General features: G+C 46.3%; 2 protein-coding genes, 2 long non-coding RNA genes and 1 other non-coding gene across 8 annotated transcripts in view; 3 read left to right on the top strand and 2 right to left on the bottom strand.

The window, feature by feature from the left end:
• Positions 1-262, top strand: part of LOC117031698 (uncharacterized) — a 4,753-nt gene extending 4,491 nt beyond the window's left edge. The window contains exon 3 of the long non-coding RNA XR_004424594.1: positions 175-262. This is a non-coding gene — a long non-coding RNA (uncharacterized LOC117031698). The remainder of the gene's footprint in view (positions 1-174) is intronic.
• Positions 263-9,400: 9,138 nt separating this feature from the next.
• GSN (gelsolin) lies at positions 9,401-61,784 on the top strand. 4 transcript variants are annotated; one of them, XM_033122428.1, is made up of 19 exons: positions 9,401-9,510; positions 11,952-12,051; positions 19,633-19,720; positions 36,721-36,925; positions 37,669-37,823; positions 42,533-42,694; positions 44,256-44,405; positions 45,555-45,644; positions 47,874-48,006; positions 49,292-49,380; positions 49,555-49,770; positions 51,649-51,782; positions 54,467-54,557; positions 56,466-56,636; positions 57,266-57,440; positions 58,585-58,709; positions 58,919-58,996; positions 60,715-60,775; positions 61,375-61,784. In XM_033122428.1, exons 4-19 carry the CDS (start codon positions 36,730-36,732, stop codon positions 61,542-61,544), a joined length of 2,196 nt encoding a protein of 731 aa, XP_032978319.1. In that variant the 5' UTR covers positions 9,401-9,510; positions 11,952-12,051; positions 19,633-19,720; positions 36,721-36,729; the 3' UTR covers positions 61,545-61,784. The 4 variants fall into 4 exon arrangements, with proteins under 4 accessions (XP_032978319.1, XP_032978320.1, XP_032978316.1 ...); XM_033122429.1 differs by lacking the exon at positions 11,952-12,051 and having other exon boundaries at positions 9,481-9,510; XM_033122425.1 differs by lacking the exons at positions 9,401-9,510; positions 11,952-12,051; positions 19,633-19,720 and adding an exon at positions 35,026-35,211.
• LOC117031763 (uncharacterized) lies at positions 18,468-27,463 on the bottom strand. The gene is made up of 3 exons (XR_004424610.1): positions 24,747-27,463; positions 24,276-24,434; positions 18,468-18,628 (listed from the first exon to the last, which is right to left on the bottom strand). It is a non-coding gene; the product is annotated as an uncharacterized LOC117031763 (long non-coding RNA).
• On the top strand, positions 39,384-39,458 carry TRNAF-AAA (transfer RNA phenylalanine (anticodon AAA)). The gene has a single exon. It is a non-coding gene; the product is annotated as a tRNA-Phe (tRNA).
• Positions 61,785-67,007: 5,223 nt separating the features above from the next.
• On the bottom strand, positions 67,008-93,160 carry STOM (stomatin). The gene is made up of 7 exons (XM_033123534.1): positions 93,018-93,160; positions 81,214-81,317; positions 80,299-80,371; positions 79,117-79,199; positions 75,331-75,534; positions 73,866-74,000; positions 67,008-68,048 (listed from the first exon to the last, which is right to left on the bottom strand). The coding sequence occupies exons 1-7, from the start codon at positions 93,076-93,078 to the stop codon at positions 67,854-67,856; spliced, it is 855 nt and encodes a 284-aa protein (XP_032979425.1). The 5' UTR covers positions 93,079-93,160; the 3' UTR covers positions 67,008-67,853.
• Positions 93,161-113,108: the final 19,948 nt, after the last annotated feature.

Here is a 113,108-nt window from a genome sequence, read left to right on the forward strand (position 1 = left end):
GAAAGGGTAATGACGATATATGAACTCTAAGGAAAAGCAAAATATGATAACAACAATAATAATGTCAGCTATTGTTTATTAAGACCTACTATGTGTCAGACACATGCATTTTTTAAAAACCTATTTAATCCTTATACCAACTCTGTACAAGGCACTATTATTTCTAATTTACAGATGAGAGCACTGAGCATCAACGATGACAGTTAACTTGCCAAATGAAGGTAACATAGCAAGGAAGTGGCAGAGCCGGGATTCCACAAAGGTGCGTATGATCCCAAGCCTGCGCTCGCATCCCCTGGAAGGCCTCTTCCCATTAGCTCATTTAACTTTCAGGAGCTGGGGGGTTGGGGGGGGGGGTCATCGGAGATGAAGTGATTACAGGTGAGAAAACAGAGGCTCAGGGGGTTATATGCCTTTTTGGGGAGGAAATATAAAGAGTACACAACGTGGAAACACAACGTGGAAAAATGTTTCCTAAATAATATCACGAGGGAAAGATTGGTGTATAATTGTTTAAATGTGATGATTACACCTATGTAAAATTAGAAGTGCTCATCGGTATGGTGATTATCCATCCAGAACATTCTAGGACAGTCCTGGGTGTAAAGTTTCTGATTGTTGTCCATCCCTTATCAGGTGCTATGCTCGGACTTTAGGGAAGTTGGGGAAATATGGTTACTTCACGTAGAGCTAAAGGCTATATTGAAGACATTTAAGTAACTATTTTTAATACCATGAGCATTTAAATATGTGCATATTATGGAACAAACACTGTGATATTGCGACATAATAAGAAATATGTATTTTGGTCTTCATCCCTGGCTCCTAGCCAGAGCTCAAACCTGTGTAATTTCCTAAGTGATAAAGGTGCTAGGAGCATCTTTTGTTCCAATAGTTCGTCTTTGAACCTGGTTCCTGAGATAGAGCTTCGAAATTTTGGGGGCGATAGAAATCTATTTCTATAGATTTTGTTGTTCTAACAAGGAGGCTCTTGCTGGGCTCCTGGATAGCTTCAGGATGGGGTCTGGTCACCAGAAAGGCCAAGCCATGGATTAGAAGCTCTACTCCCCCATCCTCCTCCTGGAAGGGGAGGAGAGCTGGAGACTGAGTTAATTTATCATGCCTACGTGATGAAGCCACCGTAAAAGTCCCTGCACGTCGGGGTTCAGAGAGCTTTAGAGTGGCTGCACACATGGCGGTGGCATGGAAACACGGAAGCTCTGCACCCCTTCCTCCACGCTCGTCCTGTGCGTCTCTTCCATCTGGCTGTTCCTGAGTTGGGTCCTTTATAATCAACTGGTACCTTAGTAAGTAAATTGTTTTCCTGGGTTCTGTGAACCATTCTAGCAAATTAGGGAACCTGAGAAGGAGGTCATGGGAAACCTGGATTTATCGCTGGTTGGTCAGAAGTATTAGAGGCCAATCACTTGGTGATTGGCATCTGAAGTGGGGGTGGGGACAGTCTTGTGGGACTGAGCCCTTAAACTGTGGGATTTGATGCTATCTCCAGGTAGATAATGCCAGAATTGAATTGAATTGTAGAACGCCCACTGGTGTCACAGAATTGGTTGGTGTGGGAAAACCCACATATTTGGTGTCAGAAGTGAAGTTCTATGTGAGTAGTAAAGAAACGGTTTCCTCCTTTACACACACACACACACACACACACACACACACACACACACTTCAGTATTGCTACAGTGACGCAAACTTTTTAAAAGTATGAAACATGGAAACAGGTGATGTTTGATACAAATCTGGAAGGTTAAGGAAGCAGACATTTTGAGAGGGTATCTTAGCCTCACTAATTAATGTAAATTGATACCAATGTCTTGCCTATTCATGAAAAGGCTACTCCAGTCATTAGATTTCTGTGGTGATTGCTTTTTTAAAGGTTAGCCTTGAGCAACTCCATTATAAATGTTTTCAGCAGTACAAGTGAGCAGAAGCAAGACAAGAGCTTCATATTTATTTCAAACAGTGAAAGTAACAGCTATTAATTGGTTGTTTCAGAAAGATTATTTGGAATTCCTTTATGCGCTCATTTATTCATCCTGCCTTCATGTTAGTTCTTCTCTTTATTCATTTCATTCATTCATTCATTCATTCATTCATTTCACGTCTACTGGTCTACAGAGAGGGAGGTTTGGCATCCCTCAGGGCAGACATACAGACAAATTTTGATACGGAGCTCCTGGCAGGCTGGGACCTTGGAGAGTGAACGCAGGGTCTGGGCTAAGCAGGGAAGGAGCTGGACAGCCCCCCAAACCCCTAGTGCCTGCCCAGGGTCCTGGATCTGCAGGGTCATCTGTCTGTCCGAGGTCAGGGTCAAATCAGCAGGATGGGACATCAGGGAGAAAGTCCAATTCTAGATTGCCTGCTGAGTGTGGGTGTGGGCTGCTCTCCCCTGCTGGGCGGCTTCAGCCTCGGAGTTTGGGGAGCATCAGAAGGAGAGGAAAGCTCCGTCAGGGAACCATTGTGCCTCTTGTTAATCAGGCATTGGGTTTCTCAAATCAGTGGTTTTGATTCCAGAAAAAATAGAACCAAAGTGAATGATTGGCACTGTGAGTTTTTGAAGACATTCTTACAAATTACAGATGTAAAACAAGACAACCTAGAGTGACTTGACTTGAAGTCAAACGTTTTGAAAGACAATTTACTAAACCTTGTGAGACAGACACCCTCTGGCTCTTGTTGGGGCAGTATATCACCAGTGCAGCAGAACCAGGGGCTGGAAAAACTGATTTTATGAGCCAGTTATAACCTCTCTTAGAAATCAGTACCTCTGTTGTCCCAGTTTGCAGATGAGACCATGGAGGCTGAGACGAGTGTGACCTGCCCAGGATCACTCTATATGAGCCAGGCTGGGAATGAACTTGGGTATCCTAATTCTTCCACCAAGCTACTTGGATGCCAGCAAAGTGCTGTGACTGCTGAAACAGTGGTGAGAAAGGAGAAAGTGGAGGAGGGGAAAAAAGAAAAACAGAAGCACAGAAGAATAGGGAGAAGGGAAAGGAGGAGAAGTAAAGTGCAAGAGAAGGAAAGTGGAGAAGGGAGATCAACTTTTGACTGAAACCTTAATCCAATCAGCTGTTATGGGTGGGTGGTTTATTTGTTTGTTTTCTCCAAATTCTAAAGTAATGGAAAGCAGGTAATGCTTTCCTGGCCTGATTGTGTTTCCACTACAACTTGTAGCACAAGACATAGCATAACGTTTGAGAAGCCCATTGTTCCGTGTTGTGATAATATAATTCTGTAAATGCTGCAGTACAGTGTACAAAGTACTGCCCCCTCCCACCCCACTGGTGACCTGCTGGGACAGCTGAATGCCTTCTGCTCTGCTGAGCCCAGAAGAGTGGGGCTGGGCTTTCAGAAACAGCTGGGCTGATTCATCCAGAACAAAAGCTAGCTCTTCCTGCCTAAGCTGGGCAGGCGGGTGTGGAGGCCAGTGGGCCTCTGTGCGAGGCGGAAGCTCCCTTTTGATCCAGCTCCAGAAGTTTCAGTCTCCTGCATGAAAGCCTTTGACAGCTTCCCACTGCCCTGTCCCTTCTGTCTGACATGCTCTCAGCCCCACACGGGAGACAGTGGCTCTGGAGTGAAATCTGGGTTCTCGTCCCAGCTCTGCCATTTCCCAGCTGTGCAACCAAAACAAGTGACTTCACCTCCCTGAGCCTCAGTTTCTCCTTCTGTGAACTGGGAGTGAGAACAGTTCAATTTGAGGAAGTTGTTGCCATAAATGCAGGAGATAATGGTCAGAGCAGGCATCCATGACTCCTGTCGTCCTCTTGCTGTCTGATTTCACCTTCCATAACTCAGTCCATGGACCCTGCATTCCAGACAAGCTGGCACATGCTCATTCATCTTAAACACCTCCAGGCCTGTACCTACAGAGTTCCCATAATGGTACCAGCTCCTGTTTACCAAGCCCTTTCTATGCCCCACGTTTTGCAGCAAGTAGTTGACATGGATAGTTTCATTTTCCCCACGACTCTTTGAGGTGGACGCAATGATTAGATCAAGAAACAGAGGCACAGAGAAGTGTCCTCCAAGGCCTGGCTCATCTTCTTTGCAGTCTCCTTGGGCCCTGTCTGTGTCCCCCAGCCTCTCATCCCACCCTCCCCTATGGTTTCTCCGTCTTAGCTCCCATAACACCCTATTGTAAGTGTCCGTTTCCTTGGCTGCAGGCCCTGCAAAGATGGAGTCTGTGGCAAACTCATTTCTATTCTTTTAGCCCCACACACAGGGCTTGTACGTAGCTGGTACTTAGAAAAGCAGTGAGTAAAAAATAGGTAAGGAAAAGAGAGAAAACATAAACTTCTCATGTGGGTCTAAAAGAATACAAAAATAGCACTGCCTCAAAGATTTTTTTTGGCATGTGTATTTAAGACGTTTTATGAATTACTTTTTATTTCTAAAGCACAGCAGTTTACAATCTTTCTTAAAATAGGCCTACATTTCTTAAACAACTCCAAATACCTTCCATATAAAGAAACAGTGACTGGTCATGAAGCATTGCATGAACGGTCCAGGGAAGGGGCTGATATCAGGCCCGACCATTGTTAAGATGAAGCTAAATAATTGCTGATCCTGAATAGGAGGCCTGGAAAAGGCCTTCCCTTCCCCTTGACTTTCTTTCACTTTGGCTTTGTCGGAAGAACCTGGGTTTTGGAGGCAGACCTGGGTACAAATCCCAGTCTACCACTCACCCAGCTGTGCAGCTTTAAGCAGGTTACTTCTCCTTTCTGAGCCTGTTTATTTATTTGAAAAATTGAAGATTATACCTAACCTAGATGGTAGTTGTAAGGCTTGATTGAAATAATAAAGTGACCAGCAAATAATAAGCGCCCCCAAAATGGTAGTTACAATTACAATTTTAGTTTTTCCTCTCATAAGTGCCACTGTCATAGGGCCAGCTGTGTAGGTACGGACAGGACTGAGTGGTAGAAGGAGAGAGGGCATCTGGATGCTTTTGCCATTTCCTTGAAAATCTAACCTGGAAGGCTGGAGGGAGGGGGAATTTTCTACAGGGTAACATCATCAGTGACCCTCTCGGAGGCTCATGCTGTCCAGCATCTGACTTGTGTTTATTTGGCGCAGTCATAAAATCGTGCCTGCTAGGAATCCAACAATGTAGAAATTCATCAACTGTGGGTTTTACGGCTGAGCTGACAGTGACTGTATAGAACCCATACTTCTAAGTTCTCATTCAAATAATGGCACAAACACATTGCTGCCCAGGGAGTCAGAAGACGTTAGGATTGGTGGCTCTTGGAATTCAAAGTACGGTCCTCTCCTGGGTCCTGATGTGTCCCAACTCACTCTGACTGAACTCATCTGTTGTTTCCCTCATTTACTGACTGACTAATTCAATAAAAGTTTGCGAATCATCTGCTCCCTGCCAGGCACAATTTGATGCTGGAGATATGTTGGAAAACCTAGCAAACACATTTTCTCCTTCTTCTTAGTTCAGCAGTCAGTGAGGGAGATATACACATGAACAGGCAATCTCCAGTGCAGACTGATGAATGGGGGAACCCAGGGTATTGGGTAGTGCTGTGCTGGTAAATGTTAAAACAAGTTCAGTGGGTGGTGTGTCGGGGAGAAGAGAAGCCTGATTTGTAGCCTTTGCTGATTTCTGTGGTGTAAGTACTCCCACCATACCTGATGTCAGCTTGCGTGTGATGTCACTGAATGTGGAATCGGGAAGTGATGTGCAGCAGCACACAATTAGGTAGTATTTCCACCTGTTATGTAGATAAATAGCTAAAATAGCCTTAAGAGCACAGGTAATGGTATAGTGAAATAATTAGGAAGTCATAAGTTTAGAGAACTTGTTATCTTTATTTTATAATTTATTTAATTATAAGTTTACGTAAATTTTTAATGAAGGCTGTATTTAACAACTGGCTGTCAGAATTCTTGGAAATGTAACAACCAGCTCTTGCAAGCTAGTTCAAGCTGGCCCTAGCACACCACTGAAGGGACTCAGGCTGGAGCCAATCACAGATGCCTCCCGTCTTTCAGGCTCGTCTTCCTCCAGCTTCCACACTTTTGTTTATTCTGTGCCCTTAGCAGAAGATGCTATCCCATTCCTCAACTTTATTCTTGTTCTTTCCATCCTTTCGAGGCTGACCACTTCCTTCCGCACAGTAAAGCTGTCTTCTCTGCCTGGCTTCCCCTCCCCTTTGCTCTTCATCCACAGGTTACATTGGGAGCAGCCAGGTTTGTGCAGTGTGACCCTGGTCCTCTGGCTAGAGTCAGCTGGACCAAGGGTAGGCATCTGACCCAAGTTAGCATGTGGGTCACAGACAAAGACTCCAGCTCACTGCTGGTAAAAGCCATTTTTTGGAAAGCAGAGATGCTTGTCTGATGTGAGGCAGAATGATAACACGATGGACAGTGGTGAAAGATGGTACTTTCCGGGTTTCCTTTAATACTCAGGCCCTGCTTCTGGTCTGACTCTGAGGCCCAGCTGCATCCCTGCTCCTGGGGATATTCCAGGATCTCTTGAGAGCACCCCTTCAGTGAATCCTTGGCACTAAATCCCTGTCTTTTGCTCTGCTCCTGGGAACCTGCTATAAGGCATTCAATGCTCAGTAAATATTTACCCTAATAACTTATTTTTCTGAAGCTAGTTTCAGGAGAGGTCTGCATCCAGAAGAGCCCAGCGGATCCAGAAGTCTGTCCTGGGCAGCCCAGCTTTCTCCTCTCTGAGCTTCTCCACATATACCTAGCCATTTAATGAGGGTCTCCCTGGCTTTGTCTGTAGAAGATGGCAGCCTTAGCTTTCAGAGATGACCAGTTCTCACAGGCCAAGTTAATTAGCCAAAATTGGTATGTCCCAAACTCTCGTTACAAATTCCGATAGTTCAGCTTAGTTCTGGTGACCTCTCCTAATGCTGTCAACTATGTTTGGGTAAGGGTTGTAGTACAAACATGAGTGCCAAGTAAGGGCCACCCCAGTGGGTGGGGAGAGGCATTCTCAGAAGAGGGAGCAGGCACCCCCAAACTGTCTACTGCATGGCCTGGGTGTGGCCTTTGTTTCCCCAATTCCTCACTCCTGGGGAGGAGGTGCTCTTCTGGCAAAAGCATACATCAGAATTCTTCCATGAGAGGAGACCCACATCAGCATGAACAAGACAACATTTACTCTGAAGGTAAGACCCAGGGCAAATAGGCCTCACTGATGCCTAGATCCAATGGAGAGAGGAGTACAAAAAGGAGTCTAGAAAGAAATGAGAATAAGACACCAAGGCAGAGGGGACTTCTAAGCATCCATGAAAGACAGACTTGACCCGGACTGAAAGGTCAGGCCAAGATATATCTAGACCAGCTGTAAAACACATGTGTTGATGGACGCAAAGCAAAGCACTAGGAATTTGCTTAGCCCGCCAGTGTAAGTATTGGTCAGCACCATCAATGCATCATTTTAAATTATGTCTGGTGACAGCCGAGGCTTATAGGCCTTTCCAGTACCAAACGAAGCAATCACAGGGTTATGTGTGCAAGCCTCTGCTTTCTTGGCCTCAGTTTCCCCATTTCTAAAATGAGGGGTTCGACCAGATGTTCTCCAGTGTTTCCTCCATCCCAATATGATATTCCCCAGTTCTGTGGAGAAGTTTCCCTCTCTTTGTCTGAGAGAAGCTGCTGGGATTGGAAATGATACGTTGGATAACTACAGGGCGCGTGTATGCCGCAGGATGTAATCAAAGAGCTCAGAGCCAAATGCTCTGCATTCCTGCTTTTCTCCCCACCTGCCCCATAGTGGGCCCCAGGCAGCCTCTGGAAAAAGCAGGGAGCAGCAGAGAGAAGGCGTGAGCCTCCCTGGGGGGTGGGCACCCTGTTTCAGTTCTGAGAGAAAGTGGAACTAGGCAGAGTTTCCCAAATCAGGAAGGGTGACAGAGTATGACACAGGACATTGAGCAAAGAGGTGAAGGGGCCAAAGACTCAGGCATGTGTGGTGTCACCTGTGGGGAACTTGAGAGAGCTACTTAACCTGTATGCTTTGGCCTCATCTGAAAACTGCACATGGTAATGCCTACCTTGTGTGAGTGCGTGTGGCGGGTGAGGATGAAAGTCAGTAACACCTGGAAAGCCCAGAGCATGGCACGAGGTGTTTAAGAAATGGTTCCTGTCATTCCGAGTGTTGTACAAAGACGGGGCAGGAGGAAGAGCCAGGCTGGGATTCCCCAGGCCCTATGGCTCCCCTGGCTGCTACTCAATGGGAAAACCAGGAAAAACCAGGAAGTGAGTGCTGTGCTCTTGGCTTCTCTGCTTTTCTGACTCTGCTCCCCAGCACCTGGCAATTATTGACTTGGTACATTTCACCTGTGTTAGAGGGCGATTTACCCAGCTGAAAATGGGGCTGCCACCAGCACCTGTGCGGGGAATGGATATCCTGGTCACCTGGTCCAGTCTCCTGTTGTGAGTCCCCACTTGGGCCACAGAGCAGCTGTTAGAGTCCGGGGAACTCATGTTTGCACCAGGTTGGTTGGGAGGCTGGCCTAGGTCTCGCTCCATCACAAATTTTATTTCTCAAATGCATGTGAGATGCTGTTGAGATTTAAGTAAAATACTACACTTGTTTACAGTGACCTTGCATTCATCTTTCTGACAGTGTGGATTTGCTTGATCACCTAAAATAATGATCTACCATCACACGTAAAAGAGCTTCCATTTATAGAGAACCCACAATACCTGCCATTGTGCTAAGTCTCTCACTGAGTCTTCCCAACAGCCCCATGATGATGCAATTATTATGCCCATTTTACAGATGAGGAAATTGAGACTTTGATATGTCATTTGTCTGAAGTTGCAGGACTAGTAATGTCAGGGGTTCCAACCCAGGCGGTCTGACTGCAAAGCTCCTCCTTTAACACAAGGACAGGGATGCACTTGGGCATTTCTTGTTTCTTCATTTCAAATGAAGTTGGGCATCATCATTCCTTATTCCCTTCAGTGGGTCTAGGGGCGGCTTGCACACCTACTTCCCCTGCTTTTGCAGGAAGCCCATTTCACCCACAGAGGGCTTTGCCTCCTGAAGTCGGAGGGTGTCGGAGATGCAATCTGCCTCAGCTGGTCCCAGTGGAACGTGGCACTCTGCCTAACCAAGCTGAGCTCTTCGGCCCCAGGCCAGCCCAGCCCAGGCGCTCCTTCCCTCCCCACCAGGCTCCTGCAGTTCTCTCCTTGCTCCGGGCCTCAGATTCCTCGCATAGAAAACAGGAAGCTTGATGCCTTTCTTGGGCAAGTAGCGAGGGGACTGGTAAAGTGACAGGCAGTGCACTGGAAGAATGCTAGCCTGGAACCAGAGTCGCCATTCTCCCAACAGCCTCGGGGAGGGGCCGGCGCTCCTCCCCGCCACCCTTTCCCTCTACGCCCCCATCCCGGCCGCCCCGCCCCGAGGGCGGCTCCGGCCCGCGCCCTGCCCACCCTGGCCGAGCGACCGCAGTGCGCCCGCCGGGTGAGCACCGCTGGACCCAGCAGCCGCCGTTGCCAGCGCCGCAGCAGCAGGTAGGGGAAGGGGTCGGCCACGACTTCGGGCATCTGGGGATCCCGAGCATCTGGGTCCTTCTCCCCCCTCGCGGTCCGAGCTCGCCAGCAACTGGAGTTCGGCTCGGCAACGGGCACATCGCTGTGGAAGGGCTTCCTCCTTCACCTCTGGAAGCTCGTCTTCCAAAGGACCAAGGAGGGCTGGGTGGGGGGCTAGGGCAGAAGCGGAGGGCGGCCTGGCCCCCACCCACAGGCCCCGCTGTGCTGCCAGCATCCGAGCTAACCTTGACCCCGCCCCCGCGGCTGGTGGAACTGGGCCCAGGGTTACTCCAGCACTCGGTCTGTCTGACCCGGGCTTACAGGTAGTCGCCCGCCTGCGGTCTGGGCTCTGGCTCCACTGGGAAGTCTGCTCCACGGATTCTAGGCTCCAGGCTAGTAATGCCTTTGCCTGCTCGCCCTGGGCGACGAGGAGCCGTCCACCTCCTTCCTCTTTCCGGACCCAGCACTGTTAGAAAGCTTTCCTTGTACTCGTCTGAAATCTGCATTTGTCTCCTCCACCCTGCAGTGTTTGTCCCCTTCCCTGACTCACAGGCAAACTTCTTTCAGAGTTGAAGACAGTGATTGCAATCTCCGTTTCTCTCCCCATCGTCCCCATCGTCTCTCCTGCCTGATCACCCCTGAACCTGATTACAGCAGTGTCCCCCTCATCCAGTGTGGGCTGGTGGCTCTGGGCCATGCCCAAGGGCAAGCCTGAATCCTTGCAAGCGTTGGGTGGGCAGGGGACATCTTTTGTAGGCGCTCATCTGCCCAGACAGCTACCCTTTATCCTGCCTCCACACCTTCCTCAGAGCAGAGAGGAGAATCTTTAAAACACGCAGGACTCAAAAAAACAAACAAACAAACACACAAAAAAAACACGCAGGACTCTAAGCAGCCAAAAGCGGGCAGGGCTGTGCTGGGGGTAACACGGGCTTTGTGGAAGCCACGGCCTCTGGGGAGATGCCTCCTCCCTTTGTTTGGCCCCAGGGGGCTTTTCTAAGACTTGATCCTGCACACCCTTTTCTCCCAGGACCACGTTTCTGACCAGGCACCATGACCTTTTGCTGCACTGCACTTTACAGTGACCATACACAGCTTGCTGAAGTCTGACTCCACTCTACAACGGAGAGAACTGAAGGGTCCTGCAGATTTGTCACAGGCGCAGTCACACTGGAGGAAGGGGCAGGGCTGCGGCTCAGTTCCAGTGGGCCCTTGGCAGACTCCTTTTATCTGGTGGGACCTGAGACCCCCCCCACACACACACTTGTGGGTGCTGGTTGGTGTCTTGGGAATGGATGTTAGGGGAAGAGGCTTGGAACAGGAGGCAGGACAGGAAGGGAACAGTGGGCTTCTAGCTCCCTTGAAACTCCATTTTCCTTTCTGGGGCCTCACTATTTGTAAATGCCAGGGAAATTGTAAATAGCTGGGGGGAGCTTGGGTTGGCACCAGGCTGAATTATTCAGCAGCAAAGAAGGTTTCCGTGTGAATCAGGGAAGGGAACTCCAGAATTTTCCATAGTCTTTTTTTATTATGGACTAACGCGAACTTGGGAAAGCAGGCAGCTCCCTGGAGGGGGCCTGTGGGGGGGGGGTTGCCTCTCATGGCATTTTCTTCCTCCCTGCTTCCTTTGTTCAGCACTCTTTGGGGGCTAGTGCCTTGTCCTGTGATGGACCAAGGGCCCTCGCTGGAGGACAAAGCTCTCTGTCCTCAAGATGCTTCCCATCTATAGGGTTTGACATAATTATGTGATACTGAGATACATACTTCAGCCTGTAAGAGTGGTGACTAAGTCTGTCTGGGCAACTCAGGCCTCAGAAATGAGTAATAGTTTCCCAGGAAATAGAAGGATTGAGGTAAAAGACATACTAAAGAAACGGGAACAGCTTGTGCAAAGGCACTGAAATTTTCTGAGCAATCCACGTGGCGAGAGTGGTGGAAGTTGAGACTGTAAATAAAGATGCAACTAGATTGTAAACTAAGGGTTTGGACTTCATTTTAAAGGCAGTGAGGAGTTGAGAAAGGTTTCTGGCCAGGACAATGATAAAAACTCTCAGTCTGGTGGCTGGTGTAAGGGATGCATCAGAAAGGGCTAAACTGGAGGCGAGGGGGGAGGGCACCCCAGGAGGCTGCTGCATGGTCAAGGGAAAGAGTGTGTAGGTCTGAACCAGAGCAGTGGCCCTGCATGGATCAGAGTGGCAGACTCTGAAAGCCCGACTGAAGATCTTAGAACCTGCTATACATGTCATCTAAAAGCAGACAATAGTTTTATAGCTACTGCATAAAGCTGCTAAGTTATTTTGAGTTTTGCTGTGTTATTTTCTTCTTTTTATTATTTTTAAGGCAAAAAATATTGTTAAAGATTCAAACATAGAGAAAAAGTATAGAGTGACCTGAATCTCTCCAAACCTTATTTTTTCCCCCAGAGGTGGCCACTGTCAACAGCTGTGTGTGCACTTGTGCCAAACTATTACAAGCAAGATCTGTTGATTGGACACCTTCACACTTCTCGGCCATCCAGTGCAAGTAGGTCACTTCCCCGTACTTTGTGTAGGTAGTTTGGGTCTTTCATGAAAAGTTGCCAGGTCATAGAGATGATTTCTGTATGGTCTGTAGTCTTTGGCTGAGGCCCTGGTCTCTGGTTTTCAAGAAAACTTTACAGCCTAAATCTACAGTCACTGGGAGTGTATATTTGCTTATTCAAGACTGCAGAACTGAGAAAAGTTAGAAGCACTGACTTGTGAATAGAGCTGTAGTCTTAATTCTTCCGAGTGACCTTGGGCAAGTCTCGGCTTTCTGGGCCTCAGTTTCCTCATCTGTAAAATGGGGGGATGTTGGTCTGCATGATAATCATAAAAGGCGATCTTTCAGTATATCAAGCACTGTAACATTAATTACTTCATTGATTCCTCACAACCATTCCTATAAGGTAGGTACTATTACCCCCTTTTACAGGTGAGGTAACTGAGGCATGGAGAGGCTATAGGTGATGGTGCCAGGATTCCAGAGGTCTGACTATATAGCTCTTAATCATTGCAAACATTCTCCTGAAGGGTCCGTCTAGTCCTGACGTGAGAACTGGTGGAAGAGTTCTGCTGTGGCTGTGACAATGGACATGAGTCAGTATGTACAGCTTGGGGAGCTTAGTCCTCCGCTGAGAGGCCTGAAGTGGCCTCGCAGGACTGTTTGTAAACTCATACTTTTCTATGCTGTCACCAGGACTCCAGAGGGTAGGTCAGTTTTACCTCCATTTCAGAGAACACAAGACTTGCCCAAGGTCACTTAGTGAGATGGGGGCCCAGCCAGGACCAGTCCCCCTCCTTTCATCATTTAAGCCCGTGTTCTGGAAAGCTTTCTAGGGAAGCCAGGGAAAGTGGGCACCCTCCTGCCCCATGGTTATTCCCTGAGAAAATACCAGCAGAAACAGGAAAAAGCAGATCCCAGGAGTTATGTATTTTTGGGAGGGAGGGAAAGAAAGAGACCAGTGTTTAGGCAGCTGGGGGACTTTAAGTAAAAATATCTTCTCCCTTTCAACTGAGTGAGCGTGTGTCAAATTTCAGCCTGATGTGGTTTGTGAGTTGGGAGACCACAGGCAGGCTGGGTTCCTGCTGCTCTCCAGCTTCCCCTCCCCTTCCCTCCCCTGCCATATGCCTGGGACCACATCAGCAATTAAGGGCAGGGCAGAGAAAAGCGCTGGGTGTAGTGGGCATCAGAGACCCGGGCTTGGGTCCTGGTTTTGCCACTGACAAAGTACTGGGTGACTTGTGCTAATGTGTGCCTTTCTCTGGGCCCCAGTGTCCACCCTGCACTAGGGGGGTTGACAGGATAATGTTAGGCTTTCCCGGTTCTGCTGGCCTTGAGTCAGCGGGCTTTGTACTCAGTGCAGGAACATGGGACCTGCATGTCTGTAAGCACAAAGAGAGCCCGTAGCAGCCATCCGTGTTTAAGTTATTTGTGTCAGTGCCAGCTGCAGCTTCAGCTACCGTTCATGAATTTGGTCTTTGTGGACTGAATTGGTTGCCCCATTTTGCAGATAAGGAAGTTGAGGCCTAGGATTCATTTATGTATCCTATTCTCTGTTCTACCAGCAATAAGATTCATGGCCACCATATGTAGCATGCTTACTGTGTGTGTTCACCTTTTGTCTTCACCATCATGTTTAGTCTTTTAACAGCCCTGAGAGAGAAGATAATGACTCAGTTTTACAGTTGAGGTAACTGAGGTTTGGCCTAGAGACATGAAATGACTTTCTCTTTGAGCCTCACAGTAGCCCTGAGATGTCATTATGGACTTCATTTTATAGATGAGAAAATTGAGACCTGGAGATGTGAGCTCTCTTGCTCGGGGTCCCCAGGGGCCACATGTCCAGTTAGGTTCCTTCCCAGCCTCAGAAGGAGCCTCTACATCTCTTGCATTCAATGCTTAGACTAAGGGATAACAGTTTTCTTCCAGGGCTGTAAAGCATCCCTGAAATTTGCTCTTCCCAAGGGGACTCCAGAAATGGTTTGAGCTGTGGCGTCTCTCAGGGAAGTCTGAGAAAGGCGCCACACCAGAGGGAGTGGACTCATTGATTCTGCTGACTGATTAAGCAAACAGCCTTATTACTTTCCACCTTCACCAAGGATATCATCTGGGTCTGGCTTATTTGCCAAGCAAAGAATATATATATGGTATATGTGAGCCTTCAGGGTGGGGCTTAGCCGTCATTTTCTTTCTATAGTGACTGTGACCGGGTGGGCCTTTGGTGGGTACTCAGTAAATACTAGTTAATTTGGGGGCTCTGGCACAGTGCTATGGGTGGGATACCCATAGGATATGGGGTACTTTTTTTCTCCCGTCCTCCAAGGACATTTTTTTTCTTTTTCTAATTTTAGTAAATGTTTATGATAGGAAATTTAGAAAATAAAAGTATTAAAAAATAAGAACTGTGCATAATTTTGCCAACCAGAGATAATCACTGCTGACATTTGGGTGCATTTCCTTCCTGATATTGTCAGCACATTTTTTTTTAACCCTCACATAATTGTGGTCATAACACATTTATAATTTTCTAGTCTGACTTTTTGTTTTTTCAACATTAGAACATAAATATTTTCTCCTGTTATTCAGGACTCCAAATTTAATTTTCAAAAGAGTTTTTAAAGTATACTATACCTAAGTAGATAAATGCGTGTTTATTGCTATTTTAAATCTTTCGTTCCAAAGGGATTAAAGAAGTGAAATGATGCATTTTGTTTGTAAAGAACAACTTTTACTTTTTTATTGTGAAAATGATATATGCCCATCTGATTTTATCAACAGTGCTGCAGTGAATATCCTAATGCATAAATTACCCTTCTTTCATTATTTCTTAGAGGGGAGCTCAACATTTGGAGTTTCTGGGCCAAAAATGACGTTTTACAGCTTTTGCTACATTTTGCCAAATTGCTGCCCAGAAAGATTGCAGCAGTTCTTATTCCCACCAGCCATGCCTGAGGGCGGTGGCCTTTAGCAGCATCGGAAGCTTGTCTATCAAAAGTCTAGCTGTTTTATTAAAAGGCTCAGGGATCATTTTCCCCAGACATCATACTTCATTCATTCATTTCGCAAATACATTTGCACAGGTCAGCATCAGTAAAGGATGACGGTTAAGATCCCAGGCTTGAAGCGCTAGAGAGAAGCCAGTTCTCATTCTAGTTTCTGCTTTGCTCTTGCCATATGACCTTGAGCTTATGCCAGCCAGGTCACTGCTCTGCCTCCACACTTAGGACGGGAGGGCTTGACTTTGTGTTCCCAGCCCTGAGACTTTGGTGTCACTATGATGACTTTCAGCGGAAGGTCCCTCTCTTGACTGCCTCACCTCAAAACAGTTTCCAGACTCCAACCTTTACAGTTGGACCTCGGGAATCACCTGGCCCCACCCCCTTACTTCCTGGCCAGGAATACTTCACGCCCAGAGAGAACAAGTGAATTTCCTAAAGCACACAGCAAGGCCCCTGATTGCTACTCCACCACTTGTGAGACTTCAAATGCATTCATCTAAACCAAAATTATTTCACTTATTATTAAACCTAAGGCTTGGGAAGATTGAGGAACTTGGCCATGGTCAGACTCCTAGTTTGTCCTGGCAGTGTGGTTTTGGAATAGTCATTTCCCTTCCTAACCAGTTTCCCCCCACTGCAAAATGGGGAATGGCACCTTCTCTGGTTTGTCCCCCCAGGTCTACTTTCCTGCCAGTTGAAGGTTTAATTTCTAGGTCCAGTAGCAGGTTTTATTCTGTCAATGGTGCATCCTAAAGCAGCGTGCTTTTGAGGTCACTAGTGTAGATGTTGGGTCAGAGACTTAATGTTACGACATAAAGATGCCTTTGGACCCTTTCTCTCCTTGAGGACAGGGTTTGTTCACAGTGTTGCAGTTGGACCTAAAAGGTGTTCTAGAGCATCTCAAACTTTATCGGAATATGGATCACCTGGGAATTTTGTTAAAATGCAGATTCCATTTCGGTAGGTCTGGGATGGGGCCTGAGACTGCTTTTCTACTGAGCTCCCTAGTGAGGCTCATGTTGCTGGTCCAGGGGCTACACTTTGCATAATGAGATTCTAAGTCCCTGTTCTGGGAGAGGCCAGACCAGGAGCCTGTATCTCTTAATGTCTTATCTCTAGGTTCTTTCTACTCATTGTATTTACCTCCTTCTTTTCCACGGATCTGGCTATTTGGTCCACAGCTATGAGTTTCTAGAATCTGAACAGCCCTTGAAATATTTTGGTGCCTAATTGCAGAGCAAAGTAGGACCCTCCTTTAGAAGAGGTGACTCAATAGGAAGCCATCTGAAGGGGGAGAAATACATCTGAAGGGCCCAGCATCTGGCTGAACCATTTCCACTCCAAGTTTTTCTAGTTAAAATTATAAACTTTATCTACGTGCTGCAAACTACAGCCTGGGGAGGCTCCAGCCTGTTTTTTTATGCCTCTGAGCTAAGAATTTTTACATTTTTAAAAAGTTTTTAAAAAAACACACACATACACACACAAAACCCCACAACCAAAACCAAACAAGGAAGAATATGCAAAAGAGAGGGTATGTGGCCTGCAAAGCCTAAAATATTTACTCTCTGGCCCTTTACAGTAAAAGTTTGCTGACCACTGATCTAGAGTAACCAAAGCTTTATGTTTTTCTCTAGTGAGCAAGAAGCCTAGCTTTATAGCTTGAAATTTAGTGAGACCGAGTTATAGGGGTGAGGCAGCCTGACTTGATGGGAACTGCCCAGACAACTTAGCTGTGTGACCTTGAGCACATTGCTTCACCTCTCTGAGCTTGTGTCGTTCCTTCACAAAATAGGAACAATGATAGCTGCTTGGCAGAGTTCTTGTGAGGATGAGAGATGGTGTTTATAAAATGCTTAACACTTGGTAGGTGCTCAGAAAATAACTGTTGTCATTGAGGTGGCCGTTTGAACACTTCTGGCATTACTGGACCTATACCATGTTTCACCAAATCTGAAGGTCCTCCCAGTGAGCTGGGAAACAGTCTTTCAGGAGAAAAACACCTCTGTTCCAGCTGCCCCGCCCCCCAACCCCCAGGTCAGAAAGCTCCTCTTCATCCCTGTAGACAGATAGGGTTCTGGTGACTTTTACACTTCACTAACGGTGAGCTCTCTACCCGAAGGCCAGCCTTTCCACTGGTGGGCTGCTCTGACTATTGAAAGTGCTTATTCTCCCTCTGCTGTAAGATATAATTCGGCAAACAGGCACCTATCGAGCCTGGGCTGGGATCTGAGTGCGGGGAGGACCCGCCTGTCTTTATGGCTCCATCTGGGGCGTGTCGGCGATAGACTAGAGTCAGTGGTTTGTGGACCTTGTTTTTAATCCACTTCAGCTTTCAAGTCCGAGATGGAAAACAGACCAACTTGGAGTTAGCTGGGGCTAATTCTAAACCCAGCCCGGTTTGAAACGGCGGCGCTCCCACTGTCCAAATCCTGGGAAAGAGTGTAACTCCCTTTTCGCCCATAGATGGCAGCACCTGCACTCTCAGCCGGCTCTGTGCTGGGAGCGTGTGCACACATGTGAGTCACTAGTTTCTTCCTTTGGTGAATCGTGAGCTGTGGTGGCCCCAGCCCTAGGCTAGGCATTAGCATACACGGGAGCAGGTCTCAGCCTTGGAAACAGACCGTAATACGGTGGGACAGGGAAGACCAGGCCCATGAGAACTCAGAGGAACGAACTCAGCCTCAAAGGGGAAAGGAAGGTTAGAGAAGATTTCCTGGAGGAAAGTTGGGCTTGATCATGAGTGGAAGGAGGAAAGAAGAACAGGAGTGAAAGAGAGTTCTGAAACAAGAGGAAGCAGTCTATGCAAAGATTATCCAAGGATTTAAGGAACAGATTACAGCTGTGTCTGGCTGGAGCCTGGAGGGGTGTGGGTGGAAGAGAGGAACTGGTGAGGCCTGAGGCTTTATGATTTGATGAGGGCAGACCATGAAAGGTGTTGAAAAGTTCGTTAAGGATCTTGGACTTTTTATCTAGGGGCCAAAGGGGAGCCATACATACAAAAGCCACCTCTGCTTTGATCTGTCCCATGGAACCAGGAAATCTTGGTGGAACTCTCTGGGGAAGGCCTACAGAGGTGGCACTTAACACCAGGTGCTAAGGTTCAGATACGTGCCCAGGCTCTTTCCAGATCCCCTGCTGTGCACTCGTGCCACTCACAGTGCCGAAAGCCACCAGGAATGTCTGGGTCATGTACTGTCAGCTGAGACCAGGGCTCATTTGTGTCTGAATCCCAGCAGTCTGCAGGACCCCACCGCATTTGGGAACCTGGACTCTCTCTTTGGCTTGGAGAAGCTGGTTTGGGCAGAAATTTTCCAATGTAGGCTGGAGCCAGCTTACCGAGCTGTCCCCAGCTGTAGATGCCTGGGGCTCTGTAGCACGAGGAAGGGGAAAGATCCAGGTTGTCTCTGAAAGGTGTGTGTTGGGGGTGGGTGGGGGCTGGAAGACGGGGCTGCACAATCTTGGCCAAGGTAGGCCGGCCCTTCATTCAGTCATCTAGCATACCCCTGCTGGTCTGCTGTTCGCCAGGTCATGTGCCACGGCCGCAGCTTCTGAGGCAGAGCAGTCTGGTGGAGCTCAGTCTGATGGGGGAGAAAGACCTGTCACCAGAGAATGATAATACGCTCCTTCAAGAATAGAGTGATGCTTAGGTATAGAGGTGGGATTATGGCATGTAAACAGCTTGGGTCCCCAGGCTGCACAACTACAGGATGAGAAAGATATAACTTCTAGAAAAAGACTTAGGAATTTAATTACTAATCTGAGTAATATATGCACTGTTCAAAACCCTTGACATATTTTATCTCATTTAATCCTCATAATGACCCTATGGTGTGAATTCTAACATAACCCGTCTTTTACAGAGAAGGAAACTGAGACTCAGAGAAGTGCAGTAACTTGGTCAAGTTACATAGTTAAGTGAAGGACCATTTTGTCTAACTCCAGAACCCCGAACCACAGCTCTTAAGTTGATTGTACGCTGAATTCAGTCATGCAGTGGCGTTACCTTAAATGCTAATGGGATTTTAGGCTGAATTAATAGAGGCATGATATCTAGAATGATGGAGGTGAGAGTTCTGCTTGCCCTGCCTGCTCTGGATGGAACTCATCTGAATGTCTAATTCTGGGTCTTGTTTTGTCAGGAGGGACAGGGTTCATTTGGAGTAGATCAGGGAAGGCAGTGAGGGAATTGGATACCCTGGTCTCAGGAAGAGCTGGAGGAAAGGGAGTGTACAACTTGCAGAAGACTTAAGGTGCCCAAGATCACTGTTTTGAAGTCTCCAAGGAGCCGTTGGGAAACAGGGTGACTGAACTGTTTTGGCTGACTGCAGAGGGCAGAGCTAAGACCAGCATGTATAAGGCATAGAGAAAGATTTTAACACATCTTAACGACAATATTTTTAACCATCCAAACTCTCCAACAGAAGGTCTTGAAGCCTTGGTAGGAAGTGAGTATCCCTTTGTTGGAGGCATGCAAGTAGGGGCTATGTGACCCTGGTAGTGGGGGCTGGGGAGGAGTGGAAGCTTTTGATTTGAGCAGATGACCTTGAGCCCTTGACACTGAGAGTCTTGGCTCTATTTACAGGTGGTGCTGATACCTACTCTTACAGCTTCTGCCTCGGACCCAGCACCTCCACCCGGAACAGCCCTCTTCAGCCTGACAGCCTTGAAAGGTAAGTAGAGCAGTACAGACATCTCACGTCCTCCTAAACCCGCGCTGGCTGCCCAGGGGAGTCTGGAAGGGACAGCGGAAGCAGCCACTGGTTGCCACAGTTGATTCAAAGGTAGTTTCTGAGGTTTTTCTAGTAAAGCTCAGGGTACAATCTGCCTGTTACCTCATTTGTTTCTCACCCTCCCTTGAGAGGGAGGCCAGGCGAGGGTGATCCTGTGGGGAAGAGGCGAGGACGGGGCTGGGTGCCGGGTGCCTGGGCCCCCACCTAGCTGTGCTGCTTGCTGGCTGGGTGGCTATAGGACAGTTGCATTCCCTCTCAAGGCCTCTGTTAGCTCTTCTGTAAGAGGGTGGCGTCTGCCAGGAGGAGGTTCAGGAATTCTCCCTGGAGGCTTTGGAGAGGTGAGAAAAGCTGGGGAGTGGGGCCCAGTGTCTGGCTTGTTGACCATAGGAGGAGTGCCTGGCAGTGTGAGTCACGGGGCAGGTGGATGAGTCATACCACCTGGGGAAGGCTGGCAGGGTGGGGCCCACCTGACTATCAGATTCACAGGTGACCTGACTTGCAGGGGGAGGGTGCAGAGTCCTGGGCTGCAAGCAGGAGACCTGCGTTACGTCCCAGCTTAGGCCTTGGTTTCTCTGCCTATAAAATAGGTGCATTGGTCTCCCCCGCAGCCATCTAACAAGTTGTCGTGAGGACTACACAAGCTCGCAGATGCCAAAGGACTTTGTGAGCTGTAAAACAGGAAGGATCACTGCTAGGGGACTAACCCAACTTCCAACGCCAACACAGAAGTGACTTTCTAATTAATAGCAACTGTGTGGAGAGCTGGAAAACACCCCTCCAGCTCATGACATCACCTTTGGTTGCCAAAAGGAGAAGGGGCCAAATGCCTACGGGGCTTACTCATCCTCCACAGCTCAGCTGACTTCCAGGGGGTGATACCGACCACAGTCAGAGATGTTCCCCTTTCCCAAAGCTTAGATCTGACGGTCTCCAGAATGCTTTGTCCTCAAAGCCAGGATTCCTAGGAGGCCCACCAGGCCGAGAGGGGTTTATCCCACTTCAGCCACAGCCCGAGGGTTCTGACAAAGGGGTAGCCCTGATGCTGCCCGGAGAGGAGGGATGGGGGCTGGTCTCGGTTCTGAAGCTCCAGCTTTTGAGACTGAGGGAGCCCTGACCACTCCAACTCCTAAAGCCGAATTACCTCAATGATTTGTCACCAAAAAGGGCATTAAGCTCTGTTCGTGCTTTTAGTAACAACGACACAGGGACCTGTCTCCTGCTTTCCATGCTTGTGCAGACCCTGCAGGGCCAGGCTGGCTCAGGCCCAGCTGAGTACCTGGGAAGTAAGCTTAGCTTGCTCAAACCTGCACTGCTCTTCCCCACCCTGCACCGTGCCTCCTCCGCGGAACTTGGGCTTAGCCAAGGAGGCCCCACTGAGCTCCTGCTTGTCAAAATCCAGAGGCATTTCCTCAGGTCTCCATGTACCGCCTCTCTGGAGCATCAGATACCTTCTCCTTCTAGAAGCTCTCTCTCCTTTTTGCTTCTGGGAGGCTGTACCATCCAGTTTATCTCCTGCTTTCCTGACCTTCTTTGGGCCCTGGTTTTCTGCCTCTAATGTTCACCAGGATTCTGACCACCTTCTTGTCTTGAGTTACATATAGACTCATTACATACACTCGTTCATTCATTCGTTGGTTGGTTGGTTGGTTCGTTCATTCATTCATTCATTCATGGGTGCATTCACTTGATAGATATTTAAGCCCAGAATTGGGTGTTGGAGAACAAGGTTTTCCTGTCCCTCATAGTCTTATTGTCCTGGGTCTTACAGTAAGTCATTGCATACATAAAAATCCATTATTTCTTCAGCTTTAAAGGGAATAATCAGGGTTGTGAGAGGATATGGGATTGGGAGGGTGTGACGGGATTCTGTCTGGACAGATGAGGGAGGGCTCCCGGAAAAAACCCAGACCTGAAGAGGGAACAAAAGGAGCTGGGAAGGGAGCCATCAGGCAGAGGGAACAGCATGGGCGAGGCTCGGAGGCAGGACATTGCGTGCAGAGTTGGTGAGGAACTGAAAGAAAGCGTCATGGGAGAAGGGACTGGAGACCATGTAGCACCTCAGTCATGCAAGCCCATGGGAGCCTTGGTTAGAGTTTCAATTTTATTCTAGGCCACTGGGGAACTACTGGAAGTTTTAAAGTAGGGGAGAGATTTGCCCAGACTTCATTATTAGAACCCTTGAGAGAGATAGACCCCACCCCCACACTGATAAGCCCCAAGGGTGTAATTTTTGGTTCTTCCACACCGGGGCATCCTCACGCTGTGCCTTAGTACAAGGCTTGGTCTTGGGGAGTCCTGAGAAGTGTGCACTTCCCAGTGTTCTCTGGGCTCCTTGAATTTTTTTTCATCAGACCTGCCCTGCCCTTGGAGATCCAGAACTGTGGTGGCTGAGCCCAGAGTGCATTGTGTTCAGTGCCAGGGGCTCCTGGAGCCAGGGAGACCTTTTCCTCCTCTGAGTCAAGCACTAGGATGAGAGGGCACGTGGGGCATTCCAGACAAGGGAAGTCGCATGTGCAAAGGCTTGGCCACCTGGAGCTGCTGTGCTTGGGGACTAGTGAGCAGTGCAGCTGGAGCGGGAGTGTGGCGCTGAGGTGAGGAGTGGCAGGATGTGACGGGGAGAGCAGGACTGGGAGAGGCACTGAATGCCAGGATTCGAGCCTCTGGGTGCCAGGGAGCTATGGACAGGTCTTGAGCAGAGGCGTGGCTTCATTGATGGCATTTGAGAGGGGAGGCAACGCTGTAAGCTGGTTGGATAGAGTGAATATTCCTGGGTCCCTCCTACGCGCGCGCGCGCGCGCACACACACACGGTAAAATACTCCGTGCCCCTTTCTGTCCCCAGCCCTTGTGGAGTTATTCCCCGTTGGTTGGCTCACATGAGCCGCCCAGCGCTGTTTCACTGCAGCCCTGGGGTTTGGTTATACCCTGGGCTCCAGAGGGAGACGGGTCTGAGCCAAAGCATCACTCTGGGCCTGACTTGCTATGCACCCCTCGACACATCCCTTAACCCCTCTCAGCCTCAATATCCTCATCTGTGAAATGGGGGTGACCATAGGGTTGTCAAGGATTAAGTGAGGAGGAAGTAAAGCGCTAAGCATTTCTCTGGGGCATTGGGATGCCCGGTGACCTTTATTTCCCTGTTGGTTGGTAACGGCTCAGGGCCCATTCCATGTCCTAATCTGCCCCTTGGGGAGTCCTTAGCAGCAGCCATAAGTCTGTAATATGAACTGAAACGAAGGTGTTCCCAGCAGCCCTAAAGGAGACCTCTACGGGGACTCTGAGGGGTTTGGAAATGCTTTTAAATTTCCCCCACTGGGGCCTGGCACAGGGCTCGGCGCGGAGGGCTAGATGAGATCTAATTTGTCTTGTTAGCTCCAGCGCTCAGCACAAGGCTGGCCTATCATGGTTCTCGTAAACACAAAACAATTGAAAATTGAAAAAAGTCATAGACCTTGGGCATCATCTCGCCAGCACCTTCGTCTTATGGCTGAGGAATCTTGGGCCCAGAGAGGGGTAGTGACTCATCCAAGGTCACACAGCTCTTTGGTGGCAGGGCTTGGACCTGTTCATTTCTCTCTGGCTCAAATGTTTATTGCAATTATAATTTTTTAAATGCCGATAATTAAAATTTCAGTCAACTAGGGGAGAGGTAACAATGGAATGGGTGTTCCGGGGGTAGGGGTTCCCCCCCAGACAATTCCAGACAGCATCCTGGCTACAAAGGCCCTAAGGGTATCATCCAACCTCGCTAATTTACACTGGGGGGGACCGAGGCCCGGAGAGAGGTAATGGCTCACTCAGGGTCCCTAGAGAGGGAAGCAGAGAAGGAGTCACAGGCCCCACTTTCAGTCATGAGAAGTAGGTAGGCAGCCACTGCCCACAGACCCACTGTCTCATGCTTAGAGAAGGAATTAGAATGTGAACGATGGTTTCCTGCGGAAGTTTTGGTTTTTCATTGTGTCAAGGAGAAGGACCATTTCCAGAACTGTGCGTGCCATGTGATGTCTGTGGAGTTGGGCCTGGCATAGCTATTTCAGACTAAGCCACAAGGGCCTATTTATAGGCCGGTGTGATTAGATCGATGCGGCCAGGAGAGGCCTGTCTGCCTTCTGCCCAGCCCAGCTATGGCTGAGGAAGAGGCCCTTGGGGGCAATTCTGACCCGTGGGTGAGTAGCAAGGGATCTGGGGTGGTCCCTGAAGTCTGCCCAGAGGGGGGCCTCCAAGAGGCCTCAGGGGAAGGCCCAGGCCTGACTCCATTGGTTCAGCCATCAGCCGAGCCCTCTGCAGAGATGCAACCAGTCCCCATCCTATTCTCTCCCTTCTTAAAAATCCTCTGCTGCCTCAGATCGGTCCAGGACTCTGAGCAGGCCCCTCCCTCACCTGCATGTCTAGGTCTCCACCCGGGCACACCTCTCCAGTGTTTGCATTTCCCTGAGCCTTTGCTTTTGCTGTTCCCTCCACCTGACTAGCCTATTTCCAGTTCCCCAAAGACAAACCTCCATTCATTCTTCAAGGCTCTGCTCAAATGCTCCTCCTTTGTGGCTTGTCAGGTCCTGGGTGCTCCCTGCTTTGCGCTCCCTCTGCCCAGAGCCACTTAAGTGATTACCTGAATTTACGTGTATCACCCACTGGGCCAGGAAGTCCTGAGGCAGGACCTGACGCAGAGGAAGAAAAAGAGAAAGTCATTTATGGTCGAGCACCTTCTGTGGCCGTTCACCTTACATGTTGGTTGAGATATGATCTGCATGCCACTTTACAGAGTAGGTATGTTTTAAAGGTGTGTAGGAGTGAGAGTAAGATTTCCAAGTCAGAGAGCTCTATATTCAGACTCTATCTGTACTTCCTAACAGTGCAACTTTGGGCTGAACCTCTCTGAGCCTCAGTTTCCCCATCTGTAAAATGGGAATAATGTTGTCTGTGGGTTTTGGGGAAGCATTGTCAACAAGACAAAGCTTATAAATACTTACGTCACCTGGTCCATATGAGCTTCTGTGGATAATACTGGTGTTATTTACAGGTGGCAAAACAGGCTCAGTACAGAGAGGTGCTTTCTCTAGGGCCCTCACAAGTCAGTGGCCAAGAAGGGAGACTAAGTCTTGGTCCTGGCCTCCAACTCCACCCTGTGTTCTCTTCCCTCACTCTTAGCGCCCTGGGCCTATTCTGTTCCACAGATCAGAGCAGCTTTGTTTGGGGATTGTTTTGTTTTTCCAAGAAGTTTCCTCTGTGGCGCTACAGAATGACTCAGAGCCCTGAGTCACCCGGAGGCTGATGGCCAAGGAGGGAATGGAGAGAAGGGACAAGGAGGGGTCCCAGTGCCAGCCCTGGCTTTTCCACTGCTTGATCAACTAGACCTCACACATCGCCTGTCCTGCTTGGCCTCAGTTTCCCCAAAAGTGAAAGGAGATGTTGGGCTTTGATAAGTGGTTTCCAGTCCAGGCTGAGCCTCAGAATCCCAGGTTCCCGGGCCCCACCCCAACCTACAGACTCAGAGGCTGGGCGTGGGGCCTGGGAATCCACGTTTTCTGGAGCCCCCCCAGGTGATTCTGTTGTTATGCACCTGGTCTGCAGAGGTGTTTGGGAACCATGCCACTCAAGGCTCCTCCCGGCTGGGCCTCAGGGCGGCTGCTCAGCCTGTGCTGATGGTGTCCACTGACTCCCAGGGAGTCACTCCTCTTGCTGAATGCTTGGGCAGCGTGGTGCATGGGAAGTTCAGGGGCTTTTATTTTTCTTTTGTTTAAACCAGCCTTATTGAAATACAATTTACATAAGTTGTCGAAGTAAATTTACAGCTTATTTACAGACATATAATTCACCTGGTTTACTTAATTCAGTGACTTTTAATAAATTTGCAGAGTTATGCCGTCATTTCCACAATCTAGTTTGAGAACATTTTCATCACCCCTAAAAGATGCCTGTGCCTGCTGGCTGGCAATCTCCACACCCACCCCGTAGCCCACCACAACTCTACTGTGTCTCTGGATGCCCAGGCTGTGGGCACCTCCCAGCTTCATCCATCCTGGCTGTGCGAGTTCATGCACTTGTTGGCCCTCTCTGTGCCTGGGATTTCTCCTCTGGAAGAGGGGATAGTCATAGCCTTCTTATAGCTCATTGTTTGAATTTCACAAATGTGATAGAATGTCTGATGCATAGTAGGAGCTGGGGAATTGGGAGCCTGGCATGCAGTACACGGGACATAGTACAGATACCTGGGCACAGTTTTAACAATACCAGCCAACATTTGCAGACTCACTCTGTGCCAGGCACCGGGCTAAGAGCCTTAAATGCATTATCTCTTTTAGTTCCCACAACAACTCTTATTAGGTGAGTGTTAATACCATTTCTGTTGTATAGCTGGAGAAACTGAGGCATTGAAAAGGGAGGTAACTTTTCCTTGGTAACGGTGGGTAGGGTTGGGAGTCTGTCCCGTAGCCTGCCCTCCTTAACCATTACGATACAGATGGCCATCAAGGCATGAGGGACACTTCATGGGCCCAGGACAAGGTTGATGGCACACACTTTCAAGGGATAGGACCTGACACAGTGGGTATGGGATTCAAAAGATGGTATGTAGTACAGAGTGCATCATGCAACAGATATGACGTGGTGCACGGAGCACGATCCAGGTGTAAGGTGTCCATGGGCCGCAACGTGGAACGTGCATCAGTGTACACACACTGCACAAGGTGTGAGGAACACAGGGCGTGGCATATGTGATGCTGGTACAAAGTATATGACGTAGGGACATGGTACCCAGGGTATAAAGATTCAGCAGAGGGGCCCAGAGGACCCTTTTCATGTCAGTGCCTGGGGCCCCAGCATGCAGCAGCAGGAGCCGATTTTCTCTTCTCACAAAGGCCAGTCTGTGTTTTGCCTCCTTCTCCGTTTCTGTGGGTGCCAAAGAGTGGGCATGTCCCAGAGGAGTGGGGCCCAGAGTACCCGCCAGTCCCCCACCAGCTCAGACAGGGGTCAAGGCCTGGGGCCAAGTGCATGGCTCAGGAAGAGCCTGCTAGGCCCCCAGCTCCAGTCTTTTAGAGGCAGCTGTAAGCGCCAGCATTGGCTGTCCTGAGCCCGGGTAATTTTCCTGTAAGCCATCCTCCCTCCCGCTCCCCTCCCTGGCTGCCCCTGCTGGCTGCCAGCCGCTGCATTCCAGTGCATGGAGGAGAGAAAGCTTAGGGGAGAGAATCAGCACTGCTGCGGGGGTGGAGGTGCAGAGAGGAGGCAGTGGTAAGCAGGCTGGCGCTTCCTGGCCCCCGACAGTCTCTTATCTTGTCTCATCTGCACAAGAGCCCCCAATTGCCTCATGAGACTGAGGCTCAGAGAGGCCAAGCGCTTGCCTAAGGTCACACTGAGTCAGAGACAGAGCTGAGGCTAGACCCCAGCTATCCCTGAGGCAGGAAATTGAGGACGTATAGAAACAAGGTTAGATGGCACAGACGTTATTGGTGGTGGTCGGCAGGTGATGAGGCTGCCAGCACACGTGGGCACCAGATCCCAGAGGGCCTCAGGTGCCAAGCTGCTGTCAGTCTGCACTGGGCGCCGTGGAAGGGTCTTGAGTAGAGAATGATGCAATCTCTGGATAATGGGACAGTTGAAGTTAGTGAGGCAGCTGGTGCAGTGGTTCCAGAGGAAAGATGGGGACCCTGAACCAGGATAGTGGTTGGTTTGTGGGGGTGGGAAGTGAGTGTGAAGCAGGAGTGGCTGGGTTTGAGCATCTCGGCTCTGGCCTCAGCCCTTATATACTATATCCTGGTAGGATGATTCTGATTAGGCCCTGCCTCTAAGAGTGTCCCAGAGGGTTCTGGAAGCCCCCAGAGGGTCAGGCACCTGGAAGATGATGCTGGTGACTGGTGTCTGTAGGGAGGTGAGGTCAGGAGCAAACCTGGGGAGGGAAGACCTACTGGAGCCCATGGTTCTGGAGCCCTACTGCATGCCTACTATGTGCTGGATCATGTTTAATTCTTCCAGCTGGTTACGATTGTCCTCTGAGCTGGGAAAGGAATAAAAGCATTCCGGTACCATACCTCTGTTTATGCTTAAGACGGGAAAGTACTTTTAAAAACCAATTAAAAGGATTAGTAATAATAAAAATAATCTTTGAATCTCTGGATGTTCTATTGTAGTTTAGAGTTTGAGGTAGATTGCAAAGAATCTCCAATCATGCTATAGCATTTGGAGTTTTTCCATAACTGATTTTTACTAGGATCAAGTTCTGGCAAGCCTGTGATATAGTCTGGCCATTCCATACCCAAGGACACAGGCTCAGAGAAGTTGAGTCACTTACCCAGGTCGTAGGTGGCAGGGCCGGGATCAGAGCCCTTGTTCTTTTGGGTGGAGGCAGACCCAGGGAGAGGCGTCATCAGGAGAGACTCGTGGAGGGGGTGGAGGCAAGTTAGGCTCCTTAGGTGCTGGCTCGAGGCCCTCTCCTGAGATGCCTCCCCATCCCTGGCACCAGCCACCACCCTGGGCTTCAGGGCCTTGGCTGGGACCCTCCAACTCTCCCCTCCTTCAGATGCAGGGACAGAGAGGTAGAGGTCAAGGGTGGGTGTAGGGGCCCGTGAGCTGGATGTGTGCAGGGCCTGGACATGTGCTGGGGCTCGTCTTTGGATGTTACGGTAATTGAGCGCTGGCTGTGTGCCAAGCACCGTGCCTGGGCTCCTTCAGCCCTCCCAGGCTCCCCACAAGGCAGGGACCCTCACCCCATTCTACAGAGGAGGAAAGTGAAGTGCCACAGGAGGGCCACTCGCCCAGTTCCCCCCACCTCCCCATGGTAGGGATTTGAGCTCTGTCCAAAATCACCCCCGACATTCCTTGTATTCTCTTGGCCGGGAGGTCAGGCATCCCTCATCCATTCTCGGCATCCTGAGCTCACCGGCCTCAGCTCCTGCTCCTGACCGAAGGAAACTGGCATTTTTGAACATCTGTTTTATGCCAGGCATGGTCTGAGGATCTTCCACATTTATGGTCTCATTCTATCCTTTCCATTCGCTTTCGAGAAAGGCACTTTTACACCAGTTTCATACATAAGGAGCTTGAGCCTCTCAGAGAGAGAGAAACTTTCCCAAATACTCAACTAACAATAATCGTAGCTTCCTATATAGTGCATACTCTGCGCCCAGCGCTGTGCAAAGCCCCACACGTATTTGACCTTATTAAATTCCCACAACCACCCTAGGAAGAGTATTATAATCCCCATGGTACGGATGAGGAAGTGGAGGCTCAGAGAGCAGAAGCGACCTGCTCACACCACACTTAGGAAGTGGTGGGTCAGGAATTTAGACCCAGATGTTCCTGGCGGGAGCGTCTTCCACAGTCATCATGCACATCGCTTTTCTCCCTCCTGGAAAGCCTTTCGCTCTATGGAGCAGGGCTGCCTCCCGCGGCTCCTGCTCATCCTGGCTCTGGCTGGGGCCCCTTAGGCCCTGCCTTCCCAGGCGGTTTGCAGACAGAGACGGTCCCACTTTCTACTGGTCCTGCGGCCTCAGCGCCTGCAGTTGGGCCTCTGTGTCCTGCTGCTGATTTGTTTGTGCCTGGGCTCCCCTATCGGCAAGATGAGGGGTGTCAGACGAGAAGAGGGGTGCCAGATGGGCTATGATGTAGTTGTTTGCAGCTGTTTACAGCCGAGCTGCTGGCCCACCGTGCTTCCTCCCCCAGGAAAGGGGAGACAGACTGTGAAGTGGGCCGTGGCAGGAAGGGTGCTGGGCTCGTACCCATGGCCAAATCTGGCAGCTTCCAGGGCACGGGGTCAGGAAGTGGCGGGGCCTGGCCCCTTCCGAATGTCCTGCCTTGGCTCTCAGCCAAGGTGGGCTTGCCTCCAGAAGCTGGGAAAAGGCCCGTGGCTTTGGTCCCTGGAATAGTCGGCCTCCTAGAGGTGGCTTCAGCCAAACCCCACTGGCCATCTCCCCAAAAGCTGTCCACACCCAGGATAGGCTGGGCCCACACAGAGATCCAGCTGGCCCTTAGCGTGAGCGCTGTCATTGGCACAGGACACAGGCCTCAGCTCTGATCTGGTCACCAAGGGACCCGGGGCCTCGGTCTGCTCTGCCAGGGACTTGCTGTTGATTCTGAGAAGTCCCGGTTTTGTTCTTGGTGTCGTCATCTGCAAAGACAGGATGCCCAGTGAGTCCTGCTAATGAGTCCTGTGCTGCGCAATGGCCCCCAACGCTACTCTTGCTCCAGAGCTCCCAACCACCCTGCAACTGGACACCACTATCCCTGTTTACAAATGAGTCACCCAAGGCTCAGAGGGGGAAGTAACTTGCTCCAGGTGACACAGCCCAGACCTGAACTCTAGAATCTCCCTGTGGAGTCTGTAACCTTTCTCCTGCTCCACTGTTCCCACACGGTGTGCGGATGCTGAATAAAGGCCTCTGCGAAGAAACCAGATAGTTCAAGAAGAAGGGTTCTAACTTTTGGGGAGCTCTTACCGTGTGTCAGGCCCCGTGAGGGGCCTCCTCACTGCCTCGTGAGCTAGGTATCATTCTCCCCGTTTTTTAGATAAGAAAACTGAGTCACTTCAAGGAACTGAGTCTCCCAAATTCTAAAACACACATCCTTTCAGGTCCACGGGGGCTCTCCAGACCTCCCTGCAGCCCTGTCCAGTTTCACTGAGTTTTATTACTTGCTTCTTTGTTTACCATTGTCCCAATTAGCAAAATCCTGGGCCAGAGGGGCGGGTGTTCCCAGGAGGACCCAGAGAACAGCAAACAAACTCCAGGAGGCTTCCCATGAGTGGCCAGCTGCTGGGAAATAAAAAACAACTTTGTTTGAGGTGAAGAGAAAAGAACAGGGCGGCGTCTTCCAGCCCTGGCCAAGGCCTTGTGTACACTGTGGCCAGGGGCGGAGGGTGAGGCCGCCTCCTCCAGGCTCTGGTAACTGCCCTGGGACACCAGAGAGACACGGAGACTAGCCTAAGGTCACAGAGGAGGCAGGGCCGAAGCCCGCGGCCATCCTGGGTCCAACTGCAGGGGAGGATCGTGGGCTGTACGGCTTCTTCCTGTGGCAGACACTGAAAAACTGCCTACTTTGTTCATGGTACCGGGTAGGAGCCAGGAACAACCAAGACCAGGGGACCTCTGGAGTCCAGAGAAGGGCAGGGTTGAGGACATGCTCACAGAGCGAGTGGCAGCAGAGCCAGGCTGCCTCTCAACTCACAGTAACCGTGACTGGCCTGAGTGCCCATGAGTGGCCTAGGATGTAAGTGTCACAGGCCATTGTCCATTCAGTGGCCACAGCCTGAGCTTCTTCCTAAGACATGCCTTTGTCCTGGGTGCTCACACAGGTGTGTGGAGGGCAGAGGGCTTTCCCGGTCCAGCCTCCTGCCCTGGCCTGGGGGGTGTGGTGGGGACGGCTGCCCCAGAGACTGCTGGCTGCCAGGCGTGGCTTGCCTTTGGCTGATTTAGCAACTGCAACCCTTTACCTGGAAAGGACACTTGCTCCCTGTCCAGGCTGGATGGTGCCAGGAGGCCCTGCTTCATCTCCCCAGATAGACCTTAGAGACTAGAGCCAGCCACACTTGTGTCTGAATCTCAGGAATGCCTCCTTCCAGCTGAGTGGCCCTGAGCAAGTGACCGAACCTCCCTGAGTCTGTTTCCCCATCTGTAAAATGGGAATTTGAATGTCTATGTACACTGGTTGCTATGAGGAGACTCAGCCTTGGACCCCCCCTCTCCTTTCCTCCCTCTTTTCTCCCAGAGATGTCTGGGCCCAGAGGAGAGGTGGCATGGTGATGGCAATGCCTCCTTCTGCAGGACAGGTGCTGGACTGTCAGATTCAGAAGTACCTGTACAGATGACCTGGTCCAGTACCATTTTACAGATAAGAACCTTGAGGCTCAGAGACATGTAGGTTCTGGATGTGGTTGCACAGCCAGGATCTGGGAATGCTGGAGCTGGAAATAGCATAGGGACCTATCTCATCTTTTGCAATGGAGACCCCGAGGCTCAGAGAGGGGCAGTGACTTGCCCCAAATCACCCAGGAAGTCAGTGGCAGAGCCAGGCCTAGCAGTGGGGCCTCTTCCTTTCTACCTTGGGATCTTTCTCTCACACCCAAGTCCCCCACTCTCCTGAACCCATATATCCTCTTCCAGGCAGGGAGCAGCATAAGACCATGTTGCCCCCATGAAAGGCTCCACACATCTCTACCAAGTAGAGTTTCCAGGCTGTGGGCTTCCGGAGGGCAGGGCCCAGGGCCCATTCACCAGGTCTCCAATGCTGAGGGCCCAGGCTCCAGAGCTACTCAGATGTGGCAGGCAAAGCTGCAAGGCCTTTGTGACCATTAACCTGAGGGCCAGTGACCCTGGGCTGCTTGTCAGACCCCTGGGCCCAAGACCACACCCTCCGTTAATCACCCAGTGGGGAGGTCAGAGCCACAGTGCTCCAAGAAGGGACTGCTGACGTGGGCCAGCTGCCAGCTGCCAGCTCCACTTCGCTCTTGGGGGCTGGGATGACAGGACATTTCTTTTTCCTACTTGTTTGGATTTTCCAAATTCTCTAATGAGCAGGCATCACTATACATTTTGAAAAGGACTTTTTTCTAGATCAGTGTTTCATTAAAAATCATCAATTGCATTGGATACATATTTGTAAATAGTTTCAACTCCCAGAGCAAGTTTTCATTTTTTTTTTATTTTCAGCAAGAGTATTGAGGTATGATTTACATACCATAACAACTCACCCATTGTAAGCATACAGCGCTCCGATTTTTAGTAGATTTTTCAGTTGTGCAGTCATCCCCATAATCCAGGGTAGAATGTTGTCATCACCCTAAAATGTGTCCTCCTGCTGAGTGCAGTGATCGAGGGGCTCACTGCCGCCTCAGGCTATCACGACAGTATCAGAGGTGGAAATTCTCTGTTCTCATCTCTTCCAAGCAAACCACCTTGACAGTTTGGCATTTGTCCTTCTTGACTTTTGAAGGATGTATCCAAACACAGACACCCTTATAAAAAAGGAGAGGAGTCATACTGCAGTCGTACAATTTGCTTTTTTGCCCTTGGACAGCTCTCCGTGCTTGAGTGCCTACTATGTGCCAGGCACAATCACATCTAGCTCATTGTGTTTTCACAGCTGCAGAGAGGTCCATTGTATGGCATCGCCGTAATTTATTTAACCAGGACATTTGGGTCCTTTCCAGTTTTCCTCAAACAATGCTTCAGTGAACATCCTTGCACATGTATTTTTGTGTTCCTTTGTAAGTAATTCTGAAGAAAGTGGATCTGTTGTTGCCTCGTGTGTTTCGAATTTGGATAATCAAATTGCTACCCAGAGAGGTGAAGCCGGTTTATGCTTCCATCAGAGCATATGACAACTGTGGGTTTTCTTTGTTTATTTGTTTGTTTGTTTTACAACTGTGGGGTTTTTATAATCACCCAAATGCCTAAAGAGAGGGAAGAACTGTCTGAATTTAGGCCTGAACTGGCCCACTGCAGGCTCCCTGGGCCAGGGCCTAGACAGGCAGCCCTGAGAACTTGGCATCTCTCTGTGGCTCCCCACAGACACCCAGATATAAAGTTCAGATTCTTCAGTGTAACGCTCGAGCCCTGTGACTCCTGCCGCCCTCTCCCCGCCTCGGCTCCTCTTTTTCCCTGTGTTTCAGACTGGACCCCTCCTTATCCACTGCTTGCGTTCCTTTGCTTGCCCTTTGTCCCTGCTGTTCCTGCCCTGAAAACGCCTTTTCTTCTTAGTCTCCCTCCTCCTTCTCCTTCAACGCCGTGGTCACAAGTTCCTTTCTCTATGAAGTCTTCTTACTCTCCTTCCGATCTGAATCCTCTGTGTGTGTGTGTTCCCTTACCCCTTTATCTGTCCCACAGACCCACTTCGGTAGAAAGAAGTTGTGGAGGGCCGAGGTCCAATTGCCACTGATTAGATAGAAGCTGGGGCTCCAGGAGGGGCTGGGACAGGGGACCATAGCTGTGGGGAAGGGGACGGGAACTCCCGTTTACCTGGTTGCAGGCCAGGCCATTTTCACACATACACAGAGATTGATTTAGTCCTCAGCAGCTACTGTACCCATTTAGTAGATGAGGAGACAGTCATAGAAAAGGAAAGTAACTTACACACAGTGGTGGGAGTCAGAGCTAGGTCTCCAACTCCCCATTTCTCTTTCCTGACGTCCCTCCAGGCTTTTGGGAGACGGGGAGATCTGGGATGCAAAGAGAACTTGGACATAGATGAGCAGTGTGATGGGAGGGAGGAGAGAGGGATTGGCAGGATTAAGAGAGTCTGAAGAGTCCTTCTCCTAATGCAGTGACTCTGCCTCACGAGTGGGAGGGTGGAGGAACGGGAAGGGAGCCTGTGAGTGGGGACAAGGCTTAAAACCTTGTCTTCCCAGGGGGAGCCAATAGATAGGACCTAGAACTGGAAAAACAAAACAAAACACAAAAACCAAAACAAAAACAACTACAAGATGCAACAGGTTTTGTTATTTAAGACATGAAGGTAAACACTGAAATCATCAGCTAAAGGGGGTAGATAGAAGTGGTTGCCCCTGGGGAGAAGTAACTCTGTACAAATATGTGACTTTAATCTTTGATAAAAAATAAGTTTTAAAAAATGAAAACTGTTGAAAAATAAAAAAGAAAGGCAGTCTTGAATGCTGTAGAAGAACCTGCAACTGCAGGAGTGGAGAGGTCTGCCGGACACCCCCTCCCGCCACACCCCCCCCCCCCCCCCCCCCCCCCCCGCTAAGTTCTGTTTACTCCCGGTCCAGTCTGCCCCTAGCTCCTGGGAGTTGGGCCACCCAGACTGATTGGGTTCAAATCTTGGCTGCACCATGTCCCGGTGTGCAGGTGGCCGGGCTATTCGCGGCAGTTTCCCCCCTCTGTAAAATGGGCCTGCCGATATACCCACTCTGTAAAGGATGTCATGTGTCAACCCTCGTATGAGGCGTGGTGAACCTACAATAAGTCCTGGAGACGTTAGGTGCAGATTGGGTTGGGGTCTTGCGTGGGTCTCACAGGACGCTGAGCTGGGCTCCCTGCCGTTCGTGAATTCTCCCATTTAGCATCCATAGACTTAGCGCCTGCTGTATGCCAGCCCCTGTGCTTGGGCTCTGCCCTGGAGCTGGGGTGAAGGGGCGGCCACGCCCAGTGGGTTTGGTCCGATGGGAACCCCGATGTCTCCAAAATCCAGGCCAGATCCCCGCCCCTCCCGGCCCCGCTGGGGCCCAACCCTGCCCCGCGCCCTCCCTGCAGGGCGTTCCCGGCTTGGATGCGATGGGCGGGTGGCTACTTAAAGTGAGCGACCCGAAGGCGGTGGCTGCTGACTGGGTCTTCTGCTGCCATCGCCGCCATGGCTCCGCACCGCTCTGCGCCCGCCCTGCTTGGCGCGCTGGTCTTGGCGCTGTGCGTGCTGTCGCCGCCGGCCCGTGCGGCCACCGCGTCGCGGGGGGCGGCCCAGACACCCGCATCCCAGGGCCGGGCGTCCGAGGCGCGGGTGAGTGTCCAGGGGGACCGGGGGTTCCCAGAGTAACTCTCTATTGTAAGTTCTTGCAGATACAGCGCTAGGAAAAGGGGAGTAATTCAGGTCTAGAATGGATAAACTGTTTTGTTGCTTTGTAAGTATCTCTTGCTGCTTCCCGGGCTCCCGTTGATGGGGGTGGGAGCCTCGGGGACCTGGCTGTTAACCTCCCTAGAGGCTAACCTCACCTTGGCCGGATTTCTTTTCCCTTGCCGCCTTCTGATGTCTTATCCATCCCTGCTGCCTGATTTCTCCTTTTCCTCATCTGGTTTTTCCTTCCCTCTGCCTGATTTCTCTTCTTCCCTCTTCTTATTGCTTCCATTTCAGATTCCTCTTTCTCATCTGATATTTCCCTCCCTCTCCAATATTTTCTCCCTTTGTTTTGTATGATGTCACCTCTGTGTGCTTATTGTTGTTACTCTTATTTATTCTCCCCTCTCTGATCTCTCCTCTGCCCTGTCTGGTTTTTCCTCTTCTCTCCTGTTTCCTTTTTGCGTTTCTTCACCCCTCTGCCTGAGTTCTCCTTGTCCGGTTTCTCTGACTTCTCCCATCAGGTCTGTCCTCCGGCCAGGTGACCTGTGCCTGCTGATTTCTGCCCTTTGGCCTCAGGCTAACCGTCTCACTCTGCTCCATCTCTAGCCCCGTGCATGTCTGATGGCCTTTCCCCCATTCCTGACCTCCTTATCTCCAACAGGCTCCTGCAGACCCCAGCTGCATCCTCTCTGCCTTTTCTAAGAAATGGGACTTGGGGATGGGGTATTGGGGGGCAGAAGGGAGGAGGCAGACAGCGCAGGAGGCCACTTGGGCTAAGTCATTTAGGCCCTTCTTGGGGATGTGATGGGGACATGGACAGGGCATGGGATATCTTCCCATTTCCAAAGAGCAAAAACAAACAGGCTGTGTGACCGTGGGCCAGTCCCCTCCCCACTTTGGGCCTCAGTTTCCCCATCTGCAGAATGGGGTTGGATGAGGAGCTCTCTGAAGACCCTTCTAGTTCTAAGAGTCACTGAGGATACTGGAAGGGAACAATGCTGAGCTCCTGGGGACCCCCAGCTTTACCACTGCCATCCGAGGGGCTCTTTTCATGGTCCCAGAGCTCGTGCTCTTGGAGCTTGGGGCAATCCCTGCCATGCCATTTTCTGGCTGGGGGTCCTTGGCAGAGTCACTTCACCTCTCTGTGCCTCAGCTGTCCCATCCAATTGGCACTAAGAAGGGAAGGAGAAGGGAGCTGGAGCCCTTTGTCTCCCCATGATTGGAGAACTGATTACTCTCTGGCCAAGGGCAGGGTTTGGAGCCTAAACTCTTCCCTGTTTGCTCACCCCTTGAGACAGGGGTTGTAGAAGGGGTTAGACTTGCCTCGGGGGTGGGGAGAGTCAGAGGCTCAAGTGGGATGCTCTTGGTGCTGGAAACCACCCTCCCTCATGCCCGGGGTCTCTCCCCGCCAGGGCCCCCACCCCTGCTCAGGCTCCGCCCTGTCTCTTCCAGCCCGGCAGCATGGTGGTGGAACACCCCGAGTTCCTCAAGGCCGGAAAGGTGCCTGGTCTGCAGATCTGGCGTGTGGAGAAGTTCGACCTGGTACCTGTACCCCCCAACCTTTACGGAAACTTCTACACAGGCGATGCCTATGTCATCCTGAAGACAGTGCAGCTGCGGAATGGGAACCTGCAGTACGACCTGCACTACTGGCTGGGTGAGGCCCGCCCCCACCCCAGGCCCCACTCCCATAAAGCACAGACCTTTGAGGCATGGTCCCCAGGGGGACGCCCATGGGAGCTAAGTGACTACTGAGCATCAAGTAGGTCCCAGGCCCTTGGCTGGTGATTATGTGTCCCCAAACTCTAGCGCCAGCCTGCCCGAGTTCAGAGCCCAGCCCTGCCCTTTGGAAAGGCACTCAGTCCCTCTGGAAAGGGGACATGATGGTGGCAGTGCCACACTACCTCGAAGGGGTGTTGGGAGGGGTAAACGAGTTAGTGTAGCACTCAGAATTGGGGGTGACTTGGGGACCCTGGACCTGCTCCACAGCTTCCCTGGCCCGTCTCCAGCCATGCCTCAGTTTACCCTTCAGAGTTGGGAGCCTGGAGTCCCTGCCACAGCTCTGTAGTGTGACTGTAAGTCCTGCGCCTGCTGAGCGTCCGTTTCCTAATGTGTGAATTGAGCCCACGCTCCCAGGCCTGACATCACGCTCAGGAGGGCTGAGAGGGAGTGCAGGGCAATGAGGGAGAGAGGTGAGCGGAGGGGAACGTGTTAGAGCTGAGAGGACTCAGAGACCATGGAGTCCGGCCCCCGCCTCCCCCATTATGTAGATGGATTAACTGAGGGGCTTGCCCAGTTTGTACAGCCAGGCCTGCTCCGTGCTGGGGGCTCCAGAGTCCTCCACAGGAGGCTGGGACTACTCTCCGGAAGCCAGGCTTACGCTGCTCGAATGTCGCCTAGGCAATGAGTGTACCCAGGATGAGAGTGGAGCAGCTGCCATCTTCACCGTGCAGCTGGACGACTACCTGAACGGTCGGGCCGTGCAACACCGCGAGGTCCAGGGCTTCGAGTCGGCCACGTTCCTCGGCTACTTCAAGTCTGGCCTCAAATACCAGGTGGGTCCTGGGCGGCAGGGACAAATGCACCAATGGCAGGATACATTCAGGTCCACCCATCTTTCAGTCCTGTGGGGAGATGTCAGAAGACAGGTCAGAGCTCAGCCTTTGGCATTGGCCAGCCCTGGGTTTGAATCCTGGACCCTTCCTAGCTGTGTGACCTTGGACAAATCACAATTCCTCTGTGAGCCTCTGGTTCCTTATCTTAAAATGGAGAGAAGAAAATTCCCCATCGTCTCACAGGGTTTTCTTCCTAGCCCCAGTAGCAAGGTGTAGGCCATGGGTGGAAACCTAGCCCCTCGCTTGCCAGGGGCGTGGACCTAGTCCTGTTCCTGCACCCCTTAGATCTTTGGCCCTGCCGACAGAGTGCCCATGTTAGATATTTGAAAGGGGCGCCCTTGATGACGTTCTTCTTTCTGTTCATTAGAAGAATCCCCCTTGAACTTGAACTTTGAAGAGTCTGAACCAACACAGATCTTTCCCCCAGTCCCCAGCCAGGTGGGGCTGAGCAAAGCCAAGCTAGGAGTCCTGAGAAGCTGTGCCCTAATATGCTGTGTGACTTCTGGCAAGCCACTTGGCCTCCCTGAGCCTCCTTCTCCTCTCTGGTAACACAAGAGCCAGTTGTACCTGCCCTTCAGGCCTGTGGAGAGGATTTGGTAAAGGTGTAGCTGGGAAATGCCTTGCACAGGGCTTGGCTTGGAAGGGCTCAGGAAAAGCTGTAGTTTTGCAGAGCTGGGGTTCTCTTTGGTTAGGATAGGGAGAGGATCACAAGCTTTGATAGCCAGATGGACCTTAATGTCAGAGTCCAAATCTCTTATTTTACGGGATAGAGGGGAACTGAGGCACAGAGAGGTTAAACAACTAGTTCAGGGTTACACAGCAAGTCAGTCCCAGAGCTAAGACCAGAACCCAGATCGCCTGACTCCCAGCATGCTTTCCACTACACCAACCTGCCTCTTAAGCCAAGTCTGTGCCACTGATATGTTGTGTGACTTTATAAAAGTCATCGTCCCTCTCTGGACCTCAGGGTCCTCTGTGGTGACCCTTTCTGCCCAGGTGAGGCACAAGGAATTGGATGATGGGAACATGCTGGTGAGACAGATATGGGCAGGGTGTATCCTGGGAACAGGGCCTCAGCTCTGGGCTGGGCAGAGGTGGACTGGATTCCCGGGAACCTACCAGTGCCCCATGTTTGCTGGTTCACTGGTGCTCACAGCTGCTAATCCTGAGCTGTCCGGCTCTACCTTCTACTTACAAAGCCCCTTCTGGGGCTTCTCCCTTGGTACCTTGGGCCCCTTGGTACCTTGAAGGAGAGGTAAGAAGGTTGGAACCCAGGCCCCTGACCTGGAGAAGGACCAGGCTTTTTTGTAGTTCCTGGAATAGGGAGCAGAAAGAGCACTTGACCAGGAGCCAGAGAGATTAAGGTTTATGGTCCCAAGGCCACTCTTGTAACTGCTTTGAGGCTTTGGACCAGTTGTGTGCTTCTGGGTGTGTGCCCTGACACGTTCCCCATTTGTCATCCATTCAGCAAACATTGATCAATTATATAATAATTGGGGTGGCCGGTTAGCTCAATTGGTTAGAGCGTGGTGCTAAATAACACCAAGGTTGCCGGTTCGATCCCTGCATGGGCCACTGTGAGCTGCGCCTTCCTTAAATAAATAAATAAATAACCCTGCTTATTGTTGCTGTGTGGACAAGTTAAGCAACTTGCACAGCTGGTAAGTGATGGAGCTGGGATTCAAACCTGGATGAAGGGCTAGCATGGAGGTGGTTCAGAGTGGACATTTCTAGGTCTCCTGGTCTCTGATCTTAGCTCAGGTAGAGCCTAGGTCATGTTTAGCAAGGCTCCCCTACCCTCCGGGGATTTTTTCAGGATGTTCTTGGACCAAACTTGGGAATGGTCCAGGGGGCGGGTTCCCAACTTGGGCCTGGATTTGGGACATCAGTTCTGGAAGACCCTGTTCCTGGTGAAAATATGAGGTCCAAGGCCGGTCCTGTTTTCTACCCCCTGCCAAGTCCTCCGGCTGCCCCCGCACTTGGCTGGCCCAGCCCAAGGTTCTGGCCTGGCGCCCTTATCAATTATAGATCCCCAAGGAGCAGAGCTTGTTACGCAAGACTTGTTCCTGTGAAAGCCTGCACCTCAGAGCCAATTCTGTCCTCGGTTGTGAGAAGGGGCAGGGAAGGGACAGGAGATACTAGAGAGGGCTGTCACAGGGCCTGGCTCATCTTGTTCTGCAACCTCCAACTCCTTTTAAAAGTCACTGCACTTTTCAGAATCCGTTGATCCCGTCCCAGTCAACCCCCGCCCCCCACCCCTCCTTCTTTTCCTCCTTCACTCTCTACTCTCAGACAGAACCCTAGGGACCCCTCTGGGTTGAGTTATTTGAAACCCTTTATTCAAACAATCAAGGCTGGGCTGGGCTGATCCTAGATGGGAAACTCACAGAATCACTTGAACCCTTCCCGTCCCTTTCTTATTTCTTAGATTAATGAACCCTGTGTTTAGAGGGTGGAGGGGTTCGGCCCCAATCGCTATGTTTTTCTTTGTTTTATAAACAATTTAACATTTTAAAAAATATAAATCTTTATAGATTTTTCCTTCTTCTGACTACAAGAGTGATACAAGCTTATTGTGAAATATCAAACATAGAAACACAGGTTTTGAAAAGTAAAAGTCCCCCATGATTGGAGATGTACCCCAAATGGCGGGTAGTTTTTCTCTCTCTCTGTATATGAACATATAGATATGTATATTCATATACATATAGAACTATATTTGGAAAGTAGCTTTTAAAACAATTTATCCTATTGAATTTTTTTCAAGTAATTTGGTGTCAATCTCTGCCCACCTAATGATTAGACCATAAAGCAACAATCAATGCTAAAGATTATAGTAGAAGTAGTGGAAAAGAGTAAAAATTTCAAAAAATTTCTGTCCCCTGTGGTTATAGATCCACCAATGTCTTCTAAGAGCTTTTCTTTTTACTTTCTTCCTTTTTTTTTTTTTTTTTAGTTTTTTTGTTTTGTTTTTCTTCATACATTTTTCTTTTCTTTTTTTTCAGAGCTGGCTTTTATTGTTTTTTGTTAACTAGTCTTTCCAGGTCTAATTTTCTTGATCAGAGGATAAATTAATTTATCAGGAAGTACACACCCACAATAATTAAAAATCAATTAATCTTTTATTTTATAAATTTATATACAGAAAATTTATTGGAACCAAGATTTATGACATAAAACGACCCATTTTCTTGTAAAAAAAATGTTTCTTTTTTTTAAACATCAAATATAAGGCCTGCTTGAACAAGTAAAATATTTCAGAGATGTACTGAAAAAAAGTTAAGGGTCTTTCTTTTCCCTTGTCTCCCCATTCCTTGTCTCTGAGGAATCCATTGAAACAGTCAGACTTTTCAGATCCACTGTCTCTTTACCTCCAGCTGAATGAAGTCCCCAGGTCAGGGCTGCCCACAGACACTCAGTAGTCCCTGGGCTGGCAGACTTGGGCACGGCCGGGTTCCTGGAAGGGCAAGTTTAGGGGTAAAACCCAGCACTGCCATCAACTAGTTGGGACCCTGGGCATGGGACTTACCCTCTTTCCACTTGTTTCCTTGCCTGTGAAGTGGGGTAATGAGAGTCCCTACCTCAGGGCTTGTTGTGAGAACCACATTGCATGTCCATAAAACAGATGCCCTAGCCCATGGCACGGACTTAGTGAGTGGCATCCTCTGCAGTCATTAGCAGGTGAGCGCAGGGCGTTTCATCTTCTCTTCACCTGCCCTCCCTCACCTGCCCCCCAGCACGAGGGCCATTGAAGCAGGGCAGAAGAAGGCTCTGTGAACACCTTGGCAACCCTGCTGAGCCCCAGGGGATACTCTTGAAAGGCCTCATGCTCATACCAAGAAAGGCCACCAGGGGCCGCTCCACTCACAACCAGAAAAACATTGCTTGAAAGACTGCCCTGAACAGTTGGCTTGTTCCTGCCTCCCATCCTGAGTGACCCTAGTGACGTTTGCTCTAAGATAGCCTGATATTGGGGGAAGAACCTGTCGATTTAGACACACCTGGGTTTGAATCCTAGCTCCAGCCCTTACTCGCTGTGAGATCTCAGGCACGTCCCTTCACTTTTGCGCTTCATTTTCCTTATCTGTAAGATGGGATAATGACACCTGCCTCATACATGATGCAAAACGCCCCGCACAGTGGGCGTTATCATTTCACAAATGTTTCCATATTGTTTACTGTGTGTCGACATAATAGGAACCCAGTTAAAACTCGCTCCCATTGTCTCCTCGCTGTCATGGAGTCTGTGCGGCAAGAGTCAGACTTGGCTTCGCTCTGAAAGGGAGGCAGCAAAGAGGGGCCTGGATGGGGTGGCCCCATTTCTGGCGCTAGTGGAAGCCTTTTTCTTCCACCCCCATGGAACCTTTTCCTTGCAGAATGTCTTGGGGACTAGGGTTCCTTAGAACACCCCTTGGGAAATGCTGGGTTTGAGAAAGAAGTGTTTGCAGCTTTTGATTCAGGAAAATGGCCCTGTGTTCTTGTCAGTGGAGTATAAGATTCAAAAGGGTGACAAGGTGTAGTGGTAGGGAATCTGCTGGAAGGCCACTGGTCCAGCCAGAATTTCCTTCAACTCAACCCTATTCTTTTCCCCCATATCTGCTTCTTTGGACCCTCTCCCCGAGACTGACGCTATCTCCTTGACCCAACAGAAAGGAGGCGTGGCATCAGGATTCAAGCACGTGGTACCCAATGAGGTGGTGGTGCAGAGACTCTTCCAGGTCAAAGGGCGGCGTGTGGTCCGTGCCACTGAGGTACCCGTGTCCTGGGACAGCTTCAATAATGGCGACTGCTTCATCCTGGACCTGGGCAATGTGAGTCTGCCCTGCCTTTTCCCAGGGGCCACTGAGGTGCTTCTGGCCTGGCTTCGGGAGGTAGAAAACACCCATGTTAACACATGCAAAGGCATGGACAGGGCAAGCCACAGGAACAGCAGCCCCCATGCACACACCTGCTCTAGGCATGAGTCAGACACACCTGTAAAGACTGAGGTACAGATGTGCCCGGCATGCATGGACTCCCACACGTGTAGACTCAGCCCATCATATACATGCCAATAGACCTCGGGCGCAGTGTACTCGGACTTTGATTGATATACAGACCCGCTGACATATTGTGTTCATATACACATCTGCTGTACCTTTTTACATATAGTCACTCACTTCCAAATACATGGAAGGCATGTACAAAAACTATAGGCTCTCACCCACCAAGCATGGACATGGCACACAAGTGGATTTGGGTGTATTGTTCAAGGACCCACATATGTGTGTGTGTGTCGGACGTGCAGTTACACATTCACAGCTGTATGTGGCAATGTGTGGGGGGTGCACTTACCCAGGCCCACCATACAGATGTGTAATGCTTTGTACCCATCCCTCCCCAATCCGCATGCACTCATAACCTATAAATGGACGTGGCAGACATTCCACCCCGAACTCATGTATACACGTGATGTACTGTTCATGCAAACGTAGGCACACACTTACTGAGTGTAAGCTTTTATTAAAGGGTTATAGGCACACAGAAGAGTGTGTGAATCCTGAATGCACACCTGTATGGATTTCACAAAGTGAACACCCATATAACCAACACCCTGATCAAGAAACAGAACCTCACCAGCCCCCAGAAGGCCCCTCTTGTCCTCTTTGAGTCCCTTCACCCCCAAGGGTAACCCCTACCCTGAACTCTCTCAATAGCACAGAGTAGTTCCGCCTGTTTCTGAACTTGATGTACATGGAACCGTTCTTTTTTATGTTTGACTTCTGTTCAACATTCTGCTTCTGAGGTCCATCCATGTTGTTGCCTTTAGCTGTAGATTGTTCGTTCTTCTTGCTACGCACAATTCAATTGGCTGAATACGCCACAATTTATTTATCCTTTCTGTTTTCTGGTTTGGGGCTATTATACATGGTGTGTTTCAGAACCTTCTTGTTAGAACAGGTTCTGACTGAGAATAGCTCTTTTGGGGGACATCTGGGTACACTTTTGTTGGTTATGTTCCTAGAAGGGGGATTGCGGGCCCATAGGATATCGATAGACTGAGCTTTCGTAGCTGTGGCCAGATGGTTTTGCAAAGTGGTTGTAGCAATTTCCGCTCCCACCAGCAGGCAAACATTGTTATACACATTCTCTGTGTAGTTTCACCTGTGAAAAAACACATATCCCGAGCCATGCACTCACGTACCCTGGTGCACAGGGATCACACCTGTTATCCTTAGATGTGTGCATGTGTACGCTCCACCTGCCCTCACCTGGGCCAGCGGAAAACAAGGTGAGTTTACACACACCACACTGTCTCTTCCTGTCCTTGTTACTGGGCAGGGCTTATGCGAAGGCTGGGGCACTGCCTTATACGGGGTCCCTGTCTTACAGAACATCTACCAGTGGTGTGGCTCCAACAGCAATCGATTTGAGAGGCTGAAAGCTACACAAGTGTCCAAGGGCATCCGGGACAACGAGCGCAGTGGCCGAGCCCAAGTGCACGTGTCTGAGGAGGGCGGCGAGCCTGAGGCAATGCTCCAGGTACCGACAGCCCCATCCCAGGAGTGCAGGGGGGTTGCCGAGCCTGGGAAAGGATGCTGTTTACTTTCTTCCATTCAGTAGGCAACTTTGAGATGAATTTGTTTTTCTACCAAGCTGGAACTCTCTAGAAAGTGGGGAAGAACAGCTTCCCTGACAACTCCCAGACGCCCCTGGGAGGTGGGCTGGAATCCAGGCCCTGCTGTTTGCTGGGGTTTAAGCCACACCCTCCAGCTGGGAGGGCCAGGTCTTCCCAAGGAGCCGAGCAGGAGGGTCTCAGCCTCTCTTGAGGGCAAGCCTGATGCTGACGCCAGGTCAGAAATATACGCCCGACACCCAGTCCCTTTTCCTCTTCTGACCGTTCCTGGTCGTGTGTGGCCCATTTAGTCAACTGTGTGGTGCCATCACCAGCCATTTTGCTCTGCAGAGGCGGAGTTCACCAGGAAAACGGGGAGACCGCGAGCTCTGCTCCATGCCACTCGGCTCCGACTTGCGTTGAGTTACAGGTTTTAGGAAGAGCAGACGGTGACTGTCATGGGGAGGAGACTGCACACCGTCCGTGGCGTGGGAGGGGCAGTGAGCTGGGGCTGTTGGGGCGGAGGTGGACCAACATGGAAGAGTAAAAATCGGCTCTCACGTCACAGGGATCTGGGTTCCAGTTCTGATGTGGCCACCTCCCAGCAGTGTGGACAAGTCACCTCATCTCTGTGAACTTCAGTTTCCTCTTCTGTAAAACGAGAGTGATAATCTGTGCCTCCTGGTGTGCGTGTGACATTAAATGAGATCCCTTAAAGGCACATAGTGGAAGATGTTCAGTAGCTGTAGTTACTCTTAGAAGGCCAAGGAGGCACCAGTTGAAGGACCGTCCTGGAGACAGAGAAGCAGGGCAGTCTCAGAACTCTTGGAGACAGGGCTACAGGGAGGAGAGGACTTACCAGGCCGATCTGGTTGAGCTCCATACACAGGAGGCATGTGAAGAGATGCAGGACGTCTCTGGAGAGGGGGTCTTCCCCTAACTGGAGGGTTGCCATCGATGCCTGTGTGGTCCTTGCCTGCCTGGAGAGCGGGGCTCTCTCAGGAGTCCAGGCCCCTCCCCGGGGCATGAGGCTGCCGGGAGCTCATGGCCACCCTTCCATCTCTCCATCTCTGCAGGTGCTAGGTCCCAAGCCAGCTCTGCCCGAGGGTACCGATGACACAGCCAAGGAGGACGCAGCCAATCGCAAGCTGGCCAAGCTCTACAAGGTGAGCCTCAGCTGCTCTGTCTCCTGGAGTCAGGGCAAGGAGGCAGGGGGCCCGGTCTTCCCGAGCTCTGCTATCTTGAGCAAAAGCACACCTGGGGGCTATGGTGGGGGGCTTGGTTTCCGCCTGTCTCCAGGGGGCACCCATCTACTTCCTTTGCCTCTTGCACCAAGAATAAGAGAAAGCCATTGACTGCAGACACATCTGTGTCATGTTCCTCTGTGGGGTCTTGGCAGCACATGTCCTCTCTCGGGGGCTCAGTTTCCTAGTCTGTAAAGTGGAGAGAAAGGCAGTAAGGTCCTCTTTGTAGGATTTCTGGGAGTCCACAGAGAAAACTGAAGGGAAAATACTTGGGGAAACACTACAGAAGTGGGCGTGTGTGTGTATGTGGGGGCGCGTTATGGTTAATGACTTTATAATTTCTTCCTTGTGATGTTTAAAACTGAATGGAGGCTACTGTTAAGCTGAGGCGCTCTGGTCCTGTTGCTGAGCCCTGGGACAAAGGCCCGCTGAGCCATGATACTCATATTGTGCCCTCGGCTTATTTGTGGTAAAATAACAAAACGGGGTGCAGATTCTCATCATGTACAGAGGAAAACCACATTCGTGATTTTTATTCTAATAAAACAACACACGCTCACTATAAAACTAAAATAGAGGGCGATACTCAAGAATATAAAAAGAAAATGAAAGTCAATGTGATTTCACTGGTTTAAGATAACCAATACTATTTTTTTAAATGTCTTAATTACAAAAGTAACAATACTCAATTAAAAACAAAAATCAACCTCTCCTCCTTCCTCTCCATGGGTTACCATGGATACGTGGTTACCATTTTGGTGAGAGAACATCCAGATTACATCCTTCTGTGTCTAATTATATACTTTTCCATCTCTATTTGATATAAATGGATCCAAACTATTTATGCTGTTCTGTGGCCTTTTTCCCCTCAACACAGTCACGAATATCTTTACAGGACCACCTGGCCCTTTATAACAGCTATATAGTTTACGAACTATATAGTTTACGAACTAGAATTCTTCTAGTTTACGAACAGAAGAATTTTTGGCAGACCGCTAGTTGATGGACATCAAAGAATATTTCCACCTTTTCTGATTGCAAACAGTCCCTCTGCACTTGTGCTAGGTATGGCATTAGAGCAAGTTCCCAGACACAGGATGCTGGGTCACAGACTCAATAACGAGTCAGTACTGAAAATACTAGTTCTGGAGTCAGACGGCCTGAGTGCAAATCCCAGGACCGGTATTTTGTAGGTGTGCAGGTCGCTTAACCTCTCTGTCTTGGTTTCCTTGTGAGTGAAATAGGGATAGTAGTAGAACTATCATAGGGTTGTTGCAAGGATTAAAAGAGTTCTATAATTATGTAAGTTATTAAGTATACTAATTGCTTAGACTAGTGCTGGCGCATAGTAAGTACTCAGGAAGCATAGAACATTCATTATTTAAAGTTCTGATAGATATTACTAAACTACTCTGCAAAGGCTCCCAAATTACCCTCCCCAGGGGTTTGAAAGTGCCCATGTACCTAGAGCCTTGTCCACACTGGATGTCATTCCTTTGAATTTTGACTAGTATGGTACACTTTTTAAAAAATTTAATGAACTTCTTATTTTGGAATAATTTTCTAGGTTTACAGAAAAGTCGCAAAGATAGCACAGAGGGTTCTCATATACCTTTCCTATCCAGCTGCTCGTTAATATCTCAACACAACCAGGTGCATTAGTCACAACTCAGAAAGTAACACTGGTTCAACGATACTAACTAAACCACAGACTGTTCAGAGTTCTCCAAGTTTTCATTCCAGATTCCAATCCAAGGTACCACATCCCATTTAGATCTTTTACATTTATTTACTTACTTACTTATTTATTCACTTACTTCCTTACTGGTGAGATTGACTATCTTCTTAGCCAACTACATAATCCTTCTCCTCTGCGAACTGAGTTCCTGCATTTTATCTCCCGTCCCTTTCTGGGTGCTGTTTCCATGTTGCACTTGTGTGTGGTCACAGATGTGGTTGTGACAAAAGAGAAAAGGGAAAAGAAAACCTGAATGTGCCTCAGAGCTTGAGGGTACAAGTCCAGGACACTCTGCAGTGTCCTTCAGGGCTGGGATGCCACCAACCCACGTGTTGGCTTGGGGGTGCCCTCTGGGCAGGCCGAGGTGGTGGAAGTCACTCACACCCTGGGCTCTCTCTGCTTTGTCCCCTCAGGTCTCCAATAGTGCGGGCTCCATGTCGGTGTCGCTTGTGGCTGATGAGAACCCCTTCGCCCAGGGGGCCTTGCGGTCAGAGGACTGCTTTATCCTGGACCATGGCACAGATGGGAAAATCTTTGTCTGGAAAGGTACCGTGGACTGGGGAAGGGTCTGACAGGACCCTGGGTGGGAGCTCCTGCAGCCTGGCAGGCTCTTGCCTCAGGAGAGACGGTGGAGTGTGTATTCCAGGTACCCTGAGGTAGTGGCAGGCTCCTGAATGGAAATCAGGACTCATGAGCTAAAAGCCCAGACTTTGCAATTGCAATTGACTCACTCTGTGATCTTGGGTACTTTACTTATCTCTCTGGGTCTCAGATTTCCAATTTGGACTAAAATCAGTGTTTCCCAAATGTGTTGAAATACCAGTTCTCGGAGAAGCTAATTGGCATCATATAAAAAAGTACGTAAAAAAATGTACAGCTTCGTGGTCAAATATGTTTATGGACAACACTGGGTTAAATGATATTCACAGGTTTGTTTACTGCAGGACTCGTAATAGCCTTTAACTTGCTAACGTATGCATGTTGGCGCTTTTCAGAAAGGTGATCTGGTTTCTGTTTGGGAAACCCTGTGCTCGGGTTCCATGGAACTCTTTGTGGACTGTCTTGGGTACTTATTGCGGGAGGCTACTGGGAAACCTTGGCCCAGATGTTTCGGAGTGGATGCGTGGGCATCTCCTCACATGCTCTATTAGTCCAGAGGAAGGGGGGAGACAGGGGGTGGCAGAGACGGTGAGAGACACACGGAACACTCGTGGCTCTTCCTGTTACCATCTTGGCCCCTCAGCCTTGGCAATAAGAAGGCTGGAGTCTGAGGGCTGGCATCAGCTGCCAGGAGTTGGCCAGGCACAGGGGGGCTTGCAGAGTCTGGACACACGTCAGACTGTGAAATGGGAGGAGTCCCCCACCGTGGACAGATGGCCTAGGGAAGAGAGGGAGCCCGTGGTGGGTAGGCTTCAGAGGCGATGGGGCCGACACAGCTTTCCCACTTGCCGAGTGTCTTTGCTCTAGTTCCTTAACCTCTCTGAGACACTGGTTTCCTTTTATGGAAATGGGGACAAGATAATGATCTTTGTCACATAGTATCAGTACGCGGATTAAATGGAATAATCTATGTATTGTTCTGAGCACAAAACACACGCTCAGTAAATTGTCCGCAGCAGTTGCTGCGGTCGCTGTGATCAGCCAGGACCCCATCTAGACCGTAAGGGCTCCAGGAATGGTCGTCTCGGGGGCGGTGGGGGAGCGGTCTCTGGCCTTGGCTGTCCATTGTCTAAGCAGAATAAGGGGGGAGGTTTGGTTGCTACTTGCTCTGGCCCATTGGGCATTAGGGCGCAGCAGTAACCCCAGCCCCTCACTCTCCGTCTGCCAATAGGCAGGCAGGCCAACACCGAGGAGAGGAAGGCTGCCCTCAAAACGGCCTCCGACTTCATCTCCAAGATGAACTACCCCAAGCAGACTCAGGTGAGTCTGGAGCCAAGTAGGAGAGGGAGAGTGGGTCCAGCTGGGGTGGGGTGGGTGTCCTACCCTCGATGTGGGCTGGCTGTCTGAGGCTCCCCTGAGGACCCCTGCTTGGCGGTCCCTGTCCTCACGGGGACCCGAGCCCAGCCACATCCTGCTCTTCCCCTCCTCTTCCAGGTCTCCATCCTTCCCGAGGGTGGCGAGACCCCGCTGTTCAAGCAGTTCTTCAAGAGCTGGCGGGACCCAGACCAGACGGACGGCCTGGGCTTGCCCTACCTCTCCAGCCACATCGCCAATGTGGAGAGGGTGCCCTTCGACGCTGCCACCCTGCACACCTCCACTGCCATGGCCGCCCAGCACGGCATGGATGATGATGGCACAGGCCAGAAACAGGTACCTGGGGGGCTGGGGTGGGCGTGCCCAGGCCCCTCCTTCGCTCCCTCCCAGGCCCCTCTGGCCCATGCATGGCCACATGGCCTCCTGCTTTCTTCCCCAAGGACTTTTTTCTATGACGTTTTGACCACAGTACTGGTGAATGAGGTTCTTTTCTCTTAATTTTTACAATCAACATACTCTAAGCACCTACTACCTGCTAGGCCCTGTGCCAAGTGTCTCAGAACCCACTTTGCCTGTGAGGAGCGTCTGGTCTGGGAGGGGAGGTGACCACAGCTGGTTGCTCAGACCTGTGTGGTCAGTGAAGATGGGAGGCAAGCACAGGGATCATGGGAGCAGAGGGAGGACAGCAGGGGCTGAGGGTTGGGTGGATGGGGTAGTCTTCACAGAGACACTTCGGTTGGGCCTCAGAGTATGAGTAGGAGTTTGCTGCCAGAGAGGAAGAGTGGGCCCTCCAGGCAGGAAACTGTCCCGGGAGCTTTGCTGGGGCGCCTCCTCAAGGAGGGGCCTTGAGTGCTGTGTCCAAGGTTGTGGACTTGAGCCTCTGATGAGCAGGTGCTAGTAAGCGGTTTTTTCTTTTTCTTTCTTTAAAAGCAGAAATGTGACAGGCTCAGTTCTGTGCTTTCAAAGATCTTTGTGAGAATGGATTAGAGGCAGGAAAATGAAGGTAGAGACTCCATGAGGAGATTGTTGTAATAGTTTAGGGAAGAGATGACAACCTCGAGACCAGGAAGTTCACAGTGAAGATGGAGAAGAGTGGGGTGGTGTGCGGGAGATATTTATGAGGTGGACTCTGTTTCAGGCAAACATTGATTCCATTCCAACATGATAGAAATAGCAAAAGGCTTAATTTTTATGTATTATCGTTTATGTCATTGGGATTATTCATTCTTTCATTCATTACTTGAGTGGGAGGGGAGGATGCAGTGAAAATATTCAGGGTAGGGCAGTGTGGAGAGAGCCCTGGCAGCCTGGCTGTGTGACCTTGGGTGAGTTATTTAACCTCTTTGAGTCTCACTTTCCTGACCTGTAAAATGGGGTTTAGTTCCAGTCCATCATGTTCAAAATTTTTCAACGTCCAGAGATTTTGGGCTTGTTTTCTGGGACTTGGAGGGCTCAATGTCTCTGCAGCACCATCAGGTGGCGCTGCAGGGCCTCATGACCACCTGGGAAAGTCACGTCACCATAGCTCTGCAAAGAGATCTACCAGCAGGGGTCATTCTGAGGTCCTGTAGTGATGGCCCTGCTTCTGGAGGTGAGCTATATAGTCCAGACAATTCAATAATGATACCAATAATGGTAATATTAGTAATAACAATAATTCTAATAATAAGAGTTGCTGCCACCTCCAGAGCTATCAACCTATGCCAGGCTCTGTGCTAGACTTTCATGAATAAAGTCACTTGATCCTCACAACAACCTTTCGAGGTACTCTTACTATTCCCATTTTTCAGATGAAGACACTGAGGTTCAAAGAGTTTAAGCAAGTTGTCCCAGGTCACACAACCTTTAAGGAGGTAGAGGCTGATTTGGTTCCAGGTCACATGTTGATTTGTGCCCTCAGCCCTCACTGTGTTATGCTTGCTAAACGCACATTATATACCGCCATGCAGCTACCAGTCCCTACGCTGATCCCTCCAAGGAGGAAGCAGGGGGTGGGTGGGGCAGGGGTTTGGTGTAAGGATCCTCAGCAGGATACCTGGATTTGAATTGAGTGGCTCTGTGATTTGGACAAATTATTTAACTTCAGCCTGAGCTCAGGTGGAGTCACTTATGAAACTCTTGTCCCATTATGGAACCACAAAGTGGTTTCCAAGCTGGCCTGAGTTGGGGGTGGTGGGGGGCCTTACCCTGTTAAGCCCAGCGTTGCTCTGGCAGATCTGGAGAATTGAAGGCTCCAACAAGGTGCCAGTGGACCCCGCCACCTATGGGCAGTTCTACGGTGGGGACAGCTACATCATCCTGTACAACTACCGTCACGGCAGTCGTCAGGGCCAGATCATCTACACCTGGTGAGGATTGGGGCCGCGGGCTGTGGGGCGGAGCGGGGGCACTGTCCTGACGGCGAGCATGCAGCAGGGCTGGAGGAGTCAACAGGCCGTCTGAGCGTGTGCGGGCCCGAGGTGGGATAGCATCTGCTGGGAAGGGCTCTTACCCACTGAGCACCACCACTTGTCAGAGTCTTTTCTTTTCAAGTCACGTCAGAGAGCGGAGCGTGTTTTTCCTCTGGGTGGTTTTAAAATGCCAAGTCTACTACATTTGTTTTCAAAGAGTCTAACACCTTTACAAACTTTCTTTTCCACAAGCTCTTCGCTGCCATTCTTCTCTTCTTCAGAGGTTTTTTCTCTTTGTTCCTTTTCCTTCATTCTTTACCATCGGGGGTATGGAGGTGTCAAGAGAACCTGAATCGCCACTGCTGGCTGGTGGGAGATTGTCAAAAAGCAAAGGTCCCCCTGACCCTGGGAGAGCCTGGAGACTGTACCTGAGTCAGTACTGCTGGCTGGAGGGAGGTCATCAAAGAGCAGGGGTCCTTTCTGAGCTTCTTTCCCTGCAGCCGGGCGCGGCGAGCGCTCAGGCTCCAGCAGGTCCCCCAACAGGTCCATGGCGGCGGCGGGCTTCGAAGCCCGCAAGCAGCAGCGGTCCCCACACCCCTTGTCTTATTTCTTACAAGGACTTTTAAACTATTCTTATAAAACATTGCGTGGCTGTTGTAGGAGATGTGAATAGGGAGGGAGTAGGGAGAAACAAACAAGCAGAAAATCTCTTCCACCATTCCTCTCGAACTACTGAACACCCAGGTATTTACCCTCCCACCCATTTCCTAATTAAAAATTACTTGTAACTCTTTAAAAATAGATAATGCATTCATGTAATTAAAAAACAAAAACAGGATAAAAAGGTATCTGTTGAGAAATCTTGTTCTCACCGCATCCGTCTCCAACATGTTCTCCAAACCCCAACCCTTCGTGGGTAACCGCTTTTATTAGTTTTTTGTGTATCTGTGCAGTAATTCTTTATGCAAACAAACAAATATGACTCATATCCCTAGTTCTCTCCCTTCCTTACACAATAGATAGTCTGCTTTGTGTGTTGTGCTGCACTTTACTTTTCTCACTTATCCCTCAGTTGTGTCAGCACACGGAGAACTTCCTTGCTCTTTTTTTTTTTTTACAGCTGCATAATATTCCACACTGTTTAACAGATTCCCTGCTGGCGCAGTCTTGGAATCTTTGTGAGATGCTTGTTGATGATTACAAGCATCGCTGCAATTAGGAACTTTAAGGAAATGTCATGTTGAATGTGTCTGTAGCGTAAGTCTCAGAAGTCGGATCGCTTGTCATTTTGATGGATAGTGCCCAGGTTCCCTAGATAAGGTTTGTAGCATTTTCAGCAACAAGGGAGAGCATTTCCTAGTAGCCTCCCCAGTATCGACTGTCTTATCCACCTTTTGGATATTTGTCAACCGTGTATTAGGTTGGTGCAAAAGTCATTGGGGTTTTTGCAGTTATTTTTAACCTTTTAAACCGCAATTCTTTTGCACCAACCTAATAGTTATAAAATGTATCTCAGTACATTTTTAATTTGGATCCCACCCCGGGTGGCAACACACGGCCTCTCATGGTGGCACATGGCTGCCCAGCTCCAGGGAGAGCTGTTGTTCACAATCTTAGCTGTAAAGGGCGCAGCTCACTGGCCCATGTGGGAATCAAACTGGCGACCTCAGCATTAGGAACGCGGAGCTCCAACTACCTGAGCCACTGGGCCGGCCCTAAAGTTTTTATTTTGAAAAACTTTAGACTTCTTGAAAAGTTGCAAAATAGTACATATAGTTCCCGTATAACCTTTACACAGTTGCCTTTATGTTCACATCAAACTGAACTATGATACAATCATCAGAACCAGGACACAATACTGTTTACTAATCTGTAGCCCTTACTTGAGTTTCCCCAGTTTTCCCACTGATACCCTTTTTCTGGTTTAGGATCTAAGCCAGAATCCCACATGCCGTTTAGTCATCACATCTCCTTAGTGGCATCCAATCATCATGTCGGATCTAATCTGTGACAGTTCCTCAGTCTTTCTTAACTAGCTGCATCAGCACATTGATTTGTCACATTTTGTTGGCTTATATCCGGTAACACATTGGTTATGAGAATTTAGACAGTCTAGGAAAAGGTGGACAGAAAGCCACCCTCTCCCAAATGTCCCCCCTCAGGGCTGTCACCACTGGCTTTTTGGGGAACACCCATGCAGACCTCTCCGCGCGTGTCCACATGAGGCTAAACTGACTGATGCCTTTTCCAACTGGTGTCCTCACGTCGCACTTGCTACTCCCTGACCTGCCTTTCCACCCTGGGCAATGTCCCGGCCACCTTTCTGCCTCTTGGGCTTGTGTCTCAGAGCACCTTCTCTCGTGGCTGCCCAGCCTGGGATGAGCCAAAACGGGGCACATTTAGGAGAAAGAAGTCCTCTGGTGTTGCTCAGTTCTCTATGAGAAGGCCTGATGCTAAGCTGGCGGTGTGGCATTTTGGTTTGGTTCCTGGCTGTGGTTGCTCTTCAGAGATTCCCTTGCCCTCTCTATGCGTCAGTTTCACTTCCTGTAATCTTGAGGTTTGTGGGTTTGTCAGGCCCAGGGCAAAGGCGAGACTGAGAAGTACGTGTGAAAGCCACTGCTGAGTGTCACTTCCTCTTCCAGGCAGGGCGCCCAGTCCACCCAGGATGAGGTTGCTGCGTCTGCCATCCTGAGCGCCCAGCTGGATGAGGAATTGGGAGGTACCCCTGTCCAGGTGAGCCCCACCTGCTGCCCCTCTGGGTCATACCCTGGGCCTTGTCCATCTGTTCACTCATCTGTTTGACTCTTCACCTCTCCACCCATCCATCTGTCCATCTGTCCACCCAACAAGCATTTATGAGGGCTCCCATGTGCTGGCACTGTGTCTGCAGCCCCACGAGTACACAGCCCCACCCCTGCCCTGATGGGGGTTACAGTCAAGCGGGAAAGACGTTCAGCAAACGTGCACACAAACGCGTGCATAATCACGCACTGGAGGTCAGGTCACACACAGATGTGTGCAGTGAGTCAAACTGATAAGACGCTGTGGGATAGAAGCCGGAGAGGCAGCGTGGCGGAACGTGGACATGGAGGCAGTCTGCTTGGTTTGAATCCCATCTTCACTTGTGGGCAAGTCACTTAGACTCTATGCCTCTGTGTTCTCAAACGGGGGGTAACAGCCCCTATCTGACAGGAGGGCTGTGCAGATAAAGCATTAACATTGGTAAAGCATTTAGAGCTGTGCCTTTCCCCTAATAGGCTCCTTATACGTGTGTGTTACGTATAAGGACATAGATTCTCCAGTAGGATCTAATAGGATTAGAGAAGCCCTCTTTCCCCCAAGGAAGGGACTTTTCATCTGGGGCCAATCAGATGAGTAGGGGTTGGCCAGGCAAAGAGTGAAGGAAAGCATTCCAGGCAGAGGGAAGAGTATATGCAAAGGCCCTGAGGTGGGAGGGAGCACTGGGTGTTAGAGCAAGGGTGCCATGGGTGCCTTGATAGGAGTCTGGAGAGGTGCTCAGAGGGTCAGACCACCCAGAAGCCATGGTGACGATGTTGACCTTGATCCTGAGAACAAGGGGATGTTGCTAAAGGATAAATCTGACATGAGGGGATTCATGGATCTCAAAGGTCATTCTGGCTATAGTGTAGGGCCCGGGAGGGCAGCAGAGCCTGGTTGGAAAGTTGAGAGGGAAGAAGACACAGTTCTCCTTCCCCTGTCCTACCCTTGGAGTGGGTGGGGCTCTTGATTCAGATCCAAGGTTGGTGCTCTGACCTTTGTGACACGGGTGTCCCCTGGGTGCCAGGTACTGAGTGGGATGATTGCTGCCTTAGCTCATTTGATCCCAACAATGGCCTTGGGAGTAGCATTCTTGGTTCCATTTTATAGACGAAGAACCTGAGAGGTTGAGGCATGTGCCCAAATTCTCACCATCAGGGTGGTGCTGGGATCTGAACTCTAACCCCGCAGTGCTGGGTCATGCTGGGAAGTGACCACAACACCCCAAACACACACACGACATTTGCTTCGAGATTTAGCTCTCGAGCCACGACTGGGGTCCGGGTGGCACACGGGCAGAAGCAGGTACAATATATCTTGGCACAGATCTCCTTGCCGCACTCCCTCCCACCGCCAGGCCCCTGACTGCAGCCTGCCTCTGGGGTGCACTGGCTGTGTGGGAGGGGTCTCTCCAGATCTGGAAGGCTCTCTTCTCACCAATCCGCTGGCTTTCGTGCCTGGAGCTGATGTCACCATCCTGGAAGCACGTCCATGCACAATCCCTGTGCCTCCATTTAAGGGAATATTTGCAAACATGGGCTCTCTTGGTTCTTGGACTAGACACAGGGTCAGCAAGGAAGGTCCTTTTGGGAAGGGAGAGCGGCTGAGGCAGCACCCAGGGGAACACGGGCAATTAGCAGCGTCTCCAAGCTTCCTGGAACTCGCTGTTCCCTGCCCAGGCCCTGGGTGCCGTGGGGTCAGGCTCCACGCCACCCACAGATACACGCGTGATCTGTGTGGGTCTGATCACGCTTGTTTGGGGGTGGGTCTGGGCCGTGGTGGCCAGGGAGGGGGGTGAGGCTGGTGCCACATCAAAGGACCTTTGCCCCCACTTCCTGACTTGCTCTCCCATCTCCCTGCCAGAGCCGTGTGGTCCAAGGCAAGGAGCCTGCCCACCTCATGAGCCTGTTTGGCGGGAAGCCCATGATCATCTATAAGGGTGGCACCTCCCGTGAGGGTGGGCAGACGGCCCCCGCCGGTACCCGCCTCTTCCAGGTCCGGGCCAGCAGCTCTGGAGCCACCCGAGCCGTCGAGGTAACTAACACTCAGGCAGTGACCCCAGGAGGAACGTGGCCTCCCTGAAACCTCCCGGCTTGATGGGTAGATCTCTGGGCATAGGATTGGGTGCAATTGGGTGAGGGGTTAACAAGCAACTTTTTATACCTTCGTACCCTGGCAGCAGGATTGTATGGTTTACATTTCCCCTTGTTTCAAGGATGCCCAGTGGCCCTTGTACATCTTCCTTAATGGGCAGCCCACTACTCACCGGTAGTCCATTCTCCACAGTCTGGACACTTCCAGTCTGGATTATGTTCCAGTTGGCTATCCCTTTTATGGTGGAAGGTACAGATCTGAACATACTCCTATAGGATGGCCTGAGCAGCTTAGAGGAGAATGGGACTATCACCTCCTTTATTCTGGGCACTCAACTTCTGTTAATGCATCCCAGAATTCTAGAATCACTTTGGCTAGCCACAGGGCATTAGTGACTCATGGAAGTCAACTAAGCCCCTCAGTGTCCCATGTCTGTGCCCTCAGCTGGGTTAGGGTGTGCTTCTCCAAGTCCCCACCTAAGCTTGTCCTGCTGTAGTGTCTCCTGGGCTGTGAGAAGAGGGCTGAGGGATTTTGGTCATTTTCTAAATAACCGAGCACTGTCCTTCCAGATACTCCCTAAGGCTGGTGCACTGAACTCCAACGATGCCTTTGTCTTGAAAACCCCCTCGGCCGCCTACCTGTGGGTCGGTGCAGGAGCCAGTGAGGCAGAGAAGACCGGGGCCCAGGAGCTGCTCAAGGTGCTGCGGGCCCAACCTGTGCAGGTGGCAGAAGGCAGCGAGCCAGGTAGGAGCGAGGGCCAGAGGGGCCTGCTGCTCTTTGGGGGCTGCAGCTGTCAGGTTTCCCTTCCTTCCTTCTGCTTGGGGGATGGGGTGGTGCTCTGTCCTCATCTCTCCTCAATGCCTGTCCTCTCATGTGTGTTAAATAAAAGTGGGTTGGATGAAAATGAGGGCTATGGTGAGTGAGCGGGAGGCCTCTAGAAGGTAGAGAAAGGAGAGCTCAGTCTGGGCCGGGGCAGTCAGGGAGAGCTGCTGGAGGAGGTGGTCATTTGCTGGGAAGCCTTGGAAGACAGTGGGCAGGACTAACAGCCTCGCAGGGACAGCAAGCAGTCTCTTCTAATCTGTAGAATGTCCATGCACAAAGTGGCGCAGGCCACCTCTGTTTCCAGAATAGAGGTCAGGAACATCTTCCTTAGGCTAGCGCTCAGTCTCTATGCTCTTACTTTTAAGCCCACTCTTTCCTGCTTGATGCTTAGCAGACCTGGGGAAGACTAGCTCGGTCTAGAGCAACATGTCCAGTGGAAACTTTGGAGAGGATGGACATGTTCTTTATCTGCCAGGTCCAATTTGGTGGCCACTAGTCAATGTGTGGGTAATGAGCACTTGAAATGTGACTGGTGGGAATTAGTGAGAATGAGGAAATGAATATTTAGTATATGTGCTGCCGAAGCGAGCACAGGAAATGAATTTTTAATTGTTTAATTTTAATGAATTTAAATATAAATAGTCTCATGTGGACAAAACAGGCATAGTGGAAAGAATAAGGGGATTGGAGTCTGACAAGATTTGTATCCCTGCTTTACCATTCACTAGCTGTGTGATAATGAGTGAGTTGCTTACCCTCTCTGAGCCCCAATCACCTCATTTGTTGAGAGGGGATAATTATCCCCATCCCACAGTGCTGTCGTCAGTCTCAAACCAGAAGTAGTCCTGGCTATGTGTCGAATACCAAGTGTGCCCTCTCTGGGCTGTATTTCATCACCTTTGAATCTCTCAGGCTCCTTTCCTCTTTGGCCCTCTGGGATTTTAAGATGATGGGTGGGGATTGAAAGCAGTTGTTTGCTCTAAGTCAGGGTTTGTTCCAGCATCTGATGAGAAGTGCTAGGGAGGCAGTGATGTCAGTTGGCAACTGGTGTGCCCTCCCCTCACAGACAGCTTCTGGGAAGCCCTGGGTGGGAAGGCTGCCTACCGCACGTCCCCAAGGCTGAAGGACAAGAAAATGGATGCCCACCCTCCTCGTCTCTTTGCCTGTACCAACAAGATCGGACGTTTTGTGGTAAGCCCCTGCTTTCCCCTGGGGAGGCGTGTTCTAGGGAGGGGGCCCTTGGCAGCAGGGGCAGGGAGAAACAGATCTGAGGGTGCAGCACGGTGGAAGGAGTCCCCTGCAGGCCGGAGCCAGCTCTGCAACTCCCTGGTGGGGAGCCTACCCTGGGAGCAAGAGCACTGGCAGCTGCGCTTTCATTAAGCTCTTGGGTTCCTTCCCAGATCGAAGAGGTCCCTGGCGAGCTCATGCAGGAAGACCTGGCCACTGACGATGTCATGCTCCTGGACACCTGGGACCAGGTGAGTGAAGGACTGAAGGTAAAAGGCTCTCTGGCCTGAAGGAGTGGGAGCACCTAGACTTCCCGCACTAAGGTTGTTGACAGAAAGACTTAAAAGAAGTAGTGCCAGATGTTGCTGGAAAAGCCCATGCTGCATGACACTTCTCCTTTCTGAGCCTCCATTTTCCTCATCTGCAAAAACCTACCTTGCATAGTCCAACAAGATGAGATGCAGATTAAATCACCTTGCAAATTGCAACACACCATGGAAATGCAGATCAGATGATGAGCATTCCCTCCCGGGCCTTTATGGGAGTATGAATTCTTATTTTAAATCTGTTGGTAAAGGAAACTGAACCTAACAGCATATCACATGCAGGGTAACTGTGCACGGTCACCCGGAAGTTCTGACGTGCATCTGGGTTCTCTCTGCTTCACCCTAGGGAAGGCCACCATGTCTTCATGGCAGGGGAAATGCGATTCGTGCATTCAGCCAACATTAACTGAGCACCTGCTTTGAGGCAGGCACTGTTCTAGATGCTCGGAACGGAGTAGTAAATAAAGAAGACATTTCCCTGCCCGCATAGTCTCGTGGGGGTGGCAGTCAATAACCCCTGCTATCAATTTGGCTTCTTCCAGAGTTGTCAGGGCTCTAGATAGCAGGCACACGACTCCCATCTATCCTCAGGGCTGCTTCTTGGGGTCCCCAGTTGGGAGATGGGCACCAAAATGCTTGCAGCTTGAGCCATGCAGCTAGCATCACTAATTGCTGCACTGGCTACTGAATCTGTTTGTTCATCTGTTTATTCATTCACTCCGCCAACATGTATGAAGTGTCTTCCAGGCAAAACGCTGCAGTGCTGGGAACCCTCTGATGAGCAAAGTAGACAGAATACCTGCCGTGGGGGAGAGCAGTGCAGTAGGGAACACATTTGTAAATAGGAGTGATGAAATGGCATTTTATTGTCTAATACTGTTTTATCAATGACAGGCGCCCTTTAAAATATTTCAGAGAAACCTAAAAATAGATGATACAGAAAAATCCGCTGAGTCAATTTTTTGGTGTAACGAGATGCGTAATAAGACTCAAAATGGTGGCAGTGGTGGTGAATTGTTTTGATGCCAAGCTTTAGTTGGCTCAGACACACAGAGACTGGCACGTAGCAGACTCTCAGTGCATAGTTGTTGGTTGAATAAACCCATGAGCATGTGTTTGGCCACTCACTTATTGAACCCGTAACTACCCTTAACGGGATAATTCATGAACTTCTAGAGCGGGGTTTCATGCTCAAGGCACCTGACTGGTGGTGTCAGTGAGTGAAGCAGGCTGAGATGGGGAGACAGGAAGGACGGTGGCGTCTGAGGGGAACTGGAACTTCCCGTCTCCAGGGGCCTCCAGGGGAATGCTGCTTAGCTTCATTCCCGTCAAGGTAAAGGCTCATGGTTGCCAGATCCTCCAGGTTTTCAAGAGAAGTCGGAAATCTAGAAATAATGTAATGAGCTGGCGAAGAAATTTGTCTAAGAAGACATTGCAGACCAACCTAGGGTGGTGAGTGGGCAAACAGAACATGCTTGGAGGTTACTCGTTTGCATCGTCTGTTCCAAATCCTTCTCGGTGTCACCCATGAGCTCTGTCAGCTGAGGATTTGTCCAGTCCAGCACCTGGGACCTCCCCACTCCTCCAGCGGCGAGTTTGGCCAGCACTCCTCATGCTCTTTTTATTTCACATCTCACCTCCAGGTCTATGTGTGGGTTGGGAAGGATTCTCAAGAAGAGGAGAAGACAGAAACCTTGACTTCTGGTGAGGACCCACATCTGCCTGTGGTCTGTTTCTTGTGGTGGGGTGGGCGCAGCTCCCTGTACAAGGCTAAGGGTTCCTGACAGTGGTGTGGAGACTTCCTCATTTATTGTCAGTTCCTCGTGAGCCCCACCTGGGGTGTGAAAAAACAGCTCAGTTCCTTCAGAAAGCCTTAGGTCATGCCAGGGAAAGGAAGGAACAGACAGAAGCTGCTTCAAGTTCCCAGAGTACCCAAGGACTGAACTCATCAGGGTTTAGATGTTGGCAGGCCGGTCCCTGGGACCTGAATGGATCTGATTTGGGAGCCGGGAACCCCAACGCTGGTTCTTTAATATTGTCTAATAGAGAGAAATGATATAAGCTTTGTGAGGCAGGAGGTTAAACTGTGACCCCTGCCCCTTCCCGTGTTCCTGGGCAAGGTGGTGGGGGAGACATGCGGGTGCCATTGCCTTCAGGGCACAGTGGTGTCCAGTGCAGAGACTGGGCATTAGGGCAGTAGGACCAAAAACCATCGTAGGCAACTCCTGCTCTGAACCGCCTCTCCCTGGTGAGGGAGGCACTAAGGATTCCCGGGTTTCTTTCTCCTCCATGTGTGTCTGCAGCTAAGCGGTATATCGAGACGGACCCAGCTAATCGTGATAGGCGGACCCCCATCACCGTGGTGAAGCAAGGCTTCGAGCCTCCGTCCTTTGTGGGCTGGTTCCTTGGCTGGGATGACAACTACTGGTCTGTGGACCCCTTGGATAGGGCTATAGCTGAGCTGGCTGCCTGAGGAAGGGCAGGCCCCACCCCTGTCACTGGTCAGTGCCTTCTAAAACTATCCATTCCTCAAGGAGACCTTATAGCAGGGCCACTCTGGTGTGTGTGTGTCTGTGTGTGTGTATGTACGTGTGTGTGTGTGTTTTACAGTAGCCAAAAACAGCCCTGCAAAAATTCAGGGTCCTATTGAAATTGTCTCAAGTGTCTGTGCTTTTGGAAATTGAATTCAATAAAATCTTTTTGGAGTGTGTTAGCCTGCTGTGGCTCTGTATGTCCTGGTAATTATTCCGAGAATGTCCAGGGAGGGTCCTCACATGTGCCAGTGAATCAGCGAAGGAGCTTCATTTGCCCTGTGTGTGAATCCTGGTCCTTAGAGAAGCAGGTGCCGGGACGAGATGAAGTGTGCATAGGTTGTACGAAGGAACTTCCTGTGTGAAAGGAAACTGGGAGGGAACCGGGGAAGGCTGGGGAGCCATCTGACCGAGATGCAAGTCTGACCCCAAGTAAAAGAGAGGGAGAGAAGGGTGGGTGGAAGCATCTTACATGGTCGTGCAGTCCAGGAAGGTTTGGCAAAGCTTCTGGGGAGTTCGTGAGCCAAAGTAAAAGAAAAAAAAAAAATTGTTTTCAATGGTATGGTCCAATTTTTGTGTTTTTTTTTTTATTGTGGGAAACTATACATAGCATAATATTTGTCATTTTGATCACTTGTACGTGTATAATTCAGTGGCACTAAATATATGTATGATGTTGTATAGCCATCCCCACTGTCTATACCCAAACTTTTATCATAATAATCAGCGTGAATGCTGTGCCCATTGGACAATAATTCCTTAGCTCCCCTCCACCCCCATGCCCCCACCCCCTGGTAAACTTTATTCTAATTTCTGTCTCTATGAATTTGCCTATTCTAGGTGCCTTGTATAAGTGGACTCATACAGTTTTTGTCCTCTGTATCTGGCTTATTTCACTTAACACGATGTTTTGAAGATGCATACATTTTGTAGCATGTATAAAAATTTCTTTATTTTTTTTTTGTTGCTGAGTAGTATTCCATTGAATGCATATGGGTAATCCCTTGCTTTCCAAAAGTTCGAGTTAGGCCACTTCGCTTTTACGAAAGACCTACATTAGCACCCTGTTTTCCCAAAAATAAGACCTAGCCGGACGATCAGCTCTAATGTGTCTTTTGGAGCAAAAATTAATATAAGACCCGGTATAATATAATATAATATAATATAATGTAATGTAATGTAATGTAATGTAATGTAATGTAATGTAATATAATAATACCGGGTCTTATGTTATAGTAAAATAAGACCGGGTCTTACACTAATTTTTGCTGCAAAAGACGCATTAGATCTGATAGTCCGAGTAGGTCTTATTTTCGGGGAAACACAGTATGGTAACAGCTTTTATGTAAAAGCGAAAATCCTCTTTGGATTTCCTTTGGTTAGTGAAAACAGGTACTAACGTAGGTCTTTCGTAAAAGTGAAGTTGCACAACGCAACCTTTCAGAAAGCAAAGAATACACTTTGCTTTATGCCATTCCTGCTCACGAAAGGTTTCATAGGAACGCTCTATTTTCAGATAGCGGGGGAAACCTGTATACCACATTTTGTTTTTTCCACTGATCCACCGACGGACAGTCGGGTCCTTTCCACCTCTGGCTCTTGTGAATAATGCTGCTTTGAGCATTGGTGTGGAACTATCTGTTCGATTCAAAGTTGGTAAGCCAGGGTCAAATCAGCCAGCGTAAGAGCTGTGTGTCTCCCCAGAGCGGTGTGCTGTGTCCCCTCTCCCCACTTATATCAGCCATTGTGAGGTGTGGCCTTGGAGGACTTGTGGAATGGAATTCAAAGTCAGCCGCTAGGGTCTTTAGCTGCTTACATTCCCTGTGGTAGAAAGTCGGCAAGGTGCCATTCTCATGGCTGCCATACACAGTAACGTCTGCCTAGAACTTGCTCGCTTCCTCTGGTTCCCACCGGTCATTCTGCTGCCGCCAAGCTGTTTGGAGAAAGCTGCGGCTGCAGCTACCATCACATGCTCCCAAAGTTTGCATCCATTTGGGTTTGGGAGAGGAGTTCCTCTGTTCCCGTCTCGGTCCCCTGGGCCCCCTAACTCTGCTCGTACTCAGATTGTCACGAAGTCCTTCTCAGACATTTTCATGAACTTGTGCCTCTACATCTTTTCTCCAGGGAAGTTCCAAACCCGTCCAAGGAACAGCTGCGGGACAGATCCTGTTCCCTCCCCTCTATCCTTCCAGTCTTTTCTCACCATGTTTTATCCCCTTTTGTTCTGTGCCACCTCCCCATCCAAGTTGCGAAGTGATAAAACCTGTGTGAGGGAAGGGTGTGTATATGTGTTTACACTTGTCGTTTTCAAAGCTGGCTGATCACCCAAATTGTCCAGGGAGCCTTTTAAAAGCATAGCTTCCCCAGAGGCTCTCCCTCCAGAGATTCTAATTCATCGCAGACATGACGCGGGTAGTGGAGAAGGAATTTTCCAGGTGAAACATGGGGAGAAAGTCATCTCAGGCAGCGTGTGTAGCGAGTACAAAGATGGAGAGCTATGAGGGAGAATGTCACACTCAGGGACAGATAATAGCCTGGTGTGGCTGGAGCAGAAGTTGGGGAGTGCTAGGCCTCAAAGCTGAGAGTTAATGAGGGGCCTTGAATGCCTAGCTAATGGGTTTGAACTTGATCTTGTAAGGCCTGCCTGCCTGCCTGACCTACCCCAAGGGTTGCTCTAGTGGTCAAAGCAATCACCTTGACAAATGCATAGTCCTAGAACAAAAGCAGCACCGGTCACCTGGAGCTTCTAGGGCCTCCACTGGAGGCCGGTGGTGGGTCCAGACAGAGCCAGCTCACATCCTGGAAACCTGCGGGAGGTCAAATTGTAAATGGACCTGCCCATGCATTCTTTCTTTCTATTTATTGGCATTCAAGGTGGTTTATTGGCCAATTTTGGTTCATTGCTACTTGTGGCCTCAGAGAAAGCTCTGAAATTCTCTGAGAAAGGAAGTTGCCAGAGGCGACTGAGTTGCTTGGACTTCATACTTTTCTCTCAAAGGCAAAGTAACACATCAGAAACATTATCACTTCAGCCACATATTTTCTCTTCCTAACAATTTTTGAGAGACCTTGGATTTCATCATCTGCTATGGAGAAGCTACTGCCGTGAAATGCCATGACAGGCACCAAAAGGGCATCTCTTGGAAAGAGATTGGCCTGGGCTTGGATCCTGTGCCCTGTTTTGGGCAATTAATTCAGTTCAACAGATATTTATTGTGCACTTTGTGCCAGGCAATGTGCAAGGCACTAAAGACATAATAGGAAATTTTCTATAAACCTCAATTCCCCCACCTGCAAAATGGCAATATTGTATTAAAATAGTACCTAACTAGAGATGGTACAATATAGTGGTTCAAAGCTGGGCTTTGGAGTCAGACCTGGGTTCACATTCTAGCTCCACAACTTCTTAGCAGTGTGATTTTTACTTAACTCTTGGTAGCTTCCTTCCGTGTAAAATGGGAGTAAAAATATTGCCTATACACAGAGTTTTTATGATGATTAAGGGAGATTATGATCAAGATCTGTGGCACCAGGTTTCCTACCGTTTGGGCCAGCGTATTATATAACACGTTGTGTTTACAAACTTCCTAACTACTCCCCTTACTTGGACTGAACACAAAGTCTCACTAAGCAAATGGACTTAGACAGTCTTGAAAAGCTGTGATCTACATAGAAAATGACTGCTGCTGGTGGTGTGTACATGGGGGCGTGGAGGCAGGCACTGTCCCACGAAAGTGCATATATAGACACCTTGAGTCTTTGGCATTACACGAGTCCATGTTTGATCCCAGCTCTGACTTTGGATAAAGTTTAACCTTTGAGCCTCAGTGTCCTCATCTCTAAAATGGGGACAATATCTTCATCAAGCTGTTTTGAGGATAAAAATAATAGAATGTATGTACAAGTATTTCAGCACGGAGCCGGGTACCTGGGGCTCTGCAAAAGGTAGCCATTAATTCAAGACAGTTCTTCAAAGGTTGAATGTTGCTGGTATCACTCATTGATTTTATATCATTTATTTCTCTTTTTAAGTCGAGGGTATGCCTGTGTGATTAGTGGGATGACAGCAAGTAATGAGTTCCTGTCCTGTTTGGGTTAAGGCAAAGGGAAATGAAGCCAGCCAAGGATTCAGGGGCTGCTTGGGTCTCAAAATCCCCAGGGAACATGTGTGGGCAAGTGCCCCAGAGGGAACTTGGACAGGAGAGATGGCACGTGGACTACCGCAGCCTCTCCTCTGTCTCTGGTCCAGGGAGAGCACACAAGGGAGCCAGCCGGGACTGGAGGACATGATGTGCCACTTCTGAAACACGAAAACCACACACTAAGCAGGAAGAAACAGGCTCTCATCCAAAGAAAGTCGGTAAAAGTGCACTCTTTTCCTGTCCAGCATTGGGAAGGGAGGCCACTTGGAACAAACCCTTGCACTCACACTCCCATCCAAGAGCTCCCAGGCTTCCTCCCTCCCAGGCGATAGAATTCCAGACTATTGGGCAATGAATCCACAAGGCAGAAAAGTGGAGATTGATTGGTATCTGGAGACAGGGAAATGCAAGGAACAAAAAGCACTGTTACTCTAAGTCGGAGAAGAGATTTTTCAGCTAGGATATGTGGTTGTTTCCTGGTCCTCGGTGGTCAAGGGTGAGCCACCTCACACAAGAGATAAAATTATTATTTTCAAATTCAAAACATAATGCAACTTGAGTTCCGAGTCAAAATGCTCCACACATCTAATAAACTCAGCCGAGAACCAGGATACATGGTGGTTCAAGGTTTTCTAAAATAAGGTTGGAAATGGGTTGGAGGGGAGGGGATACTTAGAGGCTGGGATTGACAGAGTAATCCAGCTAAGGACAGATATGAAGGGTGTCTCTGGGGAAGGAAGCAGATATCCTGAGACTTCTCTAGGTGAACTTAGAGCCTCAAAGAGGAAGTGATACAAATGTCACCGGCCAGTTTACGGACCAATAAGAATGCCAGGTTGCTCAGATTCAAAGCCATTTGTGAAACGGAAGGTGCTTCCTAATAGTACAGGTTAAGCAACTGTGGTTCCAAAGGGCTGACCCCTTCCTCTTTCAGCATCAACATATCAGTACGTGAAAGACAAAGGATCTACATCTATAAAGATACCCTAAGTTTAACAGCGTCTTCCCAAGCTCATTGGCTAGTATGTGCCCAACATACTGTGCATTCTTTATACCACTTAATGACTGAGACTAGTAGCCAAGATATTTCACAGTGTATAATAATAGTTAATAGCACGCAGACAGTAAAATATAATGGGTTTCTGAAGATATTTTTAAAATAAGTATTAGTTCTTAAGCTATTCGAATAGGTTACAAACAACTATTTACTCAGAGAAATTTTTATTTAAAAAAACACAACTATTCAAATAGGTTACAAACAACTATTTACTCAGAAATTTTTATTAAAAAAAAACACAACTATTTAGAACTTGATATATGAAAATAGGCAAAAGTGAGAAAAAAGCACTTCTATGACAGGTATTTAGCTGGTTTGAAAGACAGACCACAGAGAAATCATTTACTCATAACGAGGCTCAAAGAAGTTTAAAAAAAAAACCCAACATTATTTTAAAAGGACCTCTATGACGGGATTTAAAAGTCTTTTAGAGGTTAGGGTAAGAATTTTCATTGACGTTGATCACTTCCTACAGTGCTGATAGGTACTAGGCAAGAAAATACCTAGTCTCAGGTGGAGATTATTTTAAACGTGGTTTGGGTTTAGAGAGTAAACGGATGTCAGAAAATTTTCCTTAAGTAAAATTCCCCGGAAGTAAGGCACATATGGCCCAGAGAAGCTGGTTGTAGCCTAAGGTCACTGATTTTTGCAAAGCATTTGTCCAGCCAGAGTGTCAGGTAGTGGTCAGAGTCTATTTTCTTACCTTTGGCCTGGCTTCTGATAGAGGGTGTATAATAACTAAATGAAAGTCCAAAAAAAAAAGGATTTAACCTATTACATAATTATCTAAAAATACGAACTTTTAAATATTTAAAGAGGAAGAAATTATATAAATCTCTCTCACACCCACATAGTATTTACAAGCTAACAATCTTCATCTGTTGCTAGGATCACTATACATTCTAAGAACATCACACTCAACATATGGAAAAGGAAAGGGAGGGAGATTCGTCATGGTTCCCACCGTACCCTCTCCTTAGAGGTTAAAGGCTGATTTGGTCCCCCACTTCATCCTTGGAAGGGAAGAGCTCATCTCTGTTGGCCTATATGCCTCAGTGTTTTGCCCCCATAATGCCTTGCAACATATCTATGGGCAGAGGGAAGACAATTGTCGAGTTTTTCTCAGCAGCAATGGTGGTCAGTGTCTGAAGATACCGGAGCTGAAGAGCCGCAGGAGATTCACTGATGACCATGGAGGCTTCTTTCAGAGCCCTGGATGCATTCATTTCTCCCTCGGCTGCAATGACCTGTAGAATGGTAGGAGGAGAGCTCAAACAGGAGAAAATAGCAGGAGTCACGTGGCAGTCTTCAAACTGGTGTATGTATGCCTCAGGTACACAACTTCCCAGGGAGTGTGCCAGAACAGTTTTAAGGAAATCGATTTCCAGATACTCAGTTTCCTATAACTGAGTGTATGCCTGAGATCTTTCACTATTGCCTTTCTCTCATTTTCCAGGGCACCAAACAAAGGAACAATTCAAAATACTGTGTAGGGGTTGAGAAAGTGAGTGACTTTGAGTGGATACAAATTCTTTTGAAAGCCAGGTGGATTTCCAATTCTTTGATTTCAAAGAAAGGAAAGAGGACTTTATCGAACTGAAAGCTGATAGATCAGTAGGCTAACTAATATAAAATAATACTGAATGTCAACTGTAACTGAAAAAAACATTTTTTAAATTTTTTGGTGAAAGATCTCTTTATGATGTTTTTAGCATATAAATTCAGAGGCAGTGCTAAGAATTGCATGACATTAAAACTTCCATTGCCATCGATTTATTCAAACAAGGTTTCTGAGTCCTTATATCTATGAAAATGAAAAATAATGGCACTGATGCTGAATCTTGTTTCATTCTAGCAATAAGTGACAGCCATCTACAGATAGATTCATGAAATTCAATTCATGAATTGATTTATCATTCATCTCATTATAAGAAGCATTTCTAGTAAAAGCGTATGTATATGGAGAAATTCTAAAACCTCTAGAGCCTTGTTTGTAATCAGGAAATTTTTAAAAATAATTTTAACTTATATACTAAATGTGTTGCAGTAGGGTAATAATAAAATAATTCATAACAAACTATATTAGGAAAAGAATCTGTGGTGGAGGTAGAATGAAAGTACAAGTTCAAGGAGGAAAAGGAACCATGAAAAATTCCTGACTGTTAAAAGAGAGCTTTATTCACATATTTTTAAATAGGTGATGAAATCATTATGTTATTTAAATTTCACTGGATACGTTTAAAAAGAATGATGTTAACAGTTTTATTTTAAAATGTCAATATTTAAAACATGCCAGGAATTGTATACTTGGCAGGTATATAAATTCAAAATGAAAAATTTTATATTCCATTTAAAGGGTATGATGAGACATACAGTTTTCCTAAATTCTTTTAGGGTTCCATGGGCAAAAAAGTTTGAAATCACTGGCGTGGTGGGGAGAGCTGGAGCTTTGGAGTTAGGTGGACTTGAACTCAAATCCTAAACCTACCCCTTACCAGCTGAATGTACTCAGAAAGATCAACATTCTGAGCCTCAGTCTGTTATTCTTAAAATGGGACAGCACCTACCTTGCAGGACTATTGTGAGGAAGACAGAGAGGGCATAGTAAGTGTTGCTATATAGACAGAGTCTATTATATAGAAATGCCAAGTGCCAAGTCAAGACCTGATTTATGGATCCACAAATGACTTAATTCATAAAAGATTCAAATCAAAGCAGTTACTTTTAATTCATAATTAGGAGAATAGGTATAAAGATACCATAATCATCAAGATTAAAAGCGCAGTTCCACTTGGATTTTTCTCACATAGATCTCTAAATATGAATGGTTCATAATACGAAGGTCGGACAATTAAGTTCGCAAATTTAATTGTCTGACCTCATACTCCTGTAATATCAGGATTGGAAGCCTGATGGTCTTATGATGAGTGAAATTTCATTCACTTGTCCAGTAAACTTTGGGGGACTTTGAGGTGTCAAGCCCTGTGTAGGAGGGAAGGATAGAGTACACTTCCTTGACTCCTTCAAGTAGGGGAGACAGACGTGTAAAGAGGTCACTTCATTTCAGTGCGACAAATGCCTACCTGTATGAGGCAGAACTAGCACCAAAAGCAAAGCAATTTTTGCAGATGAGGTTACAGAAGTTCAGGATTATGGGATGAAAGCTATGGGGTTGGGACTAAGATGAGGAAGAGTATTTCAGGCAGAACACATGAAAATGTGCTGAGGTATAAAAAAGCTGGTGTATTCCAGAAAACCCTAAGTGGCTGAATACTGCCACTTAGAGGGGAACGGTGGGGCATGGACGGGGCAGGGTCTGCAGGGCCGAGAAGGCCAGGGTCTTTCTTGTACAATGGGAAGCTGCTGGATGGTTTTAAGTAGATAACCTGCTCAGACCCAGGTTTGAGAAAACACTGACAGATGTCTGAGGACCTAGAAGAGAAGAGACGAGACTGAGAGCTGTCAGTCAAACTGCTCCAGAGTGGGTGGCGCAGTTCCCCGGTGTGGGGGATGGAGGAGGAAATGGATCAGGGAGCCATTCAGGATGGAGACTCAGCAGTCTGGAGGCTGACCTGTCATGGGAAAGGGGGAAAGGGGACAGAGACTGAAGCTGAGGTTTCTGAGTTTCGGTTGCCAGGGCAACGCCCTTAGATGAGGTAGGGAATACAGGATGTGGTACTTACTGAGAGAGAGGCCCCAACCACTATTTCCTACCTAAGTCTGTGAGAAGGAGCAAGTGCCAGATAGGCTCAAAAAGAATCACGAAACTGTACCTCCAGGCAAACACAGCAGAGAATGCACACATAAACCCCTGCCACGAGGACAGCAGGCTCTGATTCTTTCCCCTGTCACCTCAGATGTCCAATTAGGCCCTTTTTGTGTGTCTGGACATGGACCAACCGCAAAGACACCTTATCTCCAGCTCCCAATCAATACACAATCTCTTGGCTGGGAAGCCAGACCCACAGGGCTGGGCACACATTTTGTTAATAGGAAAGCTGCTCTGACGAGCTGCCAAAGATGTGAACACAATACCACTGGCTTTGTCTAAATATAGGCCAAGTATACCCTGTGGACGGGACCTCAGAAAGCGAAGCAAGGTACTGGTGGCGGGGAGGCTTCTGCCAAATGCGCAGTGATCCCATGTCAACCGACACTTTGTAGTTATAGACCATCATTTTCAGGGATGTGACGGATGCCAAAGGGACTGCTGTCTCCTTTGGCAGCCCAGGTGGGCTGATCTGGGAGAAGGGCAGAGACAGGTAGTCTGTATTTTGCACTCCACCCTCTCAGAAATCGGAGCTTGAAAGCACATGTCAAGCATTTTTCTGACAGCTATGAAAAAGGAAACAAGGATATTACATTTCATGTCATTAAGAGTTGGTCTAAAACCTTAAAGAGATTCAGGTAAACATAACTGTAAAACTACTGTGAGAATCTGTCTTCTTGTGACTGGCTCCTTTCTCTCAACTCATGTTTGTGAGCATTTGTATGTTCATTCACTTGTGTGCAGTATTTCTTCATGAGAATAAACCATACTTATCCATTCAACTAGCAGTGGACAGTGGGGGAAATTACAAAGCGCCACTGTGAATATTCTAGTACATGCCTTTTGGTAAACAAATGAGTGCATTTCTGTTAGGTATATACTGCCAGTTTTCCAAAGTGGTGGTACCAAGTCATACGCTCCCCACCAAAATATGAATTCCAGTTCCTCCCTCACCCACACTTGCTTGTTGTCTGTCTTTTTTAAAGCCATTCTTATGGATGTCTAGTGTGGCATCTGCTGGTGATTTGAATTTGTATCTTCCTGATGGCTAATTAATTTGAGGAATTTTCTCTGAAGTCTCTTAATCTATAGGTTCTCCTATCCTTTCCCTTTGCAATTTATTTATTGAAGAAACCGTGACCCCCTATTTTCCACAAGAACTTGAATCTATGGCCTTATGGTTGTTGCAGGGTTACTGTGTTTTACATACGGGCTGGACTCATTGTGATTCTGTATTAACCCTAAACTTAGACAGTCACTGCCCGGGCCCATGAGATTGCTTCCAGACCAAGTCTACAGCCCCATCCAAGCAGGAAGACATAATTCAGAATTCTAACTAGCTTCCTGTATCTCTTCTTACTGTTATAAAGGGAAGATAGGAACTCCCTTTCCTAACTGTTGAGAACACTTGCAGAGGAGGCTCAGTCTGTCCTGGAAAGTCCCAGGGGAGAATGTGAGGAGCAGAGGGGGATTCTAATCTCCATGGCCACTAACAGACTGTGTGATCTTGAGGCAGTCACTTAACTTTTCTGGGCATCGATTTTTTCATCTGGATAGTAGGATGGCAGATAAGTTTCATTTTTCGAGCCAATTCCAAGCACGTGAGGGTTGTTATCTGAAGTGCTATAGAAGGTCAAGTTTAAGCTCAGTGGAAAACAGTGCTGTGATTAATTACAGGCCTGGGAATAGGAGGGCGGGGGAGCAGATTCCCGGCCAGGTATTTGTCACCTTCAGAAGACAATCTCTAAGGACTCTTTGGGCTCTGATGTTCTATGTGTCTATGTATGATAAATTCTATTGTTTAGTATGATTTGGACATGGGGCTTTTGGTTAATGACATATCGAGATAAAAATGATTCCTTATTTTCAAAATAATTTGATTATAGAAGGGCATAGTTGATGTTATCATAAAAATAATTTAATCTCCTAAATGTAATGATTTTGAGAGAAAGCACTGAGGGTTCTGCAGTGTCACCAGACTATCCCCATAAGGATCGATAATCACATTAGAAAAACCTGAAAATTCTGGTTAGTATCAAATGAGCTACTATTCTATTTGGTACTGGCTAAGAAATTATGGTGCCCCATATGTGGCATGAAGGGCACCCTGAGAGAAGGGCAGGGTTCTGTGGGTAGCCAGTTATAAACACCTACTGCTATTTTTCTAACAACGAAAACAAAGTGGTTTGCACCTTATGTCTTAGGAAATCTATCAATCCCTCCTATGAAAAGTGCCCCTATTCCTCCACCCATTCACACGCAAGGGGCTGTGGGACCTCATTAGCATCTGACTTTATCCTTTGACCAAAGTTGGACCAAAGGTAATCTCTCTGCTGTGAATTTGGAATCAGGACTGGTCTGTCTCCTTTTGTGTTCAGCTAGAGTCAGACATTCTCCCCATCGAGCCTTCTGTAGTGAGATGTGGCCCAGGAAGTGAAATGACTCACTCCCTTCTGCCCTGACTCCTTTTGGGTCCCTGGCTCCAATTCTGATGAGGCTCGACTCTGCTTCCTACTCATGGGTTTGGTGAGACAATCCTGGGTCCTTATGCATTATCATCTCACTAGAGCCTCTTTTCTAGGTTAGGTTAATAAATGTTTCCTGAGCGCCTCTCACAGGGATCATGCACCTATGCAGGGTTAAGACATAGGCAGGGATGATGATGAAAAGAAAGAGGGGAAAAAAGTGGACATCCAAGAAAGAAAAGTGAAAGATAGGAAAGAAGAGAGAAAGGAAAAGAGTAAGAAGACAGAAGACCCTGAGAGAAGAGAATGAAAGAGAAGACAAAGGTAAGAAAGGAATGAATGGTAAGCAAACTGGTGAGGTTGCCCATTTGCTCTGAAGTTGGAACTGTTCATTTGTCCTTTATAGGGGACTGGGAGAATAAAGTACGGGACATGCAGTTAATAAAACAATGAGGTGACTCTGTATGTACTAATATACCCACGAGACGTTAAGTGAAAAAAGCAAGGGCAGAATAATATGTACACTGTGACCTACTTCTGTAGAGCAAACAAGCCAGTAGTCTAACTAAACCTGGTCAAATAAAACCCAGATAAACCCCAAATGATAATCTGGAAGTGTACACACTAAACTGTTAAGACTGATGGCCTTTGGGAAGATACAATCTGAAGTGACAGGGAGAGCTTTCCTCTTTACTATAAATACTTCAGGATTATTCCTAAGTGTTATAACAAACAGGTTTGACTTTTTGTAATTAAAAAAGAAAACCCAATAGGAAAGACAAACTACAAAAAAACAAAACAAAAAAACAAACAAACAAACAAAAGATAACCTTGGCGCGGGCCTCCCGGGATGCTTCTGCTTCTGCAGCCATTGCCCTCTGCAGCTGGTGAGGGAGTTTCACATCCTTAATTTCCACACGCTCCACCTTGATTCCCCAGTCGTCAGTGGCGTCATCCAGGGTGCTCTGAGAGGAAAACAGAAAAGAAAGCAAACTAAAACGGCCAGCCCTAGCCCAGAGGCCTCAGAGTCCGTAAGGCGCCAGGGGAGAGCTATAGAGCGGCTAGGTATGCTACGGCAGAAGGAATGCTGAAGTAGGAGCTGGCTCACTGGGGAGCTGACTCCAATTCTGTTAATAATAAGCTAATGCAGGCAAACTTTTTCGAAAAAGGCCAGATATTAATTGTTTCCTTTCAGTCTGTCGCAACTTTTTAACCCTGACATTGTAGGTCAAAAGCAGCCATGGATAATATATAAACCAATGAGTGTGGCTGTATTCCAATAAAACTTGGTTTATTAAAACAGATGGCCAGCCAATTCCCAAACTGACGTGACTCTGTGTGAGCCATGTCACTGCTTTGTGCTTCAACATCCTCCCTTTACAATGGTAGGAATAAAATCATACTATCTGTTTCCTGGCGGTTTGTGGTGGTTGTCGGTATCAAGTAACATAGATTTTACATACAGTGAAGTCTATACAAATAATACGAGTTCAGGTTTATAGTACTGTATCTTTTTTGAACAGGTCAGGTTTAATTCATCATCTATTACTCAAGTAGCATTGGAAAGCCTAAGAGTCACAAGGGAAGTCATGGGACTCACATCGGAGATACAGCTTTAACAATACCTACACCATCTTGCCGAACAGTCTCTAAACTGTCACACTAAAGAAAAAGGTTAGGGGGCAGCCGGATGGCTCAGTTGCTTAGAGCACAAGCTCTGAACAGCAGGGTTGCCGGTCCAATTCCCACGTGGGCCAGGGAGCTGTGCCCTCCACAACTAGATTGAAGACAACAAGCTGTCACTGAGCTTCCAGAGGGGTGGCCGGATGGCTCAGTTGGTTAGAGCGCAAGCTCTCAACAAGGTTGCCGGTTCAATTTCCACATGGGATGGTGGGCTGTGCCCCCTGCAACTAAGCAGTGGCTGGACTTGGAGCTAAGCTGCGCCCTCCACAACTAGATTGAAGGACAACGACTTGGAGCTGATGGGCCCTGGAGAAACACACTGTTCCCCAATACTCCCCAATAAAAATCTGGGGGGACAAAAAAGATTAATACTAATTCTGGAAAAAACTACACACTGGAGGGCATAAAAAAATAACGCATGCAATCTGAGTGTTATTACCCACGAGCTACTTGTGTGAAAAACATCCCCTTCCATCCAGTTTGCGAAGAACCTTTCTACGAAGGAAAAAAGGCCAGTGATTTCCCAACTTGAATTGATAAAGAGTTCTCAGCCGCTGAGCCTCTGCCTCCCTGTGCAGGGTGCAGGGAGGGGCGGCATTGGTGACGCCTCACCTGCATGTTGTGCGCAATTTCTTCCCTGTCAGAGAGGATCTGAGAAAGGTTCTTGGTGCCCAGGACATTCCTCAGGGTAGTTTGGGCCAAAAGACGGGTTGCTGAGTCCGCGTTGGTGATGTTTGCCACGGCCAGGGTTGCGTTCTGGACGCGGTAATAGACCACACCATCCACACTGACGGTCACGGAGTCCTTCGTGAGGATCTGTGGTATAAAGGCAGCCGTTTCCCACCTGTCAACCACCTCTTTCTTTAACACCACTGGACGGAATGCTATTCCATAGAACATCTTAAAACACGCTGATTTTCCTTAGTAAGTGCTATTGACTGATTGTTCCCCCCAAATTCTTATGTTGAAGCCTAATCCCCAACGTGTTGGTATTTGGAGGTGGGGGTGATGAGGGCATGAGGGTGGAACCTCATTAACCTTATTAATGATTAGTGCCCTTATAACAGAGACCCTGGAGCTCCTTCACCCCTTCTGTCACGTGAGAACACAGTGAAAAGACGGCCATCTATGAACAAGGAAACAGGCCCTCATCAGACACCGAATCTGCCAACGCCTTCATTTTGGACTTCCCAGCCTCCAGAACCGTGAGAAATCAATTTTTGTTGTTTAAAAGCCACCCAGTTTATGGTATTTTGTTATAGCAGAGCGGAGGGGCTGAGACAGAAAGCTAATTGTAGGTTTAAAGTTTTAATAAAATATACTCATTTATTCATTAATTCCCTTACTTCATTCAACCATTCAACAAACAATGAGATACCACTCAGTAGCAGACACTGTGCTCAGTACCAGGGATACAGTTATGAAAAAACTTGGCTCCTACTTTCAAAGAAGTTGGGGTATCAAGGGAGGCTTCAAGGAACAAAGGATGGGCAGTTGGAGGTGGCAGGGGTGATACTTGAACTGTCTTGAAGGAAGGAACAAAACTTTTCAGTGGATGGAGGGTAGAGTGAAAGAGTATTCAAGGCAGAGAAAATAATGCGTGAAAAGGCACAGTGGTGTGGGGGACCGTAGGTTTACGAGGATTACTAGAACTGTAAATAGCACAGTATTACAAGAACAAAAAGTGTATGGGGAATGTTTTTATAGGGTGAGGTCAGGGTAAAAGTATATTTATAGCATGCTACACATAAATGCTTCATAGGACACAAAGTGTCAATGCTTCCTACCGCCTGCCGGGCAAAGTCCTTACTTAGTTGGCTACACAAGTCCTTTGACAACTGGTCCGCTGACATCTAGCCCTCTGGCCTCCCTCCATCACACGCTATACTAGACGAGGTGTACATTCCTGCATGTTCCATGTCCCCTCTGCTTGGATGTCCCACTTTCTCTCTCTCCCTCGTAAACCTCAGACTGGCACATTCTTACTCATCATTCAACACAGCTCAAGTGTCCTTTTCTCTGTGGAAGTCCCCTGACCCACTTGGCAGAGGACACTCTTCCCTTTGCACCTCACTGCAGTGACATTATTCTTTACTTTCCTATTAGATAGGAATTCCTTGAGGGCAGTTTGTCTCTTCCTCGCCAGCACCAGCAGAGTGCTTGATACATAACAGGTTATCAGTAAACGAGAGATGAGGTGACTTGAAATGTGGTCCTACGAATACGGCGACTGATGAAGAGCATGGGGGGTGAGAGTGAGGAGACCTGAACCGCAGTTTCAACTCTGCCTGTACCTCCCTCAGTGACTTCTAGCTTTCAAACTGTTTGACCTAGAGATCCCTCATTTGTGAGAGGGGGCTAACAATACCGCTCAATTCTACACAAATTTCTTTGAAAATCAAGTAAGAAGATGTTTGTGAATGAAACTCTTTTGAAAGTATAAAGAGCTATGCAAATGGCAAGTAATCATAATAATAATTACACAGCTATTTAGTCCTGCCACGCATCAAAGCAGTAACCCTTCATTTTTTAGGAATCTAAATATACTTCTAACTTGGAAGAGAAGTGGGAGATTTGTAAATAAATGGATAGTACATTACCATCTTCTGTGAAAATGATTTCCCATGATGTGATGGGAAAATGTGTTTCATTTCTAAACAAATTCTTGCCACTGTTGACTTTGCCACAGCCAGAGCTAAGGCCGCAGCCTCTCTGCCTACTGTTTATCTTAGGCAGAGTGTTTATCTCTCCTGGCAGTAAGTTCACAGGGGATCGGAAAAACAAGTGCCTGCCAAGTTCCAATCCGCTCTGCGTTCAGCAGCTTGTAGGAGAGGAGAGAGCAGCTGGAAGGCAGAAGCTTACAGCAACCCTGCCAGATGCCGGTGATGTTTATAGAAGAAAATGCCAGAATTCCCAGCTCCCCTGAAAGGGGCTCCTTCTGAGAGACAATTTTCCCTGAAAGATGGGAAAACATGCACAGAATACAGCGACGCTCACATCTTGTTTTTGTGGGTAAAAATGATTTCTGGTGTCCCTACAGAGGTGTGAATTATAAAAGTCTGCCCTCACCAACTACTTGGATCAGCACCGAGGCTGGTTTCTGGATTCTGTGAGGAGAGGAGGCAACGTGGCCGGGCTCCCCGACCCTGCTAGATACCTGGCTTTCAGCCAGGAACTACTGACACTCTTCTTCTGTCCCTCCCTTTCATTGCATTTTCAGGCTTTCTGTCTGCAATGGTTACTATGCCTCCTTAGACACGGGTACCAGGACGGCCACCACTACTTCAAGGGCCACGAGGGACCTCACGTAGAATGCACTGAGCATGGAGTTGTGGAAAAAGCACTGGACAGGGAATGGAAGGGGCTCTATTTTCGTCCTGGCTCTGCCTCTGTGGTCTGGGGGAATTCCTTTGTCTCACAGCCACCGAATACTTTCTAGGGATTCTGCTGTGAGCTTCAACTGTGATAATATTGGTAAAGTAGTTTGAAACAGCATGAAATATTTACTAATCTAAAACAGCATATGCTTTATCTAAAATGCCAAAGGAGCAGTTTCTAATTCTTTGGCAGCTAACCAATTTATCTAGAATAAAATCAAGAACTTCAGGAAGAAGAATACCGTACTATCTAGGATTTTTTGTCAGGAAACCCAGAGGAGAAACGTGGTGGTAAAAATGATGACAACAGGGATGATGCAAACATTATACTTACATCAACATGACACTACGTCTTGGGATAATAATCACTTATAGTGCACGTAACTATCAGTCCCTATTCAAAGCACTTGACGTATAACTCATGGTGTCCTTGTAAGAACCCTATAAAGTAGGTTCTACTATTATAGTCTCTATTTTGTAGATGACAAAACTGAGCAGTTAAAAAGCTTGCTCATGGTCATACAGCTAGAAAATGACAGAGGCACACAAGGCTCTAAACCTATGGAAGGGCTCCGTGTCACACATCGCTTCTGGTATACGGCCATTTCTGTCAAATAAAAACATGAGGTGTGTCCTCATCCACCTTATTCACTGGAGCTGGCACCTTGCGATTTCTGGCTCTTCCCCAAAGTCAAAATGAGGATGAAAGGTAAATGTTTTCAATCGATTCAAGACGTGGAGGCAGCCACGACAGCACAACTAAAGACACTCACGAAAGAGGACTTCCAGAACGGCTTCAGAAAGTGGCAAGAACGATGGGATAAGTGTGTTCCAAGTAAGGGGAAGCATTCTGAGGGGGATTCCTGGCAATGTGTCTTTTACTTTAATAATTTTTTTATTTAAACATTCACCGTATTGTTGGACCACACCTCCTATGCTCTAACCACTACACAGTGCCGCCTCCTTGTTAAGCACTTTTACTCACGGTACCTCAGCGATTCATAGCAAAAGTCCACCTTACCTCCTGCGGAGGAATATCAAATGAAATAGTCCTCATGTCCACTTTGATGAAGCTGTCCGTGCATGGCAGAACAAAAAACAAACCTGCAACAAAGATCCACGGAAGGTTACAGGCAGATACCAGCACCTCATCGGTTTACTTCACCATTCAATTCTAATAGCGTCGACCTAATCGAGTGTAAGTCACCAACTCATCTCAGCGAATGAGCCAGAGGTCAACAATGTTGTCCTTGACTCCTTCTGCTCCCTTCCCAACTCTAACTGCCCCACCAAGGCCTGTGGGTTTCATTTCCTTTCTCCACTGTGACTGGCACTCTTTCGTTTTCACTTAGACCTGTGCAATCACTTCCCAAGTCATCTTTCTATTTCTTCCAGTTTCTCTCCTGCGATCCATTTTCTAAGCTGCAAGCAAGGCAATCTTTCCTGAAATAGAACCCCCTGAACAAGCCATACAAAGTTCTGCATGACCTGCCCCAGCTTCCCTCTTCAGCCGCTCCCTTCTCAGTGCCCTGCACTCTGGCTGGGCTGAGCAGCCTGCCTTCCTCAGCCGGAAACACTCTCCTCCACATTGCTTTGTACGGGTTGCCATTTCTGGCAGGAATACCTCCGCTCTGACCAGTACCTTTTCACGTCCAGACTCGGCCAAGTTGTCACCTGCTGAAGCCTTGCCTCATCCTACCAGTTCAGGTCAGTCACTCTCCTCTGGGTTTCCACAGCTATCTGTGATTACTTAATTATAACACTTATCGCATGGGATTGTAACCAGCTGTCTCTTTGTTGGTGTCCCACCTCTAGACTGGAAGATCTCCGAGGGCAGGGACCGTGGTTTAGTCTCCTGTGAATTCCCAGAGCCTGGAGCACGGTAACTGCTTAATCACAGTTTACCAAACAATATGACTTAAAGCCTTTACTTTCGTAGGGACGCTCGTGCTCAAACTTCCGTGACTGCAGCTATTCCTCGCCTACAGTAATCTTTATCAGCTCAGATGGGAAGGGCAGGGGAGAGACGGGAAGGAAAAGGTGATTATAGCAGGACTGGCTAGCACCACTGCTAGCAAACTCTAGCAAACTCAATACAAACTCTTTTTCAGTCAACAGAGAAGAGACCTTCATAAGGGAAATCATATCAATTAAAGGAAGAATTTCAGTTTCCAGGCAAAAAACCTAGAATTCTAGTACTGACCAGGTCCTTTGGCTCCTCCTTGTAAAATGCGACCCAATCTAAAGATGATGGCTCTTTCATATTCTTTTATGATCTAGATTAAAAACACAAATAATAACTTAATATGCGTATAAATATTTATGTGCATAGCTTTTTAAATATTTCTGCTCTAAACATGTTACTTGCCTTTATGTTGTTCTCTATAATCCAGATTATATCTATAAATAATATATTCAATGTTTAATACCCCCACCAAGGAAATTTTTACTATTACCTCACTCCTCAGTCATTAACATTATTATTCAACTACTCATGCATTGTTAATACAGAAGAAAAAAGCTATAGTCTTCATAGTTTGTCTGCGGATTCCTTAAATTATAATAATAAACGTATCTGGAAATTCTTGGAGCATATGTTTATCTTTTTAGGAATATGTAAATGAGTCATTTATCAAAGTATTAATAACTTTATAGAAAAAATAACCAGCATTTGGGAAGCACTTATCATGGGCCAAGCATTGTGATGAGTACGTTTAAATACATCAATTCATTTAATCCTCAGAAGGGCCCTATGAAGTGGGTGTTATTATTTCCTCCCATTTTACAGGTGAGGAAACATGGCAAAGGTCACAGCATAAACAACGGAGTCAGCAGTCAAACCTCAGCATCCTGACTCCGGAGAACTTATTCTCACAGAACCATCCCCTATCCCAGACTCCAGAACACTTTAGATGGTGATCTTGACTTCAAACCTCAGAAAGGATTGACTAAACAATGGCTGAAAAAAAGTTTTAAGATTCCATTATAATAGGTGACCAGAGTGACTTTTTCAAAAGAGAGATAAAGGAAAAAGAATTACAGGTCAGTATGGTCTCTGTCTGTCTTACACACGCCCACACAAAGTGGGCTTGACAAATGCGAATGAAATATGCTTTACCTTTATGCACATCCATACTGATATTGGGAAAGTTACAACTGTGAACAAGAATGAGACAATCACCAGAATCCATCCACAAGGTCCAAGGCCTGCACTGGGGCTTTCTGTGGAAAACAGAAAACACACAGCTCTTGTCATTCTTACTAGCACACTCACCACCATCTTCATCCTATGAACAGCTGTGCTTGGCATTAGACTGTTAGGTTTGTGCAAAAGTAATTGCGGTTTTTACAATTATTTTAACCTTTTAAACCGCAATTACTTTTGCACCAACCTAACATGTTTTTTTACATGAATTTTCGCATCTAATACTCATAACAACCTGAAGTGCAGGCACTACATTCCCTAATCTACTTAACATGATAACACAAATATTTTTCACATTACTCTTTATCCAGCAAACACTTATTAAGCACCTAATATTGATTATGACCTGTGCTTTGCACTGAAGTGATAAAAGTGAATATGACCCAATCCAAGCTATCAAGAAGATAATAAAGTGGCCGGCCCGGTAGCTCAGGAGGTTGGAGCTCCGTGCTCCTAACTCCGAAGGCTGCCGGTTCGATTCCCACATGGGCCAGCAGGCTCTCAACCACAAGGTTGCCAGTTCAATTCCTCGAGTCCCGCAAGGGATGGTGGGCTGCGCCCCCTGCCTGCAACTAGCAATGGTAACTGGACCAGGAGCTGAGCTGTGCAAGACTGAAAGGACAACTTGAAGCTGAACGGCACCCTCCACAATTAAGATTGAAAGGACAATAACTTGACTTGGGGAAAAAAAAAAGGCCTGAAAGTACACACTGTTCCCCAATAAAGTCCTGTTCCCCTTCCTCAATAAAAAATATTAAAAAAAAAGAGATAATAAAGTTTAGTGGGGAAGATAGACAGACATAATTATAATACTAGATGGTAGTAAGTGCAGACATAGAGTATCTGTTCAGAATATTTTGAAAACACAGAATAGGAGTAACTCACACAGTTGGGACGGAGGCATTCTATTATATCAGTTTCATCTTCCGTGAGAGGCATGTCTAGACTCATTCTCGCAGCTGGTGCACACAGCTATCACTCTGATTGCCTTTTACTACCATCCTGGGAATTTCCCTTCACTTCCTCTGTTCTGTTCCCCACTTCCTGTATCCAGTGTCTTCCTCATTTTTACTTTGCTTTTTCTTTCTGTGATGGACAGAGGGACTGAGTAGGCCAAGTGATACTATCACTTTTCTTGTCAACAATAGAAGGCTTCCACTCTATTTCCAAGAGCTGTTGAATAATGGGAGGGAGACTGGCAAGATGGGAAGAAGTATGCCAGGTATGCATCACTGCTCAGAAGAAAGGGCAAAGATGGCAGTGGGACAGGACTTTGAATAAATCGGGCGCCAAAAACGAAGCAGAGAGTTAAGGCTGGGAGCGTGGGAGAAAAAGAGACACACAAGTTGGCTCCAGGTCAAGTGCTCTAACACACAGGATGAAAAAACAGACATACACATGAGTACTGTGGTAATCTATCACTTTGTAGTTTTCTGATCCTGTGTCATAGTGTGAGGTAAATATCCTTACGCATACTTAAACAAAAGTGATCGAAGTTAATCCTGGAGGATCCTAAGTTATAATTTTGGGGGGTACAGACATATTCACTCAGAGAATATTCCAAGCAAGGCCACAGTGCTGCTTGTCGAGAAGGCTCTATCAGGTATTATTATCATAACTGATAATATTATCATAATAATCACAGCAGCCATTTTTAGATGGTTTGTTATATACTCCAGGCACTGTGTTACTTCAGACATGTATCTCATTTATTGCTTACAAAGCTCTGTAAAATATTTTTAATTCAATTTCACAAATGCGGTAACTGAAACAACATGACTTTCCCAAGGCCATACAACAGAATGCCTGGAATTCAAATATAGGTCATCTTACTCCAAAGCCCGTGTTCTAAATCAATTCACTCTTTGACTCTTGCTTCTGAATAAAAAAATCCTCATTAAAGAAGTTTTCGTGTTTGGAGCACTTAAGACAGTATTCAAACTGGGAAAACGTGGTAGGAGTTCTGAGAATGAAATCTTATATTCCTACACAGGAAGCCTTCTTAATTCCAGCTGTGCGTATTTATAGCAAAAGACAGTCTCAAGACTCTTTGCCAGACTCAGGTCTAGGTTACCAAAGTAAAATGGATTCCAAACAAGGAACAGTTTGGCCACAAATACTTATCTGACAGCATTTGGTGCCTTCTAAAATATTGCCCCAAGTCTCCCATACTCCAGGCAAAGCACATAGCTCTGTGTCGCAAACATGCTAGACTATAAACTCCCTGAGGGCAAGAATGTTTCTTATTCTTTTTTATATTCTCAATGTCTAGCACAGTAACCTGCAGAAAGGGGGTATAAAATAAAACACTTCTGACCAAGCTTTCCAGCTAGATGTGTTTTTTCCTTTCTCTGAATCTCTGAATGGCATTTATACCCTTATTAGACTGAGATTTCCTGAGAATATGGAGTGTCTAAGTTTCCATTTTAATTCTGTTATTTCTTACTTGTGTGACCTTTATTTACCTCTTTGAACCTTAGTTTCTTCACCTATACTGTAAGGATAATTAGACTGGCCTTGCAGGGTTGAGGTAGTGCTCAATAAATATAGATGGTTGTTCTCTGTAATCCTCCTATTTTACTCAAGTGTTCAAATTTTCACACTAAAAATGGGAAAATAAGTAGCATTTAACCTTTTTGGAAAAAGCCTCTTAAACTATTTAATTTGCCCCTGGGGGTGGCTGGTTAGCTCAGTTGATTAGAACGTGGTGCTGATAACACCAAGGTTGCCAGTTCGATCCCCACATGGGCCACTGTGAGCTGCACCCTCCTTAAAAAAAAAAATTTGCCCAACTTCATGCCTCCCTCCTGCCAGGCAAGGCTTGGACATTCAAAACCCTCAAGAAGCTCATTTATGAACTGAATTACTAAACTATTGAATTATTATCCACATGAGGAAAAGCCAGAAAGTCCAGCCCAGTTTTTTTGTGCTCAGTTTCCATGTACACACTGTGTTTTTGAAAACCCCACCTGAGTGTATGGGATAACAGATCAAGAGGAACAGGAAATTTAGTGGATATTCTGAAAACTGCGCTTGGTCCTTCACATTTCAAATGCTCAGCTAGAAATAATCAGAGTGTATACACTAGGGAAATGGCACCATTTCATATTATTCTAGTGCCTTTAAAATGAATCTATTCTTTTTCTCAACCCTCAAAATTCTTCCCTACTTGGTTATAGCTCAAACATGTACACAAATCACATGGCTCCGAGAGGTGAGGCTTAAAGTCCACCAGGCCCTAAATGAACCCTTAGTCACCTACATGGCAAAAGAAATTCTGTTACTCCAAAAATTTCATGAAATTCATTTTCTTCAAGGTTCCCATCATTACCTTGAGGACTGACTTCTCCCTACCAGCTTTATGAAGTAAAAGACAAATGATGAGCCATTAATATTCCCGAGATGTTTCGGTTGATGCACGTGTTGACATTTTGCAGGGTGGGACCATTCCTAAAGGTGAGTAACCCATGATTTTTTGTTGTAAATACTACTCTGCCAGGGTTTAGAGTATTTTTTTCTTTCACTACCAAATTCTTTATTGAAAACTACATTAGAATATATTTTTAACTAACCAAAGCAAGGTTTTGAAAGTGTATTAAGCCTATACATTAACTTTTTTTTAACTGAACGTTCAAACTGGGCTTAGCTCCAGGAAACATAACATGATATTTGTTTTAAATACTGCTTTTTGAAAAATGTAAAAGCAAAATATTGTCACTAAATAAAAATTAGAAAGTATAGCTGAACAAATAGAAAAAGAAACATAACCTGTACTTTATCTCTGGATGGCAATTATTTTCTGCCTTGCTAAATGTTCTTTAAAGCTTTTCTATCCAACATTTTTTCAAAAACGAAATAATGGTATACATGATGATTTTTAATCTCCTTCCCCCGCCATCTTCTGAACATGTTTTCACATCAGAACATATTCTTTATTATTAAAGGTTGATTAATATTCCATTCTTCCATATGATGAACATTTTGGTTGTGTCCAATTTTCTGTTAAAAACTCTGCTGCACTGAATATACTTTTAGCAAAGTTTTCATAATCCTTGTTAGGAATACTAATTTTGCGGAAAAGATGAAATTACATTAATTCTTAAATTCCTCTCATTCTGGAGGTATCTTTTATTATTACTACTAACCGTTTATTGAATGCCTATTACTTGTCAGCCACAAGCTACCTCCTTATAAACATTATTTCTAATATTTACAAAAATACATAAAGTAGATATACAATGTTCCTCTAGGAGTTCTAAAGTAATAAAGCAAAAAGACTTTCCGGGAAGAGACAAAAGAAAACAAATAAACAAAAACATGAAACAAATGGGGAAAAAAAGTTGTACAGAAATTTTTGTTTGGTTATCTTCAGAAAAGCAGTAAACTATTCTTTTCAAGATGATAAGGCACAATTTCAGAGCACTGTATGTTATTAATGATCCCATATCAGCCGATTTACATTAAGATCAACAGAACTTGGCCTTGTGTAGTGGAAGTCAGATGGAGTAATAAATTTCATTTATGATCACCACTTTCTTCTAAAGTTCCAAAGATACTGGACTTTCTCTTCAGGGAAAGGCCAGAAACATGACTTACGCAATACAGAAAGTCTGACTCAGAGTCATATGCATCACTATGCACAAAAAGAAAGAGATAAACCAAAGAATTATTGAAATACCTAAGTAGCAATGGTTAAAGGACAATCTTTTCCTTCTCCTTTCCCGGATTGCATGTGAAGCACTTCATGTTGTAAACTGCCAAGAACAGTTTTGTTTGGGTGGGGACAGATAGGATGGCTAGGAATGCAGTCTCAAAAACACATGCTCTCTGGTTCCAGCACTTTTTAAAGGGGCAACAGTAGGTCAAAATGATAGGTGTTGGCAATTTTGGAATTTTTCGTAAAAGCACATATATTCAGGAAGGAAGTGTTCTTTTTGACCACTATTCATGAGCGAGTCTATGTCAGGATTTGGCGACTTTTCCTGGAGAGGGCCAGAAAATAAACATTTTAGCCTTGGTAGGCCATAAGGTGTACTCCAGTACTGAATACCGTGCCGTTCATGGCTGGGTTCCAACGAAACTGAACTTACGGACACTGAAATCTGAACTTCATGTCATTTTCATGTTTTACTTTTTTTTTTAAAAAGTAACAAGATCTTACTTTTTTAAAAACCATTTATAAAAGCAAAAACTATTCTTAGCTTCTGGGACATACGAAAACAGGCAGCCTGCCAGATTTGGTCCACAGGCTGGACGACCTGTTCCTGTCCTATGTCATACAACTATCTCTTTGAGGAAGACTTCATAAATTAAACACACTTGATCTTTCTTCCAGCTTGGCAAGTAAGGGTACATTTCCCAGATTCCCAGTTTCTCTTTCCTTTGTTTTTTTGTTTTGTTTTGTTTGTTTCTCCCTTTGCTTGTTTTGAAACAAGGTCTTTATAAGACCTGATAAAAATTCAAGGTGAAAACAGGCAAAAGGGCAGATAAAGTGTGTGAATATAAATACATCTTCAATTAATCAAAATTTTACTACAACTCAGTTTTTTCAAATGACTGGAATTTTAGGGAAAAGAGACAAAGAAGGGAAGGAAACAACGAGAGAAAAGGAAAATGAGAGAAATGGAGAAAAGGAGTAAGGAGGAGAGTGACAACAAAATGAAGACATCATCCTGCAGAAAGATTAAAACAGGTAGAGGTAAGAGAGAGGCAGAGTTTAGACATAGTAGTGTAGCAATAAATGTATGTTGAAAAAATAATGGTATTTACTAGGACATCACAACTTGCAGCTCCTTTGGGCAGAAGCTTTCTAAGCAAACAAGCACAGACTGCAACCCATCTTTCAAATGATTATTTTAATTAGGCACAGTTCATGGTTCTTCCCATGCCCTTATCTTTAAACCTCTAGGGAAGAAAGAATTCTTTGGGCTAGAGCGGCTACAGGACAGACGGTATCAAGTTAAGAACCCTGACTATCCTCTTGTAACCATCTATAACTGTAAGTACTGGACTAAAAGAACTGATACTGATGAAGCATTATGTGATTTGAATCACAAAACTTAAAAGATTTTTACCATGCAATATTAAGGAAAGGAAATGGACTAATCCTTTTAAGAAAGATTTTCAAGAAAAGTTTAAATAAAGGGAGTCCTTTACTTAGCTTGAAAAGAATAAGGAAATTAAATAGGTATAAATATTTTCTTTCGCAAGCACCTTGAGGATTTTCTGTAGCTTTCCTTCATTCAAATGTTCCTAGCCATAAAACAAGAGGGGAAAAAATAAGTGAGAGTATCATCAATAATTTTAAATTTGAAACTCTCAAATTTAGGACCCCCTAATTTAGGACTCTTAAATAGGACCCCTGCCCCCGACACACACCCCAATCTCCTATCGCACTTCACCCTCTTTAAGGGACATTTAACACACCTGTAATTATTCAATGTCTTGTTGAGATTCTGGTCTTGTTAAAGCAGGACAGCGTAGGGCTTTAGAGTTGGATCTGCCACTTACTAGCTATGTGATCTTGATAAAGCGCTTAATCTGTGCTTTAAAATAGGGGTAATAAGAGTATCTCTTAGAGTATTACTGTGAAGAGTAAGTGAGCTACTATGGAAGATACCTAGTACCAAACAGGTACTCAAAAAACAGTTGTTAAAGAAATAGTTGTTGAATGAGTTGAGTGATTCTGTTGTTTCTTTGTGGGTAAGGAAAGAAGACAAATTGAAATTACACTGTCAGCAGACAGGATCCAGGACTACGATTCAGAATTAGCCTCTATCCCAAAGCAGTTGTCTTACTGCTTTCCTTGAATATGTTCTTTGCTCCTTTTAGAATCAGACCTTTCCCACCTGTGAGGCTAGAGAATTTAGGAAGGTAGAAAGATGGGTCGAATATACCCTTGTCTGGAAAGACAGCAACGGTTATGTTCAGAAAAATGGGAGAGAAAAACAATTTCATGATGGTATTAAGTTAATTCAATTTAGACTAGCCCTGAAATATGTTAAAACAAAACAAAACCCTCCTACTTCTTGTTTTTTTTTTCTTCAGCTCTTTCACTTGGACATCTTAAAAGTATGTGTAATTAAGTTTTTCTCATAAAAGTCTTTGGAGGATAATATCATTTTAATAAAAAAACATACAAAAAAAAAAAAACAATAACCGGGAAACAGAAGAAAACTAGATCATAAGGTTCCCAATTCTTCAGCTGAGGCCCAATAGCGAAGCAGTAGCTGAGCGCTTGAGGTTTTGGTGTCAGATTCCAATTCTACCACTAAATGTTCGTGTTAGTAAAATGAGAGAAACGAACACTACTTACACAATCGTTATGAAGATTAAATGAGAAACTACGTAAAGTGCTTGACACTTAGGAAGCGTTCAATGAATAGTTGACATTATGATCACAATTTTAAGATCATCATTGATATAGTTTTATAGGAATAAACTTTTTACTAAGTCAATTGCCTTCTGGGACCTGCACACCCTAGAGATAATATCAAGACTCACAATCTGCGTAGGGACTCCATCTCTGGAGGAGAAACAGACCACATTTGGGGAGGTAAGTGAGACTTCTAAACTTTCTTGGACCGTCTTTCATATAACTTTTAAACATGTCCTGGTATAAATTACTAGGCTTTCTGAAAAGTCCTTAACTTTTTTATTCTTTGTTTTCCTCACTAAATATCTTAATAATTTACATTTTAAAGTTTCAAAAACATTCACATAGAATTTCTCATTTGATACTCAAATCCTTGGGAGATAGATATTTCAGTAAGATTATGAACGTATGAAGTAAGCCCATACGTTCAGTAAGATTATGAACGTATTATGAACGTATGAAGTAAGCCCAACGTATGAATGAGGAACTGACTCTGGCGGTTGAGAGACTTATTCAAGGTACCCAGGTAGTAAGTGATGGTATTGAGACATCAATTCAGATCTTTGAATTCTAAGTTCTGCTCTCATGATACTACATTACACCATCTTAACATAAAGCGCACATTCACAACTGGACAAGAGTAGTGTAATTTTCATTGATACTTTAAGACGGACATTTTATGGTTTGTATCTTTAAGGTTAATCTACTGAATACTTGTGGTTCAAGTTTTTTTTTACTAACCCCAGAGTACAGACAAAGATTCAAAAAGAACAAGGGAACAAGTATATGTTGGTAGAGAACTGACACTTCCTTCTATTGACTGTAACATCTAACTTCTTTCTTTCCACATTTTAAACAAAAGGAGATTCCTTATTACGTACAATATATTTTCTTGACAATTATAATCACTTTATTGACAATAGAAGCCTAGACAAATAGTCTGTCTGTAATAAGAACATGTAATAAGGGACATGACGTTCACACCCTAAACTCGACAGTTTGGGTTATAACAAACTTAATGACCTGTAGACTGGAAAATTTCTCCACCAACAGAAGCCAAACATTTAACAATGTGATTTACTCCATGGGGAATCTTTATCTCCCTCCTCTGCTTTTTCCTTTCAACAAACATTTTTGCAAACCTACTATGTACTTGATACTGAGCTAATTACAGTGAAGGACACAATCTCTGTTTTCAAAAGCTCTCCTGGGCCGGCCCAGTGGCTTAGGTGTTTGGAGCGCTGTGCTCCTAACGCCGAGGTCGCCAGATCGCTTCCCCCACGGGCCAGTGAGCTGCACCCTCTACAATTAAGATTGTGAACAATGGCTCCAGGTCCCTGGAGCTGGGCTGCCATGGAATGCCGTGGGCTACCGTGTGCTGCCATGAGTGGCCGGTGGCCTGCTGCCGTGTGCTGCCGTGAGCGTTGTGAGCGGCAACCGACAACTGGTGACTGACTGACTCAGCCGGGGGAGCAAAGGGCTCATAATACCAGCATTGGCCAGGGAGCTGTGTCCTGCACAGTCTGAGAAACAATGGCTTGAACCGGAGGGGGGCGGAGGTGGAAGAAGGAGGGAGAAAAAAAAAAGCTCTCCTGGTCTAATAAAAGTGATTATAACTGATAATTATAATACAGATATTATGATAGAGGTATGTACAGAATGTCAGGCAAACACAGAGGACAAATGCTCACTTTTTCGTTTTTCGTGGTTACAACAGTTTTCAGGAAAATGTTTTCTACTTAAAAATAGATTTTGAATCCAATTTCTATCACTTAACATTAACATTAAAAAATCATTTTTCTTCAAAGCTAACCAGGCAATCAGTGACGCTGTCTTTTACATATAAAATTGACACCATCAGGTAGGACCAGGAACCTATTTAATCATTAAAAAATAATAATAGGGACGGCCCGGTGGCTCAGGCGGTTTTGAACACGGCACCTTGAGCTGAGCTGCCGTTGAGATCCCAGATGGCTCAGTTAGTTGGAGCATGTCCTCTCAACCACAAGGTTGCCGGTTCGACTCCCACAAGGGATGGTAGGCTGCGCCCCCTGCAACTAGCAACGGCAACTGGAGCTGGAGCTGAGCTGTGCCCTCCACAACTAAGACTGAAAGGACAACAACTTGAAGCTGAACGGCACTCTCGACAACTAAGATTGAAAGGACAACAACTTGACTTGGAAAAAAGTCCTGGAAGTACACACTGTTCCCCAATAAAGTCCTGTTCCCTTTCCCCAATAAAATCTTTAATAATAATACATGCCAATTTTTGTAGACTTGGTCCTCCATTTGAGTTACTTTATGACCACTAATGGTTTAACTAGATTAATTATTAAAGATGTTACAAAGTTCTTCCCAATCTGATCGGCTATAACAACTGAAATAAACAAATCAGTCCCTTGCTTCTGCTTATTTTCAGGCATTGTCTCAAAGGGATTTATTTGTTCTGTTGATGTGACTCTTAATTATAATACATTTCTTTGCAATCCACTTGCATTATTTCATTACAAAATGAATGAACTGCCTTTAAGAAAAACTATAGTCTTGCCCCAGGTTTGGTCATATTTACATTCCTACGACTAATTATTAGCAAAAACATAAAGGGACACAGTTTGGGCTTTTATATTCCACTGCTTCACTTAGAAGCAGCCCTCTGGAGCTGTTTTATCCAATAAATAGGTCTTGATTGAAGCTAGGTTCCTCTGGGCTTTCTTTGTTATTTCTGTCTCTCACCCTTCAGTGAAATAACGAGGTGTGACAAAGGCCTCAGTGTGGGTATGCATTTTGGAGGTAGCTCTAGGATAGGGAAATGACTGGTTAACTCAGACAGCCGAAGTTTGAAACCTAGCTCTGAATCACACATAGGTGTGCGTGGTGTTTCCTCTTTGAGCCTGTGTCCTTGTAAAATGTCGGATAATGATATCTTCCTTGTGGAGCTGTTAGAGGATTGCAATTAAATAACGTTTGCAAAGCACTTGGGCTGTGTTTGGCACGTGGTAAACACTCAATAAATTCTAGTCACTGGTGTTTCTAAGAGTGTCGGATCTCTACGGTTTACATTTCTAAAAAGTGAGGGTTAAGATTTCTATAATTCTTCTGATGCTCCTAGAAAGGAACTAAAGACAAGGATTGCTGGGCAAAGGAAATAGGCCTTATATGGGCTGAGTGGACAAGGCTGGCTTTACAAATAATCAGAATAGATGAGCCCAATATAGCTTTCTTTGAGCGGGTCATGGAAAAGCCCACCCAGCATCCTACATTTCCTTCACTATGTCATCCTGTCTGAAATTTCATCCTCAGAAAAAATTCCTTTGGATCACTAAGGCTCCCTGGGAGGGAACCAGTACTCCTAAGAGGTTTATGGCCAGCCTCTCTTATCAATCCCCTAAGTAGTTAGCCAATAAAGGTTCAAGATGATAGCCTTCTCAAGGGTACTGATTCCTTCACAGGAGAACAAGATTGAGCCACAGTTTCTGCCTTCATGAAGGCCCTAGAAGGGTCCGGTAACTTAAGAGTTCCTTGTTAGGGACAAAAGCCCCAAGACCGAGGTCCCTAGGACAAGGTAAAGTGGAGGGTGCAGGATGGAGCAGAAAGTGAAGCTGGAAAGAGATACCAGAAGAATGCCAAAAAGACTTCCTCCTTTTCTTTAGCAAATGTGGCCCGCCCACTATGTGTCGGGAGCTGGGGGCAAAACCTCACAGGTTGGTCTTGCTTCTTACATGAAATTGGCCGGGGGTTTTGGTGCGGGAGCAGGAGTTCTTTCCAGTTCCGGAGTAGGGTGGCTTACTCTGGGGGTGGGCGAAGACTAAGTGGAGGAGATGGCCTCCGAAGGGATGGGGCGGGAAGGGAAGGGAAGGGAAGTCGGGCGACATGGAAGACGTGAGGTCCCAAAAGTGTGGAGTGCAGGTTTGAGCCCCGGCTCCACCACTCGCTGGCCGCGTGTCACTTATGCATTTCCTCGTCCGCGAGCATGACAGGAGATACCGTAATGAACGGAAAACTCTGGCACAGGGCCTGGCATCTGGCAACAGCTGGATAACGCGAGCTCCTGCTATGGCTTTGGTATTAGAAACGCGCCCTGCTGTTGGCGCTTTCACAGTGTGCGGAGCACGCAGCTTGCACTCTGTACCCTAACTAACATCCCTAAATCTGACCCCCAGCCCGCTCAAAGCAGGGATCGTCATCCTCGGCGTAAAGCGAGGAAACCACAGCTTTGAGCAGCGGTCTCACAGCCAACAAGAGCGAAAGACGGGCCTGGGATCTCCGGGCTGGGGCTTGTCGCGGAGGAGGGGTAGGGGACGGCGGGCCATCCCACCGGCCTCGCCAGGGGTGCGGGGCTCACCCTGAAAGGTGCCCGGGAGCCGCCGGGCTTGGGTGTCCGATGTGCGCCGCTTGTCAGACATGCTCCTGCACCCAAGTCACCGCTGTCGCGTAGTGATAACCGAAACCAGAGCCGGAGCCGAGAGGAATGCCCAGTGGGGCGATCCCGAGCCCCAAAACCCAGGCTGAAGCCCCGCCCCTCCCCGCGACCCGGCCAATCGACGCCCAGTATTGAGGACACGCCCCCACCCATCCGCCCTTCCCTCGCGGCTGGTGGGTGGGCACCTCCCGCAGGGTTCTAGGGCTGAGGGGCGTGGCCTGCGGCACCGGAAAAGAGGAGCGGAGGCCACTAGGCGAGGGGCCGGGGTTCGTATATTGCGGAGGGGGCTGGGGGATGGCTTGAGGAAAAGTTGCAAATAAGAAAAAGGCACCCTCTGCACAGACGCATTAAAGAGAAGAAGATGGTGCCCTCCCAACGCGGTTGGGTCGGAGTGGAGGGGAGGAGGCGGACGGGCACCCGATGGCCAAAGTGAGGGAGCTGAGGCCATCCCTGATCTTGAGGACCAGTGGTGTGAAGCGAAGGAACCGACGTGAGCACCCTTGAGCCAAGGGAGTGAATTCGAGTGAAGTGCCTTTATTCAAACAAAATCCTTTTGGAGCCCCTGCCGTCTGCCAAGGGCAGGTGGTGTAGTGCACAAGGGGCAGATACGGTGCCCGCCCTCTTGGAGTTTATGGCCTAGTGGACAGATAGGCAACAAACAAGTAAACTAACCAAACCATTACACGTGGTGAAGAACGTGATGAAGGGAACGAGGTACTGATGGCATCTACTTTAGTTAGGGGGACGAGGGAAGGCCTCTGTAAGAAGGTGGCATTGAGATCTGGCCTGAAAGATGAGAAGATGCCAGCCTTGGAAAGGGGGACCCGAGTGCAGGAAGTTGGAGAGGATATCCCTTTTCCTTCTGAAAAGCACATGCCAGGTATTCCCAACCTCAAGCTTTCTGTTGGGTTGTGGATGAAACCTCATATTTGAAAACAAAGCTATGTTTTATTCTCCATGACTTATGCAAAATGTTCAAGGTATATTGATGTACACCACAAGGTGCACTTTTAAAAACATTTGACTTTGAAATAAGTACAGATGGACAGGAAGTTGCAAAGACAGGACGGAGGTTATGTGTATCCTCTACCCAATTTCCCCCAATAGTTACATCAAAGCCAGGAAATTGGCAATATCTTAAGATATGTGTATAGTTCTATGCCATTTTATCACATCCATAGATTAGTATAACCACAGACGGCAATCAAGATACAGAACTATTCCATCACCACAAAGATCTCCCTTGTGAGGAACACCTTTTTCTTTTTACAAATGTGTTCAGTATTTGACTGTATAATACATAACAGTTTGGGATGTTTGGGTAATATGAAATGGTAGAATTTCTCTCTGATTTTAGCTGTGGAGCCTTGTTGTCAGGACTGAAACTGGAGTACACACAATTATGACAGTTAAGAGAGCAGCTGAGCAGCACCTTTGTTTTAGGATACAGACTTCAGTGTGTGACAAAAGCCTGGTGCAGAGCTCTCAAGGTGATTTCTGTGGATGAAAAGGGGCAGCATACTAAACCTAACAAGCTCAGGGGAGGCCAGCATGGCAGGTCCTACAAACTCAGGAGACCGAAATTAACCACATAGGATGGTATGAACATAAAAAGTCCTAACTAAAAGCAGTTCCTTGTGGGTAGTCACATTCTTGGCTTGCAGCTTCCTTGACAAAGGTCAATCTTAACCTTAAGTGAGCCTGTCTATTGTCTTTTTGCATCTAAGATAACATACCCTTGGAACGTCAGAGTAATCCCTTTTTCCAGACCCCTCAGGGCACCACCCACCAGAACAGACCACAGAACTCCTCATTGTTATCGTGTTGCTGGAATACCATCTCTGTGTGCTGTAAAATGTTAATTATTAACTATGCTCCACCCACCAATGAAAAAGAAGTGTGTGTCTCTCCATTTTACTTTTTATCCAATCCCAGAGATTCCCCCCCACCTCCGCTTTGCTTTTTCCCATCCCCTTAATCTACCACCAGTGATTTTATGTAACCCTCCTTATGTCTCCTCCTTTGATTCTAATGTGTAAAGTAAGCTGCAAAACTGCCATTTTCCGGAGTATTTTCTCAATCCATTGAGATTTTGCTTCCTGGCAATTGTTGTCAGTTTGGCTCAAATAAACTCATTAAAGTTCTCTACAGGTTTGGACATTTCATATGTGGACAGTTCCAGTCACTTATTGGCAAAGAACTTGATGCTATTCCTGGGGGTGAAGTACAGCTTGTACAGTCACTTGCTTTATAAGCTTCCCGGATAAGATAACGAGGGGAATGTAGTAATTTAATGACCCTTCTTTATCATCCTGGAGAAAGTCTACAGCTTCCTTTTTTCCATTCTGCCCAGAGGCAGGAACTTCCTGTTTATGCTCAGGAGCAAAAGCACAAGAAGCTAATTAAAACCTTCAGCAGAGGAGGGCTTAATTACAAATTGCATATTGTGAAAAAGTAGTTAGCTTTGCTTTTTGCTGGAAAGAAAATATTTCAAAATGAATTTAATGTTTGTATTGCTACCTGCTACCTTTGCTCAAGTCTCAAGGTGATCCCCACGGCATCACTTGTGCCGAGTTAGACAAGAGGCTTCTCCCTTTGGGACAGACTTTGGTAAACACTTGCTGCCTCTGGTTTCAGATTGCATCAGTTTGGGAGCTGATCCCCAGCCCCAAACTGAGAACAGACTTCGACTTGATTTTTAAATTACTTTTAGAATGGATGAGTGTTTCCAGATTTTGATTTTAAAATGCTGAATTTTACTTGACCATGAAGCTGGTGGATTCTGGCTTTCTCATGTATACTCTGTATAAATGTATTGATTAAACATACTTTAAAAATAAATATTAGCGGGGGGAGGGGGGTTCACACAGTGTGAGGGATATAAATGATAAACGTCTAAGTATTGCTTTGTCTTGTGCGCCTGAAACTAATAAAAAAATAAATAAATAAATAAATAAATATTAGCATATCGTCCTCTCCCTTAGGAGGAATTTCTAATCCTAAATTTTCTTCCAGTAATGATTAGAAGTTAGAATGGGAGTTGAGAACTTTATGCTTTAGAAATGGAGACATAAAATTACAACTAATTTGAAAAGAGAGAACTACTTATAATTTTATCATCTCTAACAGACCTATTATCATTTTGGTGAATTTTTTCCTCTAGCTGTTATTTAAAGGATATTTACTTATAAGGTAAAATCAGAGTACTTTACATATTCCAGATTTCTTTTACATTTTATTTTGCTGGTATTTCCCTAGCATATTCAAATTAAGTACCAAATTAAGTATTGATTGGTTGATGATGACATTAAGACATGGAGATTGGTTTGAAAACAGACATGCACCATGAATCCATAATTGAATAAGTCAGAAGGAAATTTAATTAGTCTTTTTCCTGTGTCCACACAAGAAATGCTTACATGAGAACAACAGGAAGTCCTTATTTATTTTGTTCCTTTACATTGAGAATCCAGGCTGTTCTCCATGCCTTTAGTGAAATCAGGTTAACTAGATACTTTTGAAGGAACAACAATCCTAGCAAGTTATATCTGTTTGTGGTGTTTTCCCCACGGATGGGACTAGTAAATTTGATCTGTTTCTCTATGTGGACTAATTGACATTTATTGTATTACAGCAGCATTTTTGTCTTCTTAGCTCTTGTCATAAGAAAATTACTCCAGGAATTGAATCATAACAAGCATTTCACCAGAGGATTTTATACATTTATTTGGTCTATGGCAGCAGACAAATTACATCACAGCACTTGGTAAGAGCACGGGGAGTCCAGGTTCTCAGGTCTTAAGAAAAAAAAAAAAATCACTGAAATATTGGTGGTATTTAATAGACTCATCTATGGGAAGAATTTTATTAATCTGCTTTATTTATTTGACTCAGCAGATATTTATTGAACACCTATTATATGCCAGGCATTGTTCTAGTTGCTTGACATACATCAACGAACAAAAAACACAAAAATCCCTGCCCTCATGGAGCTTACATTTTAGTAGTCTTTGACACATGTATTAGTTTGCTAAAGCTTACATATCAAAGTACCACAGACTGGAAGGACTTAACAACAGAAGTTTATTTTCCTTACAGTTCTGGAGGCAAGAAAGTCCAAGATGAAGGTTCAGCAGAGTTCGTTTCTTTTAAGGGGCCTGAGGAAGGAGCTATGCCGGCCTGTCTCCTTGACTTGTAGGTGGCTGTCTTCTTCCTGTATCTTCACTTTGTTTTCTCTCTCTCTAGGTGTCTATATCCAAATTTCCTCTTACAAGGACACAAATCATATTGGATTGGGATCAACCCTGACGACCTCGTTTTAACTTAAATGCCTTTTAAAATTTCCTATTTTCAAATACACTCACATTCTGAGGTACTGGGGGTTAAGGCTTTGACATATGAATTTGGGGGGTATGCATACAATTCAGCCTGTAATATCACGTATGACTATGGTGTATCCAAATCTTTGTCCTGCCTATTTTCTCATATCTTCATCTCTGAGATATTCAAAGCTATTTATGCTTCCCTAAATAGTGTAACCAGGTAAACTGAAATTATGAGTGACTTTTTTTTTTTGGACATGATTTATTTTTAATAAATACTAAAAGAAAGTTCTTAGTGAAGGAGGATTACTCTACTTGGAATTTTGCTCCATCTAGTGTCCACCATATTCTACTACTTTTGTCAAAGTTATAAAAATGAATAAAGGGGAAGTATGTTGGAGAAGGGGTTCTCTATTCAACAGGTTATTTACAGGGCACTAAAGATTCACGGTAAAAAATATATTTTCAAATACTGTATGTGGAAGGATAAAGAGGGTTATATAATGCCATTTTTAATAATTCAAGTAATATCATTACCGTCATTTACCATCATCACCAATTACTATTTATTTTTATCCCATGAAGAAACTGAGCCTGGGTTTAATCACTCGCCCAAGATCTCACAGGTTATAAGTGGCATTTGCCCAAGTCCATATAACTGGAGTTTAAGCTCTTAATCATTCAGAAATAAAAATAAAAAGAAACAGAAACAACTCAAACATTTCATAATATATTCCTCAGAAGTGACCCATCTAAGCATACACCTACCGTGTTTCCCCAAAAATAAGATCTTCCACGAAAATAAAACCTACCCTGAAAATAAGCCACAGTTAAGATCTCAGCCAGATGGATGCATTTAGTACGTTATGATGATGTTCCAGAAGAAGATGACATGACAGTATTTGAATAAATGTAGATTGTTGTACATGAAAAAAATAAGATATCCCCTGAAAATGAGCCCTAATGGAGCAAAAATTAATGTAAGACCTGGTCTTATTTTCGGGGAAACACGGTAAGTGAATACTCAAGTTTGCCTTCAATCTTGATATATACTTAACCTTTGTCTTGAAATGATACTTTCTTGTTCAGTGTTTGTATCATTGTTTTTTAAAGATTTTTTATTAAAAATATAGCTAACATATAATATGAATTTCAGGGGTACACCATGGTTGTTCAACATTTATAGACCTAAAGAAGTGATCACCATAAAGTCCAGCAACCAGCTGACAACATACCATGCTATCACAATATTATTAACTATTCCCCATGCTGTACAGTACGTCCCCATGACTGATTTGTTTTATATCAGGAAATTTGGACGACTTACTGCCTTTCACTTTTCCCCCACCCTTTTTAATTTTTCAATTACAGTTGACAAATACAGATGACATTCAATACTATTTATATGCTGTTGGGTACAGCATAATGGTTAGACATTTATATAATTTAAGAAGTGATCCTCCTAACTAGTACCTACCTGGCACCATACATAGTCGTTACCTTATGATTGACTATATTCCCTATGCTGTACTTTACATCCCCATGACTATTTTGTAACTACCAATTTGTACTTCTTATTCCCTTCACTTTTTCCACCCTACCCCTAACCCCCTCCCATCTATCACCCTAACAAATCTACTCATCTGACACCATACATAGTTATTACAATATTATTGACTATATTCCTTATGCTATCCCCGACATCCCCACGACTACTTTGTAACAACAAATTTGTACTTAATCCCTTCTCCTTTTTTCACCCATACCCTGAAGCCCCCTCCCATCTGGCAACCATCAAAATGTCTCTGTATCTATGAGTTTGTTTCTGATTTGTTGGTTTGTTTATTTTGTTCTTTACATTCCACATATAAGTAAAATCACGTTGCATCTCTCTTTTTCTGATACTCCACTCAGCACAGTGCCCTCCAGGTCCATCCATGCTGCCACAGATGACGAACCCATTCCCTTCCATGGCCAAGCAATATTCCACTGTATATATGTAACACTTCCTCTTTATCCATTCTTTCATCGATGGACACCCAGGCTGCCTCCACATCTTGGCCATTGTAAACAATGCTGCAATGAGCATATGGATGCACACGTCCCCTCAAAGTAGCATTTTGGGTTTCTTTGGGTAAATACCCAGAAGTGGGGTTACTGGGTCCCTTTGTCTCTTGTTATAGTCATTGTTTTAAAGTCTATTTTGTCTGGTGTAAGTATGGCTACATCAGATTTTGTTTGTTTGTTTGTTTGCTTCCATTTTCATGAAATGTCTTTTTCCATCTCTTTACATTCCGTCTGTGTGTTTCTTTCAATCTGAAGTGATTCCCTTGTAGGCCGCATATGTAAGGGTTTTGTTTTCTCATCCATTCAGCCCTCCTATGTCTTTCGATTGGAGCATTTAATCCATTGAAAGTAATTGCTAATAGATATATAGCTATTGCCATTCTATTATTCATAATTTTGATATATATTTTTTCCCCATCTTAAAGAAGTCCCTCTAAGATTCCTTGTAATACTGGTTTGGTGGTGATGAACTCCTTTAGGTTTTTCTTGTCTGGGAAGCTCTTTATCTGTCCTTCAATTTTAAATGATAGCCTTGCTGGGTAGAGCAGTCTTGTTTGTAGACCCTTGCTTTTCATAACTTTGAATATTTCTTGCCACACCCTTCTGGCCTGCAAAGTTTCTGTTGAGTAATCAGCTGACAATCTTATGGGATCTCCCTTTTAAGTTACTAGTTGCCTTTCTCTTGCTGCTTTTAGGATTCTTTCTTTGAATTTCACCTTTCCCATTCTAATTATAATATGTCTAGGTGTGGGCCTCTTTGGGTTCATCTTGTTTGGGACTCTGCACTTCCTGGGCTTGTATGCCTATTTGCTTTGCTAGATTAGGAAAGTTTTCAATCATCATTTCTTCAAGTAGGTTCTTAATCCCTTGCTTTTTCTCTTCTCCTTCTGGTACCCCTATGATGCAAATGTTGTTATGCTTGATATTATCCCAGATGTCTCTTAAAGTATCCTCATTTTTTTGTATTCTTTTTTCATTTTGCTGTTCTGATTGGGTGTTTTCTGCTACCTTGTCTTCCAAATCGCTGATTCGATCCTCTGCTTCATCTAATCTGCTGGTGATTCCTTCTAGTGCATTCTTTGTTTCAGTTATTGTATTCTTCACTTCTGACTGGTTCTTTTTTATGGTTTCTATGTCCTTTTTTATGCTTGCTATCTATATGTTGAAGTTCTCACTGAGTTCCTTGAGCATCCTTATAACCATTGTTGTGAACTCTGTCTCTGGTAGGTTGCTTGCCTCCATTTTGTTTAGTTCTTTTTCTGGAGTTTTCTCCTGTTCTTTTATTTGAAATGTATTTCTTTGTTTCCTCATTTTGGCTGCGTCCCTGGGTTAGTTTCTATGTATGAAGTAGATCTGCTATGTTTCTTGCCATGTGGCCTTATGCAATAGGTGCTCTGTGGGGCCCTGGCACAGTCTCCCTTGTCATCTGTCACCTGCTTTGGGTGCTCCAGGAGTTTCCCTTGTATGGGTTGTGTGTGCCTTCCTGCTTTAGTTGAGCCTTAATTACTATTGGCACATCACTGGGTGGGATTGACCCTCAGGCTGATTCGCTATGGGGTTTAGCCATGTGCATAGCTTACGGGCTGCTGTGCAGGGGGCTTACTACAGTGAGTCAAATTCGCCCCAGCAGGCTCTGGTGCCTGTTGAGACCACCCTTTGTGTATGCTGCCTATGGGGCTAATTGGGCGGTGCTCTGCTGTGGTCTCAAGCTAATCTTCAGGTATGTTGGTTCTGGGGCCTGTTGGGAAGGGCTCCAGTGCAGGCCCAGGTCACCCACTGTTTGTGGGTAGTAGGAGCTACAAAGTGATCCATAGTTGTTAGCTGCCTGTACTAAACCTGGAGGCACATGGGAGAGGCCATGCTGTGAATCAAGGATGTCTGCCACCAGTACCAGGCCTGGGGTAACTCTGCAAAAAGGACACCCTGAAGCCTGCTGCCACCTGCCTGCTCCCTTAAAGTGCAGCTGCTGATAAAGCCTCATGTGGTACATGAGTAAAGTGAGGTAGCATCTCAGGGAGTCACTAGAGTGGGAAGAGTTGTGTTTACCAGGTTAATGTAGATTCTGGTTTGGTACCAGTGCTAAGCCTGGAGCTACTCAGCAAAAGTCTCAGAGCACACAGGCCAGTCATCACCCACCTGGAGCCCATGGACTCTGATAGTTTTCCAAGAAAGAATGCAATGCGGCCAGGTCTGGCTGCTGGCGAAGAAAATGCCTCCAGCATTGTGGGAATTGGGTGGGGCGGAGTCCCAATCAGTCAGTAGGGTGGAGCCCCAGAGTTCAGCAGACCAATCAGATTCAGATTTGGCTGTTAACGTAAGGGGCGGGCTCAACACATTAAAGATGGGCCGTGGCGGAAGACTCCACGCAGGGAAAATGGCGACTGGCCTCTAACCTTGGTATGGGGACAGAGCCAGGAGTGCAGTTTCCAGGCTCTTGGCCTCACGTGGAAAGGTGCTGGCTCAGGTAGTAAATGGCCATCAGCTGTGGCTAGTTGGCCGTCAGCTGTAACCAGTGAGCCATTGGGCACTAATATAACTGCCGTGGCTATGCTAGCAGAAAATGGGGGCTAGCAAGAAGATGGTGGCTGAGCCTGCAAGCGGTGCAGTGAGGGTTGCAAACAGTGTGCCTCCTGCTTCCTGTGTCTCAAACCCAGCCGCCAGTGAGAGTATAGTGGTGTGACTCTGTGGGGACAGAGCCCCAGAAAGCAGTTTCCAGGCTCTCGGCCTCATGTGGAAAGGTGCTGGCTCAGGTAGTAAATGGCCATCAACTGTGATTGGATGGCCATCAGCTGTGGCTAGTTGACCGTTAGCTGTAACCAGTGAGCTATTGGCTTCTAATATAACTGCTGTGGCTATGCCAGCAGAAAAATGGGGGCTAGCAAGAAGACGGTGGCTGAGCTAGCAAGAGCGGATTGCAGAAAGGCAGATGCCGCCAGCGAGACTATAGTGGTATGACTCCCCCATCTATGGCTCCGTGGGTGTTCCTTTTGGGCCTCACCATGTCCTGCGTTCTTATGTGGGGAGCGGGAGCTGAGACCCCGCAGGCCGCCCCACGCGACACATGGCACAGCGAGCAGGGTACGGTGCCAGCCAAAGCTCTCCGAAGGGCGGTGGAGCAGTTTGTGCATATGAAAGCTCAGTCTCAGGAAGACCAGGAGGAGCAGCTGCCAGAGAGCTGGAACCTCGTGGAGGGGTGGGAAGACGTGGACGGTTCCCCAACCAGCAAAGGCCGGAGAAAGCAAAGGACATTGCGGCCCTGTGGGCTGGAAAGTGCTTGCTGAGGCAGCCTGGATGCGGGACTTGTAGTCCCAGGAGGAAACACTTGCTGAGTCCTCTGTGGGAGCTGAGGGTGAGGTCAAGGTCGTCTCTCACCCCCAGGACAGCCCTGGTGAATGATTATGGACTATGGGGAATTGCCTTCTATCCCTAATTTAATAGACCGCTTGACTGTTTGCTTGGAAACATATCACCATGTAGTGGAACTGGCGGATGTTTGCTTTTGTGTCTTAACTGGCCGCCATCAAGAATATGTAAGCACCTTGACTGTGAGTCGCTGTTGTTCCAGCACGGTACCCTAAGAAGCCCAGAAAGAGTGGCAGTGCCCTGAGAGCCCTGGCTGAGTCCAGGAAGTCTGGCTGTGCCCAGAAGTACTGGCGGTGCCCTGAGAAACCCTGGCTGTGCCCAGAGAGCCTGGCTGTGTCCAGAATATTGCATTCACCTCCAGGCTCCTCGCATAGGGCCCCTCGCGGAAGACACTTGTCGCATAGATTGTGAGGCGAGACTCTGTAGGAGTGGAGTGTGGGGACAAAGCCCCAGAAAGCAGTTTCCAGGCTCTCAGCCTCACGTGGAAAGGTGCTGGCTCACGTAGTAAATGGCCATCAACTGTGATTGGATGGCCATCAGCTGTGGCTAGTTGGCCGTCAGCTGTAACCAGTGAGCCATTGGGCACTAATATAACTGCCGTGGCTAGGCTAGCAGCGAATGGGGGCTAGCAAGAAGATGGAGGCTGAGCCTGCAAGCGGCGCAGTGAGGGTTGAGAATTGTGTGGCTCCTGTTTCCTGTGTCTCCAACCCAGCCGCCAGCGAGAATATAGTGGTGTGACTCCCCCATCTATGGCTCCGTGGGTGTTCCTTTTGGGCCTCACCATGTCCTGCGTTCTTATGTGGGGAGCAGGAGCTGAGACCCCGCATGCCACCCTGCATGACACCTGGCCTTGAAGCCACACACCTCATTCTGCTCCTCATATGCCTGTGACACCCCCGAGTCACCGTCTCTTCGCTGGAACTTAAGGTGAGTGCCTGCGAGCGAGTCTATGCGCGACTGGTTTAAGAGGATGTCTGGGTTTCCTGCAGCTTTCTGTCCCATCTGGATGGTGGGAATCCCCACTTTTAAACAGCCAGATGTTGTGGGGGCTCCTTTTCCTGGCATCAGCCTGAAGTGGGGCTGGGGCCCTTTGCTTCTCCTGGGGGAATCTCTGTGGCTGAGGTATCCCGCCCTATTTTCAAATACTGCACAGAGGTTCGGGACGAGCCCAGTTCACAGGCGTCTCCGCCCCTCCCTGTTGTCTCAACGTGGCTTCTTCTTTACATCCTTAGTTATAAAACTTATGTTCAGCCAAACTTCAGATGGTTCTCCACGTTGATTGTTCTATGTTAGTTGTAATTTTAATGTGTTCATGGAAGGAAGCAGGCACAGTGTTTACTATTTGGATCTCCTGTATCACTGTGTTAATATGCTGTGTCAAAATGTGTCTTAGCTATTGAATTTATAAAGGACATAATCCACAAACAGGTCAATATTTTATAGTTTATTTCATTGTACATCTTGAATTACATTGAAAATTTTAAATACTATTTAAAAGTTTTGAATTTTTTCTTTGTAATTTTCAAAAGTAACTTTTGTTTTTCTATTAGACAAATTAAATGTGGCCGCTAAACTGCTTGGAGATAGTAAAAAAAGGCTTCTGTGGAGAGCTGAAGTTTTGTAGGATAAATGTAAGTCAGAAAAGGATGCTTTAGAGATATAGAAAAGCCCTGCTAAATGCATAGGAGCATGACAATGCTTGATATGTTGGGGGAAATGTGAGCAGTAAGATATGCAGCAAGTGTAAATGATAAGAGATGACAATGGACTAAAAAGCATATGCCAAACTTAGAAGATAATTATGAAACCACTGAAAAATCTTAACAAGAGGTGTAGAATGAACATATTAAATTTATTAAAAGATCATGTAATAGACAATCTAAATAGGCCTGAATCTATTCAAGAAATTGAATGAATAATTAATAACTGTCTAAAACAAATCACCAGGCCCAGATGGGTTCATTGGTGAATTCTATCAAACACTTAAGGATTTATACCAATTTCTCTACAACCTCTTCTAGAAAATAGAAGCAGAGGGAATATTTCCCTACTCATTCTATGAGGCCAGAATTATTCTAATACCAAAATCAGACAAACACATTAGAAGAAAACTACAGACCAATCTCTCTCATGAATATAGATACAGAATTTCTCAAGAAAGTTAGCAAATAGAATCCAACAATGCATAAAACGTTGTATACAATTATATAATAGTTCACCATTTGAAAAACAGTTAACGTAATCCATCATATCAACAGGCTAAAGAAGAAAAATCACATGATCGTATCATTAGATGCAGAAAAAGCATTTGACAAAACCCAATATTTAATTATCATAGAAACTCTCAAACTAGGAATAGAGAACTTCTTCAACTTGATAAAGAACATGTACAAAAAACCTACAGTGAACCTCATACTTCATGGTGAGAAACTTGAAGCTTTCCCTCTAAGATCAGGAGCAAGGCACAGATAATTCCACTCACCACTTCTTTCCAACATCATACTGGAAAGTCCTGGCTAATGGAATAAGACCAGAAAAGGAAGTAAAATGTATACAGATTGGGGAGGGAAGAAGGAAACTGTTTGTTTGCAGAAAACATGATTCTCTATGTAGAAAATCTGTACTTATCCCTTATTACATAAGGGAGCAAAAGAAAGGAAGAAGTTAAACAAATAAAAGACCCAGAACAAATAGTTTCACATTTAATATGGTGTTGTCTTATATGGTTTATCAATTAATATATGAACATAAGGTTATTGAAATGAGTTGATCCCAGTATATCATTGGTGACTAGCTGAGCATAAAGCATCTCCTCACTATCCTGGAAATCTGTTGTCTTGGACCTTCAGACATAATGGTCTTGCAGTGACTACATCGCTGGGAATTTTATGGGTGTTATTTGTACACTGTATCTTTATTTTTAAAAACCTGTGTTAAGAAGTCAACAATAGCCATTTCAATATTGGCATTAAGTAATGCAAGCGTAGTAATGTAGGATTTGATGATTTTATCTGTGTTACCTATCTTTTTACAGTACTAACTTCCTGTAGGTCATGACAAATATTCATGTTACCTTTTTTCACCACTAATATCTGTTGATAGAAGAGGCAAATGAGTGACATGTTAGCTACTAAAAAATAATAGTTAGCATGTCTTAAATGCCTACTATATGCCAGGAATCATTATTAAATCGCTTTGCCCAATTTTCTCCTTAAATTCTCACGAAAACCCTTTCTGGTAGCTCTCAACACCATTCTAAACTGAGGAAACTTACTTTCAAGCAGGTCAAGGAATTTGGTCAAAGTCACGCAGAGAGTGTAGAGAAGTGGTTAACAGCACAGGCTTTGTGGTCCCATTGCCTGCATTAGACTCCTGTTCTACCACTTCCTAGCTTTGACCTTCGGCAAGTTATTTAACTTCTTCAAACTTCATTTTTCTCATCTGTGTAAGAGTAAGTCAAATAATCCATGTGAAGTGCTCAGCACAGTGCCTGGTACACAGTATATTTCACAAATGTTATTGGTTGCTAAAAGTAATTATATATTACATAGTTATTATATACTATTTTTATTATTCTAATGAACAAGTGACACCACAGATTTAAACTTCGATCTCTCTGACCCTAAAGCTGCCTCATTTCCCTCTATTTAGTACTATCTCTGTAAATTTTTAGTCATTGATGAAGATAGAACTAATTGTCTTTAAATTGCTTAGGCTCAGTAAAAAAAAACTTTGCCAGTTCATTAGTCAGGATAGAGTAGATCCTTCTACATTAATGACCAACTTTCATATTTCAGTGATTTATCACCAACAAACTTGATTTCTTATTCCCATTTTATGTCTCACGTGGGATGACAGAGGCATTTTCATCATAGTTACCCTGGGATCTCAGCTGACGGAGTCTCCATCTTGACTCGTGCTTCCCCCATCATGGAGGCAGAAACAAAGGGATGTGGTGACTTGTGCACTGTCTATTGAAGACTTCTGCTTGAAAGTGACACATGCTGCTGCTGCTTCTGTGTCATTGACCAAAGCCAGTAACATGGCCAGGTCTCACTTCAAATGAGCAGGGAAAAGGGCATTTTTCTGGGTTTAGGAAAGAAGAGAATTAGACATCAGTGAGTAGCATTAATGACTACCATACCAATATGAACTGTTTTAGTTTCCTTATTTGGTATTTATCTTTTTGATTTCTAAATCTGCTCCCATCCCTTCTTATGTATATAGATTCTTCAGGGAAAAACCTAAATATGGTTTCAGAGAAACACCTCTCGTTCGGAGAGGTATATCAGAATTATCTGGAAACTTTCTCAAAATCATGTGCCCGGGCCCCACCCAAGACCTAGTGAGTGAAATGTCTAAGGGTCTGACTCTGGGTGTATATATTTTGAAAAAGCTCCCCAGATCTGGTTTGATCCCTGTTGTGACTATGCAGTTATATACTCATGTTTGTTTTCAAGGGTTGGCCTTAAGACAGATGGGAGAAAACAGAGCTGAAAGGATCAGGAGGAGGAAGGAAGGCCTTAGGGCTGAAATTACGACCCAGGTGTAGCAGGCTTCTCAGCTCAGGCTTAAGCTGTGCTCACCTCGGAAGCTGAGAAAGCTTGCCCAGACAACTCCAAGGTTCTTTTACATATGAAACCCCAATCCTCATGCAGAAGACCTCATCTTAAATTAAGGGAGATTTTACCCCTGCCCAACTTTTTATGGGAAAAAATTTTAATCATACAGAAGGGTAAAAGAATTTACCTGCCACTGAATTAACTAAGTGCTAGCAATTTTGCCATATTTGTTCTATTTGCTTACTACTTTAAATTAGGGAAGATTTCTTCATTGGCTTCGGTTTGATTTAAGGATAGTCGACCAGCATTGTAATAGGTGGTCTGAGCATAGCAGAGGCCTATGCCTATAGTACAGCCTGCCTCGCAGACTCTGAATGATAGAGCACAGTGGCTGCAGTGAAAAATGGTGGAGAAATTATAGGGGCTGTTTCACTGAGGACAGAAAGTGTCAGTAGCATTAGTGGCATGGCTTTGGGTATGTCGGTGGACGGGATGTATGGCACAGACTGGCAGGCTCTGTCAGCGTTGGGACCTGTTGTTGGGTCCCAATAGCTGTACGGCTGCCGTTTTGTTGATTAGCAACTCCCGGGAAAATCAGCAGAGGAGCAAACTGCTGCCAACCAAGTGGGTAACCAAGAGGGCGTTTCTGTGCAGTCCCCGTGAGGCAGCTGTTAGGGGCACCCAGAGCTGTTCCGCAGGGAAATTGGAGCTCTTTGAAGTGCAGGGAAAGGCAGAACCTGAGCTGGAGACATAAGATTTGGCAGACTCGCTGGGATCCGACCTTACCCTTGATCTGGTGATCTGGGAGGAAAGTGCTACATCTCACCAAGAGCAGAAAATGGGAAGGCAGGGTTGTTTTTAAGCCAAAGAAACTCAAGAGATAAAGTGTTGTATAGGGTTTGAAAAGCAGAGAGATGATGGCAGGTGGCTTGGGTTGGAAGATAAATTCCAAAGATACTAGTCAACTCGTTGAGGGAACCAGGAGATCCCTGGCTATTTCATGACAGGCTTTAGGAACTTGACGTCTGGCAGAAGTTGGCATTACACGAATGGTTGAAGGGCCAATTTTCTGATCCTCCACTATGATACATCTCTCCATGTATTCAAGTGTTTTATGTCTCTCAATGCCGTGATATTTTTTAATGGCAAACACTAAAATGGAACTAAGATAAATTAAAAGTTTATTCCTGATAGAACCCACATCCCCTGAAAAGTTAAGATAGTCTAAATATGAGATTTTAAAAATCTGTACTGCACATAGGGGTTGTGGCTACTAAAAGTCAAACCACATATATGAATTAAAGAAATAATTGCTTTTTCCTTTTTATTTTTTATTTGAAATATGAAAACAAAGTGACTTTTTGCCACCTCACATTTCCTCTAAACTAGTTTCTTGATGGAGAAATAAAAACTTCTTCTATTAGAAAGAGAAGTTGAGAACTATGGCTGTGCTGGTTCCATTTTTATTGTTTATTAACCAAACATACATAAACTGAGAGGAAAATAAAAAGACAAACTATGCAGTAAATCATGGCAGACAGTCTGTGATAATCTGCATTTCAGAAAATTAAGCGGTGATTTTATACAAATTTCCTCAAAAAGTTATTAAATTATGCTTAGCATTCAACAAAGTGATTATAATTCAGTATGGTGGAACTACCATATTTTTTTAATGTAAAAGCTACCATGTTTATATAGAGTGTCAGTACAGTAATTGATAAAAGTGTTTGGCTGTGTCAGTGATTTTTTTATTCCCCTGGAATGAAGCTAATCAATTTATATTCCATATGTGGTCATTGAATCATTCTTACGTCTATGTCAGGTAATTTATTCAGGTGATGAAATCATTACAAGACTTTTCTGAGAATTCTAGACCTTCCAAAGTGGCAGAAAGTTAATTATTGCCTCCACAGTACCAAGAGGAGCATTGGGTATGCACAATACCACGACTGCAAAGAAAGTGATAGTGTTTAGTGGAGTTCATATTCAAAAGAAGCCTCGCCTCAGAATCCTACATGTGGAAGCACGTGAACCACTGTGCTAACCAGACAGCACGGGGTGAAGTGCAGAAATAAGAGCAAAAGGTGTTCTGTAAGTCCCGAAGTGACCCTGGGCAGTTTGTAAATTGGCTCGTTTTGGCCGTGGCATCTTTTCACTACTCTTATCTCCTCCTCCTCTGCTTTATTACAGTGCTCGGTGCTAATCACCCTAGTACCACGTTGTCTCAATCCATCCACGCTTGTCGTCTCTCCTCAAAGTTCTCTTTGCACCACAATGACCTACATTCCTCTCCTGGAGAGTCTTTGATATTAAAAAATTAAAAAAAAAAAGATCTTCATTGAATTTATTTGCCCTAATAAGTACACAGATTATTAATGGCCAACCTCTTAACATTTTCAGATATAATTTTTACTTTTAAAAAGAATGCCTCTTTACACCTAGTTAAATTAGGAAGAATTTCTTTCAATTGTGAGGATGTGAGAAGAGATTCAGGCAATTTCAAAAGAGGGCATTCTTTTTTGGTAGCGGTGAAAGCAGTTTGGTTATTTCTTGGGAGACCAGTTCTGCATGTACTTAGCAACCTAAGCGGTTTCAGCTTTCCATGGCTTTACTCTCTTCTGCAGATGAACCTATAAGCTCCTGAGCTCTCAGTTATGTTTCCTTTGACCACGGTAGTGGGGTTGTTGGTTTTATTGTATGAGTTGTTTGAAAGGTCTTTTCAGTACCTTGGTTACGAGTTACTAGGTATCATTGTTATTAGGTTTCTGTCTCGAGATACTCAGTCGAGGAGGAAAACCAGATGAAAAAAATATGTAATAAGCACTATAATAAAAAAATTTCTTAGCAGAATTGACATTTGACTTTATGAATTCATTCAGTAAATATGAAGTAGGTGCCTACTATGTGCCAAGGACAGCCTGGGTGCTGGGGATACAATGATTAGTAAGACAGACAGTCCCTGCTTCCATGGAGCTGACTGTCTAGTGGTTTCCAGACAGTAGATTGAAGGCAACGTGTCCTCCGGGAAAGGGTTATTATTAATACATAGCGATCAGGCAATCACTTCCGTGATGATAACGTGGCATCCCATACTATGAAATGGCAAAATGACTAACCAACCTGTCTTCTATGTTCATGAGGGAGTATGTGCTCACTGAGAAGGAAGCTCTGGGGACACAGAGAGCTGTTTCTTGAGGAAACCATGGCTCATTGAGAGAAAACTGAGAGGTTGTCTCCAGCCCCATCTTTCGTTATTGCTTATCTGGTAACCAGGAGTCAAACTCAACATGTCCCAGAAGGCAAAAAAATGTAAGATCAGAGTAGGGAAAGTTAAGTGTTACATCCACAGAAAATACAGGAATTTGCTAATTTATATCATGAAAATGGGAATATTTTCAGGAATGGATTTGAGGGTGCTTGACCAAGAAAATACAAATGGAGTTTTTAAGTTAAACTGAATTAATGATAAGATTGCGCCTACCAGATATTTGGCAGTTATTGTAGTTGGGCAGGTGTCATTTTGGGTACAGGAGTGCAGGATCAGATCTATCATGCCATCTGCCCATGCTTGTCTCATATACCCTCTGATGTAGTCCAGAAGACTCTCAGTTTAGTTTTGCTACAAGGTATGGATTAGTGAAGGAAGTATCAGAATCTTGAGAAAAGCTCTTGATTGGATGCCCTTTAGGCTGAGAATGCTGAAGGGAAGGGCTACATTTGAAAGGCGAGTCCTAATCTCAGTGGGCGTAGCAGAGCCCAATGACTGAAATGAACAAGTAGTGGGCATGGTTATCAAAGAGCCGGGTGAATGTGATAATCAAATCTTGGGGAGGTTTTACCATTGTTAATTTATTAAAATTTATTTTAGACTGTAGGAGTAATATGTGAATATTCCTTCTTGTTAAAATTCCAACAAAAGAGATAAAGCAGACCCTCTCTAGACTCCTCTAATCCCTCTTGCTTTCACGAAATGCTCACCAGAAATTCCTCACTGCAGGAGAGGCTCTAGATACTAAAGTGCTCAAAACGGCCCACTCTGTACATGCTAGTTCTCTTCTATCTCCAGCCAACACAGTGTTGGCTGAATGGGCTTGTCAGCACAGTGGCCGTGGTGTTGGTGATGGAGGCTACGTACACATGGGCTTCAACAGCATGGACTTCCCTTCCCCAAGGCTTCCCCGATCCATGCCGTCATACTGAGGACTCAGTGTGTCAGTAACAGCTACCAACTCTGGGTTCTGGACTCGTCATCACACCGATGGGTATCCCGCTGGTTCTCTTTTGGCAGATCAATATATTACAGTGGAGCCCTTCCATTCTGGGGAATGGGGAGCAGCAATTTTAGATCTTATCTAGTGATGTCCCTTGTGATAGATGGGGATTTATCTCTCGCGCTGTCATCCAGTCTGCTTCCTTTCTCTATCCTCTCAACATCATTGTTGGTTAAGTTATATTTAGTATTTCCATTATACCTATGCAAATATTATTCATAGCCAAACATCGTAATATATCATGACCATATTTTGTTTTCATTTTTTTGTTTTTCCTGAAGTTAAAAATAGCTTGTTTAAAATTTCTTTCTTCCTTTCTTCCTTCCTTCCTTTCTTTCTTTCTTTCCTTTCTTTTTTTGTACACGTTGCTGAATTAAATAAACTTTCAGTACAATTTTATGTGTCCTAGGACAAATACTAATGGAGGCCCATACACCATGTGTCTAAATATTTACGTTATAGGTCAAGCTACTAAATAAAATCCCTTTTTGTGTCTTGTCTTGACATATATACTTTCACAAAACTGAAAATTATCTCAAGCTGATGTTTTCATATGACTGAACGTCTGTAAATTATCAGACAACTAAATTTAATTTTTATTGCAAATGTCTGGGTTAGTGATATTTGGATGAGTAGTAAAGGCTGGCAAAACTAATGAATTATTATGTTCTTTTCCATACATTTTGTTTTTCCTGTCAAAATGTTGCACTGACACTTCACATAAATTTTGATTTCTTAACAATAATGCCACATTAGAGCCTTCTTGAGTCATTGTAGACCTTGTTTTTCTTTTAAAACATTTCAAAATTATCTATTAAAATTAAAAGGCAAGGTGCTACTTTTAATTAATGAATATAAAAATTTAAATGTGATATTTAAAGCTAGAATTTTTAATTTAATATTTAAACATTTAATTAAATCATATTAAACATTTTATAAAAGTAAAACTAATTACAATTCTAGGATCAGTATCCACCTATCAGTGTAAACTATGACTAGCTGGCTTGAAACATTCATCTGGACATGTACACACAGATTTAGGGGTATATGAATTATTTACTATTATAAAGTGTGCATCAGCTGTCATATATCACAGTGTCAAATAGAATGCTAATTACTGAATGTCACTGGACACTCCAACTGGAATCCTAAGTGAAGTTTAAAAATGGAGATTCAACACTCTGAAACTTTAATAGACAAGTATTTCATTCAGATTTTCAGAGAGGAAGGATTTGTCAAACAAATTAATATGCATTTTTTCTTATCAATGTGCTGCTACTGTTCACATTCTCTCCTTAGCAAAGTCTGTCTCTGACAGCAGAAGCATACCCCACACACCTATATAGCATTTAAGGACAGTCATCTTTTATTTTGAGGAAAAGGGAGGATAAGAACAAGCGATAGAGAGAAGTATCTCCCTGGAGCCTA

Source organism: Rhinolophus ferrumequinum, chromosome 12 (genome assembly GCF_004115265.2).
Source record: "Rhinolophus ferrumequinum isolate MPI-CBG mRhiFer1 chromosome 12, mRhiFer1_v1.p, whole genome shotgun sequence".
Lineage (NCBI taxonomy): Eukaryota > Metazoa > Chordata > Mammalia > Chiroptera > Rhinolophidae > Rhinolophus > Rhinolophus ferrumequinum.

Bases quoted from the DNA above. Each gene is read 5' to 3' on its own strand.
- GSN (XM_033122425.1), top strand. From the start codon at position 35,068: ATGGCTCCGCACCGCTCTGCGCCCGCCCTGCTTGGCGCGCTGGTCTTG. The intron at 44,406-45,554 runs GTACCGACAGCC...CCATCTCTGCAG, and splicing joins AGCCTGAGGCAATGCTCCAG to GTGCTAGGTCCCAAGCCAGC. The intron at 51,783-54,466 runs GTGAGGATTGGG...TTCCTCTTCCAG, and splicing joins GGCCAGATCATCTACACCTG to GCAGGGCGCCCAGTCCACCC.
- STOM (XM_033123534.1), bottom strand. From the start codon at position 93,078: ATGTCTGACAAGCGGCGCACATCGGACACCCAAGCCCGGCGGCTCCCG. The intron at 80,372-81,213 runs GTAAAGCATATT...TTTTTAATCTAG, and splicing joins CAGTATGGATGTGCATAAAG to ATCATAAAAGAATATGAAAG. The intron at 68,049-73,865 runs GTTATCTTTTGT...ACCATTCTACAG, and splicing joins CCCGGGAGGCCCGCGCCAAG to GTCATTGCAGCCGAGGGAGA.